This window comes from Nothoprocta perdicaria, unplaced genomic scaffold (assembly GCF_003342845.1).
Source record: "Nothoprocta perdicaria isolate Ctin4 unplaced genomic scaffold, notPer1 scaffold_14, whole genome shotgun sequence".
NCBI lineage: Eukaryota > Metazoa > Chordata > Aves > Tinamiformes > Tinamidae > Nothoprocta > Nothoprocta perdicaria.
In genome coordinates, this window is record NW_020454538.1 from 4,270,742 (window position 1) to 4,402,806 (window position 132,065).

The window sequence follows — 132,065 nt, forward strand, 5'->3', positions numbered from 1 at the left end:
TCTTGTATTTTTAATTTTGTAATGAAAGGGCTAAAACATTTTAGTAGTTAAGAAATTATTTATATATATTATATATATATATATATATGTATATTATTTTCTGTGGAATGTTTGAAGGACTAGCCCTTACCTTCTATTCTTTCCCAGGCAGAAAATAAATAATGCAAATAATGTGGCATGAATTGCATCAGTCTGCATGTCTTTATGGCAGCCTTTTTCTTTTTTAATTAATTAATTCAGGACTTGAGAGCAATATCAGAGAACTTCTTGGTATTTTTTTCCTAGCAAGAAGTGGGTCAGAGACCACTGATTTTATAACTGTTTAGATAAAATAAGCAGAAGTATCCCTCTGTGAGAGCTAATAATGTACACGCTCAGTATATATACTTGTGTCTATATACCCATGTAAAACATTGCCTATTTTCAAGTACATTCAAGTACTCCCTATGTTTTACACGGGAAGTGTATGGTCTAGTCAGAGCAATAATTATTTTCAAATTAGTTCCCACTTGCTCAGACTTAGTTTATTGCAGCTTTATGTAGCTGTTGTCATCCAGTAATTCGGTTGCTTATCCTCCAGATAAGGAGGAGCAGGAGTTTGTATCGTGAAGCAGATGGATCATTTCAAAAATTGAATAAGCTGCCATTTCTGTTATTTGGGTGAAGTCATTTTTAGGCATTTTAATCTGCTTAGTGAGGGAAACCCATCCAAAGTAATGCAGTTTACTTGTTTTCAAGACATCTAGACTTCAGTGTTGACACCAAAATTGATTGAAATCTATTATTTTTATCTCTTTTTATAAAGCTGCTTCATCTTAATCATAAAGCCATGATTCCACTACTGACTGGATTAATAAAGGCAGCCTGTGGAGCTTTTATTTTTTTTTTTTCTCCCTAAATTTTTATTTAAAACACATGGGTGTTGGACTGGCTGGCTGAAATGCAATTTTCATGGTGTTTGTTTTCTGATATGTCATTTTTGAGTAATTTTATCAAATTATTTTAATAGAGAAAACATGGTTTTGTGTTCCCTTTGTCTAATACATCATTGGAGTGTGCATTTGATATTACTACACATGTAAAAGAAATACATGTGTGCAAATCAAAATTGGAGTTACTTAAGCTGCTTAAGGCTCAGCCAGGGGAAATTTATGTCATTTATTTGAGATGATGCCTTTATTACATGTGCCTGTTCCCCTACTAGAAAGGAGGAGTGGGCTCTAGCCGACTAGAGCAATTTAAGCTCTGACTTCACGCTGCTGGGGAAAGGATAGATTAATCTCACCAGGATTTTCACTTTTCCACAGAACGTTTGGTGTCTCTACAGTGCAGTAAGCCAGACGTCTACTGAGTATTGGTAAAATGCTGGAAAGAAGCACGTGATGCAGTATGAAAGCGCTTGTACATCAAAAGTACTTACATTTTTTGTACATTTTTGTACATCAAAAGTCTGATTCTCTTCTTACCCTTGTCATCGAGTTGCTTTGTCATTTTGGACAGACACTTTATTTGTCTTTTATTACTGCTTTGTTATAAGTAAAATGAAGATTGTGATACCTTTTCAATTGATTATTTTTTCAATTTTCAATTGATTGTTTTGATTCAATTTGATTGTTTTGAATTCTCTGTTATTTCTGTAGTAATAATTTTTCATGGAGTTCAGGAGCTCTCTTTCTGAACAGTAAATGAAACAAGAAAAAGTATGGAAGCATACTTGAAAATTCAAATGTCTTTTTTTTTTTTTCTTTCATTCTTTCCTTAAGGTTTCATCAGTTGAAGGAGTCGTAACATGTATCGTGTGAAGCATGACAAAAAGCTGGACTAATTAAAAGCTTTCCTGCTTCAGGAGAAAACTCCAAAATGTATAGACCAGGGGAGACGGTCAAACGGCGACTCAACATGCATGCTGCTCCTCGGATAAGAAGCGTGGAAGTCGCAAGAGGAAGAGCTGGCTATGGATTTACCCTCTCCGGACAAGCTCCTTGTATTCTTAGTTGTGTTATGAAAGGGAGCCCTGCAGATTACGTTGGACTTAAAGCAGGAGATCAAATTTTTGCAGTTAATGAAATTAATGTGAAAAAAGCTTCTCATGAAGATGTGGTGAAACTTATAGGAAAATGTTCGGGAGTGCTGCACATGGTCATTGCTGAAGGGATTAATCATATAGATTCATGTTCTAGCGATGAAGAAGTTGGATTTTATGATGGAAAGGGCTGGCTGAAACCCAAACCTGACTCTAAAGCTCTAGGTATAAATAGAGCAGAGAAAGTTGTTGAAGAAATGCAGTCTGGTGGCATTTTCAACATGATCTTTGAGAATCCTACTCTTTGTGCTGGTAACTCTGAGACTTTGACACCAAAACAAAGATCGTTTTCAGATTCTGCTGCTATTAAATTTGAAACTGGAAATGAAAGTATGAACAATCCAAACCTCCTGTCCAAGGAAGAAATATCCAAGTTCCTCAATGATGATTCAGTTTTCAGAGTTGGGCTGGAGAGCGCCGAGGACTTTGGGTTAGATGCAAGTATTTTAAATGTTGCCATGATCGTAGGTTACCTAGGTTCAATCGAACTCCCTTCAACAACCTCCAATTTGGAAAACGAGAGTCTGCAGGCTATCCGGGGATGCATGAGACGCCTGCGAGCAGAGCAAAAAATCCACTCGTTAGTGATGATGAAGATTATGCACGACTGTATTCAGCTGTGCAGTGACAAATCGGGAGTAGTGGCGGAATACCCTGCGGAGAAGCTGGCCTTCAGCGCCGTTTGTCCCGATGACCGGAGGTTCTTCGGCCTGGTGACGATGCAGACAAACGACGACGTGAGCTTGGCTCAGGAAGAAGAAGGGGTTCTGAGGACATCTTGCCACGTGTTTATGGTGGATCCGGAATTATTTCATCATAAAATCCACCAGGGCATAGCGAGACGTTTTGGACTGGAGTGTACAGCGGATCCAGACACAAACGGCTGCCTGGAATTTCCGACGTCATCTCTACCTGTTCTTCAGTTCATTTCTGTCCTGTATAGGGATATGGGGGAGCTGATCGAGGGAATGCGTGCGAGGGCTTTCCTTGATGGCGACCCAGATGCTCATCAGAATAACAGTACAAGCAGTAACAGTGACAGTGGAATTGGAAATTTTAATCAAGAGGAGAAGAATAACAGAGTTCTGGTGGTCGATTTAGGGAGCAATCCAAGTAAACATATTCCTAACAGTATACGGGAAAATCCAGTAGGAAGGGGACAAAGTCAGTGTGTCTCCCATTGGAATGACTTCTGCCATGAACAAGAAGGAAACATTCCTTTAGAAGTAATTCAGAGTGATAAATCCCAAAACTTAAGCAAACACCTAAGTCCTTCTGCTCGTATTGAAGTTCCTCTGGTTTCTGCCCGAAATTCAGTGCCCCCATCTAAGAAAAGCGCTGCAGGAATGGGCAACCAGAGGTGGCTGCCTGTGCACGTGCTGCAGGAATGGCAGCAGGGCGCCGCGAGCGACCAGGAGTCCTACACGGATTCCACGGACGGCTGGTCCAGCGTCAACTGCGGAACTCTCCCCCCGCCCATGAGCAAGATTCCAGCTGACAGATACAGAGTCGATGGCGCTTTTGGCCAGCCACAGTTAAAATCTCACAAAAATGAGTGGTCCAAGAAGATGTTTTGCATGCAAAATAAGTTTGGCCCTCAGCACATTATTAGGAAGTCTAAAGAAGATAAAAAGGTAAGGATATGTTGAGCTTCCTTATTTAAAAACAAGCAAACAACCCTCCATGTCCAAGCAAATAGCCTCTGATATTTTTAACCCCATTACAAGCGTAATAAAACTTAAACATCTATGCTGTTATATACAAAATTCAGAGCCCTGGAGCAGGCTGCCCAGGAAGGTTGTGGAGTCTCCTTTTCTGGAGATCTTCCAAACCCGCCTGGATGCTGCCCTGTGCCCTGTGCTCTGGGTGTCCCTGCTGGAGCAGGGGGTTGGACTAGATGATCTCTAGAGGTCACTTCCAACCTCAACCATTCTGTGATCTGTCAAAATTTAGAGAGGGAGAGCAATATGGATCTTTCTCCTTTGCAAGCGCTTTTCTGTATTCCTGTTTAAATCGAGTGCAGCCCTGGAATTGTACTTCTGCTGGAAGTGGTGTCTGTTCGAACTTTCTCATATTTCTTCTCCTCTCTTCATTGTTTCCAAATGCTGCAGTGGTGCTGCAATAAAAGGAGACATGACATTTTAGCAACTTCAGTTCCTTTTGACCTCCAGCAAGGAAAGAATGGAAACAGACTGGAATGGAACTTCAGTCTGGCTCTTTTATTATTTTTTTTTAAGAAGTCTGGCTTGCAAATACTACTATTTTAGTGATACCTATAAATATGCAGTCTAATCATTAGTCAAAATCTTATAAACTTTTAACTTTAATGCAATTATTTTTATGAACATAAATATTCACTCCAGCTAATCTCTCAATAAAAGTAGAGTTGCAGCTGCATCAAAGGAGAGCCATTATTGATGACTAGCTGCGTCTGTTATGGGACTACAGACCTAAATTGCCTTGTCTTTGCCTGCTCTCTGTAGGCTGTTTTGTCTCCTGTCAGGCTTCTATAAACTAAAGCAAGCAGATTAAAAAAAGGCAGGCACTAACTGCCTAACAAAATTAGATACTTTCCTTTTGCTACGTACACTTTGTCCTCATGAAGGCCTAAACTCGTGGGAGGCTGTTGTTGGTACCTGGGGTTCAAGTCATTGGTCTTGTACTAGGAGACTTGTTGGTGAAGAATTATATTTAAAATATTTCCTTTGAACAGGGAAAGACAGAGTCTTTTTCTCCACATTAGTCTTCAGTAAGAACTACTGGAATCAGGAAATACTGCTTACAAAATTGATTCAAGTTACCATCATGCTACCTTATTTTTGAAAAAAAAAAAAAAGTTTTTTTCACCTTAAATATCTAACTGCTGCTCATTGAGGAAGAAAGGGTACAAGGACCTATATGAAAGAGTTGACAGTAGATATTAGTTATTTGAAACTGCTACAGACAAAATCTTTGCATTGTGACACTCAGGCATAGTGATTTTTTGGGAGCAGAATGCAGAATTTTAGAACATCTTGTTTTTGGCATGGAAAGAGAAATTAATTTTTAATGCTTTCCTAAGCATTAAAACAAACAGCTGTCACACACATTCCTTTTTACATGTTGTATGCTGAAAATACTAAAACTATGTAGTATATAAAATACTAGTAATGCATTAATGTATTTTTAATAGAACCTGACAGCTATGGCCAACGCTCTTTTCACCCCCTGAATGTCAAGTGGTCTTAAGTAAAAGGTGATTCTCCTTTCTCAAAACCACAGAAATAGCAAGGATCTGACTAGAAGCATTTAATTTATCAGCAACACCTCCTACCCCAGACTCCTGCTTCGCAGTGCCGTGTCCTGCCCTGATGACTGCATTTGTTCCATAACCCCAACGACCTCTGGAGCCCTCCGTGCCGGCGGGATCCCGTGGCAGAGCCAGGGTAGGGCTCCTGTAACCGCGGATGCATCCTGCGGATGCTGCAGGACTGCAGCTCCTGCTGCAGCTGCAAGGCACGCGGTGCAAACCCCACAGTGTCTGCACAGCGAGGTCCTGTCCAAAAGGTTCTCCCTGGGTGCACTGTGGATACATATATGTATATATTTTTTTTTTCAGATTTAAAACTCAAATTATATTCAAAAGGCTCAAAACATACATTTCATGCAAGTCAAGAGAGCATTAATGGTATTTTCCTAGAATAATTTGCACCTGAAAATTAAACACGTATGTGGGTAAATAGTAAAAACCTACCACCTACCAGGTTACTTAAGTTAGTACATACCAGAATATATGTTCTTGCTCAAAAATTCCTCAATTGCTCTTCCCTTTTATGTCTGTTTACAGAGAAATTTATTAAGTTTTGTTCTCTGATTAATAACAAGTTCATTTGCCAAAAAAAAAAAAAAAAAAAAAGCATTTATAATATTTGTGAAAATCTTGACATCATTTACAAGGATGGGTGGCAAGTGCTGGTCATGATTCAAAGTAACCCATACAGATGAAGTAGTACCGTGTTCTCATTTTAAATCTCTAATGAAAATAGCTCTGGGATGTATGTTATTGATGAGCATACCTCTGTAAGGAAAATCTAGTTTTTGTTTATTAGAGCAATAGTTCACTTAATAGAATGATGGTCTGAAATTCAGACTCTTTCTTGCTTTGTGTGGAGAAAAGAGTTCAAGCTGTCTTGTCCCAAGCATCATTCTGACAGGTTAGAATTTGCGTTCAGGAAAATTCCCCGTCCTCTGCTTACTGTGACCTTTTTCAGTGGAAAGCACTGATGTTACACAGCATGTTCAGGCACATTCTAGTCACAGGAGCTTATATAAAGTGGCCACCTGGGAATCCACTGATATTTATCCAGCCCAGTGCTCAGGCTAATGCTTAATTTGGCATAGCAGTCCTTAAATTGCTTTCTAATTGATTTGTGTGTGTGTATGTGTGTTTTGTGTTAGTACTGTTGGTAATACATCCTGTAAGTGGGATGGTGCAGAAGGGAGAGGAGGGTTCCAGAGCTGCAGAGGGGCTCTGCCCACCCACACTGCTGTCTGCCTTTGAGCCCCCCTTACCTTCCAGCTCCAGGCAGGCCAGGGAAAGCCCTCATGTACCTGGATGCAGTTCTGATCCAGCAGCCACACTGTGGTGACCATGGCAGGTAGCACAGGAGGGCACTGCTAACGGCCCCTCAGCACCTCCCTGGTTTTATAGCTGCACCTGCAAAACGTTTGGGAATTGTGCAGAACACAGGGGTCCGTGTGACAGAATCCCAAGGAGCGTAACTGGTGCAGGCTGCACTTCCAGGCTGTGCTGTGGGTGCTGTGGGTGCTGTGGGTGCTGTGGGCAGGAGCGCAGGGAGTTGTAGCCCGCAGGCAGGCAAGCAATTTTTCTGAACTCTGTTCCCTTTAGGATATGAGGTTTTGAGAGTTTCCAAATTAGAATTGTGGGAAATTAAAAAGAAAAAGGAACTTTTTGTAATTTTTTTTAATTTGATATAATTTACAGTGGTACAAAACACTTAAAGTTCTAAGCAAAAATTGTGGAAAGATAAAATCACCTAATTTGATTAAATATTACTGAGTAGCATGAGGTTTTTCTGTTTCACTTGCAAAGACTTCATCCTTTAGCTATTGAGAATTGTCAGTTTATCAGAGAAATTTTAGTTCAATTCTGACTGAGATTTATAGGTTGGTATCTCTAACTGCTCTTAAATTATTTCCTGCACTGAAGTTCATATTCCCTGTGTGTCTTAAGAGTTTCATTTGAACAGATTTCTGTTGAAGAATCTTAGGAGACTTTGTTGGAGACTCTCCTTAGTTCTTGTAAACTCTTAGATTTCTCTGGAAGACTTAGAAAGACTTTCTAAGACTTTCTTTTCTCAAGAAAGACTTTAGACTCGTCTAAAACTAATCTTGCGAGTCCTGATGATGTTACTGAGATTCACTGAAAATAAGGATTGTGTCACGGAGTTTTGAGTTTCAGCAGGACACAGTTTCTTGCAGTGAAAAGCTTCTGGATGGTACAGGCTGCTCCTGGGTGGGCAGGGACCTGCGGTCTAGGGGTGTCTGAGCCTTGTGAATGGAGGATCTGGCTGTGGCTCCGCTGGGAATGGGATATTTGCTGCTCCTTTGTTCTCCCGAGCTTGCTTTGTTTTTCCTTCTGTGTTTCCTTCTGCTTTGCTGTTGTCTAGGCATTTCCACTTTCTTCAGCCACTCACCTACTCACCTCCCTTGGCATAATTTGGAGCTGTGCAAAAGAAAAGCACTGTAAGAAATCTGAAAACATCGGGGGATATTAGGATTGGCAAGGGATTTGAGGAATTGCTGAACAGGGAAGCATTCCTTTCCCTCTGGACTAAATTAATCTAATGCATTTGATTTTGCTCAACCCTCACTCTCTGTTTTCAAGTTAGGGCCTGGCCAAAAAAATGTCCGACTGTTACTGTTTTAAATTAAGTTTTACTGGGAAAATACTCCTTTTTTCACTGGAAAGCCTCATAACAGTCAGTTTCGATTTTCAGTTTTCTGTCCATGAGGACAGAAGCTTAGGCATTGATCTCCCACTTTTTTAATTTTATTTTTTAAGTAGAAAGTCCATTTTAAAGTTGTAGAAGCAAGTATAACATTTAAGATCACACGTTTTACAAGCAGAACTTCATAACTTTATATTTTTCTATCAAGACTGTTTCATATGGATATGACAGATCCATTAAAAATAATTTATAAAATATATATTTTGGGAGTATTGATTTTTAGTACATTTTCTCATGATTGTGAGCTTGTAAATGGATGCTATTTCTAAATCTTAGAGGAAGAAAAAAAAGGATAAAATCACTGTCTGGGGCTCCCATTTTCTGAGATATGTATTTTCTTCACTTTACACATTTTAAGTGAGTATTCTCAGACCTGTGCTGCTTCAGGACTTTGGTTCCCTGGTTAGTATAATTTGTAAGAGAAAAGGGCCATTTTTAAAAACTAAAAAACTACTCAGCTGCTTTATAACCATTGTGATTTAAGCCACTGTTTTTACTATTGCAAAAACTTGTGAAAACACAGAAAATAGATGAGCAATACAGTGGACATTTGCTTGATAATGTTTTCTGGATTAGCAGTTTTATTACTATTTTGGTCATAAGCTTAAATATAACTATTTTAGAGTTGATCTTTGTCTTAAAGGAGGTAGACCATAACTGCAATCCCAAACACCAAGTGAGAGCTGGGGATAGTGCTAATGTGAATTAATCTTAAGCGGGTATTTATATCAAGTAGATTCTATGGTACATTCTGTTAAGTGGAAATGAGAAGTTAATAAAAGTTTAGTATTTTCATGCAGTTTTTCCATATGTACTGTAGTCTTCTAGAATAGCGATTTTAAAAATGCACGACTCTAGGATCTCTTAGAAATGTTAAAAGCTAGAGGGATGCTAGGTGCTTTATTCTGAAAACAAAATTAGACAACATCTTGAGAATATAAGTCCTTAGAGCAAAGCAGACTCAGTGCTCTCATTTCAAGTTTACTTGCTTAGATTTCAGATTTTTTTGTCATGTCTGACGTTTAATGTTTTGTGGAACATGGAGGAGATTCCAGTTAACCATTTAAAATAATGCCAATAAAAGGACAAGCAGACACCTAAGGATTTCTGAGTTAGTTTTGAGTTGTGAGGGCAGAGGAACAGGCAGCATCCTGAGATATACTGAGGAAATGATGTGGAGAGATTAGCACAGCGTGATTTGAGAAATTAATCAAACACTTGTATTTTAAGTTATTAAATTGATAAGTTTGATACTAACTATTGTAAGATTACTTTCTGGGTTAAAAATTTCCCCCTAGCCAAAAAAGTGAGCCTGTCCTGTTATATATATTACAAAATCTTGTTTGTTATGAGGCCTCTGGCTTCAGGGCTTTAGTCTCTACTTTACGTGGCCTTGGCTGACCCGTCACTTAGTGGCAGGGTGAACAGGACCCCAGTTGTAAGAAACGGCCGCATTATTGACCGAGTCAACACTAGTTGTGCCTCTTTTAGACTACCATGTTTTGTGATCTGTTTTGTACACTTACCAGCTGAACCTTGAAGAGAAAATATTTGCCCTGAGACTTCTATGAGAATATCTTTTCCATGACCTCACTAGGATGATGTTAGAAACTTTTATTTATTTTCCAGTTTGAGTTGTGGTCAGGGCCACCTTCTGCATGTTTCTTCTAGAGTGTCCATAAGGTTGTGGCTTTTTTCCTTCTATTCCTCTTGTTTATATGTAGAAATTGTGTTCTTCCAGCTTTCATTTCGTTGGATGGAAGAGCTTAGTTTCTGTCTTTCAGAACGTGAAGTTTTCATTCTGGTAATTTTAGCAGCCCTTTTCTGAAACTATAGTAAGTTAATGTTTGTCTTGGCGATGAGTGAATAAAATTTTATGCTGATGTCCTAGTCAGGATTTTCTGTAACTATATACGCTTTCCTTTATCTGCTGTGAATTCTTCATAAAATACTTTGTAATATATAATTTACTTGTTTCGTAGCCATATAATGTTGATGGTTAACATTCATTTAGTAGTCAACAAATAAGAGCCTCCATTTGTGTCTAATGAGATGTCCAATAATGAGGTGGATTTTGGGCAGTGGCCAGGAGCACCTGCTCCTGCTGTGCACGGGAGGCGGCAGGCGCTTTTGAGGGCATTTCCTTCTCATTTTCAGCATGTCTGGCTGGGGGAGACTCCATCTGTGGCATCGTATTTAGTAACCTGAATAAGCCTCTATTTCAGAATTTGTTGTTTCTTCAACTCGCTTGGTTTTTGGCATCATATGACAAATTCCACAATTTAGGAGAGCTGAAAGAAATCAGTGCATAATTGTATTCTATATACATTTTCATTGCCTACCTGCTAATATTTTTCATAAGAAGTATTGAATGTCTCATACCCTATTAATTTTCTCCAACTCGTTGGATTTTGTTTTAAACCTGAGCTACCAATCAGTTACCCTCCAAGCTATATTCCAGGTTATTTTCCCAATCTTAGTTCTACTATATTATTTTTGAGGTGTGTTGACTAAAACTACAAGCAGTTTTGAAAATGTGTGAGGAGACCATGCCTTCCTTTCCTGCTTTCTTTCCTATTCCTTTCCTGATGTTACTTGCTTCATATGTGTTTCTGCCTAAGAACATAAAGTTTTTGACTGTATGAATGTTGGAACGTTAGACTGTTGGAATGTTGGAATGTTCCTAAGTAATACTAGTGTGTTCAGAGACTGTTGTTACTTATGTATGCTTGTAATTTTCTGCATGTTTCCCTTAGTATACTCAAGGTCTTCTCCTCTGTAATATCCAGCTAATAGCCTTCCAGCTCGTACAAGAAACAATCTAATTATTTTGAGAAAATGGTCTTATTATTATTCCATCTGCATTAATATCATCAACAATTAAATTTTGTGAAGAGGGACTAGGATAACGCTGAAATTCGGATGCTTCGATTGCTCTGTGCCTACTATCCTGTCTACAGAAGACAACTAATAGCTTTAATTCACCTGCAAAGCTGGTGCAGCAGGACAGCTTCTTTTCTATATTTTGCCAAGTGTGTAGGCATGTGCAAGAAACTTGCATGAAGCTCATTAACCTTCCCCAGCTAACGCGGCCCTGAGGTCACCTCCGTCCACGAAGATGGCAGTGGTGCAGGGTGGCCCAAAGCTGCTCCTGAATTAGGCTTCTTCACCCCGTAGCATGTGGGATAATAGCAGCCCTTGATTCCAACACGTCTAAATCGACCCCAGGACTCGCTGCCTCTGTTCCTAGTGTGGTTTAGCAAATCAGACCGCATCAGTCTCTTCCTTTTTCACTCCCAGGTTCTTTCCTGCCCTCACTTTCAGAACATGATCGTTTCTAACCAAACAAACCCTGTTTTTTAAATGCATCTTCTGCTTGAGCCCCTTTGTTTCTTGTTTTACATATTTCTGCACTTGTGCACTAGCAGTTTTTGCATACAGGGAGTGTGATGCTTGCAGATGGGAAGGAAGATTAATAAAAAGAGGTCACATCTTCCTTTGCACTGCTATAGTGAAGAGGCCCTCGACTACCAGGACCCATGTTCAGGAGAAGAGGCCCTTTGGGAGGAGAGGACAGCAAGGCAAGCTGGAGTACAGAAAGATTAAGTGGCCCAAAGCAGTGTTTGAGAGTAATATTGAAGAGGGTACAACATTTATATGAATTTTGCATCATCCCAGAGTACCTTCTGTATGACTTGGGAGGTTTTGCACTGGCTATAGAGGGATTTGCTGTGGCATCCACATTTCTCATCCCTTCTCAGAAGGGAATGAAGGAGCTCTCCCTGGAGTCTTAAAGTGCATTTTTTGCAAAGAGGAACTGATTCTCAAAACTTACCCTTCTGCTGTTTTCTGTCTGAGATAAAATTTGGCAGGTTTTGAATACCCACAGAAGTTTCGAATTATATGATCTCCGTGCAACTGTGTGTTAAAATGCTTAGTGTGCACTTTCCCGTACAAATGCAAAGAGTGAAACCTGAAAGCAGAAGTTTTTTTTTTTTTTTTTTTTTTTTAAAGCTTCAAGAGCTGGAAATAGAAGCTGGACAAATTCAAATTAGATGGTTTTATAGTGAGTGTAATTGAGCTTTGTGACACAGAAGGAATGTAATAAATTCAGTTCTGTTTCCTAATTTGAGGCCTTTTAAAAGGAATCATTCCTTTTTTTTGTGTGTGTGTGTGTATGATAAAGCCTGTGAATAAAGGCATCTTCTTTATGGTATATGCTTTTTAGTGGCATTTTATATGCATTTAAGTGGCATTTATATGCCTCTTAGTGGCAGTTGATCAAAAATCACTCCTGAGGTTGACAGTTGCACGGATGCTCATGAACCTTTAGTAAGGGCACGACTCCTGAGCCAGGATGGTGACGGTCATGGAATGGTGACGGTCACTGGATGGTGATAAGAGTTTCACTTGCAAGGGTCCTTGCCCCAAGCTGCCTTGGATGAAACTCCCAAACTGGTTTTCTGGTGAAATCTTATAATCCAGTAGCAACTGGTCCTGTAGGACCATCCTGGCATGCGCGTTGTCTTCTCATATTGGTTATCTTAACCTGTGTTTATATTCTTAAGAGGTGGTGATTATCTTGTATAGCCCAGCAGAAACAGAAAATAATTTCTATCCAAAGTATTATGTAGCACTGGCTGTACTTATATTTTAGAGCTCTTGGAAGTTGATTCATGTCATGTAATTACTTTCTTATGCTTTTTTTCCTCGAACATATTTTTCACTCTGTGCATATGAAACTTGTAAGATTAAATTTCATTTTGAAACAATGTAGAAAGTGCTGCATCCTTATGTGAATGTGATCTGGCTTGTTAGAGTAGCAGCTTTTAAACTTTATTGATTAGCTCCCCTTCTCTTTCTTACAATTTACGTGACTCCCCTCTTCTCCCTTGTAAATTCCTGTACCTCACACCATCCAAATGCTCCGTTGCACAACATGCAGCTCCCCTTCAGTTTCCCTTCCAGGTAACAAATATGTTGTCAAATGTGCTGTCCATAAAAAGATGAAACTTCTGAGATCTTGTAAAGCTGCCCTTAGCCTCGCCTAGTTTATCTTTCTCATTTTTTTTCTCTTCTTGAAATCTTGACATCAACTCCTCATATTTTGTTGTTGTATAGTATCCTTGCACCCCAAGTAAACATCTCCTGCCCCCTTGGCCTCTTGTACCCCAAAGACCACCAGAGTGGTTCTGCTTTCCACATTGCCACCTCTTTTTCTGCTCCTCCTAGCTTGAAATCAGAGGAGAGAAATCTCACTTTATTAGTTATATCCAGATATTTGGAAGAGGCTACATAAATTATATAACTTTAGAGAGAGATTAATAATACATGGTATGAAATGTAAATTTTAAGTTATGCATACCAGTTGTTAAAGAGTTTTATGATGAGCACATTTCCTGGAATACGAAAGTGTGTGATGCAGCTCATTCTCTAGCTGGGGATTTCTTTAAGCTACTGGAAGATGTTTTCTAAAGGTATTGGGTTTCTTTTGGTTCTGAATAATTGATATGGTTTCACCAGGCTGCCTCCCTGCCCTGGAGCCCCAGGTGGGAGTATCACGTTGAGCGTCATCGTTTCACATTGCCGTTCTTTGGCGGTGCCAACTTAAGGACTTGTTGCTCTCAGCGCAGAGCAGGCAGAGTGGTTCTTCACTTGGGTCGACATGAGTGTCCATGTTGTGAACAGGATTATTTCTTGTTGTCAACAGGATTATTTCTTGTTGCCAACAGGATTATTTCAGTGCTTTCAGCTGCTGTGGCTTCCACAAGCCCTAGGGCTAGTGGGCATGAGGGGGCAGCCTGCTACGATGGTCACAGGGAAAAATTTTCCTGTGGTCACTGACAGTGACAGGTCATTTTAAGTGAATATTTTTTCACTTACCTGTTAGCTTAAGGAAAAGGTGTAACTTTGTAAAACAATTAAAAAATATGCAGACCCATTCATTGAAATACTTTTCTCATACAGTTATACGTTTACTCTCTGTTTCCCCATGTTAGTTTATAGTTTTTATTTTGTTAGTAGAAGGTGGAATGGATTTTTAGAGCATCGGCAGGGCAATCCCTTTATTTTAATACATTTGTTCTTTTCCTTCTCTGTCTGCCAAATTGGAACAGGATAAAGGCTTTCAGATATTTTTTGTTTTGAACTTTTAACCATGATATGTAGTAGTAGGAGGAGTGCAAGTATATATATGGTAAAGTATAGATTGCTTTAGTGCTATTTTTTTTCACCTGCCAACTGGTTTTCACCCACTTCTGTGCTTTTCTTTTTGGTTTCCTAAAATACTTTCAGTGAATGGTCAGCAGAACTTTAGCTTTTCTATTGTTCCATGCAAGGGTTTCAGAAATTAATGTTTCTTAGATTTCTCTTGCATACTATTTTTCAACTTGTTTTATTGATTCAGGAACAGTGTTTCAGGAAGGAAATCTTGAAGACATGGTAGCAAATAGTTTTAGGGTTTATAGGGCATCTATACTAAGCAAACCAAACCACCTCAGTGTTCGCCTAGCAAATTCTGGTGCTTTAGATGGGCAGCTAACTGTCAAAGCAGTGTTTTGTAGGCCACATAGTATATTCCTTTGCAATTTTATAGCTTCATTTAGTGAGTTTTTAAATGCTATTTAATAGTGTAATAAAGACAGAACTGTCGCATCTTCTTTATGGCCAACAGACTGCAAACTTTATGGAAGTGTCAGTCATTGCTCTGGCAATCTCTCCCTGCTCAACCACTGTGGATTTCTCCATCCATGCTGATTAATTCATTCTCGTTGCAAAATCTGTTCTCTTTTCAAGTTATGGATGCTTTTTTCTTCCAGCTCTTCAAAGTCTTAGGAAAACCTTTTGCCAAAATGTCGTTGCTATTTGCTTTCTGTACACTGTTCATTAAATTTTGGTGCACACAAAATTACTTTAATTCATCTCCAGAAGGAGATCAATCTTCGTAGTCTAAATGCCTGGAAAGAAGTCAAGGAAGGATGAAAAGGGAGACTTCTCAGCAGCAGCAGGAAATTAACTACTTCATGAGTCTTTTTAGTAAATTTGCAGATTATTAATTTGATCCTTTAAAGAGAAGGAGATTTCTGTCCCTTGAAAATGTTTTCCTAATTGGAATTATTATCCAAAATGAATGAGTTAGTTCAGTTTATTTTTATATATTTTGTAATTGCTTCTTAAGCACTGCTTTATTCTCTGAGTCAGTTTTTGCTTTAATCTCTATATTTCATTCAATGCTCAATAGTGATTATTTTTGTATGAGATGCCAAAAAGTGTACAGAAAAACATTGTTTTGGCATGACTTTGTCTTTTCTACTACTAGACAGTTTTCACTTGTCTTTTCTCTGGTCTTGCCATTTTTCTTAATTATTTCTCTGACCACAAATAATGAAGCCTCTTTTAAAATGGGGCTTCAGCTGATCAATTATTTTCCCTAGAATCTGATTCTTGATAGAATTAAGTAGATTTGCCTTCAGGTAGTTTGTTCTTTTTCCTCCAATTCATAATGTTACTATTTCTAAAATTTTTTGTGCATATCCTGTACACACATAGTTGTATGTATCTATGTACACAGTTGTGTGTCTTCAATTTCAGAATATTTCAGAATATTTAAGGTTGGAAGGGACCTCTACAGATCATCTAGTCCAACCTTCCTGCTCAAGCAGGCACACCTAGAGCATGTGGCACAGGGTGGCATCCAGGCGGGTTTTGAAGACCTCCAGAGAAGGAGACTCCACAACCTCCCTGGGCAGCCTGTTCCACTGCTCTGTCACCCTAACAGTAAAGAAGTTGCTCCTCACCTGGAGACGGAACTTCTTATGCTTCAGTTTGTGGCCATTACCCCTCGTCCTATCGCTGGCCACCAGTGAGAACAGCCTGTCCCCTTCCTCCCTGCATTCTCCCTTCCTGAACTTATACATATTAATCATATCCCCTCTGAGCCTTCTCTTCTCCAGAGAAAAAAGGCCCAGCTCACTCAGCCTCTCTTCATACGAGAGATGTTCCATTCCCTTAATCATCCTGGTTGCCCTTCTCTGGACCCTCTCCAGAAGCTCCACGTCCCTCCTATACTGGGGTGCCCAGAACTGCACACAGTACTCCAGGTGCGGCCTCACCAGAGCTGAGGAGAGGGGCAGAATCACCTCCCTTGACCTGCTGGCAACGCTCCTCCTGATGCAGGCCAGGATCCCATTGGCCTTCTTGGCCACGAGGGCACACTGCTCACTCATGGTTAACTTAGTGTCAACCAGGACTCCCAGGTCCCTCTCCGTGGAGGTGCTTTCCAGCAGGTCCACCCCTAATCTGTACTGATGCCTGGGGTTATTCCTCCCCAGGTGCAGGACCCTGCACTTGTCCTTATTGAACCTCATGAGGTTCCTCTCTGCCCAACTCTCCAGCCTGTCCAGGTCCCTCTGGATGGCAGCACAGCCCTCCGGAGTGTTGGCCACTCCACCCAGCTTGGTGTCATCCACAAACTTGCTCAGGGTGCATTCCGTGCCCTCGTCCAGGTCATTGATAAACAAGTTGAACAGCACTGGGCCCAGTACTGACCCCTGGGGGACACCACTGGCCACAGGCCTCCAGCTGGACTCGGCCCCATTTATGACCACCCTCTGAGCTCTGCCATCCAGCCAGCCCTCGATCCACCGCACCGTGCACTCGTCTAGTCCAATGTCCCGGAGCTTCCGTATGAGGATGTTATGGGAGACAGTGTCAAAAGCCTTGCTGAAGTCAAGGTAGACAACATCCACGGCTCTCCCCTCGTCCAGCCAGCCTGTCACCCCATCATAGAAGGCTATGAGGTTCGTCAGACATGACTTCCCCTTGGTGAATTCATGCTGACTGCTCCTCAGCAGCTTCTTCTCCGCCATGTGCCCGGAGATTCTCTCTAGGATGAACCGCTCCATCACCTTTCCAGGGACAGAGGTGAGGCTGACCGGCCTGTAATTGCCCGGCTCCTCCCTCTTGCCCTTTTTGAAGACTGGAGTGACGTTGGGTCTCTTCCAGTCCTCGGGCACCTCCCCTGCTCTCCAGGACCTCTCAAGGATGATGGAGAGAGGCTGAGCAATAACCTCGGCCAGTTCCCTCAGCACTCTTGGGTGCATCCCATCTGGGCCCATAGATTTTTGAGTGTCCAATTTGCCTAAGTGATCCCTAACCCAATCCTTCTCAACCCGTGGAAGGTCTTCTTCTAGCCCATTTACATCTCTTCCCTTTGTGCCCTGCAGTTCATGGGGGGTTGCCTTAGCAGTAAAGACAGAGGCAAAGAAGGCATTTAGTAACTCTGCCTTCTCGGCATCCTCCGTCACCAATCTCTCAGAATATGTCAGTCTGCGCTATTTAAAGCTGTACTGGGCAGATGTTTATGTTGTTTCTGTGCTAAGTTGGCAAGAAAAGTGAAAATGTATTCATTACCAAAGGAGATGCAACTGGTTGTGGTATTTTTTTCTTATTTTATGGAAGATAAATACCTCTGAAGGATGCATCTTGTTTGGGGGAAATACTTGAAAGACCCTTAAGTGATTCCATGCTGTGCCATTGCTTCCTTAGCTGCTTTCAAAACACCAGTCCTGCTCTCAGTAGTGATGCCCTTGATTGCAGTAGCCTTACAAGGTGCTGTGTTGTTCTGAGTTGGAATGCTTGTCGCTAAAATACACATTAAATACTAAACCTTCCAAAGCTGGTATTGATGTGAGACCTGAAGGGTGGACCCCTTTCCTCCTGTTGGTGTAACAGGAACATACTCATATAGGAGGAGGTAGCATTTTGATGTGCTACATAATAATAGTAATGGATTCTGCTGAATTTGGTGAGAGATTATTGTGGAATTGGCTGCTGGACAAAGGGGATTATTGCCTTAGCTGCACACTGTCATTTCATAGGGGAGACACTATTGTGATTTTAGGATGTAAGTGTAGTGTGAAACACGTGAGTGAGACCTGCTGGGCTCAAGAGATGATTTGAGAAGCTGCTTAGAAATCTGTGAGCTGTATCAGTCCCTGCCCGAAAATTTATGATTAGCGACTTATTTGGCTTCACATTTGTTTGATCGTTTTATCAAAAGCCACTTCAAGGTGTTTATACTGCACTTCTGAATGCCTGGAAAAGCCTCAAAGATCTCCAGAGAGTCTCCAGACCCTGCCCCGTGTGTCCTCTGCCAGCCCCGGGGCTGCGAAGCTGGGAGCCCGGCAGGGACGAGGCTCCAGGCCGCAGGACCAGCCAGCAGCCGTGCCGAGGGGTGTACACCTATACACACCTATACAAACATCTATACCCTACACATATGCACATATGCTGGCCGTACAGCTCACGCCAGGCACACACAGCGCTCATGCAGACAGCGCCAGGAGCCTCAGCCTGTTCCCCTTGCTGGCTGATTAGGAAGAAGGTCCTTGAATGGGAGATACGTATATATACATATGTTTAATGCTTTCAAATGAGCAAGTGATGCCAGAATGCCTCAGAATTAAGACAGCAGCAACTTGCATAAAAGAACTAGCACAATATAATTTAACAATTATTAGAGAGCTGCTATTAAACAATTACAAAAATATTAATAAATAGTTTTATAATCCTTATATATCCCTATATATCCTTACTGTGATAAGGATGCTGAAGTGCAACCGGAGAAAAATTGCTCTGATTTAAGTTCTGCTGTTTTCCAAAGTGAAAAGAACATCTGAAGACATAGGAAGGAGTTTTCCCTACACCGAATGCCTTAGTGAAATGAATCCAAAATTTCAGGCACATGTGATGACAAGTTTTCATATTGTAGCGAGCTGCTCTACATCTGCTTAGCACCAGGCTCTGTCTGTGTGCCCACTCTTAGGTTTAAGTTTATATCTTGCCGTTTGCCATGAATTAGAGCTGTGCATGGTGAGTCACTGCAGCTTAGCTGACATCTGGGGACTTTTTAAGGAGGAAGAATATGCTTATGGGGAAAACAGAGAAACATGAGATTCAATTATTGCAGCCCCAGTTGTAGTCTTGGGACATTAGAGTAGTAGATGTAGTTTCTTTCCTCACAATAAAAATCTAGTTCCTTCCTTTTTGTAACCTGTGATTTTAAAGAATTGTATTTTATATGTGTAAGTCTTTAAAAAAAGAAAAAAGAAGTATGAGCAGGGAAAGTAGGAATTCTAAAAGAATTTGAAAAGAAAAAATTCCAATAGAAACTAGATAATTTCAGGATGATAATTTCCTAGAAAGGACAGGTATCTTGTCCATATCAGTGTTTTCTTACATGGAGCATTTATGCACATTAGCAACATGACAACTGATGCTTGCACAGTAACTTAAGGCTAAATAGTTATGATATGTGGCCTTAGTTTGGAAAACTCATTTGTTTAATGATTTTAATAGCTGGTTTCAAAAGCAGGTGGAAAGTTACCAATTTACATTGAAACCATGCTCCTATTACAAGTTTGCAAGCCCTCTCCTTGGAATTCTGTACTAGCAGAGCAGTCAAGCTGGACAAAAGGAGGATATCTAAAATTCAGACGCTGTCTCTCTGGTAAGAAAGATAATAAATACAAATAAAATAATTGCGTGTTTTCTGTTTTGCTCAGGGTGCAAAATTTGGACATCCACTGGGATTAACTCAGGCTCCTCCCCAACGCTCTTCTGTTCGAAGATCCTTTGGAAGATCCAAGCGATTCAGTATTACCCGTTCCCTGGATGACCTTGAGGTAAGTCCCTGTCTCTTGAAACCTAGAAATAAAACCTGGGGAAGAACTTGGAGTATTCAAAAGTGATGATAAATTAAGGAAGGAAAGGAATAGCTATACTGCAGTAGTTACTAATCTTTGGATGACATTTGCGCAAGGGAAATACACATTTCAGATATTAATCTCTCTTTTTTAGTGCTTCTTTAATAGTTTACTTTGACATTAACAGTGCCCTTTCTTTCCATGGGGAACTTTACTTCATTTTACCTATCACACTTGGGCATGCAAAGCAAATCGATAAAGCTTGAATTAATTCTTGAGGCTAACAAGCAAAGAAATCAGTGCTTATCCTTTTATTTATTTATTTATTTATTTATTTATTTATCTATTTATTTATTTATTTATTGTTCTGCTAATAGTCATTACATTGAGAAGATTTGGGGGTTTTAATTTGTTGATGGTCCTGAATACGAAGTGAGGCCTCTTAAAGTAGCTTTTTAAGGAATATATGTTAATGAATATGGAAAAGTTCCTGTCTTCAAATGCTCATTTTTTTTTTTTCTTCTTATATGTCAGCACTTGGGAAAAGGAAATACAAAATATTCCCAGTGTTGGTTAATTGGTTTGGTGATCTTGAGTCTTTCCGAGTGTAATACTGTAACGTTATTTCACATAAGACATCAGTTGCTTGGGTGTGGATGGCCAAAGCTTACTGATTTTGGTGGAAAAGGCGAATGAAGAGACCATGGAATTTAAAAAGCTGCCTCCCTCTGCCCCAGCTCAGCTCTGGCTGTTTCAGGAAGTTGTTTTTTTAAAGAACTATTATCATATTTTCTCTTCTAGCGTGCTTTCTCCTCAAAACCTGACCTGTAGAGATGTGAAAGCAAATGGAGAAGCTTTTACCTTACCCCTTTATCATGCTTATCTGGAAGAAGCTTGGTGATAGGGGAGAAAGAAAAATCTGTGCAGAGCTCTTGGCGTAGGAACCGTGTACTATGTGTTATAGCACCCTTTGGCAAGGGAGGGAATGCACCACACAGATTCCTCCAAGTGGGAAAGAGGAGAAAAAAAGTGTCTGACAGGGGAGGAGGAAAGAAAGGTGGTCCAGCCTTCCTGTCATGTGAAAATGTAGGAAGGAAAGAGGTTCACTGAGTCGGAGCAAAAGGAGAGGGGTTCTTGGGGAACAGAACATATGGAAGGAGCTCCTGGTGTATTCGGGGAATGCAGGTAGGATTACTTATTTCTCAGATATTCTAAAGGAAATAAAAAGCAAGCATCGTTCATTGCGGTCTATTTCTGTGTTGTGGCCTGAAGCTTGTAAGTGTCTTGCTTTGTTTCATTTCTTTCTTTGTACTCCTGACATCAGGAGTAACCACACTTTTTTTTGTAAGCCTGTAACTTTAGCAGAGCAAAGTTCCTTAGACAGAGACATTTGAGAACTGCCTGGCTAGCCTCTTCTCATTAGGTGGTGGTGATTCCTCTAAATTAAAAAAGTGGCTGGTGTGTGTTATCAGTTTTGACAAAAATTTGGGGCATAATAAGAGAGAACCGACCCTCCAGAATATCTTAGAGCCCTAGTGCTAGTGATTCATGTGTGATTTAGAAAAAACTCAAGGTTCACATCTCATGCTATCAGATTCAGATTTCAGAGATTTACATGAACATCTCGTATTCTGCGGTAGTGTCTTAAACACTGAGATGAGATAGATTTAATTCTGTTTTAGGAGCTGTTCTACATTGCATAAATGTTCATCAAAATATGGACTTGGAATTTACTCTGCATTAATTTCAGAAAGATATCATTGTCAGTGGACTCAAATATCCACATTTTTGGTGTCCCAAACAACATTCAGTAATACACAGAAATTGAGTAAGACCAACAGGAGAGACTGAGAGACTCTCTGCGTTACACAATGACCTAATGGTTGGAGCTGTTATTGTGGACTAGGGAAATTGAAATTTTAAGCCATTGTTTGAATTGGATGAAGTAGAAAAACCTGTATTAAAAACTGTATTTAGATGAATACCATTACACATGTAGCTATTTGATAGTGGACTGTTCTCATAACCTTTTGCTTTTTCACTTCGAACCAACTTTTGTTTTCTCTGCCTTCCTTAGCAGAATGACACCTGCCTTCCATATAGTTCCACCCAGAGAAACACCACCCCAGACAACAATTTCAGACACTTACCAAGTCAAAGTGAAAAATGGTTGAATTGTTTCCATTTTAGCTGGAGCTTTAGCATTCCTGCTGCAGCACTGTTCCCAACCACTGGGAAGCTCAGTGTAGGAGAACACAATGTTGTCACCACATGTTTAGATTATTTCAGGGTATCTATTTAGAGCTGCTGGAAGAGGAAATAACAATACCAGGAAATTCTTGGAGACTCCACCTTTAAAATAATGATCGTGAACGTCTTATATATGGTATTTAGTTGTTTTTGTCTTCTTTCCAATTAGGAGAATGGATAAGGAAATAATCCAAACACTGACTTTAAGATGAATATACTTTCTAAGCTTGTGGATTTGAAGCTTAGAAATCGAGTTCTAACTAAATCTTGTAAACTGAGCAAGATAAGTTGCTCATTTCATGGCCAGGTGCTGGATACCCACCCTGCACCAGCCCAGGGGCTGCAGAAGCTGCTGCTGGGCTGGCAGGGAAAGGCCCAAGGGGCCACGGGCCCTTGGCCACCCTCTGTCCTCCCTGCTGCGCTGGGGGATATAGCGCCTGTTGGGCTGCTCTCTGCCATAAGGTGGCACGATTTCCTTGCGATTGTTTTTAAACTACATTAAACTATACAAGCACAGAACACGCACATAGATTTTGTTTTATAAAATAAGAACAGATAAGAAGTTGCCTCTTCTTTCAGCAGTTATTTTATGGCCGTATATGTATGGAGAGGATTCCTATAAGGTCAGAATGAACTGTAACGATACAGCTGCAACACTTGAGGATTTTCTGTCTTGGCAGAATTTCAACATCATCATATCTAAATCATGATACGACAAAATTATAGAACCATAGAATCCTTAAGGTTGGAAGGGACCTTTAGAGATAATCTAGTCCAACCCCCTTTCACACACAGGGTCACTTAGAATCATCAGGCACATAACCTATTGAGCAAATAAGGGGCAGACTCTTTGAGTATTTTTAAAGAACCATTTACTTTAAAAAATCTTTTTAAAATAAAAGCCTTCAATTATTTCTTCTAACTAAATATCAGAACAAAAGAGAAATCTCTTTCTGCTTTTCTTCTTCATGTCTTGGAAATCTTAAGGCCATATGCTTCATGACAGTGAACATCTGCTGTTTTCCAAATTTCAGTAATATTTTCAAATTGGGAATGTAGTATATATTCCTTTTACACCAGTGTAGGAAATTCTGTGAGATTGTTCTGTTTTAATTATAACCATTATTAATGTGCTAGTGTTAGCTGTTCTAATAGGTAATGCCTGAGGCATCCGCTCTCGTATCTCATCAGTTAGCTGAAAACATAGAACACAGTTAGCTGAAAACATAGAACACATTTCCTCACTAAGCAGGGTTTTATATGTAATGAATGATGTTTCTCTGCTCGATGTTACCTTTGGCATCTGTTACTTTTAGGGCAAAAAAACCCTAAATGCTCATTTCACTTAATAATGAGGTTTTAAGAAGGTATTTCTTTTGTTTGACTAATTTAAAGAATCTTAAATGAAGCTTAAACAGATATATAATAACTTATATTCGACCCAATAGTATATAAGGAAAATCAGGCAAGAAGTGCTAAACCTGCTGCAGAGTTTTCCTACTTCATCAGTTGATCTAATAAAAAAGTATTAATTCTTATAAAACATTCTTCACTAACTTTCTTAGATCATTCTAACCACAACTCCAGCACTATTGCTAAGTTAATCCTGTAATTAAAATCAGAATCCCTCTTGATTTGCAGTTTACTATTGTGAATATAAAAATTAAAAATAATGTGTAATTTGTCTTAAGTTTCACGCATTGTTTAAAGCTACAACAAGTTACTGTAGATGGCTGGCAGGTTCCACCCTTTTACTGCCTTCCAGTACTGCATCTTTTCCCCTGGATTTTGTTCTAATTTATAGCCAGGGTGTAAGTCTCCGATGGACAATTTTGCCCACACTGTTTTCAGGAAGATTTTGTGGAATTAAGCTGCTTTGCATGCTGCAGATCCCCATTTCTGGTATGTAAGAGGTTGTTCTGTATTGTTAACATTTTAAGTTCTTAAAGAAGTCTATGTGCTTTATAGCAGGAGAGTATTCTGGTATTCCGAAGTCTGAATGCTAATAAAACCCAGGCCCTTACATTGGTCTTTGGGAAGTCTTAGGGGTTATGACCAGTCCGTATACTCCCTGTTCCAGCTCTCCCGTTGTTGGAAAGCGCATGGTGCTGCTTGCAGGAGCTGCAGTCGATTCCAAGTGCTCCTTCCTGGCATCTGCCACTAGGTGTCAGCCGGTGAAACGCTGCAAAGCCCGGGAAGGTTTGTGCACAGTGGTTTGACTTGCTGCACTTGCTGAACTGTGAGATCTAGCTTTAATTAGTGTAACTCAGAGCTTGCATTAAATACTGATTTCTTTGCATTGAGTTACTGCTGCATATACGGTTGTGGGGTTCAGCACTGAGGCTTTTAAAGCAGCCAGTGGTTTCTGCCAGGTGTTGCAGTCCTGTTGCTGTTCTGTTCAGGCATTTGACTGTCACAGGTTGCCCATTGCCTGCTGTGCTGCATGGAGGATGGAGCTGTGCTGGTAAATGAAGTGGTGCCAGGACACAGGTATAGGCACTACTGGAATACCATGGTTTCTATTATTATGTTGTTGGAGTTGTCACTTGTGTAGTTAGGAGCTGCAGTATCTTGTGGAGCTATCTAGTTTACACAGACACAGCCAGTTTGTCTGCAGGCTGCCCTCATCTTGCTCTGCGTGATGCATGTGTTGTCTCTTAGGATTTGCTTTGCTGACATCATTCTCAGTATGCCTTAAGGCTTTTCAAGAACATCATTTTTCCATGTTTGGTTGTCCAAACGCTTGGCTGCCCCGCTCTGTTCAGAGTGTCAAAATCATGTCAGAGTTCTCAGGAGGATTTAACTTCAACATGACCTTTTTTCATCCAATACTTTAGCTCCATCCATTGTCATTCCACAGAGCAGGACATCAAGCATGCTGGCGTTACATGATGTGCACACACGTGTGTTCCCCTCGTGCTTTGGTGCCTGAGGAGAGACCAAGAGAAGTGTCTAGAGTAAATCCCATGGGGAATTCGGGCCCCACACGTGTTAAGAGAGCTATAGGCAGAATTCCCTCCCTGAGGAAGCAAGTGGCATGGGTGACCCTGCCACGCAAGTGCTGTCCAAGCTTCTGAGTTCTGGATAAATTGGACATTCTGTCTAGGAACGGAAGCTCTTCCTTCTTGAGGGTCTAATTCATGTGAGGCACTTCCTGGCATTAAGGCAGAATAATAACTTATGGCACTGGGATCTCCTTTCGAAACCTGGAATTAGTTGCTGCTTAGACTGGAGCTTGCTTCAGTTTCTTCCATTCTACTTGTGGATTTAAGTACATTTTTAAGGCCTGCCAGGGAGGTGAGAAGTGAGGTGAGGTTATTCAGGGTTATAGAAGGATAAGGGCAGTGTCTGAAGGTGGGAGCAGGCTGCTTTTATGAGGCTCAAAGCCTGAACAATAAACTGGCAGGTGAAAATATATGTAAATAAGCATAAAGTGGTGCAAATGAGACAAAACAGGCTTAGTTTCATATATAAAATGATCTATGTGTCTCGGAGGTGTTTGCTCTCACAAATGAGACCTTTGAGTTATAAAGGACAATTACATGAAAACATCAGTACAGTAGCAATGAAACAGAAATCATGTGTTTGAGGTGGGACCATTCGAACTATGCAGGATAACCTGATATCCATTACACATTTTTTTTTCTGCTTTTTATTTGATTTTTTTTCTCTTTTTTAAACCCTTGCCTACCTTTGGATTTTTCCTGTGCCATTGTCTGTTCAGTTAGTGTTTTAACTTCTATTAAGTTTTAAGGTCACATTCCCACATACTTTTTACTTGATTGTATATTTAAGTTGCCTTTTCCTTCCCTCCTTTACTTATTTAATTGATCTTTACTTACCATTTTCATTAATTTTGCTTTACTGCTTTTGATCATTGATCTTCCTCCATGGTCTTTTTTACAGTTCCTCTTTGTGCGCAACCCACTTCTGGTTGCAAAATAAGGGCTCGCTGCCTTGTTCCCTCTAATGCCAGTGTAAAGGGGGCTTGTGTATAGGGGCGCCCGGGGAGCATATAGAGCCTGTGCTCCCGCACTCCGAAATAACCTGCTTCCTGAGGGAGTTTGCTGGGGAGAGCTGCAAAGTTGGTGCTCATGTCATGCCAGGGTGGGGATGCGGAACCGGTGACTGTTTGGGGTTTTATTTTTAGTTTCTGTTCCTCCCCTCCTGTTTCTGTTGAGGGCTGAGTCACGCCGCACGCGACGGGCAGCGAGGACTCGTTTGTTCCCCCGTGAGACCTGCTGAATATTAGGGAGTGGATTAGAGCCTCATTGACCGGGCCCCACTGGTGTTTCTAGATACAGCCACGGAACAGCTGCGGCGCGGACGATAGCGCCAGAGGCGGCTCTGGTTTAACACTGTGTTCCATGGTTCACGTGATGGGATTTTGGCTGGAATCCATGGATAAATCCCCATGGATCCGTCTCTCCGACGTTTTTTGTTTGTTTTTAAAGGGGGAGCTACCTGTGGAGCTTCTGCTCCATGGGCATCGTTAGTCCTCAAATCATTAAGTCCTCACAGCATTTCACCTCTTCTTCTGATACTTTATATAACAAAAATCCCATCCCCTGCTTCCCCTCCCCTAGACTGAAGGTCTGCAAAATGATGGGGTTTGAACATAGAGCTTGGGCAGAGAGCGTATGCAGGGCTTTGTGAAAAGCACAGAGGTGGCTGCCCTGTCTGGAGCATCGGGGTGGTGTCCAAAACGGCACAAATGGGGTTCACCTGGAACAGGATCCTTGGAAACGCCAGGGCGCCGCTCACGCTAAGGAACATGGAGTGTTTGGCTGGGACAGGCTGGGCTGCATAACCTGCATTCGTGTGACTGTAACCACCCTGGGGCAGGCACCCGCACGCCAGAAACTGAAAGAAAACTCCTTCAAGTCTCTCAAGTTTTAACCATCCTTTTATTTCTTTCTTTAGGGAGAGTGGTTTAAAAATAAAGGACATCATTTTAGGCTATATTTGAAATATTTTTTAATTGGGATGGCTGACCAAGATCACTCAGTAGAGAGGAATGTATTAAAAACAAAAATCCTTTGGAGGAGTAAACGATGTTGACTCAAGGCTTAAACAAGTTAGGACAAACATCTAAGCGCGACTCCTCTAGGCCTGTGCTGGATGCTTTTTCCATTCGCAGACCGCTCGGCAGCGCGACGTTGTCTTCGCTGCCGCCGCGTTGTTGTTTGGGACCTGCCTAAACAACGTTTAAAGCTGCCTGCTCCGTTTGATGAGAAGATACAGAACCAGCATTGAGGGCGGGGAATGTGCTGGGAGGGAGGGGAATGGGAGAGGTGGCCATAGGGCAACGCGCAGAGAAGCTTCATTTTTTGGCTGGACGCTGAAGAAGTAAAAATGTGCTCAGAAAGACCTTAATAACAAAGTGGAAGGGACTGCCTCTTAACAATGAGCTATTAAACTATTTATACATGGAGAAAGCTTTTACTGATAGTCAAGTGTCTGTAAGTATAAACTTTTGTTTGTCTAAAGTGAACAGAAAGCAGGAATATGGTTTAATGGCTAATCTTCCGAGCTAAGAAATCTTCTCGCAATGAAATAGGATAACTAGTGCTTCTAAGGATTCAATGAGGTTTTAACGAGACACAGTTTGTAAGTATTTAAGTTGACTTTCTATATAAGTTCTGTTATAAAGTTAAGAATATGTGGTTTATACACAATTTTTTTAATGTGTTTTTTACCTTATATTGTTTTTAGAATGTGGAGTGAGTATAGTAGATATAAAGATATTTCTCTAATCAACCATTTTTATAAAATGTCACTTGATTTTCACTATGCTTGTACATATGTTTCCATAAAGCAGGAATGTTATGCTGAAGTTATAAGTTTCCTTCTCATTGTCACCAGGTTTCTCATAAGGTGTATGGCTAAAGAGATTCTTCTTCCATCTGGATTTTTAATCCAATAAAACAGAATCCAGATGGTAATAATTATTAAAATCAGCATACTTCTATATGAAGTGTTTATAGAATGCAGAATTTTGGAGGTACCAAGATTTCAAACCTGCTTTAACTTATAATTTTTCAGAAAACGCACATTTTGTAAGTAAAGATCCTATCTGTATTATCAAATTTTGACACAGTCTTATTCTGTATAGACATCTTATAGCTATAAGATACAGATATTCTTTATAGATATAGGATATCTTATATAGATATCAAAAGTTGTATGTATTATGAATCTACAAATACCTCAAAGTGTCATTCTCTGTAATGCTCAAAGTATGTCCCCAAAATTGGTGCTTTTTTAGAATGAAAAGGGAAAAACAAATTTAAAAGACTTAAAAATAGATTTTTTTAAAATTTAAAAAGTAGCTTTCATGTTCAGCTTTATATGGATTCCCTCAAAATCTGTTGACTCCCTGCAGCAATAGGCAATTCAGAAGCAGTTCAGCGCATGCGAGAGATCTGTCAGTTAATCGTATCCTCCTTAATAAGTCGTTGAATTTTAATTTCTCATTGGCTCCAAGTCATGTTCTGTCTGGGTGGCCAACTCTTGATGCCTCTTCTTATTAGTGGAAGGATTTCACATGTCTTAAAATGTTGATCAACCAAAAGAGAAATCCAGTGATGTTTCCTTTTTCAGAAAAGATTTCTGAGTGAGGCCTATTCTTTTATAATCAGTTTACAGTCAGACTTTTCCCGTGTTTAACATGAGGTTTTGGGGACTAAACAGTTGTTTCCAGAGCAGGTTTCTGGGTGGCGGCGCTTCCGGCCCGCGCGGGCCCGTCCAGGCCGGAGCGCCGCAGGGGACGGCAGAGGGCACCCGCAGCACCTTCCCTTTCTGCCTTTCTTGCCTGGGAAGTCTTAATATTTAAAAAGACAGCTCTGCTTTCAGTTATTTTTAACCAAGCAAATTCCGAGTACCTCGGCTTCGATGATGTTTTTAAATATCACCTTGGAAGAGGAAGGACTTTGAGAGCTGAGCGAGGGCGAGCGGGGCGGTGAGCTGCAGCCTTCCGCTTCCAGGCAGCAGCGTGAGCCGCCTCGCTGCGTCTGAGGGGCTGACAAATCCTCCCAGAAATACAGCTGCAGTGCTAATAGAAACGGGGAGAACTCAAGATTAAAATCCTTCTTTTTTGTTTAAATGTTGTCTTAATTTGTATGGAGGCTCTGACTTTTCTTTTAATAACCGAGGTCACTGAGCTAAATGGCATTCGTAACAAATTCTTTTATTCTGTTTTCATGCGAGCAGTTGTGCCTCTCTTTGACATGAAATAAAAAAGAAGTACTTGATATGGATGAGATTTAAGATTCCTGGCAGAGCTGTTAGTGTATTCTGCCAATGTCAAATTTACTTCAGGAATTTGTGTTTCTAAGAGCTCATCCAGGGGTTTATCTCTTTCTAGTTGCCTGGCATTTTTTCCTCTTTTTGTATGTGTTTTCTCCTTTTAGGAGTCAGAAATACATTCATTCCTATTCATCTTGTGACAAGTGAAAACTTATGCAGACTTTCTGCTATTCCTTCTTTCTCTTGAACTTTCCTGAAAAACAGCTGTGCCGAAGAAGATGGGAGCGAGAAGTGGGGAGGGGGGAGAAGAGAAAAACAGCTTGACCGTATCTGAGGTCTCTACCCCTTCCCACAGTTTGGCTTCTAAGCAGATGGATGTGGGTTTGCAAATGCCGCCTTTGGTATTTCTGAATAAGGGTTTTAAAGCTGTTGTGTCGTATTTTAACACTTTCCATTAATAGCTTTGCAGTTTAATGTGCTTTAGACTGGGAAAAGGGCTGGATTCTTCTGCCTCTGACCTTTGAACCTTGGTTGGTTTGCGGATACCAATCTGATGCACAAAATCATAAGATTTTGTGTATGGTACTATAACCTATGTTAACCTATAACCATATAACCTATGGAAATACAAAGGGAAAGGATTTTTTACAAGGGGGTACAGGAGAGTCAGGTGACTTTGTTTCCTAAACAGAGATGGTCTGGTAGGTAGGGCTTATTTTTAGTGCTATTAAAGGCACTGTATGGAAAAAATGTGGCTATGCAGTGTGCAGTTTGATGAAATAGAATCAACTGCTCTACAGATCTGTTTAAACGATGGGATTATTAGGTTTATAGCACCAAGAACGAGTGCCCAGAATGTGTAAGACTTGCCCACACACAGCGTTCCTAAGGGTGCTCCGAAGCCATCGCTCTCGGGAAGTGCTGCTCTTGCAGCTACATCCAGCAGCGTGTGGTTTTATTCTAATCATTTTCACATTCTCATGGGTAAAAAACACACCTCTTAAAACTATGTTAGTGCCGTTGGTCTTTCAAGTAGATTCCCAGAAGACTTCGTGCTGCTGCGCAGGAGCACTGAGGTTAGAAGCCCTCTTTTTGTGGTCCCCCGAAGGGATGTTCCCGGGCAGCTTCTCCGGGATGGCTCTGCTTGATTTATGAGATGCACAGTGGTTACTGTGCACTTGATCTCCTCGATGTTTGCAGCAGGGCAGCTCTGCGTCGCTGCAGGGGCTGCCAATGCAAATACCTTCCCCAGCCCACCTGGGCTGGTGTCGAGCAGCAGGCAGCATTTAAACATCTCTGCCAGTGGCAATTTTTCTTTAAAAGCAGTAAATTTTAAATTCCTAAGCATGCTGTCATTATACAGGCAAAGCAGTTGTTAGGCACAAGTATCGCAGGGGTTTATTTCTTTAGACCTAAAATAATGGAGGGTGTAATTTGTGAAGCACATTCCTTGCCGCTGCCTACTTGGTTGCTTTCATTTCACTCCTTTGTGGTATTAAAGATGTGTAAAAGAGCATGGAGAAGGGCACGAATGTGCCTGTCCATATTCAGAACTCATCCTGAAATGAATTTTGTCCCTTGTAGCAGTTTGTTTGTACCTCTGGAGTGCCTGATAAAGCAGAATTCCTCCTTTTTTTGTCTGTGATTAGCTTAAAATTTCTCCTCTGATCACTCTAAATTAAACACAGAAGACTGAATTGTTCTGTTCATCAAGGCTATTCATGCTAAAATCTAAAACAGCAGCATCTGCAGGCTTGGGTTGTCTTCTGCAAGCCAGCCTTCCTGTGGGATCTGGCGAAAAGGCGCCTCCTTTTGCCTCAGTTTCTCTTCATATCTGCTCAGGGTGGCTGCCTCATAGGGTGTTTTTTGTATTAGGGACACAATCTGGGAACTGGCTGGACAGGAGGGAAACTGCTCTGCCACACTGAGGAAGGAAGGAAATTCGGTGTTCCTGAATCACTTTGAGGGAAAGCACCTTGGGTTTAAAGACACCCACTAACGTAAAAATGCCCCCTTCCTTCTTCAGTTTTAACTCTGGTATTTAATTTTAGCAGAAAAGTGTATTCCGGTTGTTCCAAAAAACCAAAACCAAACAAAACCCAAACCTCGAACAAACAGAAATTAGTGATTCTCTGTTTCCCAGATAGAGTCTCTTGAAGGCACTGCTGGATTGGGCAAGTCGATGTCTTACATTACAGGTAGCTGAATTTGCTCTTTATTGCTACAGTGACTGCAAGGGAGCACAGGCTTGGGCTGTAAGGGAGGAAGGGCAGAATATTACTTAATTTCTGAAAGCAGAGTTTTGTCTCTAATGACAATAGATTCCGTCTAGATTAAGCCAAAAATACCGAGTTTTCTGTACTGCAGATTTTTGTGTGCAATTTACAGTGTTAATCACTGAAAAGTTAGGCAGAATAGACCGTTTGAGGTCTGTCTTTATTCTGGCTTGCATTATGTAAACCTCTGCAAATAGTGGTTTACTATGTAAATGTGTCTAAACTAATATTAGGGTGATTAGCCAGTGTTTTGCTGCAAACTGTCTTGGGAATCTGTTTTATTGAATCCAGGACTATCGCACAATGCGACTTCATTTTATTTTCCTGACTTGTTATAGGAGATGTTTTAAAATACAATCCGCCTGCTTTATCCCAAATGATCCAGCTTTTCTAGTGCGAGATAATTGCGATCTAATCTGAATCCCTGACGAACCACAGCTTCCTGCATTGGCCTGTTGCTAGGGGTAACATAAAGGGAGTAAAATAGAACTTCATACGAAATGCCTTTAAACTTTGCTGGCATGTACAGGCATGGAATAGGCTTGAATTTTGTAGTTTAAACCTGGAGAAGCTGTTGCACTGAGGAAATGTGTTTTCCATATTAAGTGAAGATGAATTTAGGAAGAGTCCTGTTAGGAAAAATAACTGCTGTTTCTTATGAAGAACGGGTAAGTGATATGAATTATATTTAGCTAAGGCAAGATATCGTTGCGGTGGGGAATTAGAAGAGGATATTGTTACCGGCAAGAAATGAGAGAGGAATCTTCTCAGCTTCTGAATGATTTCTGCTTTGCTTTCCAGCTCTTCAAGGGACTGGAGTTAAAATTCCTTTGTAAATGCAAACCTTTGCTTTATTATCATGGAATACTTACTCTGTTATTATGGAAAAGTAAAGGGAGACAACATTTGTACCAACTAACATTAGGATTCTGGGGATGTCTTTGTAAACTGTGTCAAGTATATGTAAAGCTAAAAAATCAGTATGTTTATAATCTGTGTGTTTTTAATACTGTACAAAGTATTTTGTGCAAGTCTTTTTATATCATTTTTCAATATTTTCTCTATAGTTAAAACTGCATATATTTTTGTATATAGCCTTATCAAAATAATTTTAAGGATGGACCTGGCATCTAAGCCACGGTGTTTAGATGTGATAAGATTTGTTTGGTATGGAAAGCTGAAAATTTATTTATTTAAGAAATTACAGATATCACATAACTTATTGTTTATATGTTACTTTTACAGAATAAAATGTTTAACAAATAACTGACCTTCAGAGAAAAAGTATTAATTGAAATTATTGCACAGGAGTTGTATATTTCTTTTCCTTGGGAATTCTTACGTCCATAATACTTTTGTATTAGCTATAAATGCACTTTGGCATGGAACTAAAAAGACAAATTATGTAATAGTTCTCCTTTAAATGGCACTGTAGGAGGCAATCCTTTTTGTGCTAAATGCTAAAACATTAAATTAATAGCAATAATATTTTAAATGGAGGATAATAGCAATATTACACACTCATATTGAAGGGATAAATATATTTGAGATTTGCTGGAAGGAAGGTCTAGGAGGAATTTATAAGTAATCTGGCTTTAATTTTGATTTCAGATGATAGAACCATGCTTATCACATTTTGAGACATAATCCTCCTCCCGGAGATCATGGGTGCTTGTGGCATTTGGACGGTGCTGTGAACACTTGGGTGCATTTGCAAGGATAAAAAGGACAGTGCAAGTCCTGAAGCAGGGGGAATATCTAGGGACCTGCCTATAGCTCATCCCCTGGCACGAGGAGAAGTTGCTTCTGGGGATTTAATAGGAAGTTTGCAGACAGGGCGACAGGCTTCCTCTGAGCTAAGTGACAGAATGTGTGAAATTGGCTGCTCGTGCTGGGACTTTAACTCTTCAGCGTTGCTGCCTCTGGAAGGGCACCACACTTTTCCCAAACTTACTTGGTCTATTTAAATGGGGTAAAAGGATCGGTGTAGCTGGTAAGGGATGCTGATCCAAGTGAATTAGAGGCTAAATTAGAGGGGCTTTTGTAGGACAGTGCGTTGTGTTACGTGTTGTGCTGTATTAAACAGTAAGTGTCAGTCCAGCAAGGTCTGCAGGCAGCCAGAGGACTGTTGGGATGCAGCAGAGGTTGGTGCCCATAGTAGAAGAAAGGGTGTCCAGGGCACGTAGGTCGTTTTGAACCCCTTTTGCTCCGAAACTTGGATGCTCAGGAAAGAAACGGATGCTTCTGTTTAGCTGGGATTTTTGCCATTGTGAGGGTTGGTGTGGGGTTATGTTTTCAGTCTGGTCGTAGTTTTTAGCCCTTTCCCATCCCAGACACAGTTAGAAATGTGGGACAATTAAATCTCAGGAAGGCACTCACCCATGTTCAGTGGATATTCAGTGAATAATATTCTATTAATATGGATGATTTCACGATGTTCCATTTTATTGCTCAGGCCTGGCATTTCCTAGCATGTATCACCCCTGCCAGCATCACCGTCTTTTTTGCATTTCTTCTTCTTGTATCCTTCAGCATGACTTGAATGGCTATTTTATTTTTATTTTTTTGAAAGGTTTAGACATTTGTGTGTTCTGTTACCTGGGTAGTCTCCACACACATAGTTGCTTATTCTCTTTCCTGAGACACGATCCATCTAAAAGAACAATTTTGCATTTCCTGGCAGTGCGTGGCTTTCTGAAATTATGGTTTCTGTCAACCACAAGGTGCCCTTGGACTAGTTTTGTGCACCCTAGTGCACACGTCTAACAGGCTACGTACAATGTAAACAAATTCTATATGATGGTTTAACCTTATGAATTGCGTTCTCCTCTATGCCCTTTCTCCCTAGGCTACCCCGTTGTTGGTACCCAGACTGTACACTGTCTTTTCCAGAGGACAAGTTCATATATTCACATAAAACCATCTTCTCCTATGAATTATTTTAAATGAATCCTCTTTAGATGCATTCCAAGGAGGTTGTGAACACATCAAAAAACTCAAAGGCCCACGTGGCTTTTCTTCCTTTGGAAGGGAGACTTTCTGCATGTTCCCTCTTGCTCAGAACTGCACGCCATCCAAGCTAGCTGATGGCTTTGCCTCCTTCCTTAGTGCCAGGGCACTTGGAATGGGCTGTGAGAGGGGAAGCATTTGGAATGAAACACTCTATTTATAATGTCTCCAACGGCCATAGGCTCCTACCCATCCTTGCTCTTCTTTCAGAAATGGTGACATATATGAATGGTTGAATCTTATTTCTTTTTAATAGGTAAGCTTTCTAAGAGGTATTTCTTAATAGGGTTATGTGAAATGTTAGCTTATAAGACAATCAATCTTGGTCAAATTTTGGGCAAATTCTGCCCTGAAGAGCTTTCAGTGTTGTTAAGAGAGAGCACTGAAGAACGAAATCCAGCCCCCGACATATAGTGAGTTTTTAAAATGAGATCATCATACAATTTAAAAAAGATCTGGTCTCTCAACTTGCATCAGTGGACAAATCTAGACAAGTTTGAATTGAACACTTTAGAAGAGCAAATGCTTTGTCTAAATGGTGACTGTATGAAATTTCTGACAGGGTTATATTAAGATTTCTAAGTAGTCAGAAACATATTTTAAACATATGACTATAAATTCTTATATAATAATTACTAGCTGCAGCTTCCAGCTGGTAATTTGAGTGGAGGTAGTTTAAGTTACATAGATGAAATAAAATAAACATTCTTGTTGTAAATTTTATTGCGTGATCTAAAGAAGTGAACTGACCAGGCTGAGAGGTGCTCTGGAGTTTTAGTGGCACTGTTACACATAAACAAATAAATAAAATAAAAGCATTGTATATTTGGAATATATCAAACCCAAAGAATGAATTAGAAATATCTTAATAACACAGAGATGGTTTGTTTACATTGGAAAAACAGATGTTTTCTTGTCTAAATAGGTAGAGCTTTTCCCTTTTTTTTTGGTATGTTTAAATGCAGTTACCAAAAGCCTTGTTTAATTCAGAGTGATACCTTATTGAACATACAGTAGCCAAAACCTTTGAAATAAACAAAACCCAAAACACACAAAACCTACCGATTGTGTGTGGAAAGCTGATTGCTTTACCTTGTGCTAATTAAGACTGTATCTTATTGTCCATAGCATTTAATTAAATGGCATTGAGCTTTATGCAGTTGTGTAATTTTTCTTTTAAAATAGTATTTTACAATTGTTAATTTTCCTGTGGCCAAAAGGTACTGTATATATTCTTTCTGCTCTCATGAAAATGCCATGAAGCTCACTTGACACTTTCAAAATCATGAAAGGGCCAAATTTCGTATTTGAATTTAAATTGACATAAGGTGCCTAAGTAAACAAGTGTTCCTAAAATATACGTGTTTTGCCACGTTTTTATTATATTCTGACGAGGGTGTAAACTGGTGCTGTTAGTTCATCGAGTCATCCTTTTATTCATTCTTCCAGTAATGATACTGAAACTGAGTTAATCCCCTTTACTGATAATACTGATTTACAGTACGTGAATAAGAAATGAGAAGCAATCTGATTTATCAAAGTGTTCAGTAATGCGAACTGCATTTCCTAAATTACAAGCAGCAATTAAATTACAGCTTCTGAACACGTTATCTGCTTGCTAGACCTACTGGCAGCATACAAATAGAATAGATGTGGTAAATCGCACTGAAGGATGGTACCCAAAGCATGAGTATTTTGATACCTGGAACAGTGCTACTAAAGAAGAGGGAGGCCTAGATACAGTTTCAGTGGTCCTGTTATACTTCCATTCTGTAAAAAAAGAAACAAACTGAACTGTTTTCACTGTAAGTCTTTGCAGGCCACTTTTAAAGACCATTGAAAATTGGTGTTGCTGCTTGCAGCAGGAAGGAGTTTGGCTGGTTAATGATGGTGGGTTGAGGTTCGAGCACCAAAAAGCCTGGGGTGAATGTCATGGTGAGGAGGAAGCCCTTGCAAGGATTGGCAGCTGGTGTCCTTGGATTTTCTCTCTCCCATTATCTTTTGCTGTTAACATGAAAAAATAATGGACACTTTACACATGATGTGACACTCAGAGATTTGAAGAATTATCATGAAACTTAAGTAACACTTACTTTTCTCTTTCTTATTGCAGTCAGCAACTGTCTCTGATGGAGGTAAGCTGAAGCTTGTTTTTACTTGTATAATCTAAAAAACATCAACGTTTCCCCATTAAGCAATGTAAGTCGTGCTAACCAAGGGGGTATTTTACAAGATGTCTGGCCTAAATGGTTCAGAACTCTGAGACTTCTGTGGGAATTGTGCCAAAAAAAGGCTGCAAGGTTCATTCACATACTTGCCTTTATTTATTTGCATAAACATTTTGTGGCAAATCTATGTATGCATATTTTTGTTATGACTAGGATTCTTCATTTGTAATATCAAAAAGGCAGAGATAGCAGTCTTTGATATAATTGGATCACACAGAAAATCTTCTCTATTTTGTTGTCTTTTATGATCCCTGGTTGCTTTTGAAGAGAGGTTATCTAGCTCGTAAGTTGAAAGCTCTATTGGTACATTTGTTGGGGCTGAATCTTCTTTAGTGTGGCTACATTTTGAGAAAGTGGTAAGTATCTTGATAATTGTAAAATCCCAGCGTGGAAGTTCTGAGGGATGGGAGCAGCTCTAGAGTAACCTCCTCCATATGTCACCTATGTTTGTGTCTTTGGATTTTATCATGGCCTTCATGCTTTATGGGATTGTCCTCTCACAGCTAAGCATCCTCAGATGATTCCTGTGAACCTTTGAAGTTAATTGAAACTAGTATAGCAGTATGTATGCTTCCTTAATGGAATAAAGGAATTAAGGACAATTTAGGCATACAAGAGATGGCTTTTCTCACTTGTCATACTTTGCAGGCGTTGCTTCATTAGATCCTGTAAAATAACCCTCTTTTACACATTTCCCTACTTTTAGTACCCCTTGTAAGAAAGAATAAGAGTTTTATTAGGGACAAAATGTTGCTCTAATGTACTAAAATGTTTTAGATGGTAGAGTTATTTTTTTTTACACTAAGTGCAAATATAAATGGAAAAGCAGCAAGAGCTTCACAACTTTCCATCATGCCCTAGTTTTTGACTCCTTATAAAACTAAAAATACAGTGGAAAGACATAGTAGTGTTTTGGGCCTATTGACAGAGCCACTTGCTGCTGTCTCCCTGACTTTGTCAGATATTTCCTTCTCTGCTGCTGTCCTGGGCTTCTACTTCTTCTCATCTCCAGATAAGAAGATAGACTTTATAATGTACCTCTGTTACCTACAAAATGACAAAAGAATGGAACAAAAAATAAGTGTATCTGTTCTACTCTCTGTTCCTAAAGTATAGGCTATGTTTTCATGGCAAAAATAGGTATTTTTCCCCAGATGTTACCTGTTCGATGTAAAAACAATGAAGGAAGGCAAAAAGCACATGGAAGTTTTCATTTTTTACATGTAGTTGATTTAAATTTCATCTGCTAAAAGGCACAAGGTAGAGATTGATCTTTTTTTCAGCTAAAAGCAGAATGTGCCTGTGTCTTATCTGCTTTGTGTTTCCAGTTCTTCCTTGCTAATTAAAATTAATGGCTTCTGCGGCCCATCCAAACTTGGAGATTCCTGAAAGAGGCCTCCTCTGTTAGTCATATTCAAGCTTTTTATGCTTCCAGTGGATTGATTTTTAACATCAGACTAATTTTTAGCTCTTTGAATATGACTGCTGGAGTTCAGTTCCATGGATGACTGTAAATTTACAGTCGATACCATAGAATTTTGTGAAGTAATGAAATCTAAGAGCTGTGTAGGTTGCAGAGGTGAAAGTAAATATAGTGATTTGTATATGTTTTTTGATGGGTTGTATGACTTTTTTTCAGCTGTTGCTGAAGATTTTACATGGACCCTTTCTCTTCATTATTAAATGCTACTTAAAAGTATAGGGGGAAGGGAATAATTTATGTTAAAAGCAGTCATATTGAATAGATGCTTTAAGTACTCAGAAAAGCAGATTGGAAAAATAAGAACCAGAGAGAAGGTAACCAGGAAAAATGAATTGAAATAAAATCTGAACTCATTTATATAGAGCTACATTGAGTAAAAAGCTCTGATTCATGTCTAAATTACATTTTCAGGCTTTTGCTTTTATTGAAAATGTCACAGCACTGAAAATTTTCCAATCTCCTCAAATTTCAGTAATTCATTAATAGAACCACAGGTTTACACATTGCAGAGCATGTTTAGATTAGTGAGATTTGGCCCCGAGTAACCATTAATATAGCAGTACAGACTTCTTTTTTCAGGCTAGGAATACATATGTATGCACAGTATAAATAATGTTATTAAGATTTAATCTCAGAAGGAGAGTTTATATGTAAAAAACAATAATTACGTGCTTACATACATCTTTGCAATGTAGTAAGAGGCATGACAGCTTTCTGGACATTTCTTTTTCCCGCAGGTCAGTGAAACCTCATGACATATGGATTTTATTACATTCGAGCCAGGCATTAGAAAACATTTACTCCTTGTTGCATTTATTTTAGATAGTAATTGAGCTTGTGCAAATCCAGCTAGGATGTTCTCATTAGCCAAAATTGTGCACTTCAGGCTCTTTTAAAGTAGGTAACATCTGAAGATGTAGGCACGTGAATTAGTGTTATTTCCAGTGCTGCTGACCAGCCACAACTCTCAAGAAACAGCAGTCCTTGATTTGCTTAATGGATTGCAATCAGAAAGCAAATAGTAAAACTGTTCAGGTGCAAGAGCACTGCTACAGCTCTAATAGTTTATGGCACCTACAGTCTACAAATGGCATAAATAATTTTATGTTACTACAACTACCCATAACTAGTAGATTTCTCCTGTTGCCCATCTTGGAAACTCTACATTTCATAGAATCACAGAATCACAGAATGGTTGAGGTTGGAAGGGACCTCTAGAGATCATCCAGTCCAAACCCCTGCTCCAGCAGGGACACCCAGAGCATGGGGCACAGGGCGGCGTCCAGATGGGTTTGGAGACCTGCAGAGAAGGAGACTCCACAATCTCCCTGAGCAGCCTGTTCCAGAGCTGTGTCACCTATACATTTCTGCTTGATGTAGAGCCTTGAGTGCTGGCCCAGGATGTCTTGAGCACAGGATCTGTGCTGGCCAGATCATTTTGGAGCTGAAACAGTTAAATTGCCATTAGTCGCCAGCTCATGTCCTGCTTTCACTCCAGCCATTGATCCCGGGGTGGAGCTTTACAGAGGGAAACCTCCAGGGTCAGTGGCCATGGAATAAATGAGCCTCATCCTTCATCTCCTCCTCAGGCCCGGGGAGCTGTCTGAGCTGTGCAGAGGCTCTTTAGTCAATATTTACCTGCTCCAGAATCAGTCCATGAAGCTGAAGCCTGTTATTTCCATATACATAAGGATAACAGTATATGGGCCATCTTCTTACAAAGCACTTTGCTCTAGTACCTGATGACTTTTTTTTTTTTAATTTTCTTAAGCAAAAATGTTCTTAAAGATTTTTTCTTTTAAAGGAATCTGACATTCAGAATAATAAATAATGTAGAAGCATATTTTAAAAAGTAACTAAAGAAGGCAGAATGAAAAAAAAACCCATTTATCTCCAAACAAAACAGAACACCCTTGTTTACAGTAAGTACAGACAGATTATTTCCTCCAACAGGCGTATGTCTTATTTTTAACTTATATGTTGGCAATGTGTGCCTGCTGTAGCCATGTTCCACAGCAACATAAATAATTCAAGCTCCTTTAGATCCAGTGGCAAAAGGTCTTTTCTTTAAATTATTTATGTACCTTTTTATAATGCTTTGTGTTAAGTATACTATTGGTTTCCTCTGCGTGAAGCCACGAGGGTGAGGAATCGATTTGTTGTGAAGGGTGTAAAAGGCTGTCCGGAATTGCGGGGGGAGCGTCCCCTCTTCCCGGCGTTCCGGAGCAGCCATGTCCCGGCGGGGAGGGCTCGTCCACACCCCATGGCTCCTGGGAAGCTGCTGCTGAGCTTGGTATGGAGTCAGAGGGATGGCTCTCAGTGAACACCTTGAAGTATTTGATTAGATGGCACCGCAGCGGTTCTTACCAGCTTTATCCAGGTAATGTCCGTAGGGATTAAGGGGAATATCTTAATTGTATGATTGTCGGCGTGCTCGTGGTTGCAAGGGATTTGGGGGGCTGCTCACAATAAAAAAGAGGTACAAAAAGGTTGGAGAGTGGATGTAAGTTTTGTGAAGGGATGTTTGCAAAAAGTATGCTTAGTTGTATTCAGTCCTACTGCCATAAATGATTTAAATCAAAACTTTCAAAGCTATCTTATCCTGAATGCTTTCAAGCTTTTAGTTGATTAGATATGTGAATTTTCTTACAGAATGATTTTTGTTTTAAAAAATAAGCCTCCAAAATACAAAATATGAAACAAGAAGTATAAGGTCTTATTTGTGTGGATTTTTAGGAAGCATTTGGTGTCAGTTCTGTGTTTGGATGAGGTTGTTAAAGGAAATTGCAGGTGTTTGCGTAGCAAGTGGCGGCCTCCCTCTTGAGGCCCCGTGGATCAGGAACAGAACAGAAATACAGAGAGGTGCCTGGGATCCTGAACGCCCCTGGAAGGAAGGAGCCTCCTGTTACCTACAGGCAATTCAGGATCAAGGAAGGAGGAAGAAAGGCATTAGGAAGGTCTGTTCACAACCCTAGTGTTTTCCAGGTACCCCAGCGGGGGCTTTCACAGTACCTAACCCTGCCTTTTAAGCATGAAGGAGGAGGCTGCTCTGCACAGGACAGGAGAGGGAGGAATCTGAATTCTCAGCTTTTCTCTTCCTGAAAGAGTCTGAGGCTTTTATTTCCCAGCAGGGTGACTCTGAGATGAAATCTATGAGTCACTTGGAAGGTTTCTCAGTTCCTCCTTTCTGAGGTGGACCCCACGTGCTGGGAACACGAGAGCCGAGGCAAGAAACCTGACCCTGGAGCCCTGTGCTGGAAACGCTGCCCCGGGAGGGCCGTGCGGCAGGAGTCACGGGCTCCCACGCCTGTTCCTGTTCTTCCTTTAAGTGTGGTTTGGATCAGCTCTGCACTGGTGATACCACTGGTTTCTTCAATCCACCTGACCTTTCTTTCTCCTGGCTTCTAAGTTACGCGCTGATTTACCTGCGCTGTGCTGTAATGGCTTTAACTGCAACTCTTTCTATATGTAGCAACAGGAAATTGAGTAACTGAACCTTTGCTGGGAAAGAATCTTGTCAATAGAAGCCCCTGCAGGAATCTCTACAGATTTTTAAAGAAAACTGCATTCGTGTTGCAGTGGCGGAAAGAGTAGCCTCTGAGTTAACCATGAATTCAGCTGGTCCTTTCTGAAACAAGGTAAATTCAGTTAGCTGAAGAGTTAGTTAAGTGCAGTTCAGCAGAAAAGATTAAGTTTATTGTGGATGAATAAGCCCTTAGTGCTGTTTTAAGAGCAGCCCCCTTTTGGAGAGCCCACGCTGCAGTTTCTCCCCAGCCCAGGGCACGATGACTTGTGGAGTTGGAGTTGAGCGGTTCACATGGCTACAGCTGCCTGATTTCCCCAAATTGTCCTAGTAGGCATTAGCAATTGGATACATGGGATAGGTTGACCTTTTTGTTTTGAAGGGACTGGGAAATCCTCATCTGAATTTATCCATTGCAGAAGTTCAAGGGGAATGGATCTCTAGGAGCGAGGCAGGGTTTAGTAACCTCTAAAACTCTTGGTTTGTAACATGTAAAGACATATCGAGTAGGGTCTGGTCACAGCTAGGACTGTAGAATGAAATACATCCATCTGCCGAGTTAAAGATAAATATTTCAGGTAATAAATAAGATAATAATTCACATCAGATTCATATCAGCTTCTTCCACAGTAGTTTCACTGTGGTGATAGATATTCTCTAATGGAGTTAGGAGTTGACTTGCTTCTGTTCTTTGGTATGTGTCTTACGGGAAAAAGTGAATAAATACTCCATACAAGACAATCTGCAGTTATTTGCTTAGCTTTGATCCATATGTCCATAAGGGAACTAAAAGTATTCTTCATAAACATTATCCTTGTTTAAAATAAAATAAGAAATAGTTACTTTTTCACTTCTCCCTTCCATCTTTTTCTCCCCTTCAATCTTATTCAGTATCTTTGTGGTATTTTACTTTAAAATAGTCTTGCTTAGAGAAACTGTATTTAGCTGTTACATCTTAGTAGATCTTTCTGAGCCTAGGCTGCATTTAGCTTAAAAATGAAGTTTCATAGGAATTGTTTTCTTTAAATTTTCTTATCTCGACATCTTTATAACTATCTTTATAACTTTTAGCTATCTCTATAACCATCTTTGAATGTCCTTTTTTTCGAAGTTTGTACTTTCTGGGAGGAACAATAATATTTTGTAACATAAAATGTAAAAATGCAAAGTCATTTTGGATATATAAGGGAAAAAAGCGTTCTTTGAGGGATCTTACAAAATAATAATTTTGGTGAAATTACTTCTTGCTTCAATTATTGTAAGTGATTAACTGAGGAAAATAAACAATGACAAAAATATTCCTGAGTAGGCTCTTTCTTACTGAATTCCATGCTTTCAGTGAGTTTGCATTTATATTTGCTGTGTATGTGTTTTTATGCTTAGTGGGGAATTATTGAAGCTATCACCTCTTTATCTGAGGATTTGGAGTTCTTGTATTATTGCTCTTATTTCAAAGAATTCAGTGACTACCTTTTTCATACAACCACTTGAGCACAGCAACATTCAGTTTGGAAGGGACCTCAGGACGTCTTTAGTGCAACCATCTGCTCCAAGCACAGTCAGGAATCAGACCAGGTGGCTCAGGGCTTTATTCAGTCGTGTCTATACAATTAATTATACCTCAAATGACATCTGCAAAGTGGGTAACCACAAGTATTACTCCACTGACTTTGCATTTGTATAAATTGAGAGATGATGAGAGAAGTAAATTGTAAAAGTGCATGCAAGTTTGTGAATAGGACCATGTTGCACCAATGTAAAATTCTCCTTTTTTGTTACAAATTTTCTCTTTCACCTTTCCACTTCTGTGAACAAGTGATCAATCTTTAATAATTTTTGTGTATACTCAATTTACTGATTTATGTTAAAGATAATCTTTGATTAATGATAAATACTTCAAGTTAGCACAGTTGTGCTGCTACATGTAGATGTATTTTCCAAAATTCTCTAAAGGTTTTCCAAATGCAAAGTGTGTTTTTCAGCATCATAAATATCTGATAATTTCTCAGCTTCATCCTGAGAAAAAGCATAGGGTGAGCATATTTTGGCATTGAGTTTTTCAGCTAGTTTTGCTTGCCAGGTGTTATCAAAATCTGTTGTCAATGTGTAACTCTTGTTCTCTGTTATTCCTTATAGTAGTAACATCATGTTACAGTTTTTTATATGGGCTGGCTAATGGGAATGTCATCTCAACATTATTTTTGTTATGAATCCATAGTAGCTGTATTTCATACAGCTCAATACGTAATTTCATACAGCTCAAATACCCAATACACTTTGAGTATTTGTGTTTTTTCCTATGCTTATTTTGAAATTAATTCTTTCTCTCCTGGCTCAGATTCTTTAGGAAAATACTATTTTTAGATAGGATTATTATTCTACTAAAGTGGGTTGTAACTTCTTCTGTGGTCTTCTCAGAATTTTACAATATTACCAATGTCAAGAAGCAAGAATAGGCTGGAAAAAGGCTCCTAAACGGCAGTCCCCTTGGAGGACTAAATTCTGCTAAGCTGTTCTCACAAGGTCTGGGGCAACGTGGGCATCTCCAGATTATTGCAGTCTGTTTGCCCTAGCCCAGGGGAGAGTTGTAGATCTCTGTGAGAAATTCTCTTGATCCGTTGATGGTTTGATGGGTCTGTCTCATATTAATATAGGTTTTTGCCCACTCTTTGGTAAAAGTTGGACACTTAAAGATCCACTTTCTACGGATAATCCTCTGGAGGACTGCAGTTTATGGAGACAAGAATATAAGAAGGAAACATTAGTCAGCATACTTTATATATATATATATACACACTATATATATATATATATATATATACACTCTCTCTCTCTCTCTGTGTGTATATATATATAAAGCAAGAAAAAAAAAATCTTTTTGCTTTCCCCTTTTGCTTCTGCCAGGGCATTATTGTTAGGACACTAGTATATTTTTCCTTGCAGTGGAATGGAAGAAAACTTTATGGCAAGGGACCTTATGGAGCCTGCACTACTGTAAACTTTGAGCAAGTGGCATAATATATATGGAAAAAAATGCTGTAGAAAGACGAGTAAAAGAGAATAATATTTTTTTTATTTTAACAGAACTGAACAGCACTGATTTGAAAGACTGCATCAGTGAGAATAGCCTTAGTAGCAATGCGAGTCTTCCCAGTGTACAGAGCTGTCGACGGCTTCGCGAAAGAAGAGTTGCGAGCTGGGCTGTTTCATTTGAGCGTCTTCTTCAGGATCCTATTGGCATTAAGTATTTTTCTGTAAGTTTTGAGGGACAGTAAAAAAGCTTTCAAGATATCAGATACAGGTGCAAGAATTTTTTCTTTCTTTTCTGGACGCTGTCCTTAAGGACAGGAGATGACTGTTACACAGTTGTTACCTGAACATCTTTCCTAGTTTTAACAGAACACAATTGAAAGAAAAACTTGGGATGTTGAAATTGATTCAACAGGCCCAGGAGAGATTTCCAGTCTGTACTTGGCTTTTACCTGTAACCTGGATATCATAATGCCTTGTAGCCTGGCATGAGGCTTGGTGAGTCATGGTGCCTAAAGTAAATGCCTCTCGACTTGACAGGTTAACATGCCTTCCCTTGGGAGTCACAGAAAGACCACAGACTGAGAAGGACCTCACCCATAACTAGCCAAAAGAAATTGCTGTGGAGATACCTGCCAGTATTCAAGCACCTTTGGAGCATGAACATTTAATTCAAGGTTGTGGAATAAGATCTAGGTCCACTTGGGATGCAGAATGCACAGGCATCTCCTGCGGATAGATTTGTCACAGAGCAGGAATTCCTCTCTAAGTGGAAGAGGTTTTGCATATTTTGCAAATACTCATATTTTACATAATAGTGTGTTGATTAGAGCAGTAATCCTGGAAGTGGGAGACCTGATTTCAGTTCCCTCCTGATGTGGCTCATAGCAACTTCTCCTGCTTCCCAGCAATGTATACCAACTAATGAGCTACATAATGTTCCAAGTGAGGCAGCATCTATTCTTCCTCATGAAGCTGAATTGTTCAACCAGCTGTGTTAAAATCGTGAGACCAGAAAAAGAAAAAGAAAAAGAAAAAGAAAAAGAAAAAGAAAAAGAAAAAGAAAAAGAAAAAGAAAAAGAAAAAGAAAAAGAAAAAGAAAAAAAAAAAAAGAGAGATTGACTAGGTTTGCAGTGAAGACACAGAGCTGGGAAGTAACAAATACATTCTGGTTCCTCCTCACAAACTTGGTTCTCTTCAAATTTTTGATTATGTGTAAAATGCAAAAATGTGCCCTGACCTTTGGATCCTGCTGTAGATTGTTTTTTATGCTTTCTGTGTCTCAGGTGAAGTATCTGCAAAGCTTTTAGGTATACTGAGAGGTAGCTAGGGGATTTAGGGTTCTTGTATTGTACCCTCAATTGCTTTCTTACAGTTGGACTCCATTAATTCCAGATAGATCTTAAAAGTTCTAAGTATCTCTGAAGTTTTGTCTCAGACTGCTTTGTGAGGCGGCTGTTGTGTGCTAAGGAAGCTTGAGTGATACCAAGTGAAAGTTGTGGCTTGTGAGATAATTGAAAATAATATCCTCACTTAAACACTAAAATATATCTGATATCTAAATTTATAAAGCATGAACAAGCATTCCAGTTCATGAGGCATTGGGTGTTTTTTGAGAGAACCATATTATTTTTAAAAGATTTTTTTAAACACACTAAATGCTTTAAGCATATGCAGACAGAATATTGTATTACGTGGATTTGAAACAAGGACAATTTTTGTTTATATAATATCTCAAGCGAATTGGATCCCAGTCCTTATTAGTACCTTTGGATACTTCTATAATATAAAAGTCCTGATTATAATGTGTGCTAGTGGATGATTTATTTTTTTTCTCTTCAAGAAAATATATTCCGGCTACAAAATATTGTTATAGAATTGTTATTAAAACCTTATTTGTTGGAGTTATGTGCTAGTGCACTTGATCAGTGCACAGGGAAATGATTTGATGATAAGTTGATTTGTTATTCTAGATTCTTTATATTTAAAAGCAAATGAAGAAAAGTACAAGGTACAAGTTGTAAATTAACAGAATTTTGCTTTCTAAAAAGATAAGACTGTGAAGCAGAGATATTTTCATTATGCAGACTTTAATATTTGTATCAGCCACTACAAATATCTTGTATAAAACTTGTTTTCTTGATGCATGTGTTTGTTTACTTATTTTTCTTTTAGGAATTTCTGCGGAAGGAATTTAGTGAAGAAAATATTTTATTTTGGCAGGCCTGTGAATATTTTAACCATGTACCAGCACATGATAAAAAAGAGGTAAGTCAGCACTGAATCTCAGTGAGGTTTACAGAGTTGGAATGGTTTCAGCTTTTTAGCATTTCTTTTCTGTGCCATCCATTATTTTTCTATCCTCTTCATTCTGTCTTCAAACTGTGTGTTTTCTGAAACCCTCTTACGGTCTCTGAGTTTGGGTAGGTGCAAATTCTTCATTATTTCCAGAATGTAGGTGTTTCAAATAAGCTAAAAATAGAGCATGTTTTTAACAGTAAACACATTTACATTCTTCTAACTTCTGGAAATTGAAGTTGGGGGAATTTATATAAATAGTAACTGTTATCTGTAAAGTTTAAAATCAAAAATATCTACTCTGCTTGGTAAGGCAGAGCATTTGATGATTTGATTGCTAGCCATAATTGCAGTAAACACTGCAATTTGAGATGTCTCCATGAGAGAGATCCAGAGAGGGAGGTGCAGAAAAAGACAATTAGACAAGAGGCCTATTCTTATTCAAGATTTTAAAAGCAAAGCTCCTTTATTTATTATTATCAAATGAAAAATTCTTATATATTAAGGAAATTCAAAAGCAAATAAGGAAATTTTAATAGAATACATCAATATAAGAATAATTGTATAAAAACAAGCATGTGAAGTTACATATAAATTAATATGGAAAAGCTTTCTTTTCTGTAGCTTTCTTACAGAGCTCGGGAGATCTTCACAAAGTTTTTGTGCAGCAAAGCTACAACCCCAGTCAATATTGATAGCCAGGCACAGCTGGCAGATGATATTCTCAATTCTCCACATCCAGATATGTTCAAGGAACAGCAACTTCAGGTAACTATGGCAAATGTAACTGCTGCAAACTTGACTTCTGTCTTTCCCTTTGAAGTGTTTTGAATTTCTTTGGAATAGTTAAGTATAAAAGTATTTTCATTGATTGTTTTTTTACTTGCAAGAAGAAATTGGAGGCATAAATGTTATGTAGATTCTGTTTGCAGTACAGAAACAGGCTTAAGTGTAGAGGAGTGTTATCTCTGTATTTTACCTTCATCAAAATACCAAGGACAAATGAAGTAGTTTGTATTTTTAGCTTGGCTTTCCAGTGTGTACATAGCAGGTCATAGTTTTTCCCAGTAACCTGGTATTTATGCATCTGTGAGCCCCTGGGATTCACACATGGCTTTTCCATCACACTTTGTGCTGGGTTATTTGAGCATGCTAAGCTGGCAAAAGTGAGCTCACAACAAGAAATACTTTTTTCTCATAGCTTACCATGCTGAAAATGGCTTATGAGAGCATCCAAGAAGGATGACCCCAAGCATCCAAGAGGGAATGGAATTGAATATAGGGGAGAAAGGAAAGACTCTGGCAGTGAGCATTCAGTGTGGATTAGGTTTCTGTGAAACTGCAGTCTGATGTTCTCTCTGCTTTAACTTTTGTTTGTCAAAAAATCTTTGGGCTAGCACGTGTTGAGAGAGGTGTCTCTGTGCAGTCTGAAAAATGATTTTTATCTGCAGCTGTCACTTGGTGATGGGTTTCTCTGTAGACTCTGGGAATGCCATAACCAGTGGGGTGATGGACACCAGATTTTTTTTAAGACTTCTTTACTAGTAGCAAATTTATCATATGCAAAGGAGAGACAGGCCCGTAGTTTTTCAGGTCATAAGTAATTAGTTTAATCACTAGACAAGACATAAAGGTAAAAGAAAATATTGTCTTAAAACAAGAATGAAAAAATGTAATGAGGCAGAGAAATTGTGATGTCATGTATGAGATTGCTTAGCAGTTAAGATGGAACTTTTTGCTTTTACTTTTATTCAAGACTGGCTAATTTAGTTTCAGAAGTTTGCTGCAGGCCTGGCTTTGAGCTGCTTCCTTACTGTGCTGTTGCCTCATGGACTCACTGTAACCTTATGGATTCTCCCTTCTCTGGTCTTCCCTGCATCAATAATTAACCTTGCATATTCTCTGACATTGTATTGTGTTGTATATAATGATTATATCACATTCCCAAGTTCTGGAGCATAAACTTCTTTTCTTGTTCACAGCTACCTTGAAAAACCCTTGTATAATTTTGCAAATCTGAAGTGACACAGAGCACGAATGTAAAAAGCTATTAAGCATTCTTAAAATGGATAGTTTGCAACATGCTTTGTGTAGAATGTGTGAAGATACATAAACACAGTAAAAGATGGATATGATGATGGTGTTGCCAAGACTACAGAACATCTCCTCTGCTTTTGCCCTTTGCACTGTGAAGAACACAGTGCATTCTTCAAAATCTGTGTTAGTGCACCAATATTGGCACTCTGCTAAATCTGTCCTGTTGCTTTTTTTAATGGGTGCAATGTATTCAGGATGTCTGAACCGAATCATGCTGTTTCTAGGTTAATGTTCTAAGTTTTATAGAAGCTGGCTACTGCAAAATGCTGCTTTGTCTCTTGATGTGTTATTTAAGCTTATGTAACAATTACTTTTGAATTTTAATTTCAGATTTTTAACCTGATGAAGTTTGATAGCTATACACGCTTTCTCAAGTCCCCCCTTTACCAAGAATGTATCCTAGCTGAAGTTGAAGGTCGTCCTCTTCCTGATCCTCAGCGTGTTCCCAGCAGCCCCACTTCTAAGCACAGTATCAGTTCAGAGAAGTCCAACATCTCTACACCAAAAAAGGTTGTCTTTGATTGTATTATTGTTGCCTGAAAACTGTATTCTTAACCATTATTTTTCAAGTTCTTTAGGGATCATTGATAATGTATAAAAAACAGTATTTCATTATTCCTGTATATCCCTCTAGCTGACTGCATCCCCCCTAGCTGACTCTTATCAACTGCGTATATTTTGTCTGTGCTACAAATACTGATCAGGGAAGTAAGAAGGCAGTTTTAGTAAAGTCATATCTTTTTTTAAATGAAATACAAACCTGCCCTAAAATGAGCAACCTCTCTTTTCTCTTCCATTCCAATTCATTTGAGTAAAAAAAATACTGGAATTTGGATGAGAGGAAGCAAGTACAACAGAAGAAAAAAATACAGTGAAGACCCTAAAAGAATGTTGGAAGCAGTATTTTGGTAGTGTCCTTTTAAGTTATAACTGATCTTTTCATTAAATTTTCTAAAAATACTCTCGGCATTTTGAAGTAGGGTTGATGTCTGTGACATTAGAAAGAAGATTAAGATTGCACCCTTTACCTTGACTGATTAACATTGTATTTTTCTTTAATGAAAAACGTGCATGGGTCTAAAGGGAATTATTTTAAGATTTTCATTCCTCTGTGGATTCTTCATATAGGTACCATGTAGATTATTTTACAAGATGAATTTTTTTTTTGAGGACTATCTTGTTTCATAACGTCCAATCCACATCCTATGTCAAATACAGGAAATATATTTGAAATATATAAATGAAATTGTGCATTTCAAAAATAAGACAAGTGGCTTTCCCACAGTCTCTTGCATCTTTGGTCTTCCAGCAGTAACCTGTGGAGAATTCTTTCATGTTTACATGAGCTCTCCATGGCTCGTTTGCAGCTCCTGTGTTGTACTGTTTACTGTATGTATTTCTTAGGATGTCCACTGCTTAGGGTGAGTGGGGATAATGAAGACTGCTTAACTGATGATTATACTCTTATTTTAGGAAAAGTATAGGAATGGTTTTTTTTGGATGATATACATACAGTTGTAGTTTAACAACGATGCTTTGATTTACTTGTGTTTTGTGATAGTTAAGTGGTAAATCAAAGTCAGGAAGATCCTTAAATGAAGAGTCAGGAGAGGAGGATACTGAGAAGAAAAAACGGGGAACATTTTTCTCGTGGTCAAGAAGTAAGAGCTTGGGAAAATCACAGAAGAGGAAAGAAAATGGTGATTATCAAAATGGTGAGTTTTCCTATTCCACTTGGCTGCACGGTTGCTTCAGCAATAGATGGGACTAATGTCATCTTGTTTAGTTTGCTTCCAAGCACCTCCTTAAATGTGACAATGGAAAACTGTTAAACAGAAGCCCATAGTCTGGCTATGTGTGTGCTGGCTAGTATCTCGTTTAACAAAGTGGGTGTGAAAATAAATAGATAAAAATCTGAGAATGCTTAAACTTGGCTTTACTGATTCCCAAGAGACTTCCCTGTTTTACTACAACTGTAGCTACAACTATTTTTAAATTTCTCCATGTACCTGATCCTGTTTTTCTTTTTTTATTGGAACTACATAAGTGCATCCACTCTACAACATACTATTCTTATTTCATCCTTTCCTGATGAAAATGAAGAAAGAAGAATTAGGTTTGTGGAAAGAAAAAAGTGCAATCTTCTATTTTGTTACTTCCTTTGAAAAGTTTGAAGAAGAGTTCGCTAGAGAGAGCACCAGCACATGGCCCTTTGAGGAAGAGGCCCAAGTTTCAGATAGTTCATTTTATTGAGTTGCAATAATAAAGAAATCCCATTGAAGCACCAAATTTAGACCATCTGGTTTGTGGTGTTTTTTCTTGTCTATTTTCTGTGGATTTCTGTGGCCTTTCATTTTTCTGTGTTGAATGAAGGCCTAGTCCCACAAGAAGTTTTTATGAATTGTTTAAGTGTTCTCAGTATGCTCATACACAAGGGGGAGAAAAAAAAATGAGGCTTTTGCTAAAAATATAAATCTAAACTTCTGAAAGGGACTAGTGATTTTCTTATATGTGGGTTTCTAACACCGTACTTGCATTCTCCTTTTAAAAACGTTATTTCCCTTCAGAATAGCAGAATAGGTAAAATATCTTTTAGAATTCTTGAAGATTTGTAAATGTTTGTATGTTTTTTAAAAATTATATTCAAATAATTTTGTGTTTCTGCTCTCCAAAAAGTAAGTGGGGTTGTTTGAGTCCTACGTGTTCGAGAAATACTCCACCCAAAATTGTTTCATTTTTTATTATTTTATTTATGGCACATAATATATAGAGCATAATATAAATTACAGAATCATAGAATGGTTGAGGTTGGAAGGGACCTCTAGAGATCATCTTGTCCAGCCCCCTGCTCCAGCAGGGACACCCAGAGCACGGGGCACAGGGCGGCCTCCAGGCGGGTTGGGAAGATCTCCAGAGAAGGAGACTCCACAACCTCCCTGGGCAGCCTGTGCCAGGGCTCTGTCACCCTCACAGCAAAGTTGTTACTGCCTGTGTATTAATTTATACCCCTTGTCCTGTCGCTGACCACCATCAAGGAGAGTTTGGCCTCATCAAAGTTTTTAATTATTTTAGAGTTTTCTTCTTTAATTAAAAAATACTGTTTTCTTTCTGACCAGAGGAGCTAAGGTTTTGAAAGAGCTTTCTCTGTTGTAACAAATAATGAAAAGGAGAATGAATAACGATCACTGATTCTTTCCACAGATTCCATTCAGCCCAATGGATTATCCTACAGGCGGGAATCACAAGGCTCCATGTCATCAACTGCTAGTCTTGACTTGGTAATGGCCAGTTCTTAATAATGAAGAAGTAGGAGAGCAGTGAAAACAGTCACTTACTGGTTTCTAAGAAGTCTGAAGTTTAAAATAATAAAATTTTGTTTAAAGTAGTATTTTGAGAAAGTTTTTTTAAATAATATATTTAGAGGGCCTGATGCAGTATTAAACAATTTTAATACCAGAGCATGGAGAGGCTCTTCTGAAAAACTGTTATAGCTTTTCCCACTAAGCTTGTGAATATTGTTGAAATTATGCTTCTTGGTTTAATTTGGTTTGTACAGATTCTAAATGCTTATACCTATTCCTGCTTTTACCATTGGTTGTTGACTTTTCTTTCTTTTTCCTGTCCAGTCTGAAACCTCTAGATTACCTGCATTTGTACCAGATAAAGAGAAATCCCCAAAATATTGCTCTGTAAACCTTCCAGATGGTTCATCCAGCAAAATGGTTGTTAAATCTGGATTTTCTATCAAGGAGATGCTATCTGGACTCTGCGAGAAGCATGGCATTAACATAGCTGCTGTGGATCTTTTTTTAGTTGGAGGTGACAAGGTACTGAATATTCCTGTGCTGTTTTTCTTCTTTCTTTTTTTATTATTAAAGAGTTTTCAGAGTTATTTTATTAATAAGGAATTCTGATCTCTTAATAGTCAAATTTATCTCCTGGTTGTGCTTATAGCTTTGCAAGGGCAATCATGTGTTACAGCTAGTAGTGAGGACTAGGTATGGCAGCTACATTACAAAAATGAGAGATGAGGTTACAACAACTATTACCTTAACGCAATAGATTGATGTAGGTGTCAGGTCAACATGGTTTGTCCAGGGAGAGAGATCATGCACATGTAATAAAAACTGTCAAAACAGGAAACTGATAGCATGTGTTAGGTAGAACCTTAAAAAAAGTAAATAAATGTAATGAGGCTCAATTCTTCAAAGTTAAAACAAGATGATTTCATGCTACAATTAAGTTATGTATTTTAATATAGAGGCAAGTTATCAGCAGTTTGCCTTGGCAGGAGGTGATGGGTCTCATTCCAACAGAAGCAGCTGTGGTTCAGAGTGGGGTTGTGAAGCAGAGTGAGTCTTTCACATTTGTGGTGATGAACACTCCGGGCGATTGCAGCGACAGAGGTCAATAAGTGTGCAATGCACCTAGTCTTTTAAGTCTTTTAACTTAAATTAATTTGTCATATTGAATAATTGTCAAATATTATTCTTTGTGATCACTCCTTCAAACTGAAGAGTCAAGACTTAGTTTAAAATGTTGAGCTCCAGAATAGCTGCTGGCTGCAGTGAGGTTTGGTCTTTGCAGCTGAGGTTTGGTCTTTGTCTCATAGTTCTGCTGTTAGAACTACCCACGGAGAAGTAGACCTTAAGCGTGATCCTTACTGGAAATTGCCATCTACTAGAATGCATACAACTTATATTAATAATTTTCTTTCTTTCCCTGTTATCTGAAAAGCTTTTTTTTAATCAGGTTGCTCTTCTTTTGCTGCCTTGTTTAAATCTGTTCTCTGTTCTGTTTCTGCCATGGCATCTTTAGCCACTTGTATTGCACCAAGACAGTAGCATCCTGGAATCTCGGGACCTACGCTTAGAAAAACGCACTTTATTTAGGTAAGAGTCAAAAATACTGTCTTTTTGTGCTCTTCTCCACTTCTTTTTGTAATTGGACTAATGCGTTTTTTGATGTACCTATACAGCAAAAGAGCAATTGATACAGAAAAGATTTTGTCTCAATGCAGTAAATAATCCAGTTAGACATTGCAATCCAGAACCCAGCATTATGTGTATAAGACTCTGATCCCTATTGTGTAGGCACATTAGGAAAAATAGGCAGGAGTATCAAGGAAAAGCAGGCTGAAGTGAAGGTGGATGACCCAGTGTTTGTAAATGAAAATGTTTGCCAAGTCTCGTGGTTGACTCTCCCCCTCTCAGGAGGGATTCAGCATGGGGGATTCTCTGAGTGCACACAGGTGCATCCTGCCTAAATTCAGGCACTAAGGCCTGAGTTGGCTTCTAGGTGCCCTCTGTGTAACTGACAGCAATATTAGGGTATTTCTAATATATAATGACCATCAGGACAACCAGACTGAGTCAGTGGGAGAAAGGTGAGACCCCAGGAGCATTTCAAACAAAATATAGCAGTGCCTAGTGATTTTTTCAGTGAGAAAAAAGAAAACACTGTGGATTGCTGTCCTGGATAGAAGGAGAATTTAGGTGCCAGTTGAATATTTACATATTTTTGTGATCTAGCTGTCTTAACTGTTCAAGCAAGGGCAATTGTGAAGAAGCCGAGAGAACAGATCCGGAGGCCCAGAGAAAACCTTCGTTCCAAAACAGACATCCCACCTAGACTGAAGCAGCATAAGAATGAGGTGGAAATTGGACTATGGCTCTGCTAGTCTCATCGTAAACACACCAAGAAAAATGTAGCCTTTATGATTAAATAGATTGTTCCCCTTCCATTACCTCTAATGATGTGCCTGACTGGTACATTTCAGTAAGTCTAGTTGTATAAATATAACTTTAGAGCATAGACTTACAGCACTGAATGTCGAACAAACAAAAGTTATTTGACTTATTTTAAAACTATATTTATATTTATTTCCATTATTATATTACAATTACATTTCAAAAACACATTTTTCTTTTATTTAAAATTCCTAGAACATTTTGAGTATTTCTAAATTCTGAAAACCTCACTAAAGGTTGTTGTAAATGTTGAAGTAATTTTAGGAAAAAGTTGTAAAGTACAATATGTGTGATCATATAAATCACTTCATACTGTTCAATTTGAATAATTACAGTATTGGCTGCATTTTTGAAGGGAATAAAGCTTACTTTGTCAAGCATTCCTCATTTTAGCTTTATATTACTTTTCTATAGGAAGTAAGGCTAGTTTCTATCTAAAGGTAGTTTAAATTTATGAATATGATACAGTTTATAAATAGAAATAAACAGCCTTTTATTAAGGTGTGTGTTCTGATGCCAAACTAAAAAAAAAAAAAAACCTTCAAATAAGCTGCACCGTATGTTACTTACATGTCAAAATTTAGAAATGTTCTACATTATTTCTTTTTGTTAGTTAGTGTTGATGTTTCTACATTATTTCTATGTGCACACCATATTAGCAAAAACACCTAAATATTTGGAAATGTTTATGTCCTAATACAAATAGAGTGTGGCAGTACTCAGTTGTGTGAATATCTGATACTTCTGTGTCAGCTGGCAATTAATTATTCAAGTTGATTATTTCCATTTAGTAGGTGTTGTATGCTAAAATATGAAAGAGAGAGTTTTAGCTCTTTTCTTTTTTGTGGAAGGGAAAAATCAATGAGACTAAAGATCTTGTATTTAATTAATTTGTGTGAGAGAAAAGAAGGGGTTTGTGTTGTTATTATGACTGACAGAATCACCAATAATTCCACAGCATTTGTTCCTTTGTTAAAAAAAAAGATTACTGTGAAAGCACATCCCAAATAATTGAATTACAAATTGTAGGTCTGTTATGTGAGAGTGAGAAGAAATATTTTTCTTGCCTCCATGGCTATAGAACAGGCTTGAAGTACCTGCAAGTATTGCTGGAATGTTACAGAGCAATCTCCCTGGAAATGTGAAAGTGGATTCAGTTGGTCTAAAGTGTCGCCATGCAGTACATTTTTCAACAATTCAACAATTAATTGAGGGCCAACCTTCAACAATTAGGTTGGCCCTGAACTTCACTTAGCACTAGAGGATGAGACAGTCGAGCCTTTATTTGTATTGAAAATTGTTGCATCTTCAGGTCAGGATGGATTCGTGTTAGTCAAATTGCAGTATATGCAGGGTCAACAACTACTTTATTTGGCTGTATATTGCATTAATATGTTTTGTACATATTGTTTATTATAATAAGTTATCCTTACTGTGACAACTGGTATGTTCCAGGCTGGACCTTGTTCCAATCAATCGATCAGTCGGTTTGAAGGCTAAACCCACGAAACCAGTGACAGAGGTTTTAAGGCCTGTGGTTGCAAAGTATGGTTTAAATCTTAGTGAGCTTGTGGCAAGACTAGTAAGTATCTTTTGATGTAATTCAATCTGTAATATTTCTTGTCTGGAGAAGAGTATTTGTAATTAGAAGAGTCTTTGTAATGAGGTATTATTATATATGACTATGTGCTGTGATGAAAATAGTCATAACCATTTCACTTAAGAGTAGCTATCCAAAGGCTTTATTCTGCATCTGCTTTATCTTCTGCTGCAGAGTAAATCCATCATCCTAAAGAATTCAGCCTGGACATAAGTTATTCCAGGGCCTAACATTTCCATTTTTTTAGCCAGAGAAAGTAACTTGACATCAGTTAAAATGTTTCCATTATCCCAAGAATCACGAAAGTTGCGTCAAGCCTCTTTTCAGACGATTTCTGTGAAAGCAGACTGACTCAGCTTGCTCACTACTCCTTTCCTAGCATTTTTTCTTCCTGAAATATGAGGTAATGGGAAATTGCTTCTGTGGTATTTCTAGGATGTTTACTCTCTTGGCTGCATCAATCCACATGTTTTCAAATGCCTGAAAAACATATTGATAGGAGATAATATCACTTAATAAATAGAAAACTACCAAATTGGTGCATGAACGCTTTAAAACAGAGAGTAACCTCCAACTTCCTCTGAAGAGAGTGATTTGCTAAAGACATGCAGTAATAGGCTGTGTCTTAGTGATAGTCTTAGACTGTGCTTGAAAACTGATATTGCCTGCTTTTATCTTCCTTTTCCCCTAAATACCATTCTCCTCACATGAATGGTTTACGTTTGTGGCAATCAAGGCAATCTTATACACTCTTGGAGTAGACATTTTTAGAAAGGTGGAAGAAGGACTCACTGAGGCTACACCAAGTGTAAAAATACTTTGCTTATTTTCTGTTAAAAAATGTCAGACTATGCATAAAGTTGCTCTGAAAACAACTCTTTCTCTATTGTATACAAACTGTGATCCGACTTTAGAATGGTGAGCAGGAACCACTTGATCTTGGTGTCCCTATATCTAATCTGGATGGTCAGCGGGTTGTTCTGGATGAAAAAGAGCCCACAAAGGGAAGAGGTAAGTTATCAGAAAAGATTTTATTTACGATGTCAAACCAGTTTTATAAAGCCTGGGATTGATTAATTTCTTCTAGCGGTGCAAAAGTGAGGTTAGGTTTGGGTATGTCACTTCCAGCATATATTTTAAAAATAAAATGGAGTAGAGTTTCTAAAGATTAAAGTCTAACTTTATCAATAACATGTACTTTATTGTTAAGAAATTTTATGCATTTTATCTTAATATAATATAATAACTTATATAATAATGTAATAAATATAATAACTTGATACTGTCAAAAATAATGACATGAATATTCTTCTCGCATTCAAGCTTAGATGCATGTACGCATTAGAGGCATAGTGCTTAGTGATAACTATGGGAATAAAATGCCAAATAACTTTTGCAAATTTGGCAATTAATTCATTAAAAGCATTCTGCATGCATAGGACAGATGCAGTTTGGGCAGCAACTACATATATATATAGTTTTATCACTATTTTTTATATATATGCTACTGTGATAAACTTCCTTAACAAGAAAAGTAGCAGAGCCCACATCTCCATTTGGTAAGCTATGATTTCTATAAATAACACCAAAAAGGATATAATTTGTAATTTCTCAGGACAAAAGCATTCGTAAAATAGAAGTGAAACTAAAGTTGGTTCATTTCAGATCAACTTCTCAACTGCTGGAAGACAATCTTTTGTCACAATTAATATGTGCCAGGTTAATGCAAGCAGCCTTGGGAGTAAAGGTTCAATTTCATTAGGAGCTATTTTTATAGACACAGAACGCTTAAGTTTTAAAAAACAAATTAGATTTGGTTAAATTAAATTGGCTTAGAGCAGAGATTGTCTTTGAGCAGAGGAGAATTATTGAGGAGAATCAGATTTGTCATCTTTCCAGGAAGCAGAACCAATTGTCATTTTGAAACAAGACACCAATCTAAATATGCTCCAAGATAATTAGTTTAAGCATTGCAAGTAGAATTGTAATCATATGTGCTCCCAGCTATTACCAAGATCTGAATCATAGAGGACCGTTCCAGTGCTGGGTTGATTCTGCAGCAGCAGTGAAAAAGGGCAGGATTTTGTGTTTGAGGCCCTGTCGTAGGTCCGTTTGTAGCCTGATGTCAAGTGAAGGAGCCATTACCTGCCTACCAGTGGGCAATGGGGATATGAGGAATGAGGATATGAGGAATGAAGATATGTCCAGGAAATGTTTTGTGCAAATGATGCACAAAACAGCAGATTCTGAGTGACCTTTCAGTGGCCTTTTCTGCTTGGGTAAAACAAACAAATAAAATCCATTTTTTTTTTTCTCATTTAAGCTGGATATTTTCTATAGGAGAATTACAAACTGTTATTAGCTGAGCTTTTGAGGTTTATTTGACGTAATTGCGAATATTTAAGTGAATCTGCAAAATCTTTAAACTTTAGAAGCATTTCTAGTGTTAGGAGAATTTGAAGGTGAATGGGAAGTTCTGGTAACTTTTGGTTGAAAAGGTTGTGATCACTGTTTATTCACTGTTATTCACTTTTGTGAAATTTTGTAGCAAATCTGTTTTGTGTTTCATATTTTTCTAAAATGTTAATATTAATTATTTGGCAAATTACAGATGTATAGTTATAGAAGCTGTATTTATGTTCAGTGTTTACAGATAAACAAAAAGGTGCATCAGTAAAACAGAGTGCAACTGTAACTACTTCTTCAAGAAATCAAGTATCTACTGTAAGTGTTCTGCAATGATTTTTATCTCTTGGATCATCTTTTATTTTCTACTGGAATCCTATGCTAAAAGCTGCATTCATCCTTGATTTTGAACCTGTCAAATGATGTAACTAGATTGAGCACAGCTAGAATTCATCCGTTATTTTTCCACTGTCATCAGTCTTTATCTATGGGAACTTTATCTTTGTGATGAATCGGACAGCTCTTTCACTGTTTTATATTAATTATTTCTTGTCTCTTTGCTTCATCTTTATTGAAAATGATTGAATTACTCAAATTCAAGGGCATTTCTGTAGTTTTTTTTTTTTTCAGAGTAAACTATTATATTTGTATATGTATTTTTGGAAAGTATTGTGGCAAATTTTTTAGCAATAATTAAGATTAAACTAAAACATTTGCTGTGGTGTTGCTGGAAAAATGCTTTTCAAAGTAACTTCTATTCACTTCGATATGTATAAATGATAGAGCCTAAATGTAAGTAGTACCTTAACTTTCCTTCTAATACAGGGAGAGGGAAGAACTCTAGGAAAGTCTAATTCTATCAAAATGAAAGGCGAAAATGGAAAAAATGCTAGGGATGTCCGGCTGTCAAAGCGAGAAGACTCTATTGCAAAGATTGGGAAAAAAAAATGTCAGAAAATTAATTTGGATGAAGCAGAGGGTATGTGAACTTTTTAGTTTATGTAATTATGTAAATATTCTAGAAAAAATGGTAATTCTATTTCTGTGTGGGAAAAGATACCATGTATCTAATACTGCATTGTGAATTCATAGTCATAAGCCTTACATTTTTGTTTGCTATTATGTTTGAATTGTGAAATGTTTGAAGCTGAGGGTGAAATTTTAACACCAACTAAAAGCTAGATCCTAGTGTTGGTTAAGTTCCTGGAGATACACAGAGCTGCCTGGTGGAATTTTCAAATGTGAAAGTTACCCGACTCCTGGTGAAATGAAAAGGACCTAGTTAATTAAAAATGAATATCCTATTCGATATCCTTTGCAGTTCTACAAGCCATGTAAAAATTTGCCTTTTTCTTTGCCTTCAAAAGCTCCTTACAAGGGTAGGACTCTGTAGGTGCCCCGAAGGCATTTGGACCAGGCTTGTAGGTCCTAACTTAGGTGGGAGCTTTTGAAAAGCTTAGCTGAGGTGTTTAATAACCAGTGTAATGACTGTGGAGATCTCCTGGGCAGGAGTGAGGTTGGTTTACATTCAGTAATTGATCTGGAAAGGCACTTAGAAGTTGAATTGAGCAGAGGGCATAATGAGCCCTGGAGAATTAACTGAAGCAATTGCCTGTCTTGTTAGCTCACCCGTTTTGCCCAGTAGACAACACAGAGGACTTATTTTATGCACAGGTTTAAATTTCCCCCTGATGTTACTAAACATGCATATCCAAAGTCTGGTTATGCATGGTTGTACAGCATATTTATTTTTATCTATGGATAAGGGCCTACTGACTGGAATGACAAAAAAATGCTCTAAAACCTTTGATACAAAATAGCTGTTTGTTAACATGTGTTATTACAAAATATTAGTGTAATTTATATTATTTTTTCTGTTACTTACTCTTTTGTTGACTTGTTTTCTATATTTTAATATTTTCATTTTTCTTCCTAGGGCTGAGTAAATCATTAACATAAATTGAAAACTTCAGAATTCGAGGCTTTCACATTTTATTTTGAATTTTGTGACATTTGTCCAAGTTTGGAAAATACTTATCAAATGTTGTAGATTGTTTTTATATATATAAAAAAAATTGTTCTATGAAGTTTGAAATTTCAGAAAGGAATGTTTTTGTATGACACACTTCAGAATGTTGCATGTTTTGATATGCATACTGCCATTTTGCAAAACTTTGGCAATAAGAAGCACTTTGAAGCTTCCCTCTTGGCACATTCAGATTTTATGGCATTTGACAAAGCATGCTGAAAAATCGTTCTCACAAACATGTTGCAGAGCCTGCTAAATACGGTTATTTATGGCTATAAGTAAGGTCATACCATGCAAGTGTAAGTGTATGACTTTATGTTATGGTGAGTTAAAATGGATGCTAATATCCAGAACTTTTTACTTTTTTTGTAATGGCTTTTGCTTCAAACGGTGTTTATGAACTGAGTTGAACGTGTTGATTTTGATTCATCTGTTGGAGATCACCTCTTAAACACTTGTGTTAGTGTTGCATAGTCTCACTGTTCCTTTCTTGAGAAATGAGGACATGCAGAGACCTTGTATTAAGAGATAGATACTTTTTTCTATATTTAGATGATTAGTACCAAAGAGTCAGTTTATTTTTCCAATGCTTCTTTTCAGAGGAGTGGTATCGTTCTTGGCTTGTGACTGAAAAGTTTCTTGTTGCCAAGTTTTGAGGCTTTCTTGACAGAGTGATAAATTATTAAAAGTATTATTTATATATAGAAACTTATTAAATGGTTGCACATCACTAAGGACATGATCAGAAAATCTCTTTTAGGTTTGTTAAAAACTGCTCCTTTGGTGGCTATTGACGATCTCTGTGCTATCGACTCATTGCAGAGTAAACTAAAATGGAGTTTCTTAAATAATGATCTGATCATGCCCTGTGATGGGAAGATCTTGGAATAAAGCTGCACTATGAATTGAATTTAAAACGGCGATAGAATATTATTAAACTGAGAGAAAATCAATATGACAAGGAAGTTTTCAACATTCTGAATCTATGAACTTGCAGATGGCATGGCTGTTTTTTGAGTTCAGATGGGTAAAACCCATCCAGAATATAAAAAAGTGCACGCATTGTCAGTGAGACCAGAGCCTTGCTTTGTATAAAAGATTAAAAAAGCCTGTGTGTGTAAAGATTTATTAAATGCATAAAATAGGAAATAAAAATAGAAGATTTGTTCAAGGCTCAGTGAATTGCAGCTGCTCTAAACTGCAAAACTCCTCTTACAATAGCAATCCTGATGGTCTTAATTATAGTGATGCTAGTGAGCATTGCTGCAATTGAAAAAGTTCCTAATTAACATGGGATCTTATTTCAAGGCAGCATTGAAAGAATTGAAGATCTTCATGGAAAATAAATGTGCTGAAAATTTACGTTTTAATGGCATTGCACTTTCTGACAAAAACTTGTCAATTTTGGGTTTTTCCCCAATAGAATTTTTTGAACTCATATCCAAAGCTCAAAGTAACAGAGCAGATGACCAGCGTGGACTGCTAAGGAAAGAAGACCTTGTTCTGCCTGACTTTCTTCGTTTGCCACCCACTGGGCCAGAACCATCCTCGTCGACTCCAGCAGGCCCTAAGGGCCTCAGCAAGCGCCTTTCAAAAAGTGATGGCAAGGAGGGCTGTACATCACCGAGCGGAAAGCTGGAGTCTGCACAGAACTATAACGAAAATTCAGTTAAGAAAATGGGTTACTCGGAACCTAAACACAAACCTGCTCTGGCAGCAGTCACCAGTCAGAAGACTTATGGTGTTCCTTTCAGTACCCCCTTGTCTCCAATACCACCCGCGCAGGAAAGCAGCACAACCGTGTGGAAAAGGCAGTCGAGAGAGCTGGAAGCCGAGGGCATACAGATGGTCGACGACGAGAACGTGGCAGACTTGACTCTGGTGGCCGAAGGAGACATTAGCAGCCCCAACAGCACTTTGCTGCCGCCGCCGCCGCCGTCAGACGCCAGTAAACTCACAGAGGCCAACTATCCACCCCCAACTCCCTGTGCAGGTAACCAGGAAAAATCGGGATATCAAAGATCCAATTCAGGTACTTCTAGATTTTAGTAGTCTTTCCTTACGTGTCAAACCACTTTTCTCTGGCACTGTTGATCAGTATTTGGCACCCATTAAAAGAAAACAGAAAGCGCTCTCTGCACCTTACTTCTTTTATTTAAAAAAAAAAAAAAAAAGAGAAATTTCATTGCCTTAGTCTGTGTTAACAATATTTCTGGTTGCCTTTAAAAATGTACTTTTAGTTGGATTTGGCATGTGGCCAAAAATGGACACATGTTGACAAACCTTAAAAATACATCCATATGCTGTAATTATCTCATTCTTTACCCTAGGAGCACAGAACAGGATATCAGCGTTTCGAGCTGCATAACACTGGTTCATTCCAGATTTTCTGATCCATTTGTCATAATGAGAGACATGATTAGGGCTTGGAAGTTTAAGTGCTTTAGCAGGAACACTAATTATGCGTTGAAAATTGCAGCACTGTTTATGATTAAAATTTGAGATGGCTAAGCCTTAATTTAAATAATAATAAAAAAACTAAAAAGCCTATTTCTCTAATAAATTAGATATTTCTGACTAAAAAAAATTGCTAGTTTTTTAACCCATACTTCCCAGAGTAACAGATTGCATTTATCCCACTTTTGCCCAGAATATTCACAGGTGAAATAGCTTTTTCTATTAGATCATTTTAAAGACATATGTAGATTTGTTCAGGGTGTAAGTTTTGCAGTCTAGCAATATCACAGAGCAATATTAGCCCAAGAATGAAGTGTGGAATTTCTTTATAAACATGGACTATAATAATAATAATTGCCATTACCAGAAACAGGGATGTGAAGATGATGGGTGTTGCGACATTGACATTTCACAGTCATTGTACTGTACATTTTAATGTAAAATATAAGAAGAGGTATCTATGTGCTACATTTATTTTTGATGTTTCACACACATATGGTGCCATAATTTGTAAGATCACATTTCTTTGTGATGTGGGAATATACATTTTAATTATTTATCTTTTTACACAGAGTATTTGATACTGTTCTTTATCTGTATGGCTGATGATTTGTAAATACTTCTTTGCCTGTTGGATGCTTATAAATGGCAATGCAAATAATTTCATCCTCTTGGTATTTTAAAAGCAAATTCCTTTAGTAGTAGTATTTGAGCAATGTTCTATAAACGCTACCACTTTAATTTCTGAAACTGAATATTGACCAGACTTGTAACCAGTGCCTACAAAGACAAAACCACAAGATGTACTTCAGACCTACTGGTGTGCGTATGCCTCGATTTGTGTTGGTGTCCTTTTGCTAATGTGACAAGTGTACAACATAGATATCAATTTGCATTTCTTTTCAGTGAGAACTGTTTGAAAAAACCATTTGCACTTAAAAAACCTTCATGAATTTTCAGTATTTTAATGCATGCCATACATTCCTGTGTAACCACTGAACTGTAGCTTTCCTTTTTTCTCACTTTCTACTTTTTACTTTGTAGAAATCTTTGTGTAGTTTTCATATGTATTTTGTATCTTTGTTCTCTCAGGAGTAATAAATTCTAGACCTAGTTATGCAAACTGGTTTTAAGCTTTGATTTTCTTCATTATTAAAAATCGTAAAACAAAAACCTCTCTCAGTCCTGGATCAAGAATTCTGATGAGAATTTGTTTTCTAATAACAAACAGATTAATGGGTATGAACTAGCAATTACTGCGAGACAAAGCTGACAAATTAATATTTGTTAATAATTTAAATGTCAAAGGGCAAATGCTGTCTTGAGATGCTGGTAGGTCACATGTGAAATTCACAGCATTTACATGTGCACCAGAAGGCAGATAAGACAGGAGATTTCTTTTAAATGAGTTGCAACAGGAACTCCTGAAAGGAGAGTCTTTTCTGTCTTTGGGTTCTTGGGCTACACTTTATATTCATTGCTCTTCTTCTCATTTTAAACTAAAATATATTTTCCCTGACCTTTAAGAAATGAACTGGTGATCTCAGTTCCTTTGGTGTGGAGTAACCACTATAACAACCTCCTTATCCCGTAGGAAACGGAGGGTGGTTGGGTGCTGGAGATGGAGCTGCTCTTTTTGTTCTTAGACACACATCCTCCATAAAGACACGGTGAAACCCCTGTTTTTTACAACAGACACTAATACTCTACTGAAATAATTTGGATTTTTTTTTTACAGATTTAAATTTCATGTACTCCAAGTACTGGTGACTGGGTTTTATTTTTATGCCACAGTCACCTGTGAGAGACTGTTAAGTAATCAAATTGAACTATTTTGCGAGAGTAAAATCTTAGTGTTCCTTAGTTTTATGACAAACCAGATTTTATCTTTTTTTGATGGACAACCCTTTTTTTGTTACAACCCTATTACATGCACTAACTCTTTTTGAACTGTTTTCATAGTATATCATTTTACAGGAGTCACATTCTACTAATAAACAAATCAAACTCTGATTTTAATTTGGTTTTATGGGAAAGTGGGCTGAAACAAAATGTTTCTGTTTTCCTGATTTCCTGGAGTTTGCATGTAAAGGCTTTTCAAAATAATGCAAATAATTATAACTAGGAATGCTGGGCACCATCTCCAGTCAATAATCATTTTTAAAAGACCTCAGTTATTAATAATAGTTTCTTTTTTAAGTGCTTTAATGGTTCTCCATTCATAATCTCCTATCAATGGAAAATGGGAAGTTTTAATTGATTTATGAAATTAAATTGTAGGGGAGCGACGGAAGTTAATGATGACATAAATTGAAGCAGTCTGTGCTCCTGTTTTGCAGTTATATAATGTAAAGAGAGCGGCCTTGTCAGCTTACGCTGCGTGATGTGTTCCTATATGTTGGGAAGGGGCAGGGCTGCAGCTGGCAGGGGACAGCTTTTAAACAGGACTCTTAATTTACTTCATTATGGAGTAAAAGAAACACATTTATGCTTTACTAATAGCTACAGAGAGTGCATTATTGAATAAGTTTATTATTTGATAAGTTTGTAATAGAATTGTTGCTTCTAATTGAGCTGCTCATCCGGAGAAAAGGTCTTTATTTTTGAATGGGCCTATTTCTGGCAAACATGAACCTATTTCTGGCAAACATCTCTCCTGAAAATCAGGGATTTTCGGGATCAGAGGCTAATTCTCAAATTGCTTGCCTTGTATTTCTACCTATACTGCTGGTAGTCCCTGTCTGGGGAAGGAATTACTAATTAGTGCGTGGAGTAATTGGCGTGAAGTGAGGCCTTCATCTTCGAAAATGTTAAATTGCTCATTTTTAACTATTGGCTTCAATCTTTTTGAACTGCACGGCTATCACACTGGCGCTGTGGGTGCTGCCCTCCATAGTAACAGGCTTCTCCGGGTGTTTGGTATCTTCGTGTTTCAAACCTGCTCTCAAGCTGTGAATATGAGGACAGAGGCCTGGAACTTGACTGTTATATAAGTTCTAGCTTGGTAAACCTATATATACTAATATATATAATAGGAAAATGTAAGAAGAGGCAGCTGTTCAGATCAAAAGAAGGGAGGATTGCCCATTCCTTCCCTCGCAGTGGGGCTCTGCAGGGCGATAAAGGGGTGCTTTATCCCGAGGCTTCGGGGTGCGAGGGCCGGGCTCCATTCGGCCTCTAGGCGCCTCCGAGCGACGGGTCCTGTGGGAGGGCCTTCCCGTTGGGAACATCCCTTGGCAGCCGGGAGGCCCCGGGGTGGCTGCTGGACGTAGAGGTGACTCGAACCAAGCTGCTGGGCTCTGTATAGGCCTTGTGCGGCCTTGACGCTGCGTTGGAAAAGTTACCACCCTCACACGGGCAAAACACACATCTACTCAGCAGCGTTACTGACATTTGGAAAGAATTTAGTAATCCTTAGTTCCAAAGCCCGGCTAAACCACGTTTTAGAACTTCTAATTAAAAAATAGTAATGGCAGCTACATTAAAACTGATTTAAGTAAGCAATCCACTAACGTTTCCCAACATACTACTCTTGGCGATAATTAAAGCTAATGTTACTAACTACAGAGAAAAGGGATGATGGAGCTGAGCAGTGAGCGTTTGCAGACTATTGCAGATCATGTTTTGCCGCATCTGTTGCTTCAAAAGTATTCACTAGAAAACTCTTGGTGTTTTAGTGGTAGAGAAACAGAAAGGTTGAGCAAGTTGCCTGGAGTTGCTGATGAATGTGCATCTCCGCCTGGCTCAGAGCTCTTTGAGTTTTGATTTGATTTGTCCCTGGCCTGGTCGGAATCGCTGGTGGCGGCCTGTGCAGTTCCCTGCTGCAGCTGCTGCCGGCAGAGCCAGGTGTCCGGGCTCCTCTCTTCGATCCACTCGTCCCTGTGAACTCGTCCCAGCACAAGCTCCCGCCGCTCAGCATGTCTGCCCAAATAAGATAACAATAACGTAAGTTTTTGTATTTGTTCTCCCTCAAGCGAGAGCAAGGAAGGAAGTCCTAAATTCTCTAACCTTATCTTATCTGATTCTAACCTTATCACTGCAAAGCTATTCCAGAAATTGCTGGGACAAAAGTGCTTCTCAGTAGAAAAGTCCATATCCATGCTCGATGCGCTCACTGTTACCGGGTTGGATTTGAAGGCACCAAGCACGTGGTTCAGTTGGTGTTGAATCATACAAGTGATATATAGCATATAAAGTAAATTTTCCTCTGAAAAGATTAAACTTGTCTGTAGCTAGGAGTTCTTTTATAAAATCTATTTCCTCCTCAGCATTGTATCTCTTTTGTTAAGAAGCAGAAGGAAGGATATTTTGGAAAAATATTTAACATGCAGGATTCTGAGTCTTACATGCCAAGTATCCTTTTCCAAAGTGCAAGTCACTTCACAAATGTAAAAAGTCACTTTATAAATGTAAAAAAACACTTAATAACCAGTGTGAGCAGTGTGTTCACAACAGTTTAGTACAGGGAGCAGTACACTTGCTAGAGTGAAACTACCAGATCTTTTACATTTTAGGGAAAAGTGTCAGTGATACCCAAATGGTTTCCAGAGCATCCTAGTGAACTCCCACAGCAGAGGTGACCTCTTCAACTCCCTCAGCTCCTCGTTCAACTCCCTCTTTCCCAGCGTGTTACCATCTTAACCCAGGTCTGTTGTAGTGAACTAGAGATTACAGCAGCATCTGCCCAAACTCCAGCACTGAAGAACACTCTTGACTCTAAGATGTTGGTGACTTAAAATGACTGCTTGCTCTTGGTGGTGCTAAATGTCAGTAAATTGTTCCGCATGATAGCTTGGAGAAGAGAAGGCTGAGAGGGGATATGATTAACATGTATAAGTTCATGAAGGGAGAATGAGGGAAGAAGGGGCCAAGCTCTTCTCATTGGTGGCCAGTGACAGGACAAGGGGAAATGGGTATAAGTTGAAACACAGTAAGTTCTATCCCCATATGAGGAAGAACTTCTTTGCTGTGAGGGTGACAGAGCCCTGGCACAGGCTGCCCAGGGAGGTTGTAGAGTCTCCTTCTCTGGAGATCTTCCAGACCCGCCTGGATGCCGCCCTGTGCCACATGATCTAGGTGTGCCTGCTTGAGGTTGGACTAGAGGATCTCTAGAGGTCCCTTCCAACCTTGAACATGCTGTGATTCTGTGATTTCACACGAGTGGTAGATGAGCATTAGAAAACATTTCACACAGATTCTAGCCTGGCCTAACACAAAATGTTAACCTGCAGCTTGTTCTGTTTTGCTGGAAATCTGGTTCTCTCCAACCACTGCTGGATGCCTGGCAGAGCTATCAGCAGAGAACCTTGCTACCTTCCAGTAAAACACAGACCCGTGCATAGAACAATGGTTTTGACAAAAATAATAGAATTTTAGCAGAACTATAATACTATGTGATATCATAAACACGATGAAAAGGTGTTGGCAGAATTATGGAGTTGAACTTAATCTTATGTCACACATAAAATCTACTCAGTATGGGCTTTCAAATACTCAACTCTTCTTAGTGAAACATTTTTTACAATAAAAATTCAGAATTGGTTGTGAATGGAAACAGAACATGTATTGATCACTTAGAAGTAAAGCTCTTAAATTTTAGATCTGATCTAAATTACGTTTTATGAAGTGAATCCTAATTATAAATTTTACAGATTGAAAAGAAATGGATCTAATAATTGTGGCGTAGAAATAATATCACCATTTGTACTGCATCCATTACAAGATGGTGTGGCTGGACCTGCAAACTCAAGACATTTCCATTAGAGAATGGTTATTTGCCCTGATGATCTGCATGAGTTGTTAATTCCTTTTCTGAAACTTCTTTCTCTTTTCATTCTTTCTTTTTTTGTGTGCCTGGAATTTGGTCAAAAGCTGCCATGGTCTTAAACTACTTGGAAGCAAAAGTAGATATCTCGCTTAGGCCTTACTGAGAGCTTGACTTTATTATACAGTAGAAACATTCTCTGGGTGCCATTTGCCTTCCTGTGTAACAACCCCTTTCACAATCTGAATTTTAACATGGCAATGCATACACAAGTAGGTCTCCTCATTGCAATGTAATATATGAAATCTAGATATCGGGAAAAAAGAGAAACGTTGCTAAAGGAAAGCAGATCACCCCAAATCCTGCCTATTACCTTCTAAAAAGCAGTTGATTGATCCATATTGCCTTCTAAGCGGTCCTTTATCTGCGAGTCTGTAAAGCAGCACCTCTAGATTGAAGATTGAGGAAGGCCCATCTAATCTTTAAGGCAACTGGAACACATTATCAGGCTCAGATGCATGAGGAAATTCCCCTAGAGAGTAGGTTGGGCTTAGCAGACGTGTTGGAGGTACCTGTAGACTTGGTTACGTTATTCCAGTCTGTTTGGGAATTACTCTGTGCAACTGCTGCTTTAGCAACAGGCAGAGAGTGGAACATACTAGATCCAGGAAAATGTATTGTCATTCCTGACATGCTTTATGCAAGGCAAAATGAGCTGCAGAGAAATCCATGGACTTTTTCATCCCTTTAACACAAGATTAAGATATGAAGATAAACAATATTTGGAAGCTCTCAATAGTTTAAACAGTACCACACAGAACTAGGGCTGCTCAGGTCTTTGCTATATAACTGGCAAAGATGCAGAGCAGACCAGTGAAGACTTGGTGTAGGCATCGTTTAGGCCTCTGGTGCAAAGCTCCATTGAGAACATGAAGGGCTTGAGGCTATTTTAAAGCTTAAGGGATACATTTTTGTACAAGCTGCTGGTGGGCACCTCTCATAGTTTTTGGGCTTCCTTTCTAAATGTTTTGGATTGGAAAAAGAAGCAAAAAGAAAACACAGCACGTTACATCACTCTTCCAGTGTTGTACTGCGTCTCCTGAATTCACCTGCCTGTGTGACATTGATGAGATGGGATTTTTTTCCCTTCCAGGAAAAGAGAAATCATCTGCATCTACTCTCACTTTAGTAATTCCACATTCTTTAGGACCAGTATTTCAGCTAAAGCCTTCAGGGTTATTGTCCTGCCTCTGGTCATAATTCATGAGGTGCTTTGGAGGGATTGCACCAGCAGCAAAAACTGCTCATAACGTGAGTTGTTCCTGTCCCGCTCCTCTTCAGACTCACACTCACACTCTTGTGCCCTGTGAAGTCTGGGAACTTCTGCTCTGCTTTCACTTAGTTTGTGTTACGCTGCAATTGCTGCATGTGGGGAGATGATGACACCATCGTCCCCAAACTCCAGCGTCACTTCCCACAGGCACCTATAGAAAGACTTGGTACCTAAATACACGGACTAACACTTAGAACTTCCACCGTGTTCCTCAGCGGGAGTTTTCAGGGACTTGGGGTAGTTGAATCCCTTTAATGGGGACTGTCTTTTGTGGAAACTGTTCCTGCTGAGCTCAAGTCAAAACGACAGGATCTTATTACAACAGGCAAGTTCTTTACATTACATTAGGTAGAAGGATATATTCTTATGATTACCAGAGGGATCATGCTCTGTCAGCAAACTGTTTGCTGTAATTTGTCCTTAACACATCTTTAGAGAAAACAGCATCCCTTTTAAGCCAGCACAAAAAGAGGATTCAATGATGTTTCTCAAAGGACCCTGAATGGTAGATTGAAACCATCAGGAGATTCATTCAGTGCATTCATATAGAATAAAAATGCGAGGATAGAGGAATAACATTTTACACTACATCAGTTAAAATTATGCTAATGCTCTGTTTGCAGCATTGAGATACAAACGTGAAGGATAATATAGCCCCATTAGAGGTTGGTTGCTGTCTGGGGGGTTGGTGTCGTGCTGGGCTAACAGGGCCGAGAAAATTTTCCACCTTCTCTCAGCAACTGTCTGGGGTTCGATCTAGTTCCTTTGGGCATAAACAAGGCAAGTGGTGTTGTGTGGAGTAGACAGATCTCTAATGCGAGGCTGCGCTATAGCTGAGACACTCAAATGGCATTGCATCCCCTGGAATACTGACTTTGTGTCATTAATTAAAAAATTAACCTTGAGCAAGCCCCAGAGTGATGTGAATGAAACAGATGAAATTTGCTTTTCTATTCCTCTTTAAATTCCATTTCCCCCTTCTCCACATTCTCAAAAATGCCAGAAATGTGCAGTCACTTTATAGCAGATTCCAAACCCAGCTGTGCGATTTAACCACCCAAGGGTCATGGGTTTGTGCTGCCTAATGTGCTACTCAGCCAGTCATGTGTACGGTGGCAAAAAGCTGAAAATAACTGTAAGTTAGCTAGCTATGTTATATAAAATGGTATCTTTTAATAGCAGAGCTGGTAGAGATGGAAAGAAAAGATTACATTTGAGATGGAAATCCCATCTCAGGTCTACACTTGTGCCTGGGAACATTTTCAGTTGTGTTTTTTTGTTGTAGTTCTATCAGTTGCTCCAACAGGAGCAGTTTCCTCTCCCTGCAGCTTTCACCGCTGGCTCCTTGCCCGGTGGCATCGGGGTTGCAGGACTCGGGCTGCCCGGGTGGATGGAGCCCCAGCCTCCCCTCCATGAGGCAGCTGCTCTACCCGGGCCTGGAGGTCGGAGCATCCCCTGGGAAGGGGTCCCAACTTTTTGCTGGAGCTCTGGGCCTCGCTCCAGGGTTAACCCCAGTTATAGAAAGGATTTTTCCTGTTTTTACTAAGGAGTTATATTCTTGTGTTAGGTAAAGCACACCTAACATAGGGTGTTTTTGATATATTTTTTAATTTATTACCTTCCAGCCTTTGCAAATCTTTGAATATCAAATTCAGTATCTCTATTCCAAGGGGCTTTTCGTGGACGCTGCAAAAACTGTGCAAGAGGCAGTTCTGGGAATGGGGAACACTGGGTGCACCAGTGGCTTCGTGTTAGTTCTGGAGGACAGACCCAAATCCTAACAAATTGTGATTTTAGAAATGCTAGACAAGGGGCTCAAAGTTAAAAATCTAAAAATCACAGATAACTCAAAATCAGCACTACGGTGGTTTTGAGTGTTCAGGTCTCTTCAGCAAGGAAGCTGTTCCTGTGTCCTGCAAACTCCGCTCTGTAGTTGCCAGACTGCAGTTCTCTACAACTATACAAGCTTCGTACCCTCTTTTTGATTTGCTGGGAAAAAAAGGATTTGTCTCCTGGAAAAAGATTAATCTCTAGCTCAGTAAAAGTAAGAGCTCAGTGGGGATAAGGTAGTGGAGGTCAGTTCAAATCAAGGAACATCTCCTGCTCTGTGCTCTTCTCCTCCACGCGTGGAGTTGCCAGTGCGGCATTTTTTGTTCAAGGGGTGTGCAAATTAATAATTATTTTCTTAAGGGGTGTTTTATTTATGCCAAATAATGCTCAATATAGAAAGATACAGGTTAAGATAACATGCTTCTTTATGATCCAGTGTTTGGTTAATTGCTTGGTGTATAAATAAGTATCTTTGGTGGGGCACAGGCATATCCCAACTGACTACAGCTCAGGGGAGGTTGTGATAATGAAAATCCTGGAACCCAAAAGATACCTAACTTTTTCTTTCTTGTCTTTTTTAAAAAAAACTTTAAAATTCTCCTGCTAGGTGCACACCTCAAGAAGAGAAGTGATTCACAGGAGGCTTCCGGAGGCGCCTGTGAGCAGAGCCCTCACCAAGCGAAGAGCAGCAGAAGCGCCAACGCTCCCAGCGTGCGTGAGAAGCCCCCCCAGGAGCTCCCTGTGAACAGGATAATCGACGTGGATGGAGTCCAGCTGGAAGACACGGGCACCCGCTCCTGCAATGACTCTGACGAGAGCCTCAGCTTTGAAGGCTACATCTCGGAGCTGAGGTCTTGCCAAGGGAGGATGAGGACAGGAGTTTACAGGACATCCGACCTTCCGTCTCTGATCAGTGTCAAGAGTGAGAAAAATAAGGGCACGGAGAATCAGTATAAAGCTACTTTTGTTTAAGACTCTGCTTTCGCTTAGGAGCTCTGGTGTTCTTGCCTGGCATGAGCAGCAATGGGGATCTGCCCTAGGGACATGTTTCTGCATGGGGCAAGTGGTTTTCAGTTCCCATTGCCCTCAATGAGCCTGCAGCCTGTTCCTGCAGGGCTTAGAAACTGCAGAATGAAAAGAACAGTATTTCAGCAAAGGAATCAAGATGTTTGTTTTTGTTCTCTTGCTGTTTCTATGTCATTTTCCCTGTCATGATTCAATTGCACAGTGCAATTAAAATTATCATGGTTTCCAACCTTACCCTTAGGTGTCTTCAATAAAGACAAAAAATGTTTTAAATTCCCCTATCCACATTTTTTTATTTAGGATGAGTCCACTTTAATGTTCTAAGGGTTTTCCTGGTCTAAGAGATTCCCTGATGTTGGTAGACTTGTAAAGTGGAAGTAAAATCAATTACTGCTGCACAAAGATTAGGATAATTTTGTTAATATCTTCCTACCTTTCTGAGAACATATGAGAAGAGGTCTAGGTGGAATTCAATCATATTTTACAGGTTATCTGGATTGATAAATGCAGTAAGACCTATGTTATGCAATTAGGAATTGAGAAGCAAAAAAAACCTGTGAATTTCTTGTGCTGAGAAGAAATAGCTGCTCCAGTAGCCTACACGGGGGCTGTTTCCATAGCAGAGATATCTATAGTAGTTACGGAGTGTGGGCGGGTCACCCAGGTCCCTGCTCAGCACTGGTTTCTTCGTGTCTTGACTTCAGGAGAAGGTGAATATTGTTATTGCTTTTACAAGAGAAGCTAAGTGCACCTCATTCTTCTTGTAGATGCTAATATTTGCAGTTAATCTTCTAGCCTTGAGCTGAGCTTTGAGAGAGAAAGAAAAATTACTGAATAATAATACTCCTAATAATACTGAAGATACTGCTTTTGCCATCTTCTTTTCCTCCTTTCCTGTTTCTTCAGAGACAGTTACGAGTCTGGACAGGTAGGGGGTAAGGGAGGAAATGGGAGTGCTGGGCCCCACTCCCCTCTTGGCAACAACATTAGGTGCACAGGGTGAGCAGTGCTGATGATGCCCTGCTTGGAAATCACCGAGACACTCACAGAGCCCCGTGGCGTCGCCCCTAGGCTGCAGACCCGCTCAGGCAGGAGGCCAAAAGCATTCGGTAATTATTCATTAGCACTTCTGTAATTATTCAGTAGCTTGTCTTTCTTTGTTGCCTTTGCCATAATCTTGCCTTTCTAAAGCCTACCAAGAACCATGAAATTTCTGAGCAGCAGAGATTACTGGAGGCAGTAATTCTTTAACTGATTTGTGATCAATTTGTGATGAGAAAGGTATACAAATGTTTATAATTTTACAACAGTAAGGTTAGATTTCTTAAGTTCAGGAATTGTAAGGCAGATATTCTAGTGACAGAAAAGGACACAACATCCATTAGCTTTAATACTGTTTCATTTTTTCTTATTGTTAAATATGTTCACTCCTGATGTTGGGGAACACACTGGTTCACTCCTAATGGAGTGAATGAACCGAGCGGGGTACGGGAGCTCCTTCCCAGAGTAATGTGGTACGCGGTACCACGCTCCAGGGACCGCGCGAGCCGAGGGTGACATGGTGTTAGCACCCTGACTGCTGCTGCTCAGACCACTTCGTGGTGAGGCAAAGAGGCGAAAGCAGAGCTAGGCCTGCCTAGCCTGGAGAAGATTGAGATCTGATCTACACAACTGAGATCTTATCAGACACCTGAGGGGAGAGGTGGAGAGGAAGGGGCCAAACTCTTCTTGGTGGTGGCCAGTGCCAGAACAAGGGGTAATGGGCACAAACTGAAACACAGGAAGTTCCATCTCCAGATGAGGAGGAACTTCTCTACTGTGAGGGTGACAGAGCCCTGGCACAGGCTGCCCAGGGAGGCTGTGGAGTCTCCTTCTCTGGAGATCTTCCAAACCCACCTGGATGCCGCCCTGTGCCCCGTGCTCTGGGTGTCCCTGCTGGAGCAGGGGGGTGGACTGGATGATCTCTAGATGTCCCTTCCAACCTCAACCATTCTGTGATTGTGTGAAGCAGGAAAGCTTTGTACTGTTTGCTCAGTTTGATCCATGGGATACATCATTATCTACTTTTTTATATATCATCCATAGTGAGTCACAACATAGCTAATTTGTATGAGCACAGTGATAGTGAGAAATCTTTAAAACATCTTTACATGTTTTTGACATGTTCGTTTCTTATTTTTTTTGATACTAATTCACTGCCTGTAACAGGGTATTTGTTTGCACAGATAAATGGCCACATTTTTTCCTGTCTTCCAGCAAATAAATTGCTTTGTTCTAATGAAGACCACCATTACATCGGTAAAACTTCAGAGGGGAGTTTTTGCCCTTCCCTTGGGTCATGGAAAATGAAAACCTGACCTCACGCAGGTGAAAACTTGAAACTCAAATACAGTGTTTAGAGACTGTAACAATCGCTGGTTGGTATTTTGGGTGAAACAGGGTCACTGACCTGACTCTGGGTAAATCAGCCCTGGTTGGGCCTTGGTCTGAACCTCTTCATCCAAACTAAGGTTTCCCTAAGGCCTTTTGGTGGCCTGAGCTCCTAATTCAACCAAAAGCTCTCCTGAGGTTTCGCGTGGCCCTTCGTCAGGGGCCTAGGCCTGAGCCTTCCCCTCCCCTGCTTCGCTTGCCAGGGAATGAGGTGAAATCCTCCTGTTTGAGCTGCTGCTGGAAAATTCACATGTACCAAAGTCCAGATCATTCAGCTATTCAGCTCCTGTAAATCCGTATCTGGTAGAACTTGAAGCATGAGTGCAGAACTCATATATAGGCATGGGGCATGTTCACCTAAGGAAAAATGGCTGTTTATCAGCGTTCTTTCACCTTTTGGAAAGTGGAATTTAATTTCTGAAATTGGCAGTGGAATTTAATTTCTTTCCAAAAGCAGCTGAGCTCAAAAAAAAAAAGTTTTACAATTCTGAATGCAGAAAATAAACTAAAAATAAAAATAAAAAATAAAATAAAAATAAAATAAACTAAAATTGACTATAAATGACTCAAGAGGAATTTGACAGTGTTGGAGAATCAAGCTGATGGCAGGGAAATGAAGCATGTGAAAGAACTGAATTTTCTTTAACACACGGAAAAATACTTGGCATAATGTTGGAAATCCTGTAAACCAAGGGACAGGGGATAAATTTTCTTCCATGTGCTGCACGGTCTTATTCAAAACCAAACCTGATTATGAAATGCCAATTAGCGGAATGTTGTTGAAAACAATGACTTCTTAGCTAGGAAATTCATTATTCTGAATAATATTAGGTGTAATTTTCAGTATCTGGCAAAATATAAAGCCTAAACCTGCTGGAATCAGTTGCTGCAGATGATGGAGTTAATAAAATGAATGTGTACAGCTGGCTCTGGCTGATGTTTTCCATCTCTGTGCTCTGAGGATGTTGTCCGGTTTTAATTACTGTGTGACTTCAATGTTATGATTTTAACTTGCCTCATTATCCTGTGATTTCCACTACTAATGAAATCTATTAGCAATTAAAAAGCAGGCCTACTGAAGCACTGCTTGACTGCTTAACCCCCTCTTACAGGGGTGCAAAAGCTCCATTGAAATGATCTATCAAATACCTGAAACTGTAAAAATGGATAATGCCAGTGATATCCAAAAAACATTTGGAAAATATTGCAGTATTTAAAATCCTATTTAATGTACTGATTTTCTTATGTTTCCTTTGTTGTCATGGTATTTGTCATGGAACGAGTGGTGGCAGGGGTGACAGTATCTTATTTTCATATGGTAGGTTCAGCAACAGTGACTGTGTTTTTTTGTTTTGTTTTGTTAAGGCTCTGTGAAAACTAAAAGAAATAGGTGTAAGCCAACTTTAAAAGGGACTTCAGTCAGCTCTTGGGGATTGCCTGGAAAAATAAACTAATGTTTTATAAAGACACATACACAGGCCTGCAGAGAGACTGTACAGAGACCTACTGTTCTGTGGGAGGGAGCAGATACCTGACTGTGTTGGGTACTTTCTCATGCCCCTGAAAATCTGCTGGGAGATATTTGGTGTCTTGCAAAGATGAGGACTCCTCCTTGACCTGCTTATCATGCTTGAAAGTTTGGCTCTGTTTTCTTGCCTTTGCCACACAGGGCTTGGTTTTATTCCCCCTCCTCTTCCCATGCTGGAGTTCACAATTCTGAACAGAAAGGCATTAAAGGTCAGGTCTAAGCCAGGTGCTTCCTTGTCTTACTGGTATACAGACAATCGCCGTTTGAGCCTATTTGGCTTTTTCAGGGGCTGCCTGACTTTCCCCACAGCAACAGCTGTTCTTGCCTGTAGTGCTTCTCCGTGTCAGTGTCCTCGGACACGTAGGGCATGCCTGGATACACACAGCAAATACAGTCACCTAGAAGGCCCCTCCGAAGGCAGCGTGTGCGGTGTGCAGCGCTGTGGGGCAAGGAGGAACCTTTGCTCATTTTATTAAAATATCTCCTTGCGGTTGAACTTTTTGGTATTTTAGGAACACTTATCTCGTTTTTAGCCTGGATGCTTGCAGTCATTTCAGAAACCTATTAGTTGCTCTAAAGTGCTGGACAACCAGGTACCTGCAAATTGCATCCACATGACTCCAAATGTCAGCAAACCCAGTGTATCTTACACGTGTACCAACATACTGCTAATTTGTTTGTGTGGAAATTAAGGAAAGAAAGTGGATTATAATTTTTCCTCCTAAGTGTGCTATCACTCTGTTGCACAGCCTGAAAACGTGGTTGCAAATTTGATTTGTATTTTTGCCTTATTTATGGCTTTAATTTTAGACCTCTCTGCAATGAGTCTGAAATATGAGCATGCACATCGGAGTCATTTCCCTCGTTTTGTCTCCCCGAAGTATTGAGAAATCCTGCACCGCACAAGGATGTTATAGAAGCCTAAGTGTGTCAAATTCATTTAAAATGTTAATTGTGTATGTAGTGAGTAAATAATTTATACTACTGGAGCTGATAGTCTTTCACTGACATCTAATTTCAATATGAAGGGAAGTAAAAAAAAAATTTCAGTTATTCACAAAGAATGAGTCTATTATAAAAAGCATTATATGTGAACTAAAGTTGATATATTTTTAACAGGGAATATTTTATCCAGTTCTTTGTTAGCGAGACAGACTGAACCAGGTCCTGGCATAAAGGATGAAATGGTGCCTTTCCTCTGCTTGCCCATGTTTTTTCTCATTTTCAGAACTTGACTCCTGGCAGCCTCATGCCATTTGAACCAAGCACAGAAGTTATATCACAGCTTTAAGGAAAATATAAGGTAATATGAAAATGGCTTAATTTTATTATATTTCATAAAGACAGCTTCTTAAACCTCGTTTACACAAATAAATTCCTTTAGAAGGGATTTTTTGCCAAATATTTTTATGCCTTAAAGATAGCTCCTCTTCTGGAATTTAATAATAGTGGATTAGATTTTTAGCCTTTAATTAATTCCTTTTGCTCCATTCTAGCAATGCGAATGGATTGCAAATCTGAGGTAAGATAGTAGCTGAATGTTTTCCAGGTATACAGTAATACTCCTCCAGCTGTTCATCTGCAGTCTTGGTAGTTGGCCAACAGTGCAACTTCTGAGCAGAGAAAATGCATTGAAACTGCCCTACCTTGCAGCAGACATTGCTGAGAACAGTGATGCTCTATCAGAGGGCAAGAATGGAGCTAACTGGAGGCTCAGAGGATGATTATCTGCATACACTAACTTGAATCGGTGACATGATCGTCCTGAAACAGTCCCCTCCTCATTCACCACTCTGTCCACTTATGCTTCTGGTGCTCTGCTGTCAAAGGAGTACAAGGAATAATTTATTTAATCCTAGAGCTGATACACACAGGTGACCTGCACATTACATTGATTATGCTGGTATAGATGGGGATACATTGATTATGCTGGAAGCCTAGATATCAGCTCAGATGTAAATACATATGCAGGAGATCGGTGAAGTTAGGTGGGGTGAATCTGAGCTGCCAGTTTCTGCTGATGTGTGAACAATACTGGTGGTGACAGCTTGGATCGCTTCTGCAGCAATTACCAGGAGCGGCAATTACATTTCTGCAGCAATTACAAGGAGTGGCACTGGTGGTACAGGCAAAGAAGGGGAAAAAAGAGGGAGAGAAAGAAGCACAGCCAGCATATTGGTTGTATGGTAAAACTCAAGGTCTGCTCTTGAGGCTGGACTGTGGCAGCGAGTGGGGCACAAGTGGCTTTTGGAGTCAGGATTCACGCAGCAGGGAGAGAGCTGCTCACTGAGGGGGTCCCCAGCCTCATCCCTGCACGTCGGCCTCCTTGGACCCTGCCTTATTTTTGGGAGTGTGGGATGGAGGGCTTGTGAAATTTGACGGAAGACTTCTCCTTGTTGTGATGGCTTCCATAAATTCACCCCGAGGTGTGGGCTGGAGGTCCAAGGGACCTGCTGGGGCTGTGTCACTCAACATGCTCATAAACAAGAGCTCAGAGGCAGTGGGACTGAGCACTGAAGCTGGGACAAAAGGTCATGGAAGAAGGTAGGAGAGAATAAAAAAAAAGGTCACGGGGGGGGGGGAGAAAAAACAGCAAAAAGGAGCAAAAATGGGAGGAAAGGGCGATTTGAGACAGGAGAAATCTTCCTTTTGAAGGGAAAGATTTCAACCACCCTCAACTGCAGAAGCGAAGGCACCTTCCCTCACACATGCCTGACTTATAGACCATTTTAAAGCAATGGGGGCGTCTAATATGCTAATACCGAAAGTGGGTGGCAGAGCAGGAATCTGAACGCTGCTAAAAATGTACATGCCTAACAATTGCAAATCAGCCGGTGCTGCAGTTACCTAAACGGGCTGGCAGCAGTTGCAGGTGGGTGCCTCTACACCTCTTCTTGTCACTTCTCAGTGAGTACATGGCTAAAAAAGACATCGTACGCCTCCCTATACGGGCCCACTGTTTCAGCCGGGGTTATTGATTAAGGTTGGTATCAAAGTCCCTGGAAAAAGCAGTTTCCTGCTTTCTTTATTCATGCAATAGGAGGAACCTCATGCAAACACGTCCTAGGTGTATGAACAGAATGAAATACCAGCTTGAAACAGGCCTCCTTGTAAAATCTTGGTTAATTGGTATGACTGAATCTGGGTTGTATAAATGAAATTTCTGCATACAGCATCTTGTAGCAAAGCCACAACCTCTGAAGTTGTGTGGTTAGGTGGATACAATCATAATCTGATTTTCTTTTTGCTGCTCAAGCTCAGCTGTTTCCTTTTTACATTCTTACGAGTTGATTTTCACATCTCAACTAGTGTTTTCTGGTTGCATGACCGAAAAACTCCTAAATGCAGCTGCAAGTAAAGGCTCTTTTAACACACAGCTACAACGGTGTCGGCTGAATGTTGCTAAAAATGTGATTTCCCCAAGACAAGTGCAGGGAGCCATCACAGAGTCAGTGTGTATAGGGGTGGTCTGTAGAAAAACAGAAAATCAGGCTCTGTCTTGAGGTACGATGTGGCCAGGGCCCCATGCCCACTGCTTGGGGTCACTTGTGAGCACTGGGCTGAATCACAGTCTGATATTTTTAGGTGCAGGTAGGGGTTGCTCAGAGGTGGAGTGAGTGGTATGGGATGGGAAGGTCCTGGAGGAAAGCAGGACCAAAGAGGCCACTTCCCAGGGGTAGAAGTGACATGTAGGGGTGAAAGCAACAGGTAGAGAGTGACACGGAGTGACACGAGCAAAACTATTTTTAGGGCAGTTTTGGCCCTTGGAGCCAAAAGAAAGGAGAACGGTGCAGAAACCCCCAGAATTGAAAGCTGGAGGCCAAGGGAAGCCAGGCAAGGTGTGAGCGGGGGACACAGGGGAAATGAGAGGGGCAAGGAGCACTCTGGCACGAAGGCGCTTCCTCCAATCCATGGGTTATTTGTCAAAAAGGGGCCGCTCCAGATCTGTTCTTGCTGGATGCCAGCTGCCCAGGAACCCATTTCTTGCCGCAGGACTCCTGCCGCTGAGGGAGGGGAGGACGATTTGCCACGGATTTACTGTGCCTGGCTACTGCACGGCAGAAGTGACGTGCGACTCCAGGCCTAGGAATGGAAACAGGAACGTCTGGGCCATAAGAGGCTAAAATGGGACCCCAGCTGTCTCAGGAAGCTAAAAACCTGTGGATTTTTCACCCCAGAGTCGCTGAAGCTGGTGTGTGTTCCTTGGGAGCACCAACAGGGCCTCCCAAACTGGGAAGAAGAGGCACCGGCTGGCGTGGGGCCTGCCCATGGAGACCAGCACCCTGGTGGAGAAGCGGCTCTTGCCTGAGGCAGCTCCGACCCACAGCCCCATGGCTGGCTCCCTCAGTGACAGTGGGAAGGGGAGGCTCCTCCAAGTGCAACTGCTTCCCTTATTGTAAAACCTTTAAATATTCACTGGCCTTGCAGCACCTGTGTGTCATTATCCAGTATCATTCCCAGTGAGTTTTGGTAGCTGCTCCCAGGAGCAGAGGATGGTAATGATCTCAGCAGCAGCTACAAAGGGGATCCTTGAGGCCTCACAGCTCTAGCAGGGTTTGTAGTGGGGCAGCTGCATGTTTGGATCCCCCTGAGGGAACAGGAGAGTGGGGAGGTTTGCACAGATGGTCCTGATCTCCTCCGAGGGCCATGCTGCTGTGTAGGAAGGAGCATGGCCACATGAGAGCTCTTGCATCCTGTCCCTCCCCAAAAGATGAAGAAAAAGCTGTTCTTTTTCAAACTAGCCATATTTTTAATTGCGTCTAAGTTGCATAGGGCCACCAGGTTTTGTGTCCGGGTGCCTGCGGCCCTGCATGCTGCTGTCTCTGGCAGAGGCTGTGGATGTAACACAAGCTCATCACACCAACAATCCCATGGCCTGAAATTGCCTTCTTGCTCAGGAAGCTGGGATCAGGCTTTATAACAATAATGTCAATTAAGGGCTGTTAATAAGATCATCTCAGGAGGCAATACTGTTCTGCTAGTTGGCTACCATATGGCAGCTTCAAAAGACAAGAAGAACCTGGCTTTGAAAGAAGAAAAGCCCATCACTTAAATAAACCAAGAAGTTTGCAAAAATACATGCGGTTACTTTTAGAAAAATTATGATTTGTCTTCAGCTTTGCAGTAACAGGATGATTTCTCAGAAACATGAGGATAGGTTAGGAAATAATGTAAAAATTGAGAAGACCCATGAACATCCAGTCATGTGGCAGCCTCTCCTCCATCTCTCTGATGGTTTCTACGCAGGTACCAATGCAAAGGCATGGATGTGTATGTGTGTTTAGGCTTTTGTTTTCCATTTGTGCCTGGTGCCCTAACTGATAAGAAAGATTAAATGTTATTATTTAATATTGATGGCTGACTCAATTTGCTTTTCATTAGCATTTAATAATTTAGGAAGCTTGTTACTATTGTTCCATTATTACCAAGGGGCTCAGAGTTTCAGCTTCGGCTTTTATTAATTAATGTTAAGTTTAAGGAAATAAAAATCGTTGCCATGTGGGAAATGACAGAAGGGTGGGCATACAAAAGGCAGCACTGCGAGGAGGATGTGCATCCCCCTGCAGCAAGGATCTCTGTTGCTTTCTACTGCTTTATTGTCTGCAGTTTTTTTTTTTTGCCTTTTCATTTTCCTGTGCTGATGTCAGTACAAAGTGAAAGTGACTGCTGAAACTGGGGGATTTCAGCCTTTGCTACAACAGGATTACAGCTTGCAAACATGATAAAGATTTTCTAGCCTTATTTTGAAACCATTTGTTGACTTCAGCAGTAGCAGGTTCTGCCTCTAAAGGCATTTGGATTACACGCTCCCCCGGAAGGGTTCAATATTATGTGTAACAAACTTAAGAGTCTTAACTTGCTTATCTCCAAAAGGATAATGGCAGTTTCTTCAAAAACAAGGGCCAGCTTTGAGAGCGCAAAGGGGATTTCTCTGCTGCCGGTCCTCCCCTCTGGGAGCTCGGTGACAGCCAGTCTTGCAGCATGTTGCATTGAGAGCAGCTCGGCGGTCTCCGGAGGGCACGTGGGGTTGCTAGTTCAGGCTTATTCGCTGCCCTGCATAAAGGGGAGGCAGCTGTTTGTGCTGCTTGTGCCTTGGCCTGGGATTAGTCAAACCTGGGCTGAGGTTCCTGTAAGCTATGTGAGCGCCGCGGATTGCAGCACTGCTCTGCAGGGGTGAATAAAGGCAGCTCCGCTCGCTGGCGCAGGCTCCGGTGCAGCGCTGCTCGCCTTGTTCCCGTTCTGTGCAGCCGGAGGTGTGCACTGCTCTGCCTGGAAAGCAAGAGGCGGGAAGGAAGATAAAACGAGAGCAGCTCTGGTGACTGAGGATGTTTGATTGATTTGTCCGCTCTCCTTCCCGAGTTTGCTTGCTGGCGTCCTCATGTGCACCCTTGTGCTGCCCCCTTCGTGGTTCTCACACTGATGCCACTGACCTCCGCACCTCATCCTCCGTCCTCATGGGCTTCCCACCTCCTGCTGCCCTCTGGGGTATCTAATTCAGGATCAAAACTAAAACTCCACGTTTCTGAGGAGCTGGTCACCAAGAAGATTTTTTTGTGTGTGTAGAAGAAACCATTTATGTGGTTTACTTTATTTTTATTGATTTTAGGAGAAAGGCAGACTTTGTTCTGGTTTAAAAGGGTCCACAGGGTCACTGATCACTCAATGTAATTTACAGAAAATGTCCTCAATTCTGCTTATGGTGGTAAGACCTGTTCAGGCCTCTCTGCTGATGCAACGCAGGCAGTGTAGGGCAGTTTGGGATTTCTGATGATTTGTGCCTTTGTGAAGCCTCAGACCACTGCTTGGCTGCTCCTCACGTGGGTATTTCCCCCGCTGTGGTGGTGCTTCTCCCGCAGCTCCTGGACATAGCTGTGGTGGCTGCTCTTTCCCCTTTGCTTTGAGCCGGGGCTCCGTTGAAGCAGCCCTTGGGGCTGTTACTTCTCTCTTTTTCATGTATTTAAGTTTCAGCTTTAGCTGAAAGTTGAGAGTTGTTGTTCCCTAGAAGGACACTGCAATTCTTGCTTGCAGTTCAATATGATGAGCAAACAGGGATACCTGTATGATAGATGATAGATAGGGACAGATGGGGATAGATATCTAGGGATAGATGTACATCTATCTAGGGATAGATGTACAGCACTCCCTCTTTCTGCAGAGCTTTTTCAGCCCTCAAATGTCTGGATGAAGCAGCAAACTGAGGGCTATTTCCTTTTTTTTTTTTTTTTTTTTTTTGTGCTATTTGGAGAAACTGGATCAACTAAGGCAATAATGAGGATAGGAAGTGGAGATCTGTGCTCCAGCTTTGCCAAGTGTCCACAGGCAGCTCAGTCAGCCTCTGCACTTTTAATTTCCCATTTGTGAGACAGAGGAAAGTAAGATATGTTGATTCCTCAAGTCTGCTGTGAAGTTTTATTTATGGGTTGATTCCTCAAGTCTGCTGTGAAATTTTATTTATTTCAAGTCAATGAATGCTGTGTAGGAACAATTTTTTTTTCTGTTTGTTCTCTACTATATTTTGGGAAGATAGTCCCATATTTGCTTGCTTTTCCAAGCCTGGCTGGCGAGAGGAAAGCTTTGCAGGTGAAATTACATCCACACAACCAGGCTATCAAGCTCTATTACTGCGGAGACAGCCACAGGAGTGTGATGGCACATCCAGTAGAATTCCCCCCAACATTATAAACGATTAAATTATAAATATCTAACATATTTATAAGCATAAAATATAAGCCATACTGACGTAGCTGCCTAGAGCCCCAGGGCCTCACTGCAGAGGCCTGCTGGGTTAAAGCACAAAATCCCCCTGCTTCCCAGCTGCAGGACTGGAGCAGGGGCTTGGCGGATGCCGGGTGGGAGAGGGATCCCCAGTGTCCACAGGGCTGCACCAGCCAGACCAGACGGGTGGGTTTTGGCTGCCGGGCAAGGTGGGGCCCAAGCAGATTGGGCTGGTGGAAGCTCTGGCCTAACATCCCTTTGGCAAGTGCTCCTCTGCCGTGGCCATCTCGGCCAAGCCAGGCTTTAGTCCACCCTAGTTTTTGGCAGACTAATATGTGTTTTCTTCCTAGCTGTTTTTCCTAGTCTGTTGCTTAAGGACTGCTATTAAAAGTAATTCCTGGGCAGATAACCATCTGTCAATGCGTAATTCTTGTGCCTGATACTGGCATTGATCTGTTCCATATTTTGCAATATAATTCATTAATATAACGCATTTCCTGACTGGACTTGTTTGGCGCTCCTCATTATTACTTACCAGGCTTTTAATTAGCTAGCGGAGGCCAAGGGATGGCAAGTGTTGGATGCTAAAGGCTTTGGGGCTGCAGTGCTGGCTGGGTCTTCTGGGGTGCTCTGAGACCCTCGCCCAGGTCCGGGAGGGGACGCATGTTCCCTTGGGATCGTCACAGAGGGTCGGGCACTTTGTAAACCCTTCACTCCCCACGGTTTCAGTAGATGATCTCGCTAAATGGCATTCCCATCTATCCACAGAGACATTAATGATTAACAGCGATAAGAGCTGTGCTTACTTAGAAAACCAAAATACCCCAAAGTCAGGTAAATCACAGTCCCTTGTGAAAGCTCGTTGCTGATTCACCCTCCTGCTTCAGCACAGCCCGGCAAAGCAGCCCGTGCCGGGCAAGACCCGAGCGAGAGGGAAGCAGAGATGAGAGCTGGGGCCCTCCTCACTCTTGCCCTGGCTTTGACTCTGTGCAGTGACGGTTTCAGGATGGTAAGTGGGATTTTTCCGTTGCGCCTACGTGCTGGTTGGCAGGGCGCTGTTGCCTTGGGGTCGGGTGAGCGAAGCTGCCGCGCAGGCCCAAGGGAAGGGCGATTCCAGGGACCCCGGAGCCACGTCCCAGCCACGTGCCTGCCCCACCAGGGAGGAAGAGCTGGGGCGGGGGGAAGGGGACAGCTGAAATACTTTGGAGAACGCCTCCGAGAAATACAAGCAGGTACCTGCAACGGCATGACCCACCAGGCTCTGCCCGTGTGTGGTGGCCAAACATGACAGCTTAGATAAACACCTACCCCTATTACCATTCTTATGCTGTGTACTTCAGTATTTTATTTTATTTTATTTTATTTTATTTTATTTTATTTTATTTTATTTTATTTTATTTTATTTTATTTTATTTTATTTTATTTTTTGCATTTGTCTCAATTTTGGGTAATTGCTGAGCTCAGCTCTGCTGAGCTGAACGCCATGAAAACCCTGGGTGCTCACATGTGCCCAAATGATGCTGAACTCCTACCTAGACCCTGGAAATACACAAGTGTGTCCTCAGATATTGCACTTAGGAATGGAAAAGAAAAATTATGGTGCCCAAGACAAAGATTGGTTGGAGGCTCTGGAGACTGGGGAGCACAGAGATTGTTTCTTCCTCAGGTTTATCCACGCCTTCCCAACACATCTAAGCAAGACCTTTGTCTGGTTTCTTGCTTACTGTAACCCATACCCAGTTCTACATTCATGGTTTGCTGCTTCCTTGGCTGCCTTTTGTGGTATTTTTATTTTACTAGAGCATAGCTGTCAGCACCTTTAGTGGCAGCAGCACTTTATTACCATTTTTTAAATTATTTCTTGTGGCTTATAATCAGCTCAGCCTAGCGCTCTTTGCCTGCTGATCAGTAAACCCAAATAAAGCAGCGATTGCTTTTTTAACTAACCCCCGGGGGGATGCAGCTAAACAGCAGGAAAGGCCAAAGTCTGGCTTGTTATTTGCAACTACGAGCTAGCTCCAAACACATACACGTTTCCTGTAGCAAGAAATGGGATATGTGGCCCCTGTTAACTGGGGCCACAGTGGATACAGTGGATTTTGTGCTGTGCTGGGTTTCCCTGCTTTAACTGAGAGCTCTCCACAGTCCCTGTTTACCTTCCCTCTCTTCCCAGTTCATGCCCCAGCTGGGATTACACCTAAATAACGAGCTCCTTGCAGAAGCAGAGCGTGCCAACGCTTGGTGTTACTCCTCGAGGGAACGTTTGTCTCTACAGAGTGATTTCCAGCGTGAATTTGTGTCTCCAATCCATGTTCTTCTCTCTTTCTCTCTTTTTTTTTTTCTCTTTCTTTGTAGCACTACAAATCTGGGGCACGAAGCGGCTCAAAACATGAGTTCACTCGCCCACAAGGTACAAAGTCAAACCCAAAAGCTTTCATGACAGTAAGAACTCACTGCCTGTCTGTATCTGTGCTGTGCAAATAAGTAGTAAGCCTTTGTTTCAACATGAACCCTTGGATAAGGATTACAGAATGGTTATGACAATATTACTTTCTACGTACAGGGGAATTTGGGCTTAGCTCAGGAACTGAGGGTAATTTTCCTTCAGGCGTGGATTAATGGGAAGGTGCTGATGGGATTTTACTTCTGAGCTGCTGTGGTGTATATTCCCTATACCGTGAGGGGGCTATAGATGGGCAACTCCCTTTATTTAAATGAGGGCTGTGTCTGCCCTGCAGCTTTAATGTACATAAGCTCTTTAGATGTACGGGCTCAATTTCCACTATGCCAATGCAGCCTGGCTCTTTCCGAGAGAGGGATTTGAGCTCCATGTAAACAGCTTTGCTGCATTTGTTTCAATGACACTTTAAAAGGCAGCCAGCCTTGCTGTGCATGCACATTACCAGCCCTATTAACTGTCCTGTGCTTTTGCTGTTATGGATTGCAAGAATCGGGCCGTTAATGGTGCCTTTATAGCTTGTAACACTCTTTGAAGGCCTTTGGGATGAGCTATGGGTCTATTTGCACAGCCTCTTTAGCCACTTCTAATGGGAGGTTAGATGCAGCCATGGAAAATACCTGATATTTGTCCAATTAGTTTGGACAATGACAACCAGGCTTGAATATGGAGAGCCCAGGAAGTGGCAGTAGCTGCTTCGCAGGGGCAGATAGAGCAAGAGAGGGTAGATAAGGTGACCACAGATCTACCTGGCTGGGGAGAATTTGGACCACAGCGGCAGGTATTTTAAATTATTTTTTTCTTATCTTCAGTCTCTTTCATTCTAAAGACTTGATTTTTTTTTTTTTTCTGTTAGTTTCTTACTGCTCTTCCTTAGGCTCTTAGGACTAAGGTCTTTCATGGTGAATGTAGAACTTGCCCCTTTTAGACACACAGCTTGCCCAATTCCATGAAGAAAGATGATACAAAGTCATCTGTCATCTGTCAACCTTTAAAACCTCTTTCTCCTGACAATTTGCACTGTTGGGTGCCTTAAGCATTTTAAACTGATGTTATAGTGTGATATGGAGCCTAAAAGGATACTACTTCAGAAATCAATTTAATATGCCGTTAACAACGATATATAATTAGAAATGATAACTGCAATTAATGAATATAATTGACATTTGATGTAGCAAGAATAGCGATAAACTTAGAGCTGAAATGAGCTGAGATTTTTATTCTACTGTAGAACCCTTGAGTCTCTGTTCATTTACTCACTGCACAGGAATCAAGGCCTCTTCTTATATACTAGCAGTTGCAAAGACACAGAATCTAAAGTACTGCTGAAAAACTTGACATGCTATATATCTTTAATGCTGTTTTATAAAGAGGATATGATAAGATATAGCAGCATTTTGACATTTTTGTGCCTTTATTTCAGTGTTTACAGAGGATGGAATTTTGTGCAAATTTCCTTTTCGGTATGGTGGACGGTTTTACCACTCGTGTGTATCAAATCACTTTTCCCGAAGGGAATGGTAAGTTAGCACTCTTCACAAAAGAAGACTGCTCAAAGAAAAATGTATTTTGTTTTTTGGGCTTTAACTTTGTTTTTATAATAGTTAATGCTGGCTTGTTCCCATGGCCAATGGGAGCAATGAGCTTCTGCTCATGTCCACGGCTTCTGTGCATGGTCAAGACTCATGCACAGAAGGGCCAAGCAAAGAGTAGGGGCTGCAAGGCCAACTGCAACTCAAGAACTGCAGAAAAGTCTTTCCCCTGGCTCTCATACTAGAACCACAGTTATATTGGCAGCTGTTTTGCAGAACATTATTTTACAGAATAAGCAGAAACGTTGGAACCATCTGAAAAATCCCTCCCACTCAAGGAAAGAGGAGGTAAAAACACTGATAGTAAATGATATTCTTTTAAGGAATTGCTTGACTCGTATGAGCTGTACACTTTGTACTGCACTACAGCATATTTTGGGAGGGAAATTGTTTTTCTTCTTTCTTGCCTCTGATTTCTCTCCAGATTTGCACCAGGTCCCTTTTAGACAGTGCAATCCAAAGAGGTGAGGCATTACTACTGTGCTTTAGATAATGATCTATTCTACTAAGATGCTTAAAGCCTTGCCTTTTCACTTTGGGCAAAGGTTATTTCATAGAATCATAGAATCATAGAATGCCGAAGGTTGGAAGGGACCTCAGAGGTCATCGAGTCCAACCCCCCTGCTCACACAGGGTCACCTAGAGCACGTGGCACAGGGCTGCATCCAAGCGGGTTTTAAAGATCTCCAAAGAAGGAGACTCCACAACCTCTCTGGGCAGCCTGTTCCAGTGCTTTGTCACCCTCACAGTGAAGAAATGCTTCCTTAAGTTCCTGTGGAACTTCCGATGCTTCAGTTTGAAGCCATTTCCTCTAGTCCTATCCCTGCCCACCACTGAAAAGAGGCCGCCCCCCTCCTCCTCACTGCCTCCCTTGAGGTATTTATACACGCTGATCAGGTCCCCCCTCAGCCTCCTCTTCTCCAGGCTGAACAGACCCAGCTCTCTCAGCCTCTGCTCATAGGGCAGATGTTCCAGGCCCCTGATCATCCTGGTAGCCCTGCGCTGGACTCTCTCCAGCAGCTCCACATCCCTCTTGTACTGGGGAGCCCAGAACTGGACGCAGTACTCCAGATGTGGCCTCACCAGGGCTGAGTAGAGGGGGATGATCACTTCCCTCGACCTGCTGGAGACGCTTTTCTTAATGCACCCCAGGATCCCGTTGGCCTTCTTGGCCACCAGGGCACACTGCTGCCTCATGGTCAACTTGTCGTCCACCATGACACCCAGGTCCCTCTCTGCGGGACTGCTCTCCAGCAGGTCCACCCCTAATCTGTACTGGTGTCCAGGGTTATTCCTCCCCAAGTGCAGGACCYTGCACTTGCCCYTGTTGAACCTCATGAGGTTTCTCRCCGCCCAGTCCTCCAGTCTGTCCAGGTCCCTCTGGATGGCAGCACAGCCCTCAGGGCTATCAGCTACTCCATCCAGTTTGGTATCGTCGGCAAACTTGCTGAGGGAGCACTCCAGCCCTTCATCCAGGGCTTTCACATATATGGAAGCAGTTACCATTAATCACTTATTTCCATTTAGGATTAGAGGCAGCCCAGGTTAGAGGCAGTCAGTTGGGAACCCCATTGCAGTAAGCACCACACCAACAAGACTTTGCCAACATACCAAATGCAAGCACCTACTGCAAGCCTATCTGTGCAGACACACCTATGCAAACATCTGTAATGAGTGTATTAACATAAATTAAGGGCAATAAAGCAGGGTACCAGTACCAGTAATGTGTGGGTACCAGAAATGTGGAAATAATGCACAGATAAGATACAGAAAAGCACCTATATGCATTGCTAGAGATAAATTAGATCATTTTATGGAATGGACTTTACTTGCACATGCAGGAGAGTCTTTTTTTTTTTTTTTTAATACTGGATTGTCAATTTTTTTCCATGATGTGTATCATATTTCTGTGATGGCACATCTTTAAGAGTAAAGTGCTGGTGTAATATAAACATATTTTTATAATATGTTTATAAACACAGTACATACTTTCTTATGCAAATAGACATAGAGCTTCAGCCTAGGAGACCACTTCAGATTTTCTTGAACATCCATCGACAGCAGCCAGGTAAGAAAAGCTTCAAAGAAACAAGAGGATCTTAACAAAAGGAAAAGAGCTGGAACAATTTTGTAGTTGGAACATTGTCTTGGCTGAAGTGTGGCCACAAGCGCTTGACCTTTGGGCCCTCTGAGTTTCACGCAATACCTAAGGTGGTTCTTATTAAGACACAACATTCTGCATACCGACGCCACAACTTTTAGCCAGTTATAGCAGAGAAATGGAAAAGCAGGGAACGTATGGGATCCAAGGTTAACACACTCTTTAGAGCTGGCCTTGGATGGAGAGGATGACAATGAAACCAAACCAGGAGATAATGGTGGATTGTTCTAATCGTTGAGAGCTTTCTAGACACTTGGCTTTATCCAAAGGTTTCTTGTGCAGTAAGTGGCTTTCTGTGGCTCATCTAAACCAAAGGATATTATTAGAGGCAGTACTTTATACTATGGGCCAAAGCCAGCTCCCAATGGCTTTGATTTCACTCTATATATTCTAGTACATCACACGTGTATGTCTAGTGGGACACAGGTATAATGTACCATCCCTTTGTTTTAAGTTCAGTAAAAAGACAATCCTACAAAAAAAAATCTAAAAGCAGTCTCTATATAAAATATCATCAGCAGTCTCTATATAAAACATCATTTGGATAGCTGTTTGTGTTATAAGGAATATTTATATTCCTTCATACTTATATAAAGGAATAATTATAGACATGACCTTGCTTTTCTTGTTTATAAGCATTAAATAATAATTCAATATATGTCAGAGTTCTCCCTACAGAAACCTCACCCTGCTTATGCCAACAGCAGCAAACAAGCTTATATTTTTATAAACATTATTGAAAACACAAGAGAGATAATAATTGCAGTTTGCAAATAAAAAGCTTCCTCTAATATTATCCTGTGTTGCATTTCCCTTTAATTAGGATCTGTTTCCACAAATAAATCCCCATTTAGCAGACTCTTGCCAGCTTCTAAAGGTGACCCTGTAATTTACCTTTTCTATTCAAGTAAACAAGACTAACAGTTGGAAGAGTTGCTAAAGTTCCTTCTTATGTCCCTTAAGACAAATCAGTACAGGGACAGACAGAGTGGGAGGGCACTGAATGTGCCTGACAGCAGATCCTGTTTGCAGGGCCAGCCCTTGGTGATCCTGCTGCAGGATGGCAAAAGGTGGTGGCTCCTGCTCTCTGGTCTCCAGTGGAGGAAAACAGGGTGAGCTGGCTGATTTGGTGGCAAAAAAATGCAAAGAAACAGTAATATTCTGGTGGCCAGACAAATGGTTGACTTTTGCTGAGGTGCAGCTCGAGGGAAGTGGTGGCATCATGTGGCTGCTGGGGTGAGAGGTGGAAGGACAACTACCCCTTTCAGTGGCTTAGCTGGGCTTAGCTGCGGTGTGGGGCTGGTCCCGTAGCTGTGTCTCTCTTCTGGCACACCTTGCAGGTCTTACATGGCAAATAGTGATATCCCTATTGCACAGCCAGCCTTTGGAGCCTCTCTTGTTGGGAACTCAGCCAGAATATTAACATTAGCTTCATGCAACCATGTTTTCAAGTGAGAAGAGGCATACTTGAAGGCAAACCGTTTTGTGCCATTAGATGTGCCAGCAGTGGCAGCACTGGTTGATAACAGAGATGGTTCTTGAGAAGCTGGTCCTTGCTTCCTGCCACTTTGAGGTGGCAATTTTTTGGATCAGGGCAGGTCTATTCCTTTGGCTTTGAAAGTGTTGACTTATATTCCAGAGAAGTTTTGTGCTGTGCAAGAGTACTGGATGTGTGGGTGCTCATTGCATCAGGTCACAGGGATGGGCCTAGCTCTATGCAAGAAAGCTTATCACCCTCTCTGGAATCTTATCACCCTCTTTGGAAGCAGGCAAATTTGATAGCCTGGCCACAGACTGAAAACAACATTGCAAAAGAGGTCTTTTTGGCCAACTGACAGAGGCAGAAGGAAACTGTTTTCTAGTTAGATAGTTTGTCAGTCCTGGATAAGGAGAGAACATGTTGGGGTGAGAGTCAGAGTATCCAGAGACCAAGTTTCACAGTCTGGGTTTTGCTGGTGCTGATGACACTGGTGCCTGCTCTGGTGATGCCAGGTGTAGTTTCTCTCTACATCATCAGGGTAGAGAGAAAGACCTCTGTCTTCATCGGGGTAACACCTGAAATATGTCTGAGCAAACCTGTGATCCTTGACCATGGTGATAGAAAAAGATGTGATGGTGGAGTTCATTCGTTCCCAACTGTCTGGCTGCGGCCTGAGGCTTTGTTTGCTCTCCAAAGAAAAGTATTTTTAAGGCTTCTCAAAGGCTGCTAAGGGGCACCATAGCCCGCTTTGCTTTGCCTACTAGAGTTAGGCCTAATTTATGATGCACCATCTTGGTCCATCCTGTTCTTGATTCCATTTCCCCATTGTTTACAGCACGAATTTAAAATGTTGTTAAATCAGTCCCAATTAGTAGGCTTTTCTGGTGAATTAAATGAGTATCTCTTCATCGAAAAGAGGAATAAAACCTCATTCAGGGTTTTATTCTTTTATCAAAATTTGGATGTGACAGGCTCATGAAAGACATTGATAATCTCATGGATTTAGAGTTGGCCAAAACTCTAAATGTTTGACCAGCAATAGGACGAGGGGTAATGACCATAAGCTGAAACACAGGAAGTTCCATGTCCAGGTGAGGAGGAACTTCTTTACTGTGAGGGTGACAGAGCAGTGGAACAGGCTGCCCAGGGAGGTTGTGGAGTCTCCTTCTCTGGAGGTCTTCAAAACTGCCTGGATGCCACCCTGTGTCACATGCTCTAGGTGTGCCTGCTTGAGCAGGAAGGTTGGACTAGAGGATCTCTAGAGGTCCCTTCCAACCTTGAACATTCTGTGATTCTGTGAAAACTCAAAGAAATAACACCAAGAAATGCGAAGCCAGTACTGGTCAGAATGACTGCTGGAAGTAAAATCCTGTGAGGGACATAAATGTCAGTATATTTTTTGGTTGGCCTCCCAGGAAAAAAATAATTTTTTAAAGGGAATGAAAGGAGAATAATGAAGCAGCTTTGCAGATGTGCTGAAATTCTCCCAAACAGCAGGAGAAGCACGGAAGAAAATAAAGGAGGATTATATGAATATGCAAAAGGTCAGGCCCTGGAGAGGCAAACTGCGATGTGAGGACTGGTGTCTTTGTAGCCACTGTGAGATGAGAGGGAGTGAGGGGGTCAGGTGTGAAGAGCTTCGGGTGTGAGGATCAGGGAGCTGAGGGAAGCCGGTGGAGAGCAAGGTCAGGGCCTCAGACGACAGGAACATTGAAGGTGGAAAAAGATGGAGTTCTCCATTTGCTTTGAATTTAGCTGATACTGGAGAGAACCCAATATTTTTGTATACATTGTTGTTTCTTCCCTAATGATCAGAATGTGCAGAAACTCTTTGTGTCAAGCATCCAGGTAGTTCTGCATTTAGGTGCAAGCATGCAGAGCCTTCTTCCCACCTCCCATGCTGCTCAGAGCACTCCTGCTTGGCTAAGTCAATCTGTGTAAACCCCTGGGTTCTCCCTCCCCACCGCTGGTGGCCCAAATGAGATGTTAAAGTGTGAGGCCATTTTGCCAGCAATGACACTGGTGAGAATAACATTAATTTATAACTCATTTAATCCTGTTGTGGAACAGACCATCCTTTGAAAAAGCATGATCCACCAAAAGGGCAAGGAGAAATTCCCATTAATGCCCAGCAGAGTTGCACGATGCCTGTGAGAAAACAGCATCTTCAAAAAGGTTTTGCATTAATCTCTATTAGACTTTTGAGCCCTTTTCTTTTTATCCTTGTTTAACTGAGGTCAACAAACTTAATATGCATGGCCCGTTCAGACAGTCTGTAAGAATTAAGGCATTTTAAATACCCCAAAGCATGTACTTAAGACGCAAAGTTGGGCAGTTAAAGTGGCAGTTGTGCTTGGCAATAACATTGCAATCTAGCTTGTGAAGCCTGGGGTGAAAAGTTATTGGATAACACAACTGTTCAATGCTCAATAAAACCAAGCATAGTAAAAATAAATTATCTGGCACTTTATTTAAAGTGCACTTGTACAATGTGTAGCACCCTGTAGCTATACGTTTCCATATAGTGGCAGCTGCTGCAGCCGCTGTTTTCATGCTGCACTGGAGCCTGTTGGGGGGGACGTTCAGACGGAGGGAGCGCTGAGGTGGCACATGGACCTCCTGGGTTCGGCCTGGCTCTGTTGTGTGCTCGTTGGGTGGCCTCAGCGAAGCCTCTAGGTCTGCTCCATGGCCAAGACAGCATGTGGGCTTGGTGCTCCTGAGAAGCTCCATGAGTCCTGGAGGTAACAGCCTGCGGAGGGCAATAAACGTGATGGGGAATGGTCAAAGTTTGTCTGCCCTCGTCAGGGCCTCGTCAGGACTGCCCAGGCAGCGCAGGATGCTGCTCCGTAAAAGGGGAGGTTTTATCTGTGCCTTTGGAAACCCCCCGTCAGTCACTTCCTCCTTTTGTCAAGACAGCTAAAAAATAGAAATCATTTAAAGGAACTGGTGCAAAATGTGTTTGCCATCGATGGCCAGGGAAAAAAGTCCCTCTGTAAACAAAGCTTCTGCCTCCACACACTACTGAAGGGATCAGAAATGGGTTGGGTCCTGTTTTGCTTCTTTAGTAATGAAGAAAGAGGACATGATTTACTTGTTTTATTTTTGGATTTTATTCTGTATTTCAGTTTTTAATCCCAGAAATAGAAATCTCAGAAATAGAAGGTCATGTTTTTCTGCAGGACCTGTTGTTTTGCTTCTGCATCTCATTTTTAATCTGTCTTTGGAGAGAAACAAGACAGAGAACCTTTCACCAAAAAACACCCTTTTTTCTGCTGTTTTTGTTTTAAAAAGAGCATGAATTAAACAGATGCTAAGGGAAAAAAATACATGAATTTCAAGGGGGCACCTGAAAAGAATGAAGACCTATAGTTTTAGTGCAAAAATACATATTTGGCATCTCCAGACTGACCACAGAAAGAAGGTCCTTGACTTTAATAAAGCAGTGCTTTTAGGGACACAGTGGTTTGTAGTGACCCTAAGCCTGTAAAGCCTCCTGAGTATCATCTTCTCTATAGAATCCTTACTCAGAGTAGGCAGTCCCAATACACAGATGGCACCACCAACATCAGGGGCAAAGAAGCTTCCTGTGCTCGCCCTTTGTGCTGGGTGATCGTTGGGGATCCTCCTGCTTCAATCGGTGTGATAGCGGTGTGATTGCCTTAAACTGCACTAATCTGCCCTTGGAATTCTTTCTAGGTGTGCAACGACACATAACTATGACCGTGACAGGCAGTGGGGATACTGTGCTTCGTCATCTGAAGACCACTCAGGTAGGGAAGCCACTGCTCTTCATTATATTCTCTATTGACCAATTTGAAGGCCTGGAAGGAAATTATGGTAGTGCCAACATGGAAACCTGAACTCCTGTGGAAGCTGGGCACAGAGGCTGTCCTCTTGCTCACAGTTTAGACATGACTGTGGTTTTCTTCTCATTTGATCAATTGCTTTTTCTGGCTCTTTGAGAAATTAGTATTTTTAGAAGATAGAGAAACATTTCCCACAATATCTGTAACTTATAGCTATTCTCAAGGATAGAGAAATCAGAGAAAAATGCAGACCTTCAAAAAGAGCCTTCTTTGGGTTTTTGGATGACTTTGGAGAGTATGAGGATATGGGTGCATCCATGCTAGGAGAACTGAGGAGCAATGCAAGGATTACTCAGCTGAGCAATGACACAGCTTCACATGGTCATCATAGTCAAGTGCTTTCACATGGTCATCATAGTCAAGTGCTTTCTCTGTCAATTTTAAGTCAATTTTAATTGAGTGGGTTGATTATTTTTGCAGAACCTGATCAGATAAAGTTAGGCTACTACCTACTGTTAAGTTCATCGTAAATTCAGTTCCTCATAACTTTCAATGGAAATGACAGAAGGGTCTGAAGGGAGAACAGAGCACTATAGTCTCTTCCTAGGACTCATCGTAGACTAAAGATACTTTGGGAAAACCCCTTTCTGAAACAATTTACATCACAAGACTCTGGTGTCAGGATTCCTTTTTTCTCCACATGGCCCAATAAATAGACCTAGAGTGTCTTAAAGCAAAATAAAGCAGGCTTACTGAAAAAAGTAGAGAGCATCTTCATCCTTAAGAAATAGCCTCCAATCTGATGGAAAGGACACTTGCTGTGGATTGACCATGTGCAAATGTCCCCAAACTGAAGAAAAATATCAAACGAGGGTCCCTGAGGCAGTGGGTGAAAGTATTAAGCCCCAAAAAGGTCATTGAGCCACTTGCATCCCTGTCCTCACCATTACCTTCATAGCCAGCTCTCTGTCTCTCTAGCTCCAATTTAATGACCTGGCTGCTTGTGGATCTAGTGCTGAGGCATCCAACTTAATTGATTCCTAAGTACCCATATTAATTCTAATAATTCTAATTCTTAGTTTATATAGTGTCAGATCAACACTGGAAAGTCGGGTGTTGCACTGATCAAACCTGATGCACCTAAGTCTATTTTTTGGATGTGCATTTAAATGCTGGTAATCCTCTTTTCTCCCTTAAACTACTTTCAGGTGTGACCTGTCTAGCTCAGTCTGCAGGGTGCCTTCTCATTCCCTGGATCCCTTCTCACTTCCAAAGGATTAGCAGGTTTTTAGCATTCCCTCGCAGGGATTTTCCATTGTGTCCAGAGCCTTATTGCCAGGCTGGTGACAATCTACCAGAATACTTGAAAAGCCACTGTTAGCTGAATCACATCAAGAGTCTAGAATTAAGTGGTGTGCAGCAGCATCACTTTAAACTTAACAACTTCAAATTATTTTTCAGACTGGTTTTAAAGCAGATTAACAGGAGATCACAGGAAATGACTAAACCCTAAGGCAAGTAGCAATGTAAGAGCCTTTGTAATGCAAGCATGTCAAGCAGGGACATAGGCTTTATGGACACTTTGTGCTCAAAAAATCAAGTTATGAGGATTTCACTTATTAATGAGTGTCCTCCCTGGGATTAAAACATTGCAATAACTAGTGACTGCTTTGATCCCCCAGTAAAACACAGGCTGTCCACGTGCTGGTTACCAGGAGGATTCCTGCCTCACCCTTGTCCCTCTCCTTTCTGTTACAGCCTCAGTGTTTTTATTTCCCTCCTCCCAGGAAAGCAAGGATTTTCCAGGCCTTTTCCATTTCTCACTTTAGTCCTTCAGGTGGTATTTCTGTTGTGCTGGTTCTCCATGTCCAGGAAGAGACACAAACCACCCCAGCACAGCCCGCTCCTCTGCACAGCAAAGCACAGTCCTGGTCATCGCATGAGTGAGAGCTGTCTATGTGCCTCACTTGCACACTGCCAAAATCTGCATTAATGTCAAGAAAAAATACTTTGGTGGGAGAGAAGACATCCTTTGGATGGGAAAGGTTGGTGAGGAACATATACACCAGGTGGGAAAAGGAGAGCAATGGCTGAAGCAGAGACTCTCCATACCCTGACTATCACTTGTACATAAGAGATCTACCTGAAATCCTTGAAGCTGCTTGTAAGTTAATGCTGAGTTTAAGGCACTAAGATAGAAAAACACCTCTGCCTGAGGTGACCTGAGGGGCCCAGGCCCCCCACATGTGGGCAGGTTGGGAGCCCTTTGCATGCATGGGCCAGCTGGGCTGCCCTTATCTGCCCTATGTACTTTTAGGCGTATCTGCTGCTCTCTGTGGGACTTCCAGCTCTTGGGCAGTCCTTGAAGACTGCCGAGGAGGATCTGGGAGTCTTGTGGAAATGGGCAAAAACCCAGGGAGGCTCAGGTGAGCCTTGTGACTGGTGAGAAAAGAGCCAGGTAGCAGGGTTTTTTTAAAGGACACTTGGACTGATATGTAAAGAAGAACTAGAACAGTGTGGACTGTGCATGCAGAAGGAAGAGCATCATCCCAGGTGTGACCAGGGAAGAGCAGGCTCAGTTCTGGAGAAGGTGTGTGGTGGAAGTAGAAAGTTATGGTGGGGAAGCATGGCTAGAAATGTGAGACAAGCTCTCTGCTACTTCAGCAGAGCCTCAGCAACTGCTGAAGTTGCACCAAAGCAACTGTAAGTGAGCACCAAGTGCTGTTTCTTTAGGGTGCTGTTTCTTTAGGGCTGGGCGGCTCTAGATGTTGGAAAAGGTAGAAGCACGGCCCTCTGCAGATCAGTGGCAGGAGTCCCAGCAGGGAGGGGCAGAGTGCTTGGATGCTGAAGGAAACATCTTGGGAGGTATTTGCAGCCAGTGGTGAGTCAAGGGAGAGTGGATGGATGCACTGGAGGTCTCCAAAGAGAAGAGAAAGGAAGGACTGAAAGTGCTTTCTGCAGGTTTGGTGCAGATACAGAAAATGACCTGACTGTCACTGTACTGGAAAATGGCCTGAAGAACAGGTCATGCTTTGAATGTGTCAGAGATAAAGAATACAGAATTTGCCTTTGAGGAGACATTCCAGCATTAAAAATTTCATAACTCTCAAGTGGCAGGAGCAGTAGGACAGTCACTGCCTTTACTTGCTCTCCTTTGATGTTATCCTGCAGTGAAACTACCTGTGAATACACCCAGCGCTGCTAGTTGATATCCGTTGCGCCACCGAACTCTGAAGCAAATATTTGGTCTCTGCAGAGGGGCCTTCACATTCCCTGCAGCCAGTTCAGGAATGAACCTGAAGTGCTCAGCTTTGCACGCGGGTGTCCGTGTTGTTATACGTGAGTGCTGCTTTGCCACATGCAGCCTAGTCGAAGGAGCACCTGATTGCAGTAGCTCCACGTTTCCCCTCGCTGAGTTTGACTAGTATAAAAAAGAGGAGTTGAATATGGACAAGCTGTTGGCCAACTCTTCAGCAGGTGTAAATGTGATGTTGGGGAGGTGAGCCCCAAGACCCTGCTCAGCATGACTCTTACAACTTCTGTACTGTGTGTTGCTGACCTTCCAACACAGGGATGAGAGAATAGTCCTGGTAATTCCCTTGCTCTCCTCCTCAGATTTCCCATGATTTAGAAAATTCCTTTTGAAAAAGTAGAGATATGCTGGGCTAGTCCGGTCATGTTGATCAGACTTACTTAGCAGTGCCCTTTTTCTTCAAAACTTGTGGCTTTGTTCAACTCTCTGTTCCTTTTAGAAACAAAAAATCCACAGCAATATTGCTTTTCTTCTGCTAGGAAGGGTTCTTGGTGTTGTTTGGAAGGGAGATGCCTCATCCCAGTTGCTGGAGCTGGAATGGAAAACCTGCGGGCGGCAGCGCAGGCTGCGCTGCAGCCTCCCCTCGCCAGCGCACGGGCACAGCTCCATCTCGTGGGCACTGGCCCCTCTCCAGCCTCGTGGCCCTGGCGGCCTCCGTGGGCCTCCCCAAACCCACCAGCGTTGGACAGGTTATGCTGGGGGAGAAGGTTCAGCTGGAGGATTTACTACGTGATTATAGAAAGCTGGGTAAATAACACTGGGTAAATATAGTTGCCATGAAGCTTAAAAAAAATACAAGTGAAATTGGCTGGATAAATATTATTCTGGTTAGATGCATAGGTGGCATCCAAATGACTGTGCATTGACCCAAAATGGTTAATGTAACCAGGCTGACGCCTGGCACGATGAAGCGTCGCTTATTGGGCTCTTCTTAACGCCGACCTCTCGCTCAGCGTTTCTGGATCCCTGTGCAAGCAGCCCTTGCCAGAACGGCGGGACCTGTTTCTCTGCCCGTGGCCGCCGGCGGTACCACTGCGCCTGTCCCGAGGAGTTCACAGGAAAGGACTGTGAGATGAGTGAGTATCGTCCTCCAGGAGACACTGCAATGGGAAATAAAAGCTGCACCCTAGCAGAGCTCATTAAGGCTGGCTTGATGAAAAGGTAGCGCTGATGAGATGGGAGAGACCACTGCGGCACACGTGTTTGTGTAGGTGGGTTTGCAAATGGTTATGACAGACAACCCATTACTGACAGAACAGCTGAAAATAGCTTGATTATACGGTCATAAATCCAAGCGTGCTCTGAGCCAGCGAGGTATTAAACCATGGGAAGCACAAAGTGCCTCTTCCCCTCCCTTCTCTTCTTTTAAGATTTAAATATCACTTGCATGTTTGGAAATGACTAATAATATCATCCAGTAAGTAGGGTGGGGAGACATGAAAAAGCAGCACAGTTCTAGGTGACACCTTGCCCTTTATGTATATGCACACATAGGACCATTAAAATGTGTGCTAGCTTTAAAACCAGATAGTTCTTCCACCTTGAGTGGGTTTATTTCCGAAGGAGGTGTCGGGCCAAAAGGTTGTCCTTGGATTATTCCTCCAGTTCTGCAGCAGTTGATGTCACTGCTGTTTTCCTGCACTTCAGGAGAGGAGCTGGCACTTTACACAGAGGGTTTGCAGTTGTGCTTGTCTTTGCTTGATGGAGCCTTTTTGTTCTGCAGCTCTGGACTTCTCTCCAGTGCAAACACACCTTTCTGAGTCGTAGTTCTCAGGCACTGGCTCCATCAGCACCCATCAACTGTGAGAATCACTGTGTCCAGAAGATGGGGATCAGTGGGATGAGTGGGATTTTATTATTTGTGTTTCCTGACACAGCTTTTAGTAGGGTAACACTGTCATGTTCATAGGACCTTAGGAGTACCTCTGCCTGGAGGTACTTGGAGCAACTTCTGTGGTGGCTATGGGCCTCCATACCATGCAGGTTAACTTGTCTGAGCAGGACAAGCTGGGTATGTCTGCTCCTGTGTTATTTTTTAAACTGTGTTTTAGAGAAGTGTTTTGATGACAGTCTCCATGAGTTCTTCGATGTGGACATGAGCTGGTCGAGGGCCCGACAAGGAGTGGTGGAGCAGTGCACGTGCACGGACAGCCAGATCAAGTGCCAGAAAACTGAACACCAAAGTAAGGGTCACGATTTTACAGTATTACCCCTGTGTCCCTCATGACTGGTGAGAAATGAAAGCAGGGATGTCGAAGCCCTTGGGCTGTTGTACGCAGTAGTGCTGCTCTTGCAGCCCACGTCCCCCACAAGAGGGAACATTTTAAATTTGCTTTCCATATGTGAGCAGTAATGTTGATCCTGGAAATTACTTCACTGTGTTGATCCCTATTTGAGGAAGCAATTAAGCACTTTAAGTTGAATTTTAGGGACATGCCCACATGCTTTCTTCAACAAGGATCTTATCCTGAGCTGCAGCATGTAAGAATATGCAGGAAGTTATATAATAGAAATGGTAAAAATTCTCAATTTACGAGCTGTTTCCCAGGCTGTAACATGCCTGTGATCTTCACCCTGCCCTGCTCTTTCCCTGCACATGTACAATCTTCTTTAATTGCCATCTCACTCCATGGATTCTCCCAAGCCTGTCTGGTTCCTGAATTCCCAGCATATGGACTGTACCCACCTCTCAGGTCCCATTTATCTGTGTTTGCCCCCAAATCCCCAGGACTTTTAGGCTGACGTACCCATCCCTGGCCTGGGTGATGCTTCTGAGGTTTTGCAGCCTGCGGGAAACCTCTGTTTTGGAAGAGGCATGAGAGAGGCCTCACCTGAGTACAAGCTGGGCTGGGGCTACCTTGCTATAGAGTCGGGCTCTGCTGACAGCTAATTAGGACTTTTGACCTGCCCAAACAGCTTGCAGTACTGCCTAAGCTGCATAAAAGCCCTTTCAAATTGGTAATGGCTTTAATTCCCACTTTACAGATCTGGAAAATGAAGCATGGAGGAGGCCTGGCTTTCTGGGACTCCGCGAGTTTGTGGGAGAATTGGAAAAATCACTATAACTTAATATTTCCTTTATGATTCCCAGTCATAGGTTCTAACTGCTTGACCAAACTCCTTCCTAGATAACCTATTGTGAACTTTAATGCAGCCTAGGGCCAGACATGGAATTGGCAGAGCCCTCCATACGGAAAGAAATACTAATTTCACCACCACTGGCAATAATAATCACCACCCCAATTTTGTCTTCTATGCATTGGTAATATTTTTAATAGCTATGCTGACATTACCCAATAAAAGCAAAATCAGTGAGCCAGACCTCAGTGCGTATAAATCAGCATGACTTTTTTGTCTTCAATTTCTATCAATTTTTATCAACTGAGATGAATAAAAAGGGAAAACATTCCCCAAAATATACATGCACAGGGGAGGCATACTAAAATAAGTTAAACAGACTTTCTTTTTTCTTATATAGTCTGTATCTCTTGTTTGATCTTAGTTTCTGCTTGTAGGTTGTGCTCAAGATCCTTGCCTGAATGGTGGCGAATGTAAAATGATCACCTTCAATAGGAAAATAGTCTGTGACTGCAAAGGAGAATTTGTAGGGAAGTACTGCAATATTGGTAAGTAGAACAAGCTGCTGGGGAAGGGGGCAATCTGGTCTTTTCACATGTGTGTGAAGCTGGTGTTTTGCAGCCTCTGTGTTTTATTCTGCCCTTGCAGATATTTCATGGAATAACTGAGCTGGGGAGTTATGCAGAATGAGACTCACACTATTTAGTGCATTCCTCTAGTGCCAAACATAGTGTATTCTTCTTCCACAAGAATGTGATTCTACAAATATTTGCTCATGTTCTTTATTTTATGGAAAATTAACCACACACAAAAAAAATTCCATTTGCTCATACCCATAAACCTGAGCACATGCTTCAGTTTTGCAGGAAAAGAGTCCCAGGGTCATCTTCTAGCACAACTGTTTTGTCAGATTCATGCATCCTATGCTTGTCCCCTCATGAGGCAAGGATTTGCATTCTGACAAAATGTGCAGCAGCTGGTTCTGTCTGGTAGCCCCAGGTTGTTGTGAACAGCAGACAAAGGTAAAAGGGCAGCACTGCTTTGATTATCCTGTATCTTAAATTAACAACACATTTAGCTCAGTACAGCTTGGCTAAACATCTTGATTTGCACTATTAGTTTGGGGAAGAGAAATCTGTCTTATGGTCTTCCTTGATAGTCCTGTGTTGCCTCCTGTTCGGGACTGCCTTGGTTTTGATGCACCTTTCCAATGGAAAATTGAATGTTTCTCACTGGAGGGGTTGAATCTGCTTTTAAGGCTTACATGTGTCTTCAAGTTGCATCGAGGCTATGTTGTGCATAAATTGTAATAGGTCAAATCAGTCGGTGATCCTGTCAGCTCTCTGGCTAAGTGAAACCCCAGGGTTTGGTGTAAGTCCCATCAAAATCAAGGGCAAGACTTCCAAGAGCTGCATAGTCAGACCTGAATGAGTGCCTGAGTTAAAAAAGAAAGAAAAACTAATGCACACTAGTGTATTAATTGGGACTTTGTTGTTTTTGTTGTTACTTTGGTATTTAAAAATGATGTAGTGAACAAAGATGAATGAGCAACTGAAAGACTGGCCCCCAACAGCTATTGCCCTTGCCCTGGGCAATGGGCCTGTGACTCTCACAGGTTCTTGGCCTCCAGGCAGGAAGGACATTGCAGCTCTGCTTCTTTGTCCTTTAGCTACATGCATTGACACTTGTCATATGCTTTGCCAAGGCCATTGCATGGGTTTGGGTGAGGGCTGCATCTGTATCACATAGGTGCAACCTGGAAGCTGGGAACAACCCTGCACTGCTCATCTTCAGCTGAAGCCCCTTTTCAAATTCATATTTAGTTATCCATGTCCTGTGCCCAAAATTGTCCATTCAACCTCCTCAGAGCATGGCCTGGCTTCTAAATATCAAGCTGACACTGTTACAGCTCTAATGCTGGTTTCTGTCTCACTAGCTCTGAACAAGAAATAAGCAGGTGCTCTTCGATTACTTGCAAATAATAAAGCAAGCATTTGGTTTGCTAAACAAATGGCTTTAGATGCTTACAATCCATCTGCATTTGGCTGCCTGACTCCCACACACAAAACAGGGAGCTGAAAGAGTGTGTTTATCTGTCAGGGCCTTGCAAACAAGTTTAAAAACGAAAAAGTCTTTGCCAGGACTTAGTCATTATAAATTCAAGCAAATAAATTAGTGCTGGGGTCTGCTGACCTGATAGTAACATCAGACAAAAGCAACGGCGTTCTGATGAAAGCACCAGGGGTTTTGCAATCTCACAGTATGTGGAATTGATTTTTAACTATATGTTGGATTAATTTATGCTTCGACCCTTCAATTTGATGCTGTGAGCACAGCTGGCTTTCTCCTCTGTTTTGCTTTTTGCAATCTTGTACAGTTTTCCTTGCTTAACAGGACCGAGTTTTGAGCTTACTCTTAAATCCCAATGGCCAATGGGTATTTCCTTGATTCAAGGAATGTTACAGGATCTCTAAAAAACAATTTATTCTAAATTATTTAGAGATTCAACTGTAAGCCCAAGTTGTGATCCAAAATTTTCTTCTCTTCCAAAAGAAAAGAAGAAAAGCAATCAATGTAATCAATTTAGTAAACCCCACAATGTTGCTGGGCTGTGATGTATCTGGGGTCACAGTGGTGTTTTTTGCCCGACATTTGCAAAGAATAGCCACTCTTCATAAGTTTTGATTAGAATAATGGCTTTTATTTTTTTTAACCATCACATTCACAAGTATTAATAGATGAAGTGCAATCCTGGGTTAGATCAAAAGTCTCATTTCTATTGAGGTTCCAAAATGGACAAAGTAGAGGATGACCAAGGAGTCACGGAAGTAGCAGGAAAATGTCCTGAGAAATGCTCCCCCTTGTTTGAGGATTTTCTCAGTGTCGGCTGGGCCATCTGAGTTCATGAATGTATGCCTGTTTTTCCACTAATTTGTCTGAACTCTTTAGCACTTGTTTATGCTTTTGCCTTTCACAGTTTCTTATTTCAAGAAGTTCCAGCATTTAGAAAACCATGATGAGAAGCAACATTTCCTACTGTTACTTCAAAGCCATACCATTTTTCCCCCACTTTGTACTGTGAATAACTGAACTTAATCATAACTTCTGTGATTTTGTAGGTCTCTCTCTGTCCATTCGCTGTCTCTTTCAGACCACTGAGTTGCAGTCAATGCTGAAAATCTCTTCCCCACTCTTCCAATTCTCTTGCAAACAACCACTAGCACCAAGCTCTTCTTCCTATGTCTGCACAATTGGAAAGCTATGAGCTACCTTAAAAAAATACAGAAGGTGACAAGTACAATGCAGTAAATACAAGTAACAAAGACGATCTATATGCAAAAGATTCTGTCTCTATTTCTATTCCTCACAGTAAGGCATTATTTTCTAGATCTTAAAGAAGAAGCCTGCAGTAAGAACTGTGATCTCAAAAATATTCTAATACAGTTTATGCAAAAGATTTCAGTGAAGCAGAAATCTAAAGGAAATTACATACTAGACATTAGAATTAGATACTAGATTGGGTAGATACTGAATTGGATATGAAAGAAACCTCCCAAAACAGATGTCGTTCAATGTTATTCAGTGATCCATTTTTAATTGTTTAATTCATGATAATTGCACTTAAATATGCACTTGTACATTTTCAGAAAGAAATCATATTTTGTGTGAAGAGCAACTTTTGAGACACAGCTCTTGATGAGGGAGCTCTGAATCCAGAGTCTAAGTGGAAAACCTGAAATGAGTTATCTAACAAATGCAATTTGTTATCTAACAATTTTGTTAACATTATTTTATTATTATTATCTAACATTATTTGTAGTGACAGTGTTTCCAAAGGGCCTTTCCCAGCCACACGTGATACACACGAGGAAGAAGTGATAGATATGAAATATGAGAGGCTGATGATCCTACCCTCCACGCTGGTGTGGTCCTGGATGAGAAGTCAGTTAAAAGTGGATTGTGAACTTCTCTTTTTATTTTTTTGGCAAAGTTTCACTTCATAAAATGTGGTAACTGTCTGTCAGAGTTACAAATAAGAGATTGTAAAATCACACTGATACTTTAGGTTCTTTGTAGAGGTAGGAGCCATGGTAGAACAGTTGCTGAATGTAGAAGAAGACAAACAAAAGAAAGTGGTGGTGTCACTTGCCCAGAAGATGCAGGTTAGTCACTTATGTTTTTTGCAGATGCTAAAGAGGTGGTAGATTTGTTGTTGTTGTTTAGTTAGTGCCTTTAGGTTTCTGTGGTTACAAAATCACTACTGTGTTAAAACTGCAGACTTCAGTTAGAATGCAACAGGAATCTAGCAGGTATGATGCTTTATTTCTCACTTAATAGCAATTTCTTTTGATCCTTTCTCTCCTTCCTGTAGAGTTTTTGCTTTGGTATTGTTTTTAGATGTGGGATGCTAATTGTTTTGGAGGTCTCATTTTTTGTTTTTAGCTTTATTCTTGATTTACTGAGGGGTTTGTTAGTGGGATTTATTGATTCTGTTTCTTTAGTTGCCAAGCTTTTGCCAAGCCTTTTCCTGAAACATATAGTCTATATTCATAATTTTGTTGTGTTACTGTTGATTGAAAGAATAGCTGGTAATTATGTGTGGGTAACTGAGAGGAGTTTAGCCACTTGCTTGGCTTTTGTTCTGGAGATTTATATTATACATAGGGTGGTACAATGCTCTTGATTGCTAATTGGGGGTTTGGGAGCTCTTAAAATGGATTTGACAGCTGCTCGGGGTATTTTCTTGAGGAACGATTTATTAAGTGAAGGTAGATGGGTAAAGAAAATTGTTGGGATTGATGAGTTGAGGGTATTTTTCAGTGTTTTTTATGCTTAAATTACGAGGTAGAAAATGAGCATAGGAAAATCTGGGTTTGTGTCACTATGGTTGTGGGTTGTTGGCTTGAGAATACTGGGGGGATGGCACAGGAGATTATGTGTTTTGAGGTCTCTTTGGAGTAAGGTTTAGGTAAGAGGGGTTTTTTTGCAGTAAGGTTTAGGTAAGAGTAATGGTTTTTTTACTAGTGTTTTGTTCATAAAGTTGTTGGGGATATTTTTGAAAAACCTTCATGCTTTCACGTGTTTGCTAGTTAGGCTATGGGTGATGGGATTAGAGGGATAACATAGCTCTGAAAAAAGGATAGGTTGGGGTGCTAAATATGGAAGATGTATGGTTATATAAGGAGATGAGTGTTGTTTTATTTCAGAAGTAGGTTGAGGATTTTTAGAAAAGATGAGAAAATTGATGAATATGTAATTACATGCAGGAAAATAAATGCCTTGGCCACATATTTGAGGGTAAAACTGGAGGAGTTTGATGTAATAAAAGCAGACCAAAAAAGACAGGGAACCCACCTTCTTTGCATTTATATGCATTACTGAAATAGCGTGTTTGCAGTCTTCTGCCTAAGAAGGTAGTTTAGTAAAGGAAATCCATTTCAGGGGCAGGAGGAAAGGGTTTAATTCTTTCTCTTCTGAATCTGTAAGAAGTTTGTGAGTCTTAACTTTTTGGTTTATGTTTACTAACGTTATATATTTTATAATCTATTAGAATGCCTTCAATTTCATGTTTAATTTTGTACTTTCCAGCATCTGAGCAAATAAAAAAGATTAATAGGGTGAAGTATAATAACAAGGTGAGTTGGCTAAAAGCAATAAATTCAACCAGCTGGTTTCCCATTACTTATCTCCTGGGTAAGTAGGTCTACTAATAATAATTGAAGATGATTTGTGTGGTTAGGATATTTTGTGCTGTTTGCATGTATGGAGCATTGGGATTGGTAATAAAAATAGAACCATAGAATCATAGAATGCTTAAGGTTGGAAGGGACCTCAGAGGTCATCTAGTCCAACCTTCCTGCTCACGCAGGGTCACCTAGAGCATGTGGCACAGAGCTGCTTCCAAGTGGGTTTTAAAGGTCTTAAAGAAGGAGACTTCACAACCTCTCTGGGCAGCCTGTTCCAGTGCTGTGTCACCCTCACTGTCAAGAAGTGTTTTCATAAGTTCCTGTGGACCTTTTGGTGCCTCAGCTTGTGGCCGTTTCCTCTAGTCCTGTCGCTGGCCAGCACTGAAAATAGGCCGGCCCTCTACTCCTCACTGCCTCCCTTGAGGTATTTATACACACTGATCAGGTCCCCCCTCAGCCTCCTCTTCTCCAGGCTGAACAGGCCCAGCTCTCTCAGCCTTTGCTCACAGGGCAGATGTTCCAGGCCCCTGATCATCCTGGTAGCCCTGCGCCGGACTCTCTCCAGCAGCTCCACATCCCTCTTGTACTGGGGAGCCCAGAACTGGACACAGTCTCCAGATGTGGCCTCACCAGGGCTGTGTAGAGCTTCCCTTGACCTGCTGGAGATGCTCTTCTTAATGCACCCCAGGATCCCACTGGCTTTCTTGGCCACCGGGGCACACTGCTGCCTCATGGTCATCTTGTCATCCACCACGATGCCCAGGTCCCTCTTAATTTTTTTTTCTTGTTCCCCGGGTATTTCTGTGGTTAAATACAGCACAGCCTTTTTAGATCATCTTTTTTTTTTTTTTTTTTTCTTTTTGCTGTAATCCCAGTGTAAGCTAGTATGATGTGTTGGTTGTTCTTTTTTTTCTGAATTATGTTTCATTTCAGGACGAGTAGCAGCTGCTCAGTCCTTATTCCTAGCATAAGGTCCTTGGATTGGCAGCCATATGGTCCTTGGCCATGACTGTAGTTTTAGCTTTGTAATTCTGGCTTTGTTTAAGAAATATGACAGGGGTTTCAGTCATTTTTTAATTAGTTTTAATAGAGGATATGCCTTTTCCTGCAATGGGAGGTGATTGACATCTTTTAGCCCGTAAAATCTGTTTAGCTGTATAATTGTTCATTAGGGAGGTGGTTATAAGGGAGATGTGGTAGTCTTGTGCTGCGGCAGCTCACAGGCTTGCAGCTCACCTCGTCCTGTTTTTCTGGCTCACATTGGATTGCTTCAGCCTACAAAATTGACCTTTTCTTGGAGCCGTGCTCTTAAGATCCAAACACAAAGACCTACAGGTATATTTAAAGAATGGCACCTTTGAATGCAAATAAGGCACTCATACTTTGGAAAATCTCATGAGGTAAACTATGCAAGTGGTAGTTTCCCTGTCGAGATCATAGCACTGGGATCTTGTTTGTTTCTGCTAGGATTTCTTTTGCCTACATATTGACAATCTGTTTCCTGAAGGTGTTGCTCCTTTTCAGTCTATATATCTGGATTATTTGATTGCCCCATAAATCGTAACTATTGTGGTAGAATTCAAGATTGTCACTAGAAAAATAAAATGGAAAAAAAGAACCAGTCCTTCTTGTTATCTAGGATATTGCTCTTCTAAGCTATAATAGAATGCCAGTAGAGTTTATAGATTTCTGGACTGAAAACTTTAAGAGAAATGTTTTGGCTTACTGAGAAAGAAGAAAGTAAATTTGAGCAGTAGCTTTTATGGCAAACACAGCTCTTCAATTTCTGCTCAGTTGATCTTAAAAGTGTTTGCAAGTGCAATGATAGGAAGATACTTGGTAGGAGTACATTAATAAGTCCTGCTGTGATGAATGGAGTGTGAAATCTCCTGGAGTTATGATGCAATTTAAAAAGGTCTTTTATGCTTTACAAATCACTTTGTTTTCCCAGGACTAAAGCCATTCTTGATTTGCATGTTGAGTTTCTATTACATTTAATTCACTACAAAGGGATGCCAAATTTTTTTCCTAGTATTTCTGCATTGTTTTTGGCTCAGACAGATTGCTTGTGTTTCATAACCAAGCTACAGTTCCAGTGAGGATTTATTTCAATGTTAGGTGTTGTCAGACTGGAGGTTTTATTGCTTTTCAACAAACTGGAAAGCAGCACATAACATGAATTAGTTATTTGTTAGAAATTAATTACATTCATTATTTGCTGTTGTAGTAAATCATAAGCCCAAATATAAATACTAAAAAATATATTTATATACATACATATATATATACACACGCACATATATACATATACACACACACACATTATATATATTGCAAACAAATTCTAAGATTATTGAGTTTATTCTGAAGGTAAATCCAATTTTCCTTTGAGGAGATGATTAAGAGCAGTGCTAGGTAAATGCAAATGTTTCCAAGGCTCTCAGCAAGCATGGTGGTTTTTGCATCTCACACAGGAACGTCAATGTCTTGCTGCACTCACAACACCTGAGAGGGTTGAATGCTTCACACAATGAAGCAAGATGCCTGTAGGAGCAGTCTCGGGAAATACTGGAGCCTCCTTTTCCATCACACGCTCATCAGCAGCTCAGATGAGTGGTTAGTTGAGCTTGCAGCTTCCTGTGACCCACCCAGTTACACCAAGACTCTAGTTTAATGACTTTCTAAAGAGCTTTCTCACCTGGACAACCGGTAATTAAGACACTGGAGAAGATCTCGTACAAGGGCAGCTCTGAGGAGAGAACTTTTATTCTTATCCTCTTCCAATACAGTCTAGAAAGTAAGCTAACATGGTGTTTAATAAAAGCATCACAACTTGGTCAGGGATAACACAAGGTATTGTGTATGAATGCAAAGGTTTCTTGAAACTGTCCTGCCTCAGAATTAGCACCAGCAGAGAAACAAACAAACACAGAAATAACCCACAAACATTTCTATTAACAGCGTGAAACAGAATATATGATATTTGTAACTGGAAAAAAAAACCCCACACTCGAAGCTCACAAACATTAGCAAAATGGTTGATTGGATGTTTGAGGGAAGGCAAAACAAAACAAAGCAAAGATGCATGGCTTTCTACAGAAAAATCCAGAAGTTATTCATAAAAATATTCAAGTATATAACTACAGAACTTGACACACAATCTGGCGGTAGAAAGATCTTGTCAAATGTTTTTGGGAAGTCAGCAATTAGAACTGGTTGGATAACTTTTATTTAAATTCACTTTTAATCTGACTTAAGGTCTGGAAGTGCTTTTTACTGAAAAATCAACACAAAAACTTTGTGTGATGTTCTGTCAAAATGTGCCATCACAGTACAATGAAGATATTTGCTGTCAGCTATTTAAGCCTCTGGAAATTTCAAAAAAAACCCCAAAAACATAGAATTATTTCTAGTTCCACATTTTCTTTTTTTTTTTTTTTTTTAATTTAAAAAGAAGATATTGACATAGATCTTCAGAGTAACTTGCAGCTAGATTTTTGTGAAACCAAAACTCCCTCTGAAATTTTAGACCATTTCTACTCTACCATTGAGCAGCGGCACCAACGGGAAGTGAATGGGTGAGAAGAGTAGGCATGTTCTTCCTTCCATCACTTGCTTTTGCATAAGAAAATAAATATGTTTTGGAGTTATTAGAAGCTGTTGAAGCTATAAAGACTTCAGAAAAAACAATTCCCAGTCAGAGCAATCCATTAGAACTGCTGAAAGCAGACCACCTACACACCACTTCTGGCAAAGAGGGAAAAGGAGGTTTTTTGGTACTTCAACAGATGAAAATAAAAAGAAGACTATTAGAAGTAAAAAGGCTATGAAACTGCAAAAATTCCAGAGGTTTTTTTAGAAACCATTTGTCCTCAGTTACAGATGAGGATATGTATTAGACTGTGGGTATCCTTTTTCATAGCCTTAAATACATAATGAGGTGCCCTTTAATGAGGTGTGCTGTGGATCCAGGAGTGCTTCTGCAAGCTCTCAAGCTCATCCCTCAAGGTGAGGGTTGCTGGAGTGAACATGAGACCGATGGAGAGCTGCTAATGACTGACTGAGCTGGTGTGTTTCTCCACAAGTTCTGAGATGAAGTTGCTCTATTCCCAAAACACTCCTTAGAAAACCAAAAACAAAGAACTGTGTGAGACTATTCCTGTTGTTCTCAGCAAGCTCAGTGCATCAGCCAAACTTCTTCATTACAGGAGGAGAATATGAGGGATGATTTAGAAAAGGGCCAAAAATTTGCAGTTATAATCTCCTGGCAGCTGCAGCACTGACTGGCAAACTTGCAGAAACAGAGATACATTGGATTTTAAGGCTGACAAGGTTGAGCACAACTTGTAAACACCATCTGCGAGATGTCCAAGTCATTGGTGTTGCAGAACATGGCCCTGATCCTGCATCGAAACAGAGCCTTGTTTCATCCTCTCCAATGTAGGCAACGCTAAATCATTTTGTAATGTAATAAATACAGTACAAATAAAAATAGCACCTGGCATTTCCCTGGATAAATGAAAGAATTTAGCATACAGCATGATGATGGTATTTCCATGACAGGCAAATGGAGCCTCCTAACTTGCAACTTGCCCAGAAGATAAATGGCAGTGTTGCCAAGAAATGGTTGCTATTACTAGAGATGGAAATGGAAGGCAGCTCTTTTCAGTGTGCTCTATTAAGATAATGGCTGCTAAAAATCTCTGCTTGTTTTTAATATTATGTTCATGCTTATTGAAATAAAAGGAACTTGACTTAAAGGGTCAGGAGATGCTGTCGCACCATCTCAGAGGCGTCTGCCAAGCCAAGTGAGAAAGACAATTTGGCCAGCTATTTGTCTGCTAGCTCACATTAAAGTCCTGCACCAGTGTCCCTGACATCCAGCTCCCAAATTTATGCCATGTCCTTGCTTGTAATTTGGAGATCTGTTGCTGCACTGATTACTGGGATGGATAATCACCCTCCATGGTTTATTGCTGCAATTCACTTGTTCAGTGCTGGTTACATGCCCCATTTCCCATGTCACCTTATTCTGTCAAAATAAACAGATCTTTGGCAATAGCTGTCCACGCTGGGGGTTGTGACAGCTCATGCTCACAGTTTGTTTCTCAACAGCCAAGCAGCATTATGGTGTTATATATTTAAGCATGTTTATGTGCTTAAAGGAACATTGCATCAGTCTTACAGATGTCATGGATAAGTCACACCGACATGGCTGGGATAAGAAACCCTCTGGGGCTTGCTCACCATTAATCCTCTTCGTACATTAGCTGGTTTTGTGTTTCCTTTGGGGTAGTCTGAGCTGTGTTTTGAGGATAGGCTTTCTGCTCCGGATAGCTATTCGTACACAAATGCATCCCCATATGCTTTCCAGCCATAATGCTGCTATGTGATGTTGATAGATCTTGGCAGCTAAATATATGGGTCATACAATAAATATGTGTGAGATCTAGCTGAAGAAATACTCTGTGTACAGGTAATAAAGAAACAGGTTTTGAATAAGGGTATTCAACTGCCTAGCTTAACTTTTGTGAAATCAGTGTTTGAAATGTGTATGTGTGTAAATGTGAACCTACATATATTTGTGTGTGTCAATGTGTGTGTGTATATATATATTTATGTATGTATGCACACATACACATGTGTACAGGTTTGTTTTAGGCTATTAAAAAAGTCTTTTTCCCAAATTAGGCTTTTAAAGCATTTGCTGGCAGGGCAGCATTATTTTGGCTATTTTATACCTTAGTCATCTCTCTGTGAGTGGCTTGACTTTAATTTCCTTTATCGTCAATGAAGAACCTGTTCAACATAGTCAAGAGTACATGGTAAGATTCATCTCATCTTTAAATAGTGGCCTAAAACAGGCTAGAGCTAGTTTTGCTCTAGAAATGCCTCTTTCTCCTAACTGACTGAGAAGGGAATCTCCAGTATTGAGCTGAGTTGTAAGTGCCTAAAATCAGTCTAGATGAATCCCAACCATATTGCTGACTTTGCTGCAGATTGCTGACTAAATCTTCCGTACACAGTAAAAACTTTAGGTTGAATTCTCCTCTGTATTGCATGTTAAATAGTTATTTGTGCATGCGTGAAATGAGGCTAACTCGCTATTCAAAAACTACTGTTTTTACTACACTTTTTTTAAGTTCTCGTTTGCTTTCCTTACCTGTGGAAAGTAAAAGGCACTATAGATTGGGCCCATGGGCTCCTTTTGGGGGCCGCAGACAAGAAAGAAGTATTTATTGAAGTTAACCAGTGTGCTCTGTCTTGCCAGTTCCCAGCCATCGTTGCTACCTTGGCAATGGTACCGAATACAGAGGTACTGTGAAGACGACAATTTCTGGACACAGATGCTTGCCCTGGAATTCAGATTTACTTTACCAAGAGTTTCACGTCAACAGTGTTGAAAAAGCAATTCTGTTAGGCCTGGGACCTTTCTCTTACTGCAGGTGAGGAAAGTTCTTGTTTGTCCTGTGTTTTGTCAGCTGAGAGGTGGATGTATTGAGGGAGCAGCAACTTTGGCAGGAAGGAGGGCCACCAGTATCCAAGCAAGTGTTCTCTTAGAAAAGTCAGACTTAGCAGCTTGACACAAGGAATGTATATGTGGAAAGACTGTACTGGGTAGATAGGCTGGATCAAAAGCTGGGTCTGCCAAGAGAAGGCTGGTCATCATTTCCCCATTTTTTTTTTCCAAATGGCACCATACCTCAAATATTTTGAAACTGTTCATCACTGTATATTCACAAGGGGAATGAAACTACCTGGACTGAAATGGTTAATTTTTTATTTCAAATTCTTAAGTTGCGAACTATGCAATAGGAAGGAAAAGAAAACTATTTTGAAAGTGAAAAGTTGTTTCAGAATGAGAAATCAAAACACTTTACTTACATAATGTCAAAATGGGACATCAAATTTCTTTCTCGGATTTCTGCCAAAGCTAAATTCTTGCAAAATACAATTTCACAGTCTTTTGATCTTGATGGATCTGCACAGATGAGAGATTACATTTTTACTCAAGCTTTCTGCACAATTATAATGAAAAGGTGGTATGTACACTTTTTCCTCTCATTTTATGCTCCCCCAGTCTCTGGGGGCCTCATAATATCAATGGATATCCATAAATAAAGGAAATGTTTCCATTTAGAGTAAATTCTGGAGATGAACAAATGTTGGAAAAGGCAAGGTTTAGATGCTTCTCCATAACTTACGAGCTGAACTGTATTTTGTGTGTATGTGGAAGGCAAACTAGTATTTCAGGAAAATCAGATTATAGTGCACTTCCTAATTTGTCTGGTGGTAAAAGGCATGAATGCTCAAAGAAGCTCCTCTTCTTTGTGATCTAAAACAAGCTAATGAACAGTTCCTATATCCTCTCTAAATCCAGACTGGCTTAGTTTCCAATGCTTGTGCCTGACTCAAGCGCTTAACTATGAGTTTCATAGTAACCCTGTAGAGCATGGCAATTTATGGGGCCCATATTTAGTGCTCTGATAAATCCTAATCCCCTCAGTTTGCACAATATTCCCTTGCAGATTTGAAATGCAAAGAATTAAATGTTGGAGCTGATGTTACCATATTCTGTAGAGTTGAGAAAAAAAAACTTCTCACTTTTGTCACTTTCTGGGGCGCTCTCTGCTATACTATATAATCCAGCAGAGATCTCCTTCTTCAAATAGTCTAATTTAGAAACATTGTTGGTGGAAGATGACTCAACCTGTTTTGCTGCTTCAGTTCACAAAATGTGAAATTGCTTTAATCTTTTTCTGAATAGCAATCAGATTGAAAAGGGAAAAAAAAAACCTTAAAATAACAGATACTGCTTCCAACTGAAAGTAGAATTACTGTTTATCTGGAGCCCTGAATTACCTTGTCTGTTTTTTTTGGTCATATTTAAGATCCTTCTGGGTCTTCAAAGTTTCCCTGAATTCTTGAGTTAGTAAAATGGGCAGATTTCTCATTACCTACCTTGCAGCACCAGTAAAGAGAGTTTTGCTATCCTATAGAAAAAGATAGTGGAAAAGACCCATTTTGCACAAAAGTAACGAAGAATTAAATTGATCTTTTTTTCTCCTTAAAATGCTATATGTAATATTTTCTGGAGGTAGTCTTGTACTTCCACAGATTGTCCAGGGAACATGAAGCCCGAGCATCTCAATTTTTTTTTTTTTTTGCTAGTTATTCCTCTTATGTATTCATTTTTTAATGAATTTACCTTGTTGGAATTTCCTCATTTTAAAAAATCATCTAAAAAAGGAATCTCCCCCATGATATTTAGTCCTGAAAATAGCTGATTTGAAATCTGCTAAATACTTCAGTGTGGGCTGCAGCTGAACCATGTGAACATTCCCATGCATCCAAATACTTGTAAGAAAATTGGTATTGAGTCATGTGTCTGCATTTTGGGTTCTGAAGAACCTTAGAAATCTGGCCTCTGACCAAATGCTTAACCAGCTTATGTCTAAGCATGAGTAACCCTATTGAAAGACTACTTACCCATGTAGGGGAGCTTCTTTAGGTCAGGTTCAGATGGCTCAGTGCTTGGCCACCCCGTTGGCCCTCTGCACAGTTCAAGAGAAATCACAGAAAACATCTGGGAAGTGGGGAACGACATTGTGGTTAACGCTTGTAATTCATTCTCCCCTTGAATTAATCAGAAATCCAGATGAGGATGAGAAACCGTGGTGTTACATCATGAAAGACAACAGTTTGTCTTGGGAATATTGTAATGTTCCATCTTGTGGTACGTAAACATCTTCTTAAAATCCATGTTATGAATTAATGAAGATTTACTAATACTACAACAAGTTTGCACTGTGGAATTTTGAATATTCCTTGGCCCTCAGTATGTTTAGTGTTTTGCTGTTTGCAGTAAATCAAAAGACAAAAGCAAACTGCTTCTGCGTTTCTGGTGTCATGACAAAACACGATTTTTTTTCTCCTGTACAGCAGTGTCACACTACCCGTTACAGTTCAGTGACCAAAATCATCCCAATATTACCAGAATTTCTGCCAGAACATGTAAACTTCAGAAATTAATGATGTTTTGATACAAGCTGCTCTTACTCAGAGAAGCAGGCTCAGAGAAGGGAATGGACCTCTGTGAGAGGGATGGATCCTGATGACATGTGGCATAAAGAATTCTGACTCCAAAAGCTCAAGAAGTCTGCTCTTTGCCTAGATGGATATTTAGCTGTTGTTAAAGCACGCCTTTGGAGTTGTAATCTGAAAAGTCAGTCCTTTTATTTCACATTTATATTTTAAATACATGAGTGATGACATTAAGTCAGTCATATTCATTCTTGACATCAGAATGGTAAAGCTCAGCCCAGCATGTGAAAATGAAGATGTGCTGTTTTGTGCATTGTGTCTCCATCACCAATAAAGGTTATATCTGTTCTGGTAAATGAAACAGTGCCTGATTTTATATTCCCTTGCACATTTAATTTATACAAATATACATGTAGCCAAAGTGTTTGGACGACACATAGATTTCAATCTTGCAGCTCTCCTGAGTGATACACAGTTGCATGTAAACATTTAATGACAATTTAATAAGTCTTTGTTTTAAAGACTCCTATGGAAGCTCCAGTCCTTAAAAATCTCTGAGATTTTTTTTTTCTGTTTGATACCATATCCTTTTATATTTCAGCAAGCAGGGAAAGGAGGCCACCAGCTCCAGATAATGTGGAAAATTTTGCAGTTGTTAGAAGACCATGTGGGAGAAGACACAAAAAAAGAAGTTTTGTGAGACCCAGGATTGTTGGGGGATCTTCATCTTTGCCTGGATCTCATCCCTGGACAGCAGCTATATACATTGGAGACAGTTTCTGTGGTGGAAGCCTTATTCAGACTTGCTGGGTGGTGTCAGCAGCACATTGCTTTGCTAACAGGTAAACTCCCCCATTAGCAGGTCCCCTCTTTACAGTCACAAACTGCTTTTAAATCACAACAAACCTGAATTGTGACAAAAGGGAAGAAGAAATTATGTTTCAAAGCAGTTACTGGCAACATGAGTGCCAAAATTCATAAACCAACCAATGCCCTGGAGACCTGTTCTCCTACTAGCTTTTAACTTGTTCCTTAAGGATCCTTGGTGAAGTTAAGTGATCTGATTAAAGGAATGAGGTAGTGCTGGGCCTAAGGAGGGCTGGGTACACACCAGTGTCTGTGGTGGGGTGGGAGGTGCAGTTACCTGACATGTTCATGCCTGCCCTGAGGTAGAACAGAGCTGCCAGAGGCCTCCTCTCCTTGCAGTGTTTTGTTCAGAAAGGCTGAAGCAGCCAAACAGTGATTTATTACAGACAATAAATTACTGCTGGTTAACAGAAATAGAGTGGCCTGGGTTTTTCCAAGTGCCAACTGGAAGATTTGAGCCCCTGCTGAATTTCAGCAGGATTTTGGAGACTAAGTTCTTAGTGAGATTTTTTTTTTCTCTCCAAGCTGTAGGACACTGGAGAAAACACCAACTGTAGGATGCTCTTATTTTATTCCAAATATTTCTTTTTCTCCACTTTTCCTGATTTCAGTTTGATCATTTTGATGGGAAAAAAATATATTACATCATTTCATACCCATTGTTCCTTTGCACTGTAAAGAAGCCAAGAGAAACAGAAAACCTCATGCCGGGCTACATACCCGGATAGCTGCTAGAACTAATAATACCCCAGTGAATGCTGTGCTCAGGCATTCGCAGCTCGAGCCACAATGCATTTGTTGTTCAAATGTTGTGAAATAGCTACTAACTTTGGCAGCTATTCAGGACATTTCCACCCACTTACAGCTGGTGGTTTCGTGCATACAGATTTTCCCTAATTGCTGTGCTATAATCTGCATTCTGCCGCTCGCTCGGGTAGTACCTCTGCGTTAGCCACAGTTTCAACTCTTTCCGCTAGGCGACAATAGATACCTGTGCAACTAACTTTTTGTTTTCTTCCCTTTTTGGAACCCCTCCTTAGTTTTTCCTCTCCGTTTTCCTCAGTGATTCACCATCACTTCGTAGAGCAGAGCAATGCTTTTACCTATGCTTTAACGCTTTACTATTCTAAGCTCTGTTCTGGGAGGCAACCTTCCACTTGGGTTTACAGGCCCCAAATAGTTTTCAAAGCTGCTTTTCCAAACTTCCTGATTTTCCCCAAATTTGCCTTTCTTCCTAGCTCTTCTACTGGTTCCTATTAGCTTTCCATCCTGGGATAGTGGATATAACAGTTCGGTGGTCTTTTTTAAAGTAAATCATCAACAATTGAAAAAACGATGAAAAAATGGCTGAAAAAAATACAAGAAAGAAAGAAAAAAATACCAGAATCTCCTCTGAATGTGTTTTTTTTCCCCACCAGATTAGCGTGCTGCTGAGACCTTTCTCTACCAAACTCTTTGTGATGCTAGACAGCAGATGTAACACAGATGAATTTAATTGCAGCACCAGAGAGCTGGCACCACTAGGTGGATGCTGTGCAGATGTTCCTGAGTTGTTAGTTTCCCAGATTCTAAAATCTTGACCATGACGGTAGTATCTTTAAAATCCCGTTTTCCTAGACAAATCCACCACTGGCTAGTTTTAGGTCTCTCGTCTTCCTTAATTTTTATATGTATTGGCAAAGCCTGGTCAAAATAGGTAAATAAGTTCCTGGTCTAAGAGGCGCTTACAGCCCCTACAGCACTTGCTCTGCGGGCAGCTTGGCAGAGGATATTTGGGTTGTTTCTTTCTACCAAGAAGCAGCAGCCTTCAGTTAGGTTGATCGGGACCCACAGAGTCTAGGCCTCCTTATAAAACTACTATTTTTTTCTTGGTTAGTAGTAGGTAGGCAGCCTAGGAGACAGGTCATTGTATTTTTAGAGGGTAATATAATGATGTGGTGGGGAGATGAGGTTGTTATAAGTCTTAGGGCTGCAGCAATTAAACAAGGATTGTATTTGTCCTGTTCATCACAGAATTGCTTGTTCTTTCTTTTGTATTATAGTCCACCAAAATCCACTATTAGAGTAGTTCTGGGTCAGCATATATTTAATAAAACGACTGATGTAACGCAAACATTTGAAATAGAGAAATACGTCTTACATCCTGAGTATTCTGTGTTCAGCCCTACTGACCATGATATTGGTGAGTATTTTTGTTCTTACAATACTATATCCTGTTTAGTCGACTTAATTTATTTCAGTTGTTCTGTTTCTGTTCAGGAAAAAAAATGGAGACATTAGGAGAGGCTTTTGATAGCAGAGGCTTCTTAGTTCCACCAGAATTACAGCAGCATCTGATAGCTAGACAAATTCAGATGAGAAATAAATTGCAAATTTTAAATAATTATGGTAATTAGCCATTGGAGCAATTTACCTAGATGTATGGCAGATTCATCATCACTTTAAGCCTTTGTGGGATTGGGCGTCTTTTTCAACTGAACCAAAAACCGTGGGCTTGATGCAGGAATTTCTCAGTAAAATGCTATTGTCTGTATTGTATAGAGGATCTGACTAGATGAATATAATAGCCCCATCTGCTCCAAAAAGCTATGTTACTAAGAATCTTCTTTTTTTTTCTGTACTGAAGAGAGAGATTTAAAAATCAGCTTCTTATCAGTCAGAAGTTAAATGCCCTTCTGATTGACCTTACAGCATAGTCAGAATGACTATAGAAGAGAAACCCACTTTGTTTTTCCTGATCTGCTCTTAGGGAAGCTGGCTTGTCTCCCCGGGGTATCGTGTGAGCACTCTGCCTTTGGGAGTATTTAATAGCCTGGCATCGGGGATATCTTAGGTCAGGAACATACTGTCTTTTTCTCTTGGATGGTGAATATTTCCAACTATATAGCAAAAATCCTTCAGATGCTGCATTTGTGGGAGGTATGTTGGAATAGCATGAATTGAACGTGATTTGAGGTGTTACTCTGCTCTGAACTATCCTGCTGTAAATCAAAGCTGGCGCTTTGAGATTCCCTGGCTCTTTTAATTGCTCTGAATTCTGGCCCGTCTCACAGATGTGCAGTGCCCAAGTGTGGGCTTATTGAAGGGGGAGACCCTAAGACGTGTTCCATTTGAAACTAATGCTCTGATCACAGGCAGAAATCTGAAGGAAAAGAAAAATAAGGAGGCACACGCTGCCCTGGCAGTGACATCCAATGCAACAGAAGATTTGCTTGGAGCTGAAACTTCTTTGCGAAGGGAAACCAGCCACCGCATGAGTGTTTGCTGGGAAGTAAAGAGGAAGGGGGCAGAACTGGCGAGGAAGGGAGAGGAGGTGAGGAAGAGCAAGCTGTTGGGTGCTGCAGTGCACCTTGCGTGGGCTCCTCACTTTGCGAGATGCTGTTTACACGTACGCAGCAGATCTTGTCAGCAGAGAAGTGAGCCTGTGCAGCAGCATCTCTTGCTGTCCACACAGCTGTGCTCAGAAAACCTCCAGCTTCTGAAAGCCGTGATACCAAGGCTGATGGACTTGGTGTTACCTCAGCTGGGCCACCTCTGAACAGGGTGTGTGTACAAATCAGACTACTGCCCTTGTTACCCCAAACACAAAGTCCCTTCATTTGCTCTTCAACCAAATACAAGCAGTTCTCTACAGAGGACAAGTGTTTCTGCTGCTTCTGATGTCCCCTTTCAGGGCAAGCTCATGATGCTGTGTAGCTCTATATAACACACACTTATTAGACTATACGCAGCTCCCTCCTCACGAGCTTGCCTGACCACTGGCCCATCCTTCCCCAGTGCAGGGAGGTGCAGTGGGCACATGTACAGGTTCAGGGTAAGTGCTGCATCTCCTASAAGGAACCAACTTGCTGAAATCATCTCTTGAGACATGCAGAGCTCTACCAAAATGTTTCAAATAATCCCTTGACCARTCAGGGCTGGGCCAGAGATTCTGCGGGTTTGGCTGGCTTTAGTCCTCCAAGCACAGAAGAAAGATTATGGAAGTAGCATGTCTGTCATTGATCATCTCTGTCATTTCCATGATCTCTGTCATTTCTAGAAGCTTGGTTTTGAAATATCCTAATTTTTCATTCCTTTTTTTTTTTTTCATTATTAACTTCAATTTTGCTGAACTCAGTGATAACAAGGAGTTTGAATTACATCAGCTCTTTYGGTAATTATTTTTTTAAAATCAAACTGGAATTAGGCATGTGGCCAGACTTCCAGAAACAGTGAACATTTACACATCTCTCTGATTTGAGCTGAAGCTGTGGATTTGTCACTGTTACTTAACTTGAAGGTAGGAGGAGGCATACATATTCTCTCTCTTCTCCCTTCTCCACAAAGGCAGTGAAGSAAAATCTACTCAGCGACTGCAGCATAAAACAAATATTCCCACAAGTGGAGGAGCTGAATGTTTCAGCCTTCAATTTACTGTGAAATCAGGTGCTGTTGAAATGAGTCTGTCTGTCTTTGACTGAAATATCTTAATTAAGAGAAGCTTAGGGGATAATTAAAGTTGTATCTGAGACCCATTGCTGCCAATCCCATTTGAAAAAAAAAAAAGAATAGTCTCTTTATTTCTCTTATATTTTCTGTTCTGCAGTTTTGATTAAGCTGAAGAAGAATGGCCAACGTTGTGCCGTCAAGTCCCAGTTTGTCCAGCCCATCTGCTTACCAGAAAGTAGCACCGTTTTCCCTGAGCAGCACAAATGTCAGATTTCCGGATGGGGACACAAGCACGAGAGTGAGTTAATGACAGAGTCAGTGTTGGGGGGAAACAAATGATGCTAAATAACACATTATGCTCAAGAATATGCTATACAATTTACAGTTGCAGAAAATACTTCGAAGAGACCTTCGTTGGGATTCATTTCACCTGCCTTTAGATGCTTACCATATTTATATCTGAAACYGTCATTCTGAAGATAACCTTAATTCTCATTGAAACTTGGAGCGTGGTTCATTTAACCAAATGTTTGCATCCATTTTAGGATGAGATGAGTTGTCAGCCCATTAGGTCTCGGTGGAGTGTGAGGGGAGCCCACAGTAAGTAGCTTAGTTGTAGGTACCAGTAGTGAGTCCTAGCCCTGGCTTCTCAGGGTGGATATCAGTGAGCACAAGCCAACCACAATCTACTTAAACAAAAAACTATGACAGGGGGAATCTTTACCTTCACCAGGCGGGAAACTCTGGAAACATCTTTTGGAGGAGGGCAGTTAGACCTCGGGTTAAGCAGTGCAACGTCAAGCTCAAGAAAGGTGAAAAGAAATACTGTTTCTCACCCATCCTTTTTTTTTTTTTTTTTTTTTTACCCTTCTCTGGAAATTTTTTAAAGATATATCTGGTTATTCACATATCCTGCAAGAAACTCTGATACCAATTATTTCTGAGGAAAAATGCAGAAGCCCTGAGGTTTATGGAACAGAAATCAATGAGAATATGTTCTGTGCTGGATACTTCGATAGCAAGACTGATGCTTGCCAGGTAATGCTGTAAATTCGCTGCCTGCAGTTRACTCATATGTATATTATCATAAGGTTTGTTGCAGTGTTACAGTACTGCCTTTTGGCATTACAGTGATATCTAACTCTTTAGCCCTGTTTCCTAAAGAAATGAAATAGATGCGACAGCAGCATTTGCTTCTACTGTTATTTTTTAACCCGCTTGGTGTCAACTAAGTTCCAGAGAAGGTCCAAGCCCTCCAAGACGTGATATTCCTCCTAGCTGTGTAGAAGCAGCTCTGCACGGGAGGCGCGTTGCCCGTGCGGGTGCCTGGAGATTGCAACGTGACAGCACCGCTCGGGGGCCAGCTGGCAGCGCGCGGAGCCGGCACCCGGAGCTGCTGCCTGCCTGGAAATAAGGATACCTGGGTGGGAGGTGTGGAGCAACAGGGGGTTCGGAGGAGGAAGGCGCTGGGGATATTATAGTGGTTTTAACAGGGTGGCATATTGGTCTGTTGGAAACTGCATTTCACGACTCCCACCCTTCATGGAACAGCCTCTTCTTACTGCTTGGCATCTCTTCTGCAGTTGTGTCATGCTCCRGCTCTCAGTGAGGCTCTTGAAACTAAGGATTAGGCTGTTACTTGGATAAACCTTCAATTGTCTCTGTAGTTGGTGTTGCTGGAGGAGAGTTGCACTCCTTTAGCAATAATTTGGGGAACTGCCAACACTTACCTAATCCTTGGCAGGGAGATTAAGTAAAGAATATGATGTGTGCTATGTGCTGGAACCCCCACAGCTATCCCAGGTGTCCCAAGAAAGGGGTCAGGAAGGAAATGGAAGCAGATAGCACTGGCTAAGGGTCTGCAGGCCAGGGCAAGAGCTGATTGCAGCTCCTGGCTGCAAGTGCTTGTRTCAGCTAAAGAACTGGAAACTGCCTCGCTTGCTCAGTCTTCACTGCTTTGCCAGCGAGTAATACAAGTATTCAGTATTACAGCTGGTTCCTATATTGCTGTATGGCTCCCTATCCTGAAGAAACAGTTTGTTGTTTCTCAAGAAAGGAAGGAGAGAGAAAGAGGGTGAGGAAGGAGGGAAGGGGGGAGAGAGCAGCTGTACAAGTGGTTTAAAGAAACTGCAAAATCTGAGAAACACTAATTTAGCATCATAGATGTTGCTGTAATGCAGTGCTCATGACCTGAAACCATTATTAGTCATTATTAGGTGAATCAAATTTCCTTTTTTTTTTTTTTTTCTTGGCAGCAGACGTGCACTGTGGTCTAAATAGGCAGAGTGTAGACCTCTTCATGCCACAGCAAATGCAGCTGACCTTTGAATTTTCTTGATGAGTGCTCAGGAGATTAATCTATAAACCATGTGTTATGTATACAAATATTTCAAACCAGTAGATACCAAGTAGTCAATGTGTTCTACCTGATYATTTTTAAAGATTTTTCTTGGTAAGAATTTTTTAAAATCAGTGAATTAATAAAGAAATTGCAATTCAGTGGTACTTCTGAGTTGTGGAGTAATAAGGTCCTGAGAAGTAAATTAATCTCAGAGACAAGATTGCTTATGATGTCTCTCATGTATCTCAGAAACCTCCTGCTATAGGGACAACACAATTTTTCCTCCTGTTTTGCTCTCAAAGGAATGTTTTTTTAAATGGGAAAATACAAAGTTCTTTATTTCAAGCAATTAGAAGGGTGGCTCCTTTTACCAGTGCTGCTTACTAAGCCGTGTTTTCATTTCTAATACTTCCATTTCAATAAAACATTAGTCTAAGAGGAAGAAAAAAAAATTAATGTCTTCTCAGAATGACTGCAGTTTGCAAATTCGTACTTGCTGTGATGTGTCAGAAAAAATTAGTATGGTCTTATCCTTGGTTTATGCTTTCAATGTCCTTCTAAATGTTCAGTAGCATCACATACAAAATTGAGCGTAGACCACATCAAACTGCAATATCACAGTTACACAGAAGTACATGTGTGTATGCAACAGCTCCCTGAACACCTTCATGGTCTCAGAGGGTTTCAATGCACTGAGCAACTATTCTGAATATTCTCTGCTCTAGGCAGCCCATCCATATGACAGTTTAAAGACTGGCTTACTCCCATTGAAACTGGGTGAATCCATGCCCTTCAGTAGGCAYCTGAGTCTAAGAGTGTTTCAAAAGTATATTTGGTAAAATCTGGTACTTTGATACTTCTGTTGATTGTGGAATAAAAAAATATCCCTATCATACTTGAGAAAGTTGGCATATGAAATTTTAAAAATGAATATGCAAACACTAGTAAGCTTGACTGTTAGAAATCACTATAATTTAATGTTTTTTTAATCACGTCTGTAATTCTATTTAATGCATGGCTAGAAGAAGGTAAGTTTTCTGAATTAGAATTCACATTGTAAAAGAAACAGAAGACTTTTCCAGTGAGTCTTCCCTTGGGACTTTGCCTAGCTGATCTTTTTCCAATTATTTTCTCTCAGATTAGATAATCTTCCCTTCTTTTTAACACAGGGAGATTCGGGTGGACCTCTGGCTTGTGAGGAAAATGAAATTTCTTACCTGTATGGAGTTATCAGCTGGGGAGATGGCTGTGGCAGAGTCAACAGACCTGGAGTATACACACGAGTGACCAACTACGTAAACTGGATTAATGAGCGGATAGCCCCCCGCAAAAGCGCAAGCTGAGCCCTTCAGCGAGCTGCCACTGCAAGCAACACGCAGGAGTCTTCCAGTTTCGCTAAGCTGGCATTAATATTTTATTGTAAAATAATATGAAAACTGTCATAGTAATTCTTTGAATTTTCAAAACTTATCCTTAAAAGTAGGCCTAATGCAGCTGATGTCACTCTCTCTGGTCTAGAATTGTGGGGCTGTGGATAGCTACATMTATGAGCCTGTCTTTATGTGGCCTCGTGGTACCAAAGCCACACTGATTGATCTCTGCCTGGTGGGCTACATAGAATGAGTTATTTGAGTGTTTTCGGCCAGTTTCTTATGAAGATACCAGACCTCATAGCCAGGCCATAACAACATTGTCCTCATAGTCTTAGCCAAGTTTCAGGAAATAAAATAAAAAAGAGGAATTGCCAGAATGAAATTCTCTTCCCCTTGGAAGYGATCCCTCAATGTTCATGCTGAGCGACACCAATGGAGTGATGCAGATCAAGCTGCTCCCCAGCTCACGGCAGCAAGCCAATTCTGGGGGAAAAGAAAAAACAGAGGATTTAGGCTTTGGTTCAACAAAACATGTTAGCACATTTTTATGTTCCACTGACACAAAATTAGGATGCTGTGCTTCAGGGCTCTGCTGGATCTGGTCTGCARTTTTCCAGCACGGTTAATGTAACACCTCCCAAGAGCAAGTTTACTGCAGAAATTGCTCTTTGATTGTCTGCAGAGATGACTGCAGACTCAGAGGAGCCTTTTGTTTGATAGTGCCAGCAGGATCTTCATGGGCTTCTTCTTTGTGGTGAATTATTTTGGTAGCCCAGAGAAACTCTGTTAAGGAAAAATAACCAAAAACTGAATTTGTGTGCGGACAAAGATTTAACAGTGTTAATCTACATAAATGATGTAAACTGGTTAATGAAAATGTTTGTGGTCTGTTTCTTGGAGTTTCTGTTGTATATGATTACAGTTGATATGTGAATCTCTCTGTAGGTTCTTCAATAGGTTGAGTGCTAGCGAAAAGAATCCAGACTCCTCTGTGCAGGAAAGTGTCTGAAAAACTCCTCCTAGGAGTGTATTTCAGCTAGGAGTGCCCAGGGTCATGTAAGTGCCACACAAAGTTCCAGGGTCAGCTGGGGCTGGATGCCAGGCCAGCATGAGGAGTGGTCCTTTGGGCCTGTCTCCTTGGCCGTTTGCACTGCGAGGTGGCTCCGTTCGCACCGTGAAAGGAGGGSCACCCTGTAAGAGAAGGGACTGAAGCTCCTCGTGGCAGATGTGCCCGCTCGGCAGGAAGGAGCCGCTTAGGCTTTCCTGGAAGGGATTCACTTGGAGCAACTTTGGTTGTGCCCTGCTAGTAGGTGTCAACACAAAGCAGGTGCCTTTCTGCGTGGCCATAGCTGTCCTGTGACTTCAGTTTCAGTTTGAAATTAATATCCATCCACACTATGAGTGCTTCCAGTGGTGGTTTTGTGCTGTGCATGTTCTGCCAGTCTCCTCCTGCAGAGAGGGTGACTGTCTGGTGAGACACTACTGCTAGGTTAGCAGTTCTGTTTGTAGAGTTTATTCTCGCTCTTGTTCTTAAAATGCATGCTGTTTATACAGTGTGTGCTGCAACAGCCACACAATCAATAAATTACCCTTTAAAAATATGTTGAATGTTCACAGATAAAAGTCTGCTTCCTGTCTTCAGGAGCCTGCGTGACAAATCTTCAGCTGGTCTTACGTGTTTGAAAGCATCAAATTTGCTTTGTGACTTCAAGAGCAGCCTGTTCACCCCTCCTTACTGCATTGACTGGGTGGAACTGAACCGCAGACCTTGAGGATCTGCTCTTTGGAGAGCAGCCTGTGTCAGACCCCCACATGGACGGGGATTAACAAACTCTGAAGGAGATTCTAAACTCTGGTTTAGGAGAAAGGCCAATTTCCAGGTTAAACGAGGGGTCCATCCCTAAGGGATACTGATCACATTCGTCTGTGGCACTCCAGCACTTTCTGCCTCCTGCCTCTCCTGTGGAACATTCCCCATGGTCATTTCATACCCACTTCTTCCCTCCATTTAAGTGCTTATTACTTTGGCTTCAATGAAAATCCAGCATAAGTTTACTAGGAAAAATTTGTCTGAGAGGAATTTTCCTRACATATATCTAGAAACTGAATTAGGATGCAAAACCAGTTGAACAAACATACCCAAAATTCATTATGAAATGCACTTAAAGGCAGTTTTATTAAATTATATGTTATTGCATGCAAACTGCCCAATTAAGAGAGAAATAAATGCAAATAGCTAAAAAAGGACCCTTCTATTATGCTGCCRAAAGAAAAAAATGCGCTATGGTGTGTTGTTAAAAAAATAGCTGAAGAAGTAATTACCATGAGATAAGATGCTGTAAGAGTATTTTTAGAAATAATGGACTCTAATTAAGCCATTGCTCATTGAAATAAATCCGAGGACATCATTAGCACATCTTACTCTATTAATTGCAGCAGCTCCGGGTGCCATGCAAGTGGGCTGTTATCTTGTGACAGTTGCGTTGCAAAGAGGAAAAAAAAAAGAAAGAAGGGGGAAAAAAAAGAGGGTATTTTTACCCGGGCGGCTCGATGGATGTCGCCGCGGGGGTGGTGACGGCACCGCCGGCTCCGAGGCGCGGGCCGGGGTGCTTGGGGGGCTCCGTTCCGCTGCCGGGGGCGGCGCGCTCCGCTCCGGGCTTTCGTGGCGCCCCGCGGCCGAGGGGGGCGCAGGACGCCCGGGCCGGGCGGCTGCAAAGCGCGGAGCTGGAGCGCGTGGGAGCGGGCGGGGGCAGTGCGGGGATCGCTGGGCTGGGGTCGCGCCCAAGGGAGCCGCGGGGCGAGGGCGGCGCCCGCCTGGCGGCCTGGGCTGCCCAAGCAAGTGAACCCCAAAACGCGCACAGTGAAAGAGCGCGGGAAACCAAAGTTGAGCAGTTTTCCCGGGACCCCCTTTTCCCGGCGGCAGCGGGCCGGGCCGGCCAGCCCCGGGGCGGGGGGCGCCGGGGAGCGCCGCGCCGCCCTGGCCGCGCGCCCGCCGCGCTCGCTGTGCCCGTGCGGGGCCCTAATAAAGCTATTTTGAAAGTGACCCCTCGGCCAGAGCGCGGGGAGGGAGCAGCGAGCCGGGCGCAGCTGTCCGGAATCATGACTGAAGATGACGGATTCCGTGGTGGCGGAGGGTCACGTCAAGTTGAGAGATGGAAAAAAGGTGCCCGCTCGCGGCGCCAGCCCGCTGCGGGCCGGCGTGGAGGGACCCTCGGCGGCGGCGCCGCCGCGGGAGCCCGCCCGGCCCCGGCTAACACTCTCCTTTTGCCTCTCGTTGCAGTGGAAGAGTAGGTGGCTGGTGCTGCGCAAGCCGTCCCCCGTGGCAGGTAAGAGCGGCGGCCGGGGCGGCCCTTTCCCCGCTGCCCCCTCTCGCCGCCTCCGCCCGGCCGGAGGGAGACGCAGCTCGGGGCCCCGGAGAAGAGTTTGTCCCGGCCGAGTTTACACGAAGCCCCGTCGAGCTTGGGTGTCGCGGGAGGAGGGCGCCCCTYGCCCTCGGCGGGGCTCCCCTCCGGCCATCGCTGCTCTTTACCCCTTTTCTTTAAAAACCTAAAAAGGGAGACGGGAAGATGACGGGCTCAGGGAGCAACAGGCCAGGCAGCCAAAAATAGAGGCTCCCTAAGGAGCCCCGAAGTGTAACGGGCGCGCAGAGAGCGCGAGCGGCGCCGCGGGGCTTCATGTTTCCTGCGCCCGCGGCGCTGCGGCCGTTAACGGCTGCTGCGCGGGGCTGCGCCGCCCCCCACCCGCCGTGGTAACCGCCGCCCCCAAAATGGCGGGGCGGCTTTCCCCGGCCCCCCCCAAAATGGCGGGGGGCTGCGGGTTCCCGGTGCCTCCTTGTCCCCGGTGCCAGCCTGTCCCCGCCGCCCCTTCCCACCGCTGCGGCACGAGGGGCTTCCTCGCGGCCAAGCGCCGCCCGCCGCCACCCGCGGCTCTAAATCCCGGCCTCGGGGGCGAGGGATTTCGTAGCCGCGAGCTGTACCCGTTGGGCCTTCTGGGCAGAGATGTGAAGTAAAACAGCCCCAAAGAGATGTGCCAAGGCGCAGTTACTCTTCCTTGCTCCCCCCCCCCCCCAAACGTTAATGCTGGGCTCTTTATTTTTTCTAGGGTGGCTTTAGAAACCAGACATCTTAATCTTGGCGGTTACTTTGAATTGGTGTTTGGACATAAAACATGTCAGTTAAAAAAAAAAAAACGACATTTTTGAATTGAAAACTCATTTTTTTTTTCATGGTTTTGAGGGCGAAATTGAAGATGTTATTGACAGGGCGAAAAAGCAGGTTTCAAGAAACCCATCTGTTTGTAAAGGAGGAAAATATTTGCCCTGTAAAGTAGGTGTTTTCAGGGCTAACTGTGGATCTGCATTGCTCCACAGTGGGTTATGCAATTGTTTCTAGGCCGTTGCTGGAATGCTTAGTATATTTTTTTTAATAGTTAAACCTCCAGTCCAACTCCATGTTACTTGGGTTGTTATAATTAACTTGCTAGCATTTTACATGTTTATTTTAAGGTATATCTTGACTGAATTTCTTGAACTTCCTTCTCTGAATGAGCATATGTTGGCCCTCGTGTTACTGCTTAGCCATGTGAGTATGGGCCTGGATTTCTAGCATGAGGAAACAAAGTTTACAGGGAAGAAGATGGAGGAACTTCATTTGAAAATCTGAGAATATAGCGTATTCTAGAGAAATGCCATTTTCATTATAGCCATTTGAATTAGCCCATGCTAGCTGACCCCCTCTCAGCGTTTTGCTAATTTGCTCTATAAACCTTAGTTTTTCTTTCTTCAGACACAGCTGTGTTATGGAATCCTTAAATATCATAGTTGCAGCTGTTTCTGCTAACAGGTGCAAGCAAACAATTGGGAATGCAGGCAGAATTTTGCTGGAGTTAACAGCCAGTTCAATCCTTTAGTCGTTTTTCACCTCTTTGGAGATTTGCCAGCTTTTTTTTCTCAGCAGAGGCCCCTTGCCAAGGCTCGGAGCCCCCTACAAGATCCCTGAAATGGAGCATGGGAGGAGACTTTCTTTGCAATGTTTAAATCGGCTTAAGCAATGGATGCTAAAGCTTCAATTTTTATTATTGATTTCAGTTAGAATTCATAGAAAGATAACCTGGAAGCAGATGCTGTTGTTAGCACATGTAAAAGGTGGAGGAGTGCTTTTTTTTTCTCTCTTTTTTTTTTTTTCCTCTTTCCTTCCCCTTGTCCTTTGGGTTTGCTCATGAAATGTGCATTTCCCATGTCATGCTGACATTTGGATTACTTCTTTTTCTGCTGCATAGTTACTGGGCAATAAACACCTCCAGGAGGGGTTAAGAACAAGTGGGCACA

General features: G+C 41.0%; 3 protein-coding genes across 4 annotated transcripts in view; all 3 read left to right on the forward strand.

Annotated features, from left to right (window-relative positions):
• The first annotated feature begins 1,771 nt into the window (after window positions 1-1,771).
• Window positions 1,772-73,645, forward strand: RGS12 (regulator of G protein signaling 12). Its single transcript, XM_026034123.1, has 17 exons — window positions 1,772-3,717; window positions 19,659-19,778; window positions 36,696-36,717; window positions 44,901-45,070; window positions 47,022-47,114; window positions 47,769-47,912; window positions 49,572-49,751; window positions 50,803-50,956; window positions 52,443-52,519; window positions 52,868-53,068; window positions 54,060-54,133; window positions 56,447-56,573; window positions 57,506-57,602; window positions 59,236-59,315; window positions 59,823-59,976; window positions 62,450-63,058; window positions 73,018-73,645. The coding sequence occupies exons 1-17, from the start codon at window positions 1,861-1,863 to the stop codon at window positions 73,380-73,382; spliced, it is 4,524 nt and encodes a 1,507-aa protein (XP_025889908.1). The 5' UTR covers window positions 1,772-1,860; the 3' UTR covers window positions 73,383-73,645.
• A 12,345-nt stretch (window positions 73,646-85,990) lies between these two features.
• HGFAC (HGF activator) lies at window positions 85,991-127,574 on the forward strand. The gene is made up of 14 exons (XM_026034169.1): window positions 85,991-86,119; window positions 87,466-87,520; window positions 88,992-89,088; window positions 96,498-96,571; window positions 100,874-100,996; window positions 101,972-102,103; window positions 103,436-103,546; window positions 114,957-115,131; window positions 117,337-117,422; window positions 118,332-118,572; window positions 120,640-120,779; window positions 123,183-123,323; window positions 123,915-124,063; window positions 126,536-127,574. The coding sequence occupies exons 1-14, from the start codon at window positions 86,054-86,056 to the stop codon at window positions 126,707-126,709; spliced, it is 1,764 nt and encodes a 587-aa protein (XP_025889954.1). The 5' UTR covers window positions 85,991-86,053; the 3' UTR covers window positions 126,710-127,574.
• A 2,222-nt stretch (window positions 127,575-129,796) lies between these two features.
• DOK7 (docking protein 7) overlaps window positions 129,797-132,065 on the forward strand; it is a 59,762-nt gene continuing 57,493 nt past the window's right edge. The window contains exons 1-2 of one of the 2 annotated variants that reach the window (XM_026034137.1): window positions 129,797-129,902; window positions 130,020-130,065. In XM_026034137.1, the coding sequence (XP_025889922.1) occupies window positions 129,849-129,902; window positions 130,020-130,065 (100 nt within the window). In that variant the 5' untranslated portion in view covers window positions 129,797-129,848. Of the gene's footprint in view, window positions 130,066-132,065 lie in introns of both variants that reach the window. The other variant, XM_026034136.1, reaches the window with a different exon arrangement.

Coding starts and splice junctions, on each gene's coding strand:
- RGS12 (XM_026034123.1), top strand. CDS start 1,861: ATGTATAGACCAGGGGAGACGGTCAAACGGCGACTCAACATGCATGCT. Junction 53,069..54,059: donor TTTTAGTTGGAGGTGACAAG/GTACTGAATATT, acceptor TGGCATCTTTAG/CCACTTGTATTGCACCAAGA. Junction 59,977..62,449: donor TAATTTGGATGAAGCAGAGG/GTATGTGAACTT, acceptor TTTCCCCAATAG/AATTTTTTGAACTCATATCC.
- HGFAC (XM_026034169.1), top strand. CDS start 86,054: ATGAGAGCTGGGGCCCTCCTCACTCTTGCCCTGGCTTTGACTCTGTGC. Junction 87,521..88,991: donor TGAGTTCACTCGCCCACAAG/GTACAAAGTCAA, acceptor CCTTTATTTCAG/TGTTTACAGAGGATGGAATT. Junction 102,104..103,435: donor CCAGAAAACTGAACACCAAA/GTAAGGGTCACG, acceptor TTCTGCTTGTAG/GTTGTGCTCAAGATCCTTGC.